This window comes from Lemur catta, unplaced genomic scaffold, assembly GCF_020740605.2.
Source record: "Lemur catta isolate mLemCat1 unplaced genomic scaffold, mLemCat1.pri scaffold_66_ctg1, whole genome shotgun sequence".
In the NCBI taxonomy this organism is placed as follows: domain Eukaryota; kingdom Metazoa; phylum Chordata; class Mammalia; order Primates; family Lemuridae; genus Lemur; species Lemur catta.
In genome coordinates this window covers 156,137-291,018 of record NW_025423865.1, presented here as the reverse complement: position 1 = coordinate 291,018, position 134,882 = coordinate 156,137, and the positions used below count along the sequence as shown (strand labels likewise).

The 134,882-nt window shown below is 41.2% G+C and overlaps 1 protein-coding gene, 1 long non-coding RNA gene and 1 other non-coding gene across 3 annotated transcripts; all 3 read left to right on the top strand.

Annotated features, from left to right (window-relative positions):
* Positions 1-43,461: 43,461 nt before the first annotated feature.
* On the top strand, positions 43,462-104,710 carry LOC123629975 (ankyrin repeat domain-containing protein 62-like). The gene is made up of 22 exons (XM_045539315.1): positions 43,462-43,712; positions 47,199-47,313; positions 47,476-47,649; positions 51,558-51,664; positions 53,003-53,137; positions 55,724-55,794; positions 59,418-59,515; positions 62,857-62,892; positions 65,334-65,427; positions 67,621-67,661; positions 78,654-78,683; positions 78,959-79,031; positions 81,541-81,754; positions 83,098-83,281; positions 83,945-84,082; positions 85,490-86,449; positions 88,053-88,270; positions 91,293-91,515; positions 93,883-93,925; positions 95,641-95,845; positions 95,988-96,014; positions 104,475-104,710. Exons 1-20 carry the CDS (start codon positions 43,462-43,464, stop codon positions 95,742-95,744), a joined length of 3,309 nt encoding a protein of 1,102 aa, XP_045395271.1. The 3' UTR covers positions 95,745-95,845; positions 95,988-96,014; positions 104,475-104,710.
* LOC123630001 lies at positions 54,464-54,570 on the top strand. Its single transcript, XR_006732516.1, has one exon. It is a non-coding gene; the product is annotated as a U6 spliceosomal RNA (small nuclear RNA).
* A 1,703-nt stretch (positions 104,711-106,413) lies between the features above and the next one.
* Positions 106,414-114,514, top strand: LOC123629995. Its single transcript, XR_006732512.1, has 5 exons — positions 106,414-106,499; positions 111,212-111,287; positions 112,223-112,418; positions 113,353-113,581; positions 114,430-114,514. It is a non-coding gene; the product is annotated as an uncharacterized LOC123629995 (long non-coding RNA).
* The last annotated feature ends 20,368 nt before the right edge of the window (positions 114,515-134,882 follow it).

The following is a 134,882-nucleotide window of genomic DNA, read 5'->3' as shown; positions in this document are numbered from 1 at the left end:
TGATGTCTTGATTACTGGAGCTTTATAGTAAGTTTTGAAAACAGGTACGTAAGTCCTTCAACTTCATTCTTTTATATAAAAAATTGTCCTCATTATTTTAAGTCCTTTGCATTTCCATATAAATTTTCAAATCAACTTGTCTATTCCAATAAAAATGTCTACTGGGATATTTCTTGGGATTGCTTTGAATTTAGATTTTAATTTGGGGAGAATTGTGATCTTGACAATACTGAATCTCTAATCAATGAATACAAAATGTCTTTTCACTTATTCATATCTTCTAAATTTCTCTCCATGATGTTTTATAATTTTCAGTGCACAGGTTCACAAATGTTTTGCTAAATTGATTCCTATTTTATTCTTTTTCATACTATTTTAAAAGAAATTTTTATTTCGTTTTGTTTATTGCTAGTATATAGAAACACATTTGATTTTTGTAGTTTGATCTTGCATCCTACAGAGTTGTTAAGCTCATTTATAACTTAAAAAATCATGTGACCATAAATTTAAGCAGAAACAGAAAAATAAATGCCGTATGTTCTTATAAGTGTAAACTACGGCTACACAAGGGCACACAGAATGGTATAATGGGGACTCAAAAGGAGGGAGGCAGGAGGGGGTGAGGGATGAAAATTACTTATGTGGTACAATTTACACTATTCAGATGATGGGTACAAAAGCCCAGACTTCACTATATCATATATACATGTAACAGAATTCAACTTGTACCCTATTCTATCAAAATAAAATAAAAATAAATAAAATTTTACCATTAAATAAACATATAAATAAATAAATGGGCTACATGGCAGGGGAATCTTCTAGCAAGTGAGATCATGCTTGGCATTTGCAGGAAAAACTTGATGTCAGAGGCATCAATGTCAAAAACATCACTCCTCCCTCCAGAAGAATTCAGGCTGCTTGGAGATACAGATGTGGCCAAAAGAGGGCTCAGCTCAGAGGTCAATAAGTTACTGAGCACTTTTGAGGCCTCACCAGGACGAGATGTAGGCCTTACCTCAGATGTAAGCCCAACCCCTCCATTTCCAGAAGAGGAAGACCTCACAAGTCGGGACATCATTGAGAGATAGCAGAAAACTTCCCAATTTCATTGTGAGGAACAAGGAGCCCCCCCTCCCCGACCCCACCCTGGTTTTTGATGGTCTCTTTGTGAAAGCATTTGGTGAATGTTTCTGGAGTTGGCCATCCAAGCTGAGCTCTCGGATGGTTTATTTCTAAGGACCCCTCTCAGGTGGCCACTTTCATTCCCACCACCCGAATTCTCTTTCTGCGGCCCAGGCTACAGTGGGAACTGCATGGGGTTTCTCACTAAGAAAACCGACCTTGCTATGAAGCTCTGTGTCCTCGCTGATAGGACGCATCTCTCACAGGCACAGCGATCCGGAACACTCACGTGGCCGTCTCCATTGCAGTCATCTGGACATCCAGGCAAACAGGACACACAAGGGAGGAGGAGCCGGTAAGCAGAAGACTCTGTAAAGCAGGTCTGGCTCCAGAAAAAATTTCTGGAAATCGAAGTGACAAAGTGGAGGACTGCGGCAGCCAGGAACTGAGAAGTCCTGGAGGATTCAGAAGCAGAGGGCAGGAAGCTGTAGAATAGCTGAGACCCACTGGAAGATACCGGCGAGAGGGTGACCTTGAGAGATGACCACAGGAAGGTGGTCACAGCCAAAGGGCGCTGGAGCCGGAGTTCAGCCCTTCAAGTCCAGGCCGGCTCTGCTGCACTCAAGCTCGGCAAGCAGCTTTCATCACCCCCCTTTGCCTGCCTGGCCAATCCCCAACTCTGCTCCAGGTGTGTCACAATGTGACCCCTGTGACCTCACGCTCCCCCACCCCCGACCCCACCCACCTGTTATTTCATGGAGGCACGTCCTCCTCTCGCTGTCCCTGTGCCAGAGGCCCCCACCCGGCTTCACCGCTTATGTCCTTGGAGCCTTCCCTCTCACCCAACCGCCTCCACTTGTCCAGCGGAGCCAGATGTCCCAGGTTTTCAGGCGGCTCATGATTGAGGCTCATTCCCAGGACGCTGGGTGACTGGGCCCCGGGAGCCAAGCGGAAAGGCTTCAGAAAACACTGGGTGGGGGAGGGTCAGAGACTTGTGACCTTTCCGTTGTCCTGATTCTGCCACCAGTATTTGCTGCCACCCTTTTGAAGTACTTTCCCGGCCACGCCCATGAGTTCTGAGGGTGACAGTAAATAAGCCTGGACCATAGATGTGAGGAGTAGTAACCAGGAGAAACTGAGCCCCCAGGTGCATGCCGGGCTTTGGGGAGGCACAGCCTGGGGGCTTGGGTGTGAGGAGGAGAGGCTCTGAGGGCTGGGCTCCAAATGTGAGGATCAGGGCAACAGTTCTTCCCTCAGAGGAACTTCCAGTTGAAAAAAAAATAAGATTCAGGAAAAACAGTTTTGTTTTGTTTTTATTTCTCTCTCTCTTTTTTTTTTTAAGTAGAAAGTTCTTATAGGAAAGGGGGGAGGGGATGGGTGTGCCTACATGATGCGTGCAGCGTGCACTGTCTGGGGAATGGACACACTTGAAGCTCAGACTCGGGGGTATTGGGGACATGTGCAATATATATAACCTGAAGTTTTGTACCCCCATAATAAGCTGAAATAAAAAAACGTTTATCAGTCTAAGTCAAGGTTTCTGTGTCTGCTTACTTTTCCCCATCTTAAGAAAATAAATATCTGAGTCACTGTAGGGAATACATACAATGCAGATGCGAGGCAGAAAGAGAATTACTTAAGGATTCCCAGTGTAGTCATCATTGATCTTAGGAAATAGAGCACGGGTTACCTTAGCAGCCTTCTGTGTGCCAATGCCCCAAACAACCAGCCTCTCAGCAGCCACTATCCTTAAGTTTTTGCATATTCGTCAGTTGCCTTTATTTGTAGTTTGACTTCAACTCTTTTGTACTCTTAAACAATATATTGAATAGTTTTGTGTGTCCATAAACTTTAAATATAGTTTTACATGATGGTATTCTCTGGATCTTACTTCTGTGGGGCTGTAACTTGCTCCTGCTAGCCCACCTCCTGAATCTCGCTCAAGTCCACCCCTGTCTCTCCCTTTCTATCCCTTCTACTCTAGTCTAAGCCACTGTCATCACTTCCTTGATCTGTCTAAGTCGCTGCCTTACAGTCCTTGGAAATGGTGCATTAGTGGAGACATACATAAGGACCCTTTAACTGCACTCAGGGAATCTGTTCACCTCAAAGGACAAAACACTGGCTCACTCCTGTTGCAATAAATGATACGTATGTCACAATTCATCTGTACTCTCCTTGGATACTACTTAGATGGGCATCAAAAAACACCCACTTCCCACACACCAACAAACCTTGTATATTTGGTGTAAAAGTTAGGGATGTATGTATAGAGATTTAAAATCTAAAATTGTCCCTTCTTCAATAAGTCATGTTTCCATTAAAAGAATATCTGAAAACCTTCCAGAAGAAGCAAGCATAAGCTACTTGGCAGAACTCCCAAGAGGGAGAACTGACCCCCTCTTTGTACACTGGCAGGTGTAAGTAGCCTTCTGCAAGTGTTACCCTTTATCAGAATTAGCTAATGGTTAAGCCTTGGAGTCAGACAGCTTGTCAGAGCTTGGTGATCTCTATCTCATGGCCTTGTCTAGAGTTTCAAATGAGATAAAGGTACAGGGCATTTTTCAAGAGTCACGCAAGTAGTAAGGTTTTCCGCCCTCCATATGCCTTTGTCTTTACATTTACCATAACACTTAATCGTATGTATTGTTTATTCAAGTTATTTAATATTTAGGTTGATACCTTCTCAAGATAATTGTAGTAAGGACCAGCTTGTTATTTCCAGTCCTTTGCAGATAAATACTTTTGTAAAAAAAAAAAAAAAAGGAATTACTAGAGAAGTAAAAATACACAAAAGTATACACTAGAAATCAAAATTTTTTATTGATAAATTCAGCAAACATAAAATTAAATTTAGACACATAGGAGATATATAACATGGAAAAAGAACAGAATTTCAGAAACTATACATGTTTGTTACAGTGTCCCTATGGGTGACAAGTGTAGGAAAAAAACAACTCAAACTGTGTTCTTCCTCTGTGTTTCACTCAACAACAATTTCCAACAATGGGAAATGATGTGTTAGTGGAGACATACATAAGGACTCTTTAATTCCACTCAGGGAATCTGTTCACCCCAAAAGACAGAACCCTGGGCCCTGCCGCCCCTCCCCCGCCTCTCCCCAGCTCAGGCCTGGGTGCCAGCAACACTGAAAAGAAAATGAAGGGGCGCCCGGCCCATGGCGCCCCCTGCCGGCCAGATGGCGAGCAGGCCCTGGCGACCACGGGCTCCGAGCAGTCCTGCCGCCCCGGCTCCGGGGCTGGGCGAGCCGCCACCGCCGCCCAGACGGGAGCGGGCACCGGGCCCAGCGGCTGAAGCGGGAGCGGGTGGCCGCGGCAACTGCGGGGGGCCCACGGGTAGCTGCGGCGGGCGAGTCCGGGAGCGCCCCGGAGGGGGCGCTGGGGCTGGGAACACCGTGGCCCCTGACCGGCTGAGCAAGGACAAAGCCCCCCTGGCTGCCAGCGCAGAGCCTAGGCTGCACAAAGGGAGAGTTGGGATATGCATTCGTCCCCCTCCCAGTCGGGGTGGCCCCCGGCTATGGGTGGCTGCGGGGAGATCAGGACACATGAATATTAGGCATGAATCTTCTTTTGCTAGAAAACATCAAAATATTCTGTAAACTTCTAAGTTTTTTGGTGATAAACTTTTGCAAATGTGCAGTATCTTGATCACCAATTACTTTGTTAATAATTGTTGCTAAGTCGTGGAACTTAGCTGCAGACATAGCATGCTTCCAAGCTTCTAACTTGGGCTTTTGCCCTTTGACTTTATCTGCCCCAAAAAGACATGTTTAATTTTTTCCTTGCAAAGCAGTATTAAAATCACTGAAATGCCCAAAGTTTTACACAAATGAGCGAGACTGATTGTCCAATTCCATTTTAAAATCAGTATCAAATTGGCTGCTTACCTTGGAAATGCTGAGTTTATTCCATAGTTCAAACATTCTCCACTGAACTTTTCCTCTCAGTAAACACATGGTTCCACATACATTAACAGTTGCTTTTGATCAGCTTCCACATTATTACCTACCAAAAAATTTTGGATGAAACTTACTACCCTTTCTAGAATGGATATGTTTTACTGTTTCTCTAAGCACAATGTTTACCTCTAGATTTTTCCTTTTTTTAAGAAGACTTTTTTTAGTGAAGAAAACATTATATGATTTACAGTCTGTCACAAACTCCTTAATCTGAGGAATTGTTCCAGAGCATGGCCCTACAGTGCTCAGCAATTACATAGTGCCTGCCATTTGTGACTCATCATGTAAATTTGGCAACATCTGACCTGGTCTATATCCCCATTGCATAAAGCAAGTTCTCTTAAATACTGTGGCACAGTCAAATTGCAGTGAAAGTTTCTAAACCATTGCTCTCAACTGCTGTATGAATCCTATTCCAGGCCAGTAGTAAAATATGCACCAGCCAGCAGTGGTCTACAGACCACACCTTTAATTTCACTGATTTAGGCATTATTTTCTCCTGACCAATGGGGATCTCCTAGAAATGATATTTATTTTCACCATTTGCAAAATCATGCTACGACACACTACACTGTACTCACATTGCATTCAACAAATATTTGTTAGAGTTAGAAATATTTAATAGGATCAAATGGTGAGCTGATGTCATATATATATGTTAACTCATGATCTTCTACATCCAAGAAGTTTTGTACACAGTCGTCTTTCTTTGGTTTCAATTCAAGATGAAAGTTTGTGGGTTTTTGTACTATTCTGAGCATGTCTTTTGTTGGTGGGGAAATTCAGCAGCAGAGGGTTGAGTTCATCAAAGCACAGTATCCTCATGGATCCCTCAAAATCTACTCTCTTGTGTTATTTATTTATTCCAATTGCCCACTCCCTTCTTTTCCTAAACTCCCCCAAAGGAAATCATGTGTTTAATGTATGTCTTTTATTTTGTATGAGTTTTTACAAAATGCATAGTGTTATAATGTGTGTCTACATTTTAATTTTAGTAAATATTACTGTTATGTCTCATCTTGTTTCTTGCTTTTTTATTCTTATCTCTTCCTCTAGACTACTCTAAGAGCATAGAACTTGCTGTCACAGTAGTGTTCTTTTTCATTAAAAATAAAACAGGTTCCATACCTTACTTGATGCTAACCTGATTTCCAAAGTTACTATACTGTTACAGCCCAACCAACAGTAGATGAAAGTTGTAGGTCCTGCATATTCTGATCATTTTCATGCATCTTAAACCTTATCAAAAATATGGTGTACAAGGGTGCCTTATTTTGGTTTCAACTTTAATTTCTATTACTACAAATGAATTTTACCATCATGTCATATACTTTGAGACAGTCTATTTTCTCTTCTGTGAAAAGCTTTGCTTATGCCACCTGATCATTTCTGCATAAGATTGTTGTTGTCGTTGTTGTTTTTTAAATCTATTAAAGAGTCTATCGATTTGCCCTGACTACCTGAGTAGTAAACACTGGAAAAGAAAAATAGGTGGAAAATTAAAAAAGGTTAACCAACTCATACACTTAAAACTTTGTTAAGAGGGTGAATTTCATGTTTTAGGGATTTTGCCACAATAAAAAAATAATAATAATTGAGTTTGTGTCCGTAGGTACTGATTTCTCCAGAGCATCAAAGATGCTCCATCCCCCCCTTGGCTGACTGCAAGAGGTTCTTAGGTGATCTTTTGGCAAGAGGAACATATGACTCTTAGCACCTTTACCTGTGACAGACCTCAAGAGTCAGACATCTGATTTCCATGTATCTAAGAAGTATTTCCTCTGTTCTCTTTATGGCTCCAATGCTGTTCTTCCTGGAGAACCAAGAACTCTTATCTCATCTGTCATTGTGATACAGGTGTTGCTAAGGAGGAGACTGATGGGAGCTCAGCCCCTTCCACGGAGCAAGTAGGGCCAGTGTGAACAGGGTTAACAACCAGGGAATGCCAGTAGCCACTTCTGGGAGCTGGTTCAAGTTTCTGTCCTGCCGCATTGGAAGTAAACAGAGGAAGGGGTGGCAGCATTTCACTACCTGAAAGTGAGGCTCAGGCATTTGTAAATGTCTGAAATCAAGAGAAGGTTCTTACATTTAGGAAGAAAAAATTAAGGATGCTATACAATTCTACTTTAAAAAAAAATCAAACAAAAATATTCTTCATGTGTACCAAAAAATGAGCATTCTATAAAAATAAATATTCTTCATTTGTTTACATTTATTTCAGAAGTGTTTAGATTCTTCATAAAACTACAAAAGTGGAATCATGTGTAGACTCGTATATGCATGCCATTTGGTATTAGATTATAAAGCCTCATTAGGATTAATTCAATTGATGTCAGAGAATTTTTTGTTCAGTATTCAAGCATAATTGCTTTGGGAAAATCTTTGACTTTTTAGAAGTTATAACTTTTTCATTAAATTTCTTTTCAAAAATTACACAGCACCTACTCAAACTCACTGATGCAAAGATACATTAAGAAAAAGTTAATATTTATTGCCCTTGTTTCCTAGGTAACCAGAGAATCATTCCACATATTTCTCCACAACTCTGCAAATATGTGTGATTTTTGTAATATTTTTACAGAACGAATTTGTATTATTCACATTACCCTTTAACCTTTTCTTCTCACTTAGCAATCATTCATGAATATTCCTCCAAGTCTTGGAGCTCTGCAGTCATTTATCATACCTGCAAAATGTTTCATTCTCTGGTTGTACCACAGTTTGTCTGCATAGCTGATAGAGAGACATTCAGGCTGTGTATAGGTATTTTTTGTTTGCTTGCTTTTTTGTGGTTGTTTATGTTTTCTACTACAAACAATGCTATGACAACTTGGTGAAGTTGATACAAATACCTTCGAGTCCTGGTGCTGTTACTAACATGGGATAGATTTCCCAAAGCAAGCTTGTTGGGTCAAAGGACATGTGCATTTTTATTTTATCAGTTATTGTTTGTTTGTTTTCTAAATATTATAGCAATTTATACACTGACCATCAATGAAGGAAAGTACCTTTTTCCTTGAGTCGTTGCCAATATTGGATGTTGCTGTACTTAACATTTTTGTCATTCTAATAGTTGGTTGACTTATAGATTTAAAAAAAAGGCTTTGCAATCCTCATTGCTCTGTAATCTAAAAGTCCCAACTACAGTATTATAGAATATTCTTTATTTTATTATTTTTATGTTTACAGATACATAATAGATGTCCATATTTCCAGGGTACCTGTGATATTTTGATATATTTGTATAATGTGTAAAGATCAAATCAGGGTAATTGGGATATTTGTCACCTTAAATACTAACATTTTCTTTATGCTAGGAACACTCACATTATTCGCTTCTGGCCGTTTTGAAATGCACAATAGATTATTGTTAAAGATTCTTTGTTTTAAGTATAAATGTTTGCATATCCTTATTTTCCCCATCATATTTTTATTGCATTAACACTTTTATAACAGAACAGATATAGAAAGCAACCAACATCCCTTCATAAATATTTTTCAGATCTTGCTCCTATGCATTTGTGTTTTATAGATGTGGTTTTGGCACATTGCAATTTTGTGCTTTTAATTTTTACAAAACATTATAAGCACTTTCCCTCTAAATGGCTGCTTAATGTTTTATGGTTTGTATCTATACACTACATAGTAATTCACCTGCTTTTCAATAGGTTACTTTCTGGTTTAGTAATTAAAGATAACTGTGAAGTGAAAATATTCATAAATGCAAAATGATTCTTTGTTGAGCTGATTTTTCTTTGGATAAATTTCCAAGAACAGAATAACATTAAGTGTATTAACAGATGTTGAGACGTATCACCAAATTATTTTCCAAAGGTGTTTGTACCTACTTATCCAGGCACAAGCAAAGAATTAGACTTCTGAACGTCATTTAAAGATCTTTAAATAAAAACTCAGAAATCATTATTCTTAATGAGTGTTTCAACATTCTAAAATTATTCCATGCTACTAGAAACCAGTGGTTGTCCTTGTGGGTGGTAGTAATGAGAAGAGGAAGCAACAGAGTTCTGGGACCCTGGTCATTTTCTGCTTCTTAGGAACTGATTGCTGAGTGTGTTTAGTTTGTGAAGCTAAAAGAGCAGGACACTGAAGACTGGAGCACTCTCTCTATGTATGTTATATGTCAACAAATGTTCAAGAAATGCATTGTAGGAATTTCACAGGAACATCAGTCTCCCTGCAGGAAGACACACGAACAACCTGGAACATTTTGCCAAACATCACTTGGTTGGAATTAGATGTCTACTTATGCTCACATATTTTTTTCATGTACGTCATCACAGCTGTTCCAAAGCACCAAGTATGTGGATATTAGAAAATTAACCCAAGTCCAGGGTGAACAACGTTCTTTGTTTTCTAAACTTTAGCAGCAATGGCACCATTAGGAAAGCGAGATCTATCAATTTGGAGTTTACTATTTCTCAGAATAAACTTATCTGGTGACAAGGCCCAGGGGGTGTCAAATGACTGGTCTAAGACACACTGCCAGCTGGTGACAAGCTAGAACTAAACCCGGGTCCAGGAATTACCATCACCAGGCTTTTTGCAACATAGCAGATTGCCTTGTTCCTGGTCTGAAATAAGCGTCCAAAAAATAGATATTCATTAAAGTCTTTCAGTGATTTCCTATCAGGCCAAGTTTAAGTTCTCTGATTCTGTTTTTCATTCTCTTCCCCAACGTGTTCCCAGCCCTATGTTTTTATTACTTCCCAACACACTTTCTCATTCTGGGAGAACTGCATACTTTTATGCTTTGCACCTGTTGCCTCTTTCACCTAAAACATCGTCCCATGTTCAGTCTTTGTACATATTAACTCATTAAAAATAATACACACACTTAAAATAATACGCAGTCCTGCAAAGTCAGTTTTACAGATGAGGACTTGTTCAAGAGCATAGAGCTACTAAATTTTCATCCAGTTCAGTTGAATTTCAAAACCCATATTCTGAACCACTCCTCCTTGCCCTGCCTCTGTTCTTGTATCCATTGCAGGTGTGAACCTTGACAGTCACATGCACACTTGTCGGCAGTGAATCTCACATTTTCCCTTTCTTACAACTCCTTGAGCTGGATTTTTACCATTCCCGTTTACAGAAAGGTGAAATGACTAGCCTAAGGTCACACCTTGCTTACAGTCTATGCTGTGTAATTTAATACCCAATTCTCTGTTACCTATTGAGGACTTACTGAAGAACATTAAACTGGATGCTCTGGGCCTTAGAAATATCTTTCATGAATTGCTTCCTCTGCATGCATAAATTGCTTCTGGTGGGTGTCTTCCATCTAGCTTGTAAGATCCACAACAAAAGAGTTTGTCCTGTATTGCTTGTCAGCCTCTCATAGTGCTTAGTCCAGCCTTGGACCCAGAATTAGTAAATACACATTATTAGACTGATTACCTCAGGATCGTCTTGGTTTGGCTGCCAAGATAACCAGATGTCAATCAGCCACCAAACATTCTTATCCTGTGGTTTATTCCAAGGCCATTCATCTCCTGGGTACCCTTGATTCCCTTCTTGGAAAAAAAAATTACTTTTAAAAAGGGTTTCTATTCAAACCAGCCCTAGGCAACAAGTATGAATTCCAACCTCCAAAAATGTATAAAAAATCATCTACTGGTTTGCCACCAGAAATCCTTTTCTAAAATGATAGTAAACACAAGTTCCAGGAAAAAAATACAACAATTTTTTAAGCATTAACAATTCAAAAATGCTTGCTATGTTATTTAAGAATAAAGTTCAATGACACCAAAAGTACAAATAAGAAAAACAGATATATTAGACTTCATCATAATTAAAAACTTTTATGCTTCAAAGGATACCACTGAGAAAGTGAAAGTACAACCTACAAAATGAGGAAAAAATTGCAAATTATATATCTCATAAGGGACAGGTATGTAGAATTTTGAATGTATTCTAATATCTACAATATGTAAAGAACTTCTACAATGTAATAATACAAAGATAAATAACCCAATTAAAAACTGGCCAAAATATCTGCATGAACATTTCCCCAAAGAAGATATACCAATGGCTAATAAGCAGATGAGAAGATGGTCAACATTATTAGCCACCAGGGAATGCAAACCAAAATCATACTGAGATAACACCTCATACCCACAAGGATGGCTTTAAATAAAAGTCAGATAATAACAAGTGTGATTGAAGTTGGGGAGAAATTGGAATTCTCATGCATTGCCAAGTGGGAACATAAAATAGTGTGGCCACTTTGGACAATTGTTTCTAAATGTTAGGAACTGGAAGTTCCTAAAAATGTTAAGCATAGAGTTACCGTATGATCCAAAGATTCTATTCCTAGGTGTATACTCAAGACAATAAAAACTTATTTTCACATAAAACATTGTCATTATTCATATTAACCATAATGTGGAAACAATCCACACATCCATCAATTGACAAATGGTAACAAGTGGTATATCTATACAATGGAGTATTACTCAGCCATACAAAGGAATTAAGTACTAGCACATACTACAAAGTGGGAAAACCTCAAACACATTAGGTTAAGTGAAAGAAGCCATTTACAAAAATACACATATTGTATGATTCTATTTACATGAAATGTCCCGAATAGACAAAACTATAGGAGAGGGCAGTGGGTGGTAGCGGGGAAGAGAGATTGAGAAAAATGGGCAGTGGCTGCTAAAGGGTATGGGATTTCCTTTCGGGGTGAAAAAATGTTGTAAAATTGATAGGGGTCATGGTTGAACAATTCTGTGAATACATGAAATACTATTGCGTTATATACTTTGAGTGCATTGTATGGAATGGGAATTAATTATATGTCAATAATGCACTTTTATAAAAAAAATAAAAATAATGAAATACAGTCTTAAAAACCTCAAAAATATTACAAGCAAATGTTTGATAACACATCTTTGCACTCAAAACAAGCTAAGGTATAATGAATGCACATCTTGCTTGTGGTTTATTTCTGTGAGTTTTTTCATATGTTATGTATGTGTGATATCTTCATTATCATCAGCAGACTAACATGACAAGAACTATAAACCAACCACTTGGAAATGGAATTAGAGAAAGTTGCCAGGTTCCCAGAATTGGAAAAACAGGTTGAATACACATTTGATATGTCACCAACCAAAGTTATGTATATTATTTCACTCATTGAAAGAAAAAAAATATTCATTTGGAAAAGAATATGATATGACTAAGTGTGTCAGCAATATCTTCTGGAAATTTAACTCATCACAGTTACTGGATAACTGACACCCCAGTTAAAGGTCAAAACCCAGTTAATATACAACCCTATCTTTCCCGTCTGTATTGAGAGCGGACTCAATTCATCACAATATGTGTGTCTCTGTGTGTGTGTGTGTGTGTGTGTGTGTGTGTGTGTGTGAGTGAATGATTTAAGAAAAAGGAAACTTACTATGATACTAGTAGTAATAATTTTAAGATTTTAGGAAATGAATGATATTTAACAATAAGAATAAACAAATTAAAATTACACACAGTATGGAAATGTCTCACAATCATAATATTGAACAAAAGAAGCCAGACATCCGGCAAGATTCCATTAATACAAAGTTGAAAAGAGGCCAGGCTAACCTCTGCTGTTGGAAGTCAGGATAGTAGCTCTCCTTTGGAAAACTGGGACTGCAGGGGACAGGCTCGAAGTTCTGGGGTGCTAATGATGTTCTCTTTCTTGTTGGAACATAGTGTCCTCATTTTCATTTGTACTGTGTCTGCAAATTACAAAGTTAGTCCTGCCCTTAGCTCTACTCATTGAACACACTTACTGGGTTTGGAAATCCAAGAAAAAAATATTTATAGCAGCTCTTCAAAGTGTCATGAAACAACAGTTAAAGATAGGGAGAAAAAAAAAATCAATGGAAGTCAAACCAGTCTGAAGAGAGCAAGAATGCTTACGTACATAATAAGTACAGCAGTGCTGGAGCCATTTGAGTTTGAATCATGGCTGCCTTATGGTTCGGAAAGGTGAGAAAAAGCAAAATAAGATGAACTTGACCAACTTTGAACCTGAATACTAGTCTGTTATAAAACATTATCTTCTATGGTTTTCCTTTCCACCAAGCAGAAGAATAATTCATTTGATCACCAATTACTAATTAATCATGATGATTTATCTATTAGTTTTTAAAATAATGCTGTTCAAATATTTTGATATAATGGGTGCTTTTAATTTTACAAGTCCATGCCTTGTCTCCATCTCTTCCACTAGATTGGTGATCATTAGCCTCTTAAATACCAAATATTCTTTTCTGCAACTGACATCCATATTCAACATCCTATAGCCTATCCTCTATATGATAAGGATGCAAACGTTGCTTTGAATTTTTGTTGTTGTTGGTTTGGTTTCTTTTTTAATTATTATTATTATTTTTATTTCAGCTCTTCATGGGGATACAAAAGCTCAGGTTATATACATTGTCCATGTCTCGCCCATCCCCCTGAGTCAGAGCCTCAAGCGTGTCCATTCTCCAGACAGTGTGCCTGGCACTCACCATGTAATCATACCACCTTCCCCTCCCCCCACCCCCACCTCCCCAAGTCAGCACTTTCAAGCATGACCATTCCCCAGACGGTGCGTAACGCACTCATCATGTAGGCATACACCCATCCCCTCCCTCCACCCCGTCTCAGTCTGATATCCAATTGGTATCCTTCCCTGATGTGCATTTAGGTGAGGATCAGGGAAACAAATTTTCTGATGAGTACATGTGATACTTGTTTTTCCATTCTTTAGATACTTCACTTAATATAATGGGTTCCAACTCTCTCCAGGAGAACCAAAGAGATGTTGTATCACCGTTATTTCTTATAGCTGAGTAATACTCCATGGTATACATATACCACAGTTTACTAATCCATTCGTGGATTGATGGGCATTTGGGTTGTTTCCACATTTTGCCATTGTGAATTGTGCTGCTACATACATTCGGGTACAGGTGTCTTTGTTATAGAATGACTTTTGTTCTTCTGGGTATATGCCCAATAATGGGATTGCTGGATCGAATGGTAGGTCTACTTGAATCTGTTTAAGGTATCTCCATAATGCTTTCCACAGGGGTTGCACTAGTTGGGAGTTTTTTTGTTTTGATTGTTTTATTTTGCTTTAAATTTAAACTTCCAAAGTTAACAGTTTGCCTTTCCTTAAAAAGGCTTAAAATGAGGAGCGTAAGATCTTCCAATACTTTAATTTTTATAGGAAGACTATATAGTCTTCAGCAATTTAGACTTTCAAAATGATCCACAGTAATACAGTGGAGGCACAAGGGGTTGGAAGGAAGCTCGAAATTTATTGAAATCCAAGCTCTATTACTGAGTGCTTTTTAACTACCTTGAACTACAGCTAAAACATTCTTGAAACCTCAGCTTTAATGCATAAAGCCGAAATTTAATTACCTATTATGGTGAAGACAATTATGAAGACTAAGTGAAATGTGGAAAAACCCCGAAAAACTATCTGGAATATGGGTCAAAAAGTGAATGAGAGTGGCCACTTAGACACCAAAGAATAGCTTATCCTATAAATGACTAATGCATAATATTCAAAAAATAAAAAAATTGACCTTCATATAAATATAAAATGAACAGATCAAACATTTCATTCAACTTATTAACTAATAAACAGTAATATGTAAAGACTAAGTCAAAGCAGAATCTGAGGAATAAATATAGATAGATGTAGATATATGTATATAGAGAGACAGGAATGAAGAAATGGATTTTGTAATATTAATAGATGTGAAGGTAGATACTGTACTCTTGGAAAATACAATATAATGGAATTAGGGTTATCCTGTCAAATTGACAGAAATCAATTGTACCTTTACCAGTAAAAATTCATTTGCATTGCTATCCACAAGAATAGTTTTCTACACATTATCTTTTATTCCTACAGAATTGTAAAATAGTCAACAGAAAAATCAATAAAATGTTGCATACTCCTATAGTATTTGATGATCCTCCAAGAGTTCAGTAGACTATGTTTTGTCCTCCACTGAAAGGACTCTTGTAATTTCATTCCCATTTCCAAGTTGTGGACAAATTTTTCCTACAAATTTATCTACTATGTATTTCAGCCTATGTGTCCATGTAGCTGAATAGAAACAATCTGAAATGTGAAGGCTCACACGCATCCACTTTAAATGCCATAGCAGGGCAATACGTTTGCTTGCTTTCTCTGTGTGTATGTGTTTGTGTGTTGTAAGGATGGATAGGTAGGTAGGTGAATTATTGTTGTAGAATATTATCGTAATATATCAAGTGGCGGGGATTATCACTTTCTCCTTCACCGCTTTTCCTTGCTGTTAAACTTTATTCTCATTCTACTGGGAGGTTGAAGTTACAGAGTAGAATATGGAGAAATAAAAAAATAGTACTAACCTCCTTGGACCTTTGTCTTCCAAAAGTGAAGCCTTTGAAGGAACATGGAGGCACCCATGAGTGACAGCAGCAGGCTTTAGGAGAAAGGGATTTTCCTGGGGAACTAGAAGAAAAGCTTCCAGGTTGTGAGGAGGGCAATCAGAAGAGAAGTCATGAGCAGAGGCACAGGTGGGCCGCAGTGCAGGGTCTTGCCCTGCTTCCCAGGCAGTGCCACTAAGAGGAGGGAGGCCCCCAGGCAAGGGGAAACAGCTGCAGAGGGAGTTTAGGTGGATGGGCTGTAGCCGGACAAATAGGGATCTCTTATTCCTAGCCTGAGAAGGAGGGGGCAGAATGATCCCTTGCCTTCCCATGTGGCACAGGAAAAGCAGAGAGAAAGCTCCTACAGCTGAAAGGGGAAAGAGAGAACAATGAGAAGAAACAAATCTCAGTAACCACAGACATTGTCATTCTTCAAGCCTGCTGTTCCCAGAGCAGCCTGATTTCATGACGACTCCTGGTAACTAGATCAATGAACTGACATTATCTCAAGCACCTGGGGGAATGTCGGGGGGGGGGTGTGTGTCTTGAAAATTAAATTTGAAGACAAAATTATATTTTTTGCATATGAATTGTGGGCTGATTTATGTGTGTTACATTTAAGATTGCTGTGGCCAGAGAGATTCAGTCCCCCAGCAGACCCAATGCTTGTCACCTCTTATGGGCCACACTGCTGAACCTCTGTTATTGTCAATATCAGAAGGGCTTAGCCACAAGCCCTGGGAATCTTAGAAAATGTATTCTTCCCAGGACCCCAGAACAACCTCAAGATTTAACTCTGGGGTCAGGCCACCCTAGCATGGGTGGCATGAGGACTACAGCCCCTTGTGCCGAGCCCTCCGGGGCTCCCACCATCTGGAACCCATGCTGCTCAGCATCACTTGGGCTCCTGGTCTGCTTTACAGCTGTGTGGCCCCAAGCAAATCACTTACCCTCTCTGGGTCTGACTCTTCTGAAACACGGGACTGAAGCTGCCCCCGACCCGGGTGTGGGAACTGGGTGTGGGCGTGACTGTACCGGCCCATGGGAGCAGAGCCCCAGCCCCTAGAGTCCAGCCCTGCACTGACAGTTCTCTTGAAGACCCCCGGGGCAGGGCGAGTCAGGATCTAGCGGAAATCTGGTCTTGCAGATCGCACAGAGGCACGGACGTAACAAGCTGCACGGGGCCCTGAGCGCGGGCGGGGCCCAGGCCCACAACGTGCTCTGTGAACATTTGTGTGGCAAATGCAGTCCCCACATACAGCCCAGTTCACATCCCCAATTCTCCACGGTGGCAGCCAGGACAAGGACCTTGGCCTCCACTTTAAGGTGGGGAAACTGAGGTTCAGTAAGACGAATCCTCTGGCCCAAGGCACAGCCAGCTGAGAAGCAGGACCTGCATGCGGCTGCGGGGCTCCTTCCTTAGCTGTTCCCACCTCCACCCTGTGGCTCCCGCAAGGTGGCCACGACTAGCCCTTAAGCCCAAACTGGGACCCACCAGAGCTAACTCAAGTGCTATTGGGGGTAAGGAGGGGCCACCTCTCCTCAGCTCCTGGGACGTCTGCCTCTCACCGGCCAGCGGGCACCTCGCACACAGGCCCCAGCCCGCTGTGGTCAGCCTGAGTCACAGGCTGCCTGTCCAGGGTGGCCAGGGCCTGGCTGGGGGACGCTGCCAGTGTGAGGCTCCTGGGTGTGGCAGCCGCATGCCCAGGAACCCCCTCCCAGGGTCTCAGGTTCAGAGGTCACATTAACAGCCCCCTGGGGCAGGGTCCACCCCATGTCCAGGGCTCTCCGTGCATGCGTTTATTTTCGCACAGATTGCTGGCCCTCCCAAAACTCACAGATGGGGGCTGCGTCAGGGAGGGGAAACTGCCTGCACAGCCCCAACGGCTGAGCCCCGGCCCGTCCACTCTGCTCACAGCCCCTGGGAACTCAGGATCATCTTCTAGCCCCGCCACTCAAGCAGAGCATAGGGAAGCCAGCCACAGAACCTGCTGTCCCCTCGAGCTTTGGCTTTCCCACCAGAGGTTCCCAGACTGACAATCTGCATGACCCAGGGGACCCCAGAGGAACCCCCAGGCCCACGCCCTCCCCCCTCCAGCAGGGGAGGACCCAGTGGGGTCAGCCGCTCCTCTGTGTTGCACAGAGCTCCCCATGCTGTGCAGGGGGAGAGGTGACTGGACACCAGCAGCCCCAGGTCAGGCCAGTGTCACCTCTCCCTGCTGTGGGACCTCTATCAGGCCACCTGTCCTCAAGCCTCTACTTGTCACCCACCTCCCTCTCTGTGCCTATTCCTGCGTCTCCCTTCCAAGATGCTCAGCTGGTCTCTGGCCTGGCCCAAGTGCACGTCCCCTAGGGAGCCCCCCAGCAGCCTTCTCCCACTCGGACCAAGCTGTCCGTGCCCGGGGTCCAACACCACGCTGGCCCGCAGCGCTCACTCCACGTGGAGTTTATTCAGGCCACGTGTGCAGGTGTCTTCCGTGTGCCCACCAGGCCAGCGCTGGGGACAAGCGGTCCAGCTGGGGCTGGGGGCAGGCAAGTGACCAGGGTGGCACAGAGAGGAAGCCCAGGGCTGAGGGAGGGGGTCTGGAGGTGCCTCACTCCAGGGCTGGAAGAGTCCACCAGGCAGGGGACAGCACCCGGGACTCACGGCTGGGCCCCAGTCGGCGGTGACGGGCAACTGCAGAGCCGCTGATTTGGCGGATTGGGGACAGGGACCAGCGGGAACGCAGCAAAGGGGAGGAGAGCGTGTCCCCGCCCCACAGCAGGGATTAGAACCGGCTGCAGCAGGTGCCTTCAGCCCGGGCCTCAGAGAGTCCAGCGCCAGGGCCGGGTGCGCTCCGGGCACGTCCCACCCAGCCCAGGGGGCGACCTGGCCCGGGTCCCCCCACGGGGGGCGGCAGCGCTGACCCGGCCCCCCCGGGCACGGGCTCTGCCTCGCAGCCTCCCGGGGACAATCTTCTTCCTAGCGCGGTCTCTCCAGAGGTCACTTAACATAGGTGACACTCGATTTTATGTGTGATGATTTAAAAAAAAAAAAAACCCGTGAAGTGTTCAGAAGTCAAAGCCCGACAGGAAAACCCATCGAAACTGCTGCGCGGCGCTCCCTGGGGACAGCGGGAAAGCGACAGGGGACTTTATCTCTCTTTTCATGGACTTGTCAAATTTTCTAGCACAGGTAAATCATATAGGGTACATCTGAGAAAAAAGAGAGAGAAACCGGGGAAGCAAAGCCAGCCTGGGGAGGGGCCGCCCGGCAGAGGCAGCGCGGCCCGAGACTCCTCGGGCGGGAGGGGAGGAGCAAGTTCAAGGACGCTCTGCCGACTCCACCCGGCCCGGCACACAGTAGGTCTGCAGACACCCCCGGAAAGAAAGAGCATCCTTCATCCTTCAACCAAGTCCCCAAGCGGCCCCACGAGAGCGAGTGGCCCATTTTATGGCCCAGGAAACTGAGGCTCGGAGACGAAGATCACTCACGGCGGAGGCAGGCTGTCACCACCCCAGGTCAGCTGGACTTCGGGCTTGGAGTGACCCCAGGCCCTGGGACACCCCCGCAGGCCCTGTCCCTTTAAATCAGCCCGTGGGGGGGGCCGTGCCGGTGTCCCCTGTGCTCCTCCCCGCTCAGATGAGTCACCCATGAGTCAACGGAGGGCAGACAGGCTTCTCTTTCCACATGAAAACCCTGGGCCCCCGTGGCTGGCAAGCAGACTCTGTTTGTTTGGGGCTTTTTGACAACCCCCACGCCCACCCATCCTCCAGCCAAAGCTCTGAAGTCAACAGTCTCAACCAGATTCAGCTGTGAACTTTTTTTTCCACCTTTTAAAATAAACTGTACTCTAAAGGCCCTGGGAGTCCTAGTCAGGGGGAACTTGACACAGCAGCGAAGGCCAGGTGTCTGGTGGCACCTTCTGGGAGAGGAAGGGGCAGAGCCAGCATAGAGGAAGACTGGAAGAAAAGCTAGCAGGAAGAGAAGCCGGGTTTTGGGGCTCCACCTCCCACATTCCTGCCCAACAGGGCTTCCAGAAGTGCTGAAGGACAGTGGCAGGTCCTGAAGGAGGACTACACAGGGCTACCTTGTACCACTGCACAGGTTGTTCACTGCATGACTCTAGGACCATTATTGACAAAGATCACAAGGTGGTCAGCTGCCCCTGGCATTGTGCAGTGTACAACCTGCCCAACTGTATGCATTAGTCCCTCCAGCAGATAATGGGCAGAGCCAGGCCTAAGACCCAGTTCTGTTCCTCTAACACTAAAATCACTGCCCCTTTTTTTAATTGGCCCTGCTATCAGCAGACCCCTCGGTCGCCCAGTCGTCAGCTGTGAGCTAGGGATGGAGGAGCCATCAGTGGGTGCCCACAAGGTCCCAGGCTTTGCCAATCTGTTTGTAATGCTGGCCACAGTCTGCAGACCAGATGGCAGCCTCTTAGCAGGGTATTCAAGGCCCAGGCTGTCCTGGTCCCATTGACATCTGCAGCCGCGTGTACTCTCCCCTCTGCACCCCCGCTCTGGTTCCCTAAGCACACATGTGCCCAAATGTCACTGAGCCTTTGCACATGCAGTTCCTCTTCCAGGAATGCACTTCCCATCATCCCTCAAGGCCCAGGCCGACAGCACCTCCTCTGGGGAGCCCACCCTGACTTTGCAGGCTTGGTGACCTATCTCTCCCTCCCAATGCTTGTCCCTCTGGACCATCCCCACGGCCCAGCACCCTTGAGCCGGGGCTGGCCTGGCCCACGGCAGGGGAGCGAGAGGGTGAATGACGAAGGAGGGAATGAATGTTCTCCAGAGACAGATGTGCAGCCCCAGCGGCCACCTCGACAGCTCCAGCCCCACCCTCCAAAGAGCCGGACTCTGAAACCCAGGAGCTGCCCCCAGGTCTCGTAAGTCCCCAGGGCAGCTCCCTGTGTTTTCCTTCCTCTTGAAAACCTGCCTGTCCCGGAGTTAACCATGACCCCCCGGCCAAGAACATCAGCTTCAGATCCAGCTGTGGCTCCCTGCGGGTGGATGCTGCTGTCTGCCACCCTCCAGCCCAGAGTCCTGTCCCAGGAACACAGGAGGGGGCAGGCCAGCAGCCCAGGCCTAGAGCAGCTCGCTGCCTCCCCCCACGGCCACACCCAGCTGGCGGGCCAGGCTGGGCTCTGCGAGTCTGTGATCTCATTGAATTCTTGCAGCAATTCTGCAAGGCAGGAACCATTAGTCCATTTTACAGGCAAGGAAACCAGGTTCAGACAGACCAGGCGTCCTGCCCAGGGCATACAGCCAGGCCCCTTGACCCTGACCGTGGGCACCCCACAACCCCGTTGCTGCTCCTTGGCCAATAGGACTGGCTGTCCATCCCCAGGAGAGCCCAGCCTTGCCCCATCCTTGGTTTCTGGCTGTGAAATTCCATGCCCCGCTGGGCTGCAGCCAATCCCACTGAGGAGGCCGCTCTGCCAGTATCTGGCTTATGCTTTATGAAGAGGGTGCTGGTCCTCTTGCAGGGTCCCGAGGGCCAGGCAGGGCTCTGCACTGCCCACTGGGCCATCCAAGCCCCTGGCCCTCCTCTTAGAGGAAGCCTTCCCTGACTTGACCAGGTCCAGTCAGTTGAGTGCTCAGGGCTCAGGCTCCTCAGTGCTGACATGGGGACTGAGCAGGGCCAGTGACACCAGGGCTGGCACCAGGCAGCTCCTCTCCGAATGCCACCTTCCAGCTCCTTCCGTGCCTTGACCGCCTCTCCCTCACTCTCACGGCTCCATCTGTGTAAGTGCCCACATACCAATATTTACATCCATTTGCACTAATGTCTCTTAGCCCTTACACCATGCAAAGCACTTTTAATTCATTATCCCATTGCCTGTCCAGTGATCCAGTGAGGAGGGTACTGCTGTCATCACCATTCTGCACAGGTGAGGCAACTCAGAGCCCAGGAGACTTGTGGGGTCTTTCCATAGGAAGTGGCAGTGCTGGGACTCAGCCCTGGGCAGCCAGTCATGAGGAACAGAGCAGGGTCTCAGTCCTGGCTCTGCCAGTTTTTTGCTAGAGGAGGGGTAATGCACACAGTTGGGAAGGTTGTACACTCCACAACTCAAGGGAGTTGCCTGCTACCCCTGCACTAGACCCGTGTTCAGGTTGGAGAACATACACACATGTCCTGGCCATGTTTTTGCTGCATCAAGAACAAGGGGTCTGTCATTTTATTCTATCTCAGCCACTATTCAACACCTTCAACAAAACCGAGCAGGGAGGTCACTGCCTCGGAGTGCTCTGGATGGAAAGCCAGGGGTGCCCGGGCTCAGGGCAGGGCCGTCCCTCTCTACCTGAGTGACCTGTGGCACCGCCCTGCACCTTTTCTTATAAAAAGCCATGACAAAAATACCCAGACCACATGTTTAAGGCTTTGTAAGCCTGGAGCATAAGCCTAACGTGTCACCCTTGATCCTCATAAAACCTGGTGGCTTTTCTCTGTCACAGCAGCCCTGGGCAGGAGGTGCAGCCCACCTGGCAGGACCCTCTGGCCTGCTGGCCGGCACCGGCCACTCCCTCCCCTGCACAGAACTCAGGCCTCCAGGAAGGCCCCGCAGAGCTCTGCTCGCCTCACCCGCCCCGAGCTCCCGGCAGCCTGGCGGCCTCCGTTCAGCCCCCAGTGGCCAGGTGGTCTCCTCTGGGTCCCCTTGGACGTGGACTTGAAGGAAGGGTGGCCTGAAACTGGGCCGGGCAGGGCGAGGCTCCACGGGCCTCGCACGGGAGGTTTCTGTCATCTGTCCCTCCCAGCGCGGGAGCGGGATTTCCCAGGGGATCCGCTGGCCATGGTGACCGCGGGCGAGAAGCAGAGGCCTGACCGCACTGAGCCTGCCAGCCACACCGGGAGTCTGTGCCTGGTCCTGAGGGCAGGGGACCTCTGCATCTCCTAAAGTCCCTGTGGGCCACTGGGTGGGGCTTCTGGGCAAGAAATCCCCGGGAAGACCTGTAGGAAGCTCCGCAGCACCTCCAGGTGTGGGCTCGGGGCGGTGAGGGTGCATTTCCTAGGCAAGCCCTGGTGAGGACAGGGCGGCTGCACAGCATCCCGGGTCCTGAGCCCCTCTCTGGCCGGACGCCTGGCTCTCAGCGGCCTTGGCCAAGGCTCTGGGCTGCCAACGCAGCCGGCACTGAGGCGGCACAGTCCTCAAGCCTCCAGATGCTGCAGCTCAGCCCTGCTGTCACAGGCGGGGCGCGCAGGGGTAGTGGAGGCGTCATCTTGCCTGGTTAGTCCTGAGTGCTGAATTCCAAGACATGTGCAGCCGCAGGAGGCTGCTAAGAGGATTAAAAATCAAAAGCCAACAAAACTCTTAAATAAATAGAACTGGATGATGCTGTCAGAACCTGCTTGGGATTGCACAATAAAAGCTGATTATTAAAATGCCACATTGTAAACTGCCCAGGGCTCTGAATTCTGAGGTAATGGCACACTTGTGGGCCTGTCTGTCTGCAGCTTAGCTGAGAGGCTGCAAGGTCACAGGGTGCTAGTTATATGCAAAGGGAAACCTCTTCCAAGTCAGACCCTCTGACACATATTTGTCTCCCTCTTCACTGTCCCACTGACGGCAATTTATCCACTCTGTGTGACAGCTCTGCCTCAGTGAGGAGAGGGGACTACGCAAGAGCTCCCTGGAGAAGGGGTGAGCCTTCGCCGCCGGAGGTGTGCAAGAAGAGCTGGGAGGGCTACAGGATGTTCACACTCCACAGGGGCGACCCACGCATTTCACACCACCTACGGAGGCCAGGCCCCCGGCCAGGCCGCGCCCTGCGAGGCTCAGTCTGGGGAGCATGGCAATAACACAGACAAGTCAGCAAACAACACAGGGGCAGGGTGGGGCCAGAGGACACCCCGGGGTGCGCTTGGGAGGCTGCCAAAAGGCTTGCAGGCATGGTGGCCAGGGAGGGCAGCTCAGGGGTGTCAGGCACCCAGCCCGGGGCAGGATGAGGAAGCGACCATGTGAATGTGAGGGAAGGGAACCTCAGGCAGCGGGCACTGCATGTGCAAAGACCCTGAGGCAGAAGAAGGCAGGCGTGGCTTGGCACAGAGATGAGAAGATGGCATGAGACGGCATCAGAGGGGCGGGCAGAGGCCTTGAGGGCCAAGGTAAGTGTCGGGGCACCACTGGAAGGTGTCCTGCTGTCACGGGCAGGATGGATTGATCAAGGTCATCCTGGCTGCTGTGTGGAGAAGGGATGGAGTTGGTGAGGCCAGCGCTGCTGGGGCAAGGAAGAACCTGGGGACACTTCGAGGCTGAGCCAAGAGGACGCATGGTGACAGGAGGCAGCTGTGCGGGGTAGCAGAGGCTCACAGGGGACAAAGGCTTTCACCCAAGCACCCCGGGTGGTCCTCTGGGTTGGGCTGGGAGGGGTGGAGTTAGGGACCAAGGCAAGTCACCAGGCAGCTGACACGTGTCTCCAGCACAGGAGACACGGGGCTGGAGACGGCCCTGAGTCATCTGCACCTTGGCGGTGTTTGAAGGCAGAGGAGGGGGTCCCTTCCCACCCAGGAGCCCCTCCCACCTGTGGAAGTCAGGAGGGCAAGGGGGAGAGGGGCAAAAGGTACGGACCCCCATCGCACGGAGAGGGAGACACAGATGGCCCCGAGAGGCCACGGTCCTCTGGAAGGACTTCCTTCCAGAAATGCCCAGAGTGGGCAGCACCTTACACACCACCACGTGTAGACGTCACTAGCGACTTCTGGCCGGGCCCTGGGCAGGGCGAGCGGTGGGCACTGCCTGGGCCTCCGTGCGGGCTGAGGCTGGCGGAGCTGGAGCAGACCCCAGGCCTCGGGGGCCCTGTCCCGCCCCTGCAGAGGAAAGCCAGGGGCCCAAGAGGGCACGGCTTTCAAAGCCCCCAGACCGGGCCAGGCCTGGCCGTGTGACCTCAGACCCGTCACTTCACCCTTCCTGGCCTCAGTCTGCACGTCTGGGTGCCTGAGAAGGGACCCGACTTGCAGAGGGAGTTGAGATGGGCTGGCAAGAGGCCGGGCACCAGCAAGTCCCCCATACAGAGTGGATGCTGCACAAGCCCAGACCCGGGAGTCTGGGCTCCCTGTGCACCTGGCACCAGGGCCAGGGCTACACGGCACCCGCAACGTGTGCGTCACCCCTGGAGTTGGGCAGCAGCCCCAAGGAGCCCGTGTAAAGACAGGCAGCTGGCTGGCGTCAGATTCAAGGTCTCGGTATCTGGGACCCCATCCAGCCCTCCTTCCAGCGCCTGTGGCCCCCCTCCCTCTCAGGCGCAGCTCCCCACTCTCTCCCTGGCCCTTCAGGCTCCGGAGGCAGCCGGGGCTCTCAGGATCCTGTGCACCCACGTCTGCTCTGCCCATGCCCTCCCCGCCCTCCCGGCTCTGCCCAGGGAGCTCCCACTCATGTTCCACAGCCCAGCACCGAGCACCTCCTCCGGGAGCCCGCCCTGACCTTGCACAAGGAGGCAGGGTTGGCAGCAGTCCCAGCTGCGGTACCAGCTTATGAAATGAGGCAGAGCTGCTCCTGGTCGCTCCCCAGGAGCCGGGCATGTGTCCGTGTGCCTTGAACAGCCTCCCCCTGGGTACTGCTGTCCCCTGATTCCGTAGATGAGGAAACTGAGGGTCACTAAGTAGCCCAGCTGATGTCCCCCCGATTGGTAAGAGGTGCGCTGGGGCTGCAGGTCTGGGAGCACGGAGCCCCCAGCCAAGACCTCCATGCTCACAGCCACGTCCTGCCTTTCGGAGCTACCGCTCCACCTGGCTGTGGCCGTCACCTGTTTTGCTCTTCTCAGCCTCCCTGTGTCTCTCCGATGCTCTGTCAGTCCTGAGGGCACAGGCAGGGGCTGCTTCATTGCCGTGCCCCTGTCGCCAGCCCAGGGCCAGCCAGGCACACAGAGAAGGTGACTGTGGACTTCCTCCGTCTACGAGTGTGGCACCTCCAACCTTCCTGTCTGCCCCTGGGCCCTGGGGCTGGGGAGGCTCCTCCCGCCCCCGGCACAGCCAGACTGCAGGGGACAGCAAGGCCGAGACGGGCACACCAGGACCAAGCCCCCAACTGGGCAGGCTACCACAAGGTACAGCGGGCAGTCATTAAGTTATGACGCCCAGTGCTGAGGCCTCGAGCCGCGCCACGCTCTCCAGCCCTCGGCCTCCGACCTCGTCCCCCTCACTCCTGCTGTGGTCTGAACGCGGCCCCTCCAAATGCAGGTGTCGGCCCGGCGCGGTGGCTCACGCCTGTAATCCCAGCACTCTGGGAGGCCGAGGCGGGTGGATCACTTGAGGCCAGGAGTTCAAGACCAGTCTGAGCAAGAGCGAGACCCCGTCTCTACTAAAAATAGAAAGAAATGATCTGGACAGCTAAAAATATACAGAAAAAATTAGCCAGGCATGGTGGCATGCTCCTGGGTCCCAGCTACTCGGGACGCTGAGGCAGGAGGATCGCTTGAGCCCGGGAGTTTGAGGTTGCTGTGAGCAAGGCTGACTCCACAGCACTCTAGCCTGGGCAACAGAGTGAGACTCTGTCTCAAAAAAACAGAAACAAACAAAATGCAGGTGTCACCGATGTGACGGTGTTGAAAGATGGGCACTGTGAAGTGATTGGGCCATTCGGGCTCCTCCCCCTCGCAGATGGGATTAAGGCCCCAACAGGACGGGCTTCACACAGCATTTGGCCTTCTTTGGCGCTTGTCCTTCTGCCACGAGAGGCCTGCGGGCGCCTTGATCTTGGACTTCCCAAACTCCAGACCCGTGAGAAATAAACTTCTGTCCTTTCTAAGTTACCGAGTCTCAGGTAATCTGTCGTAGCAGCACAAACGGCTGAGACCCTCCCATGACCCCCTGGCTGGCTCCCCCACATAATCATGCAGCATCGCATAGGATGCCCCCGGAGCCGCAGGGAGCCGGGGCAGGCCTTGTGTGCTGCCAGAAAAGAGGAGCTCTGCTGAAAATCTCAGGAAAGCCTGGGTTTTATCAGTGGAGAAAACTGCAGGTTTTCTCTGCTCCTCTGACGGACCAACCTGTGAATCCCCACTACGGGGACAGTGTTCCGTTTCGCGCCCCTTTGGGCCCCAGGACCCCAACTGTGGGAAGCCTTGACCTGCAATGTCCAGTCTGAGCCCACTGGCATGACACTTATGGCCACTTATCGTCCGGTCCCTGCTGACCTGCCCAGCCTCGGGTGTCACTCCTGCCCCCACCCCCACCTAATCCCACACCAGCTGCTCAGAGCGACCCGCTCTTCTCAACACAGCAAAGCCCATATGCGTTTGCCCATGCTGTTCCCTCTTCCCAGAATGCCTTTCCCGATTGCTGCTGGAAAACTTGTCCTCTCCATCAAGATGAGGCCTGGACGTCCCTCTGGAGGCATCCCAGGCACCCTGGACACTTGATGCTCCCTGTGGTGCTCCCAGGGCTCCGCGGAGCCTGTCTTGGTGGCTACTGCGTGTCCACCCCACTATCTGTGCACAGGACATGAGGGGCCTGACTCATATCCAGGAACCCGGGGCCCCGCACTGGGCATAAGGCAGCATCTGTCCGATCGACAGCAGAGCCTGCCTTCCTGAGAGGGCCCCCAAACAAGGAAAGGAACAGCAGGGTTTTCTAGCATTTTCCTCCATGCACAGAGTCAGCCTGCATGGCAAGATGCAACCCAGGACCAACTGCAGGTCGGGGAGGCTGTTCTCGGGTCTCAAGAGACTGAGGCATTTTCTACCCCCAACAAACTGTCCCTGTGGCACCCTAAGTAGCCCAGGGACCCACACAGTCGCTCTTCCCCAACAGTCCCCTGCAGACGTGCATTTTAGCCACAGAAAGAAAACACTGGTGTGGTCCAAGGGAGCATACCCGCTGGAGATTGAGGCCAGGAAAGTTCACTTTGCACCCAGTACCCTGCCGGGGCAGGGACATGAAGCCCAGGGGACACGGTTGCAGCAGACACAGACGCTGGAGAAATACAGATGAGGCCCTTCAGGGTGGTCAGGAGACCCCTGGACTTCACTTCCGACTCTAATTCTGTGACCTTGTGGACGGCGGTTCACTTTTTCTGGGCCTCAGTTTCTCCACCTGGAAGACCAAGAGCTGCTCAGAGATATCTAAGGGGCTGTCCAGTTGTGCCCAGGGAGTGGGGACCTCAGCGTGGCCCTAACTCTGAGCCTCAGTTTCCCCAGGAGAAGGCTTCTGTCCTCCCCGCTGAGCGCTTACCCGACGGGCAGGCGCCCTTCTGCGGCTGGCGCGGGGTGGCCGCCTGCAGGCTCGCACCCTGGCACGGCTGTGCCCGTCTGTGCCCGGCGACAGCGGCCGGGGCCGCGCGCACCGAGGCTGTCCCCGCAGGGCTCGCCCTCGCCGGCGGCGCACACCAGACAGCAGCTGCAGAGGTCTGGCACGGAGCCCGGGGCACCGGGGCTGGGACACGCGACACGTCGCAGCGCGCGGGCTCGGCGCCGCCGGGGGCTCCCGGGCCAGCGCCAGGGCGGCCGGCGCCCGGGTGGGGGTCGGGCCGGCGCGAGCGGCGGCCAGGGGACCGGCCGGGGCCAGCGGGGACACCGATGCCGAGGGGCGCGGGGGCGTCGGGCCCGCAGGGGCGCGCCTGGGGGACGGGGACCGGGCACGGGAGGCAGAGGTCCCGCTCCCTCCTCTGGACACACGGTCCGCCGGCGCCGGCCCAGCGCGTTTGAAGGCGACGGGCGACCCGCCCTGCAGGACGACAGCGGAGTCCCCCCCTCCTGCCCCGGCCCACCGGCCTCGGGCTTGTCCTGCCCGGTCCAGGAAGCGGCGGCACAGACGGTGGTCCCCGCCCAGACCCCGGGGCGCACGCCTAGGCCCCCCAGTCCCCCTAGGACCCATCAAGGCCAGACTGTACTCCCAGCTCCCACCTCCGCCCCAGGGGAGGTGACAGCGCTTTCTGGCTTCCTAGCGCTGCTGGAACGACCGCCCGAGTCGGTGGCTGAGGGACGGTTCTGAGCCTTCCGGGCTTGGGCACAGCCGCCTGCGGGAGCAGGAGGCATTTCCACTCTCGCTGGTCCTCACGGTCTCTGAAGGACCCCCACAGACCCCGGGCCTGCCACCAGGGCTTGGAGTCTGGTGACAGTGACATCAAGTGACCAGTCAGAGGGGAGAGCAGACCCTCCAGAACAGCAGGGGGTCGCACGGGGATGAGTCTCCTAAAGCACAGCCTGGAAACGTGTGAAGCGGTGGATCCTCCCGTGCTAGTCCGCACCTGCTTTGTTAGGTGGTGACTCACGAGACCCCGGGGTTCCGGCACCTGCAGTGAGTGCAGAGAGCCCTGGGCAGCCCTTGTGTCCCCGGGGCCGGAGCCACGGGCCCCGCTGCGGCTGCGCTGCCCGCACCGCCGAAGGAGTAAGTGCTGGACTCCGGCTGCAGTCGGTGTGGAAAACAAAGATTTTTTTCATTCACGTTCACAGACACCGAGGCTAGGAACTGAGGTCCCCCTCTGGCCCAGAGGAGGGGGCAGCTGGGGTAAAGGGTCTGGAGGGTGGGGAGGGGAAGCAGGTCTGATCCGCAGGGCCCTGGTGTCCAGAGGGCCTGGGCACGGCCGAAGGGTCAAGCCGGGGAGTGGCCCTGTCAGACAGGTGTGTCTGGGGAGGTCAGAGGAGGCAGGAGGTGGGGACCTCAGGTGTGAGCACCCATGGGGCCCAGAGAGCACGTGGAGTTGAAGGGCCATGGGGGGTGGGAGATGGGGAGTGAACGGGGCTGGGGCCTCCCCTGCTAAAAGGCCCTTTGACAAAGGGCTACAGGACCTGCATTTTGCCTCTAAACTTTTTAAAGTGCATTTTGCTTTGAAGACGTGGAGAATTTCAGGCCATTTCTGGAAACCACCCACAATGCCAGGGGTTGGGGACGGCGGGGACGATGGTCTGGACTGGGCCAACCTCAGCCCTGACCAGCGCTCCTGGTTCACATCTCTGCAGGGTGGGCTCAGGCCTGAGGGGCAGGGGAGCTGTTCACATGTCCAAGACACCTGCCCCTGGAGTGTGCCTGGGTAGGGCAGGCTCCCTGGGGGCCCCGTGTCATCCTACAGACACCCAGCCCTGAAAGCCAACACATTTCCGTCTCTGGATTCTCCAGGGCACAGAAAATCAGAGACCCAGGAAGGGCCAGAGCTATCATTTCTAGCCCTTCATGTACAGTAGGGAAACTGAGTCTCAGAGAGGGTCGAGGACCGGTAGCTGCTGCAGACCAGTTTGCACAGCCCACTACAGTCTCCGTGACAGTAACTGCGGGTTCCGGGCCTGTGAGGCAGTTCAGGTGCACTGCACACAGGACTCGACTCAATGTTCACTACGGCCTTGAGAGAGGGGTGTTGTGACCCATAGAGTAAGCTGGGGGGGTAGAAGGTCAGAGTGCACGGCAGGTTCGCCTCAGATCCAGGTCCACCTGCAGCTCACATCTGTGCTCCTCTCTCAAGACCACGCTACCCCCAACAGCCACCTGATTTGATTTGTACGACCCCTGTGCAAGGGGGTTCAGTCTCCTTACACACGAGGGAAAGTGAGGCCCAGAGTGAAAGGATCCGTATGCAGTTTCCCTTCTCTGCTCCGCAGCCGGGATGCAGCCCCCTGGGGTGGCCTGGATCTTTCCCTGGAAGGGGCAGGCCGGGCTCACTGCGGCACAGTGACCGTGGCTGGTGCAGGCCCAGCACCCATCTCAGGAGAGAAGCTTTGCAGATGCCAGGGCCAGCGGCGCCCTCTGCCGTCCCCACCCCATACAGCCTCATGCCTAGCAGAGGGGACACCTCAGGGGCCCCCTTCCTACCTGGAGGAGCTGCTGCCCCACCCTCCCAAATCCAGCTCCCCCACCCTCCCAAGTCTCTCCTGGAGCCTCTGCCCCTGCAGGCCAGCGGCGCTCGAAGGCCTGGGGGCCCCGGGCAGTGCTCTAGGGAGGTGGGAGCCCTCCGACTCTCGGGACATGAGAGTCCCGAGAGTCGGGACACAACCCCCTGCGGTCGGTCCAGGGTGCAGGCACTGGGCCAGCCCGCTCTCGTGCTATCTCAGCCCACTCTCCAACAACGCTGGGGGCGCCCTTAATTCACATAGAGCCATCTTTCGTTTATTTACATTACCCCAGCCCCAATACTGAAAGTTCTCCACAAACAAGAATAAGACAGACTGTCACCTATGCTGAATGGAATGGAACCAACTCCCTCCAGCTGGGCCTCCTGCCAGGTCCCCTTGTGCCCTGGACCCCAAGGCCCCATCCACCCCTCTGCCTCTGCCCAGGGCCAGACAGGGTGCCAGGCCTGGGCCTACAGGAGAGCTCTCCGGCTGCAGCCAGGCCTTGCCCTTCGCCCTGGCCCCGGCCTGAGCCGGGCTTCTCCTCAGATGAGGTCGGAGCTCACGTCACTCAGGGGCCTTGCAGACCCTCGAGGGCCGGACCTCAGCCTGCATTAGGACTCATCAGCGCCTGAGAGTGGCTGACTCGGAGGGTGGGCCCTGCTCAGACTAGGGTGGGGGGCTGTGACGTGGGACAGACTTTCTGCAGCCCCCTCCCCTGACACTCCCAACACTGGGCCCAGCTCTGCTCCTCCTCAGGGTGTTTCCGTCAGCTCTGGGAACAGCCCCACTAGGGGGATGGTATTAGACCCATTGCATGGACATGGGAAACTGAGCCAGGGGAGCTTACATGACTTGCCAAGGCCCCTAAGTCATTAGGTGATGGCCCGAGGATTAGAAAACCGTTGGGTCTGACCCCAAATTGTATGTTCTTTCCCCAGTACCACACTGCTGTTCCAACCCATTTTATGGAAGGAAAAACTGAGGCCCAAGGAAGGGAAGCAGGTTGCTGAGACAACCTGGCTAATTGCCACATTGAGGGAGCCTCTACTGTGCATTATGCACCTGTCCGGTACAGCCACCTCTGGAGAAGGTATTCATCATTTAACAGAGGAAGAAAGCAAGGCACAGAGAGGTTCAATCACGTGTCCAAGGCCACACAGCGAGTGAGCTGCAGAATCGGATTGGAACTCAGGCAGCAGGATTCATGCAAAACCTGGTTTGGAACCAGCTGAGGTTCCCACGAGGAGAGCTGAGAGCAGACAGAGGGCCCGGGATCAGCCCTGGCTGATGAAATGAGGGACCAAGCTGCCGGCCGAGCAGGGGTCCATCTTTTCCCTTCTTATAAGACAATGCTCCTCGGCTTTCACTATCTTCAGCCCAAACCCCTCTTGGGAACCACCCTGACCCCACCCAGCCCCCATGGGAGGAGTCGCACTGAACCTCCTCCTGGTCCAGAGCGAGCTCTCCCCTGCTGGGAGGGGACTTCCTGTCAAGCGAGGCGGCCACCTAGGCTGGCCAGTCCCTCCTACTTGGAGGACGGTGCCACTGTCCCGCATGCCACGCGGCCTCCATCCACACTCTGAGGAGCCGCTAGCCCGGCAGCATCTGAGGCCCTTCATGCTCCTGGCAGGAGCTGGGGGTGGGTTGGGGGCCTGCACAGCTGCTCTGGCCACCCCGGCTGTCAGGAATAGGGAAGCTTGTCAGGGAGGTGGGCTGGGGTCTGGAGCCTTTCCCCCCACCCCAGGCCACACTGCTCTTCAGTGGGGGCAGGGCCCCCTGAGCCGTGTTCGCAGGGTCTCAGGGGCCTGGGGGACTGCAGACGGGCCGGGAAGGTGGTGCTTCAACACTCATGGGCGAGGAGGCCGCCTGTGACCCTCTGGGGCTCCCCTCAAAGTTTTAATGCTGCTCGTGGGGAACACGCCGCCCCTCCACAGTGCAAATGCCAAGCCTTCAAGCCACGTCCAGTGCAGCTTAATCCCGTGGGCACTCCCACGTCGCAGGGAAGGATGCTGAGGTTCAGAGAGGTGAAGCAACTGCCCCAGGCCCCACAGGCAGAGGCAGCAGACCTGGGCCCAGCCTCCAGACCCCTGGGTTTGCGGGGCAAGCAAAGCGAGGCGCCCAGTTGGAGGCTGGGGTCACATGCTCGGGGCTGGAGGGGACTACAGAGGGCATTTCACTCCATGCCCCATGAGAGGCTGGAGGCCCCATGAACATCCTCCCAATGGGCTTGCACACCTGCAGTGATGGGGAGCTCCCTCCCATGTTTCTCCTGCCACACTGGGCCACCTCTGTCGCTCAGCCTGGGCCCGGGGCAGGTCCTCCTGGTGCCTCCCCATGGCCACATCAAGTTCCGGAGGAAGCTCCTGGGGCCTTCCTAGAACAACTTTCCACTTTCCCAGCCCATAGGAGCCTGGTTCAGGAAATCCTTGGGACTGGACCCAGCTCTATGCAAGGGTGGACTCTGCTGATCTGTCAGCATACCCTGCCCTCCTTCCACAGGGATGGCTCCTTTAAGGAATGGGAGCCAATTCCACCTAAGGAGACATTTGTTGGTGCTGTCTAGAGAGATGTTTCCTTCTCCTGCCCAGACAGACTCTTTCCCTCAGGATGAGAACCAGGAACAGCTGAGACCGGAAGTCATCTGATGACCTTGAGGGGAGAGTTTGCCTGGGTGTGGAGCCACCTGAAGAGCGGAAGTGAAAAGAGAAAGCAGCCGGGTCTTGAGCCTGGATCATGCTGTGCCTGAAGCTGTTATTCCTTGATTGACCCCGTAAATCCCCTATAATGTCGAAGTCAGCTTGAGTTGGATTTCCTGTGGCTACCTGAAATTTAGACTGCGTACAGGGGGACTGTGCCCGGCCAAACCCTGACAATAAACACAGATTCATGAGGAAGACTCGGCCGGGAGTTTTGAGGGGCACCTGCTGCTTGTAGAGTGCCTGCTACGCCCTGGGAACTGTCACTGTACACCTATTTGAGTGTCCCCATTTTACAGGTGAGCTCACTGAGACTAAGAAGAGTGAAGTGACTCGCCGAAGGCCACACACCTGCTGCACGTGCCCTGCAGCCCAGACCCTGCCACCCAGGACAGCCAGAACTGGGGAGGCCACAGGGCACTCTGGGGCCTGGGACGGCGTCGAGGGGGAGCTCCCCCAGCTCCCACCTTACTGGGGAGCCCACTCTGCACTGCCAGCCTGGCCAGCCCCCTGGCGTTTTCTGGGCAGCATGTGTCGGGAGGCCTCTGGGGGGCACTGGGTGTCCCTGCAGAGGCCCCGCCCTGGCTGAGGCCTGCTTTGGGGGGAACACGTGGTCTGACGGGCTCTGCTGCACACCAGGCCCTGAGCTGGGAGTCCCAGTTCTGCCAGCTTCACGGTGCAGCCGGCTCCAAACCCCGAGGGGTCAGCCTCAGCCACGTCCAGCTGTGTGATGTTGTCGGTGCCCATTCACCACCGGGACCCTCAGTTTCCTCCTCCTCAAAATTGGCCCGTGCAGCCCCTGCCCTGCCGTGCACCGCGTCTCTCTCAGCTGCTGCCAGGCAACGGCTGACTGGGACGTGAAGAGCCGGGGCCCCCCCAACGCCTCTCAGCCCCAAATGCCACACACCAGCACCCTCAGGGTGAAATGCCCTCAGCTCACATCCCCATGGACTGTGGCCTCCTTCTTAAACACACAGCCCTGCACGCTTCTGTCACCCACTCCCCTGCCCCAGCCCTCCCCGCCCACCCAAGCCCTGGGAGTCAGCCCCACCCTCACCTTACTGACCCCCAGAAGAGGCTGTTCCGGGTCCCCCCTGCAGGGACTTCCTCCTCCCTGGGCTCCCAGGCCCAGCTCCAGCTTGCCAGGAGCTGCCCCAACCCCCGATCCCCGTTTCCAACACAATCCCCCTCCCGAGTTTTAAAAATACAACAGTTCTTTTGAGACAAAATTCGTATACCATATAATTCATCCTTTTATGTGTATCGTTCAGTAGTTTTTAGTACATCCACAGATAAATGTAACTTTAAAACGTTTAGCTTTAAAACATTTCCATCACTCCAGAAAGAAATTCCACAGCCATTATCAGCTCCATGTCTACTCCCTGTTCCCCTCCTCCAGCCCCAGGGGCCACTAATCTACTTTCTTCTGTCTCTGTGGATTTGCCTGTAGCAAACTTTGCATATAAATGGAATCTTACATCATGTGGTCATTGTGTGTCCGGCTTCTTTCACTTAGAGTAATGTCTTGGAGTTTCATTCATGCGGTAGCAGGTGTCAGCCCTTCATTCCTTTTTGTGGCTAAATAACATTGCATTGGTCCAAAACGGATAGAGTATGTTTTATTCATCCACTCATCCATTAATGAACTTTGGGGCTGTTTCCACTTTTTGGCTATTATGAATAACGTTGCTATTCATAATATAAGTTTCCATGTGAACATTATGTTTTCAACTCTCTTGAGTACACACCTAGGAGTGGAACTGCTGGGTCATGTGGTCACTCAGTGTTTAACCATTTGAGGAGCTGACAGGCTATTTTCCAAAATGGTCAAACCATTTTGCAACACATGAGGGTCTATTTGTCTACATTCGGGCTATCTCTTGGTGTTTTCCATTAAAATAAACTATTATTCTAGCCATCCTTGTGGATATGAGGAGGTGTCTCTTGGTTTGGATTTGCATTTCCCTAATGGCTCGTGAAGTTGAGCGTCCTTCCCCTGTTGAGTGGCCACTTGCACGTCTGTCTGGGAGAGATGTCTGTTCGGATCCTTTGCCTGTTTAAATTGGGTTACTTGTCTTTTTATTATTGCGCTGTAAGAGTTCTTTATATATTCTGGATCAAAGCCCCTAAACAAATTGATACGGTTTGGATGTCTGTCCCCACCAAATCTCATGTTGAAATTTGATCCCCAGTGTTGAAGGTGGGGCCTGGTGGGAGGTGTTTGGGTCACAGGGGTGGAGCCCCAGAAGTGGCTTGGTGCCCTCCCCTCCATGAGTGAAGTGAGTTCTTGCTCTACTGGTTCACACAAGAGCTGGTTGTTTGAAGGAGCCCAGCACCCCCTCCTCCCTATCTCGCTCCCTCTCACGCCCCCTCCACCTCTGCCTGGACTGGGAGCTCCCTGTCACCCTCACCAGCAGCAGATGCTGGTGCGATGCTTCGTGTGCAGCCTGCAGAACTGCGGGCCAAATAAACCGCTTCTCTTTGTAAATTATCCAGTTTCAGGCATGTTCCTTATAGCAACACAAATGGACTAAGACACAAACATATGAATTGCAACATTTTCTCCCATTCTGCTGGTAGCCTTTGAAGCACAAAAGCTTGATTTTGATGGAGTACAGTTTATCTAGTTTTTCTTTTGTTGCTTGCACTTTTGATGTCACATGTAAGAAGGCTTTGCCCAACCTAAAGTCACAAAGATTTAATCCTACGATTTCTTCTGAGAGATTTATAAATTTAGCTCATACATTTAGGGCTAAGAGCCATTCTGAGTTAATATCTGTGCATGGTGTAAGGCTGGGCAACTTCCCGGAGTCTCAGGTAACTGGAACTTCATTTATTTGCATGTGGAACTCCTGTGGTCCCAGCACTGCTTGGTGAAAAGACAGCTCTTTCCACTTTGAATGGTCTCGACGCCCCCCATTACTGTGTTTTGTCCCTCCACTGTCCTGCTCCGTGTCCCTCTGCAACGATTCTGGTCCTTTCACTTCCTGGAGATGCCAGGCCTGGGCCTCCACTTTGTCCAGCCGTCCGTCCTCAGCGGGCTTCTCTCCCTCCCCGGGCGGCTCATCCTCCCTTCTTCAAGCAGTTCTTGCAAATCTGTCCTCTCTTCCTCCTCCTCCTCCAGCTCTCCCTTCTCTCTCCCTCTGCCCATCCTGATCATCTGCAAACACCTGGGGAACCTGCACAGCAACTTCGTCTTCTCTCACCCCAGGGCCTGGACCTTGCAAGAGTCTCGCCAGCATCGCTTGACCTTGACGGCCACCGGCCTCGCGGGCAGCCCTGCGCATCCCTGGTGTGGCCCCTCCTGCTCCGCAGTGGCCTCCTAGAATCTTCTCCCGACTGCTTGCTCGCTGGGCTGGGGACCCGGCCTCATGCTTTACTTATTTCTGGAGCCTTTGGCGCCTCTCGGCCAGCCCTGTGCGTCTCCCCGCTCCCTCCCGGTGCCTGGTGCCTCCCCAGGGGCTCCTGCCAAAGGGACCCTGTTACTGCTCCAGCCTGCTCTGCAGGCCCCTCGGGCCCAACCCCGCTGGGCGCTGTGGGCGGGCCCTGCCGGCTGCGTGGTCGCCCTGGCACAGAGGTGGCCCCGGTCTCCCCTCCCCTGCACGGGTGAGGCTCCCGGCCCCTCTCACCGCGTCTCCCTCCGAGGTGCCCCTCCTGCCGCCTGTCCTGAGCTGTTTATTGTGAGGCCCAATAATTACAGTACAGAAAAGTTGTGAAAGTGCCAAAGAATGCCACCTTCCGCACAGTGCCCAAATGTGCACCTTCTATCACATCTGCTGTGTCCTTCTCTGTCTCCCTCCATCTCCGTCTCTCTCCCCTCCTTGTCCCTGCGTCTCCCTGCGTCTCTTGTCTCTCTGCCCGCTTGCCTCTCTGTCTCTGTCTCTCTCTCTGTCTCTTTGTGTCCCTGTCTCTCTCTCTCTCTCTGTCTCTCTCTCTCTGTCTCTCTGTCTCTTTGTGTCCCTGTCTCTCTCTCTCTCTCTGTCTCTCTCTCTCTGTCTCTCTGTCTCTTTGTGTCCCTGTCTCTCTCTCTCTCTCTGTCTCTCTCTCTCTGTCTCTTTGTGTCCCTGTCTCTCTCTCTCTCTCTGTCTCTGTCTCTCTCTCTGTCTCTTTGTGTCCCTGTCTCTCTCTCTCTCTCTGTCTCTCTCTCTCTGTCTCTTTGTGTCCCTGTCTCTCTCTCTCTCTCTCAGGCACACACACACGCAGAGACACGTATACTTTTTCCCGAGCTGTTTCAGGGTGAGTTGCAGACATCATGCCTTCCATTCTTGAACCCTGTCGTGTGTGTCCCCCTCCTGGGAACGGGGTGACAGGGCCACGCTAAGAGGGAGAGGGGCTCGAATCACTTGCCGGTAACTCTTCGTGTCCCGGTGGGCCCAGGAGCGGGCAGTGAGGGGGGCTGGAGAGGGCACCCAGGCCGAGGATGTGGGCCCTGCCAAGGGTTTGGATTTGATGCGACATGTGGCATGGCCCCGAGTGCTGGGGCATCAGCCACCTTGTGGGTGGGTGGGTGAGGGTGGAGGAGGGTGGGGGTAGCAGCGGGGGCTGAGAGATGGCGGTGGAATCCACCAGGGCTACGTCCCCAGCCGGCATTTCTGTGGCACCCGGAGGTGCAGAGGATGCCCCTTTCCCCTTAAATACCCAGTGGGGTGTATCACATTCCCCACCGTGGATGTGTCCCACGACAATCCCGTCAAGCCGTGGCACCCAGAGGCTGCGGAGGAAGCGCTGGTCACCCAGGTGGCAGGGCTGTGCCCCCCCCACCCGTGGTAAGGGCCCCCGTAATCTTCCCGTAAGGCGGGCAGGAAGCCCAGTCACCGAGGCTTCTCTGCCTGTGGCTTCCAGGCCTGAGGGTCCCCTGCCGCTGGAGTCTGGGTCACCAGAGGTCACGGCGTCCTTGCGGACTGAGCACTTCTGGTCCCCAGCGTCACCCCCAGGCATCCCCCTCCCTAGCACCCTTCCCACAGTCAGGGGTTGAGGTCTGCGGCCAGCCTGGCCCGGCCCGTGTTCCTTGGGCGGGAGCTGAGGCCCCTCGTTTGTCTCCTGTGGCTCCCCAGCCCCCAGTTCGCTCCTTCCCCCCCTCGCCGGGATGCCCTTTTCACTTGTGTTTGCCTGGAAAGTTCTTCCCCACCTTTCCATGGGCATCGGCCCCCCCGGGCTGAGTCAGGCATCCCCTCTGCACTCACTCTGCCCCTGGGCCTCCCCTGAGCACCCCACGTGGCCTGTGGCACCTGCATTTTCCCTGCCACTGCAGCCCGGACTAAAGCACAGCCCCAGTGTCCCTGACCCCAACTCCGTGTTTGCCCTGAGCTCCGCCACTGGGAGTGTCGGGCCCAAGGCAGGTGTGCTCGCAACAGGGACACGGAAATGGTCCCATGGGATGGGAAGAGGAGCTGCAGCCTGGCCACCTGGGCTCGACATCCCACTGGACACGTGGGCAGATGGGGACTTTCTCTTCGCTGGGGCAAAGGCTCCTGATTCCCAGGGAGGAGCCGGGTCGCTGCTGCACCACAGGGCAGTGAGGGCTTCGTCCGGGAGCTGGGGACTTCCTGGGGTGCCTCTTGGCACTCACATGTCCTGTAATGAAAGTTACTGCAAACATACGACGGAAAAGGTAGGACCACGGCAGACTGAGAGCCTTTGGGACCGGGGCGGGGCTGCGACCCCTGAGCAGCACCTCCCGCCACGGCACCTGGAGCAATGTCCCACAGAATGCCCTGGAAGGACGCCATCCATCCGCCCTCTTCGGCTCTTCCCGAGCCCCTCACCCCACAGTCGGGGTCGGGAGTCCCTCGTCATGCACCTGCCTCGCGTCCGGGCCAGAAGCAGCCGGGGTGGGTCGCAGGCACCGCCAGCGGGAGGCCGCGTGGACAGCGCGGGTGTGCCCGGGCGCGACCCCCCAGCACCCCTGGCCCCCACCCCGGGCTGGGCGCCGTCGGGGCGGCCGGGGAGAGCCGGCAGGGAGGCGGGAGAGACCCTCCGGCAACTGAGGGCGACGCTGCTCCCGACCAGGAATTCATCCCCGAGACTGCTCGAGGCTGGGCACAAACGCTCAGCCGCAGGCCGGGCCGCCGCGCTGTTCGTGGCACCAAGGGACCGAAACAGCTTACGTGCCTCGTGGGGGGTGTCTGAGGAAGCCGTGTCCTGAGTGTCCCATGGTGCTGCACGGGTGGCATGAAAGCTCAGCCCCAGTCACCACGTGAGACTGTGCCACAGTGCACGTGTCGAGTCACGGTATGTCATCGAGTGAAGAAAGTAAGTGACAAACCCACAGGGGTCACACAATGCCAGTTTTATAAAAATTAAAAAGGACACATGCTATATGTCCTTCAAACTAAATCTGGAAAAATATTCTCCAAAATGTGCACCGTGGTGGTGGGATTCTGGGTGGGTTCTTTTATTGATTGCTTTTTCTACATGAACACGTACTGAGGGTGTAAGTTCTAATAGTTATTTTATGTTGTTATTATTATATATTTATTATTTTATATTAACTATTTATTAATATATATTATTATTTATTATATGTTATTTTTTTCAGAGACAGGGTCTCACTCTATTGCCCAGGCTGGAGTTTAGTGGCATCATCATAGCTCACTGCAGCCTCCAACTCCTGGGCTCAAGTGATTCTCCTGCCTCAGCCTCCCAAGTAGCTGGGATTACAGGCACACACGACCATGCTTGGCTAATTTTTAAAAAAATTTTTGAATGGGTGGGGTCTCAATATGTTCCCCACACTGGTCTCAAACTCCTGGCCTCAAGTGACCCTCCCACCTCAGCCTCCCAAAGTGCTGACATTACAGGCAGGAGCCACTGCACCCAGCCTATATATTTTACATATAAAATAATTATGATATTAAGTTATTACAGTAATTTTTGTGAAACCATGGATAAGTAAAAAATTCGTGTTATTTTTGACTGTGAATTCCATATTCAAAACCAATGTAGCACAGACAGCTCGAAATATCAACAAAGTGTTTGGGAAGGATGTGGCTAATGAATGCACAGGTGGTCAATAGTTTGAGAAGTTTCATTCTGGTGATTTTTCATCTTGAAAATGAGCCACTTGGGAGACCTGAGACCAAGGTGGGTAATGATGAGCTGAAAGCTGTAGTGGAAGCGAATCTATCTCCACCTACGCGTGAATTAGCAGCAAGGTTTGATGTTACTATTCCAACAATGTGAGGCATTTGAAACAAATCTGCAAGGTAAATAAGCTGGATAGATGGGTACTGCACGAATTAAATGAACATCAGAAGAGAAGTTGTCTCCAAGCTCACCTTTCTTTGCTGTCACGACATAAAGGTGAATCATTTCTACACCGTATTGCTACGTGTGATGAAAATGGATTCTTGTTGACAATTGCAAGAGTTCGGCACAATGTTTGGATAAAGATGAAGTGCTGAAACACAGTCCAAAACTGAATATTCATCAAAAAATACTAATGGTGTCTATTTGGTGGACCAGCACTGGTATTGTCCACTACAGCTTTGTGAAACCTGGTCAATTGATGACAGCAGATGTCTACTGCAACCAATTGGATGAAATGATGAGGATGAGATTAAGCAGCCGAGATTGGTCAATAGAGACAGGCCAATCCTCTCGCAGGACAATGCTTGACCACATGTTGCACAAACACTGCTCAAACTACAGAGGCTGGACTTGGAAACTCTCTGTCATCCACTGTATTCACCAGACCTTGCACCCACTGACTACCACTTCTTCCAGGCTTTGGACTACTTCTTGCAAGGAAAAATATTCCATTCTCAACAAACTGTGGAAAACGCCTTTTGGGATTTCATCACCACTCGCTCTCTGGGCTCCTTCACTGCCGGCATAAACCAGCTACTGTTAAGATGGCAAAACTGTGTGGATAGTTCAGGTGCATCCTTTGGTTAATTTTACTGCTTCTTGTTTGAGATACAATAAACTACGCTTTTGATTCAAAATCGGACATTTCATATTTAGTGACTTAATAGTTATGTTAAAGTCATGAGTGTGTATGTCATGTGTGTATGTGTGTATGTGCAACATGTGAATGTGTGTGGCATGCATGTTTATGTGGTATGCAAGTGTATATTGCTTTGTCTCAGTGTTGGCAAGCATGTGTATTATGTGTGCATATGCAAGCATATGGGTGCCTGCATGTGCAGTGTGTGCATGCGTGGTGTGTGTGTCCGCATGTGTAGGCATATCATGTGGGGGGTATGTATGTGCATGCCAGTGTGGTGTATGTGCACATGCACACATGGTGTGGCTATGCATGCATGTGTGTGTTCATTGTGTGGGTACATGTGTGTGTATTACACACATCTCTGTGTTGTGTGTGTGTCCATGTGGTACATGTGTATTGTTTTGGGTGTGTGCATGCCTGCACATGTGTATGCATGTGTGAGTATGTGTGTGCATGCCTGTGTGGTGTGTGCATGCATGCACGTGTGTGTGTGTGTGTGTGTGTGTGTGCTGCTCTGTCTGGGAGGGTACTAGCATCTCCACGTCCATCACTGTCTCACCTGGGCAAACAGTCCTGGTCCCCGAGGCCCATTTCCAGGGCCTGGGTGAGAGTTTGTCCCAGACTTGCTGGCCTGGTTTGTTCTAGAGGGAAAGGGGACGGGGAGGTGGGTTACCTTTAGCTGGGCCCGGGGGTGGGGGGTGGCCTGGGATGATGGGAGCTGGGAGCTAATTTATAGTTCTGAGAAGGCTGGGCTGCCGATGAGCCAGGGGCAAGAAAACTTGCTTTTCTGTTTATCACCCCAGCTCGCAGGAGCAGAGCATGGAAGGGCCTCAGAGAGCATCCACCTCTACTGTGCAGATGGCGAAGCGGGGGCCCAGAGAGGGCATGAAACTTGGCCCATCATAGAGAGAGCAAGTGACACTGTGGGACATCTAAATATATATATTGTGTGTATATATATATATATATATACACATAAAAAAGGTTTTAAAGTTTTCATTTTAGAATTTTAGTCATGAGGTAGTAAAACATATAAACTCACCAGTTTATAAAAACCAGTTGGATCTAAATCATTTTTTCTGACAAAATGGCATAAGGTTAAGATTTTTTTAAGTAGGCTATCTTATAAAATCTGTGAACCCAATTTTGAGTAAAGCAGCTTGATTCAGTTATCAATATACTGGATTGTACAAACAACAGTTAACTGTGAAAATGTGACTGAAATATGTGAGAAGACTGAAAACTTATGAGTTTAGAACTCTTATGAGTTCTTCTAACAAGGTCTGACAGTAGTTTCTTGGACTCATTCTTTGTCCTTGAAGATAATAATGTCACCGTTTCCCTTAGTATAGGGAGGGTGTCTTTATAGGAATTTTATACTTTACTTTTTAAAAAAGTATGAATGGAAAAAATATTTCTTAAAAAAAAATCTGCTGGTTTTCAAGAGGGTTTATGTTTTTGATAAGCAGTCTGACAGAATAGCTAAGGATTTTGTAAAAAGAAGAGGTTAGCTAAGGGAACGATTAAGAGGAGGAATTGTAAAAGGGGAAGAAGAAAGTTCCAGAAATAAGAGCCCAAGCTTGCTTTGAGATATTTTGTGGCCAGGCAATCTTTGGGTCTTGACTGTTTTTTTTTTTTCAGCTTCAAGGTATCAATGAGATGTGCGTATCTTATTTAGAGTCTACAATTTTATAGCCATGGTCAGCAGAGAGAGACCAAAAGGCCACAGGAGTCTACCCCTGTCAGTTCCCTGTGACCCTTCCTATATGACAAACACCAGGTCAGGGACTTTAACCAGACCCAGGCCCAAATGCCATCACCCAACAATGGGAAAGCTGTCTATTGTTCCAAATCTTGGAGGATCATATTTTATTCTATCTCTCCACTGACAGCCTCTTTTCCCACCACTCATAATGAAAGGTAATTGTCTGCACCAGCTTTAGGTATTCAAAACAAAAACACATTTTCTGATAGAAAGATTTGGAAAAATAGACAGCTTTATTTAGAGTCTATAATTTTATAGCCATGGTCAGCAGAGAGTTCAGCTGGCTGGGAACCCACAGGCCCAGGGGTGCCACCCTCAGAGAGCCTGAGGCAGCCCCGGGGTGAGCTCCGCCAGCCCACGTAGGGGCCCGAGTTGCAGCCACACATGCAGGCCACGCAGCAGCAGGGACAGAACAGCCCCGAGTGGCGCGCTCTGGAATGTGTCACCAAGGGGGGGAGGGGGAGGGGGGGCGGTTTCCCGCTGGCGGTTGGGCGCATGCACAGTAACGGCTCATTCTCGTGCGCACATGCGCAGTTGCTTTAACGGTTCTGGCGGTGCCTGTGGTCGCTTGGCTGTGCTTGGTGCTGCCTGGCCATTTACAGCTGTCAGAAGTTGGAGACCGGGATTTCCCTTGTTGGAGGTCGTGGTCATATCGGGTTGTCCTCACTGCACTGGACTCCTGAGGCGGGGAATAGGCAGGGGTGGGCTGGGGTGGGGTGGGGGGTGAGAGTGGGCTGAGGTTCCCCCGAAGCCGGCAGCCGCCACCATGAGGAAGATCTTCTGCTTTGGGGCAGACCAGGGTGGGCCGCCCTCCGGCCCCTCCAGCCACCATGGCCAGACCAGAGAGGGCCTGGAAGGCGAGGCTGGTGACAGCGCCTTCCTGCAGCCACGGTACCACATCCGGAAGAAAGATCTCGGCCAAATCCACCAAGCTGCCAGCGCCGGTGACATCGCGAAAGTGGAGCAGATCCTTTCGCTGAAGAAAAAGGTCTTGGATGCCAGAGATAGAAAGAAGAGGTAATGGGAGTGGCCATCCCGGGTTGGGGGCCAGGCAGGTGCGGGGGAGATGCCCTTCCCAGACTGGCCATAGCCCGGGGTCCTGCTGGCGAGGGCCCCCGGCTGTCCTGCCTGTGGGCTCCACAGCACCTGGGACGTGGCACCTGGGAGGGGTCCAGCACCAAGGCCAGCTTCATGGGCAGCAGCACAAAAACAGGACTTCAGCTGCTTCCCCGTCCACTCATGAATCCCCTTCTAGGACAGCTTCTTGCCAATTTTAGCTACTTAACTAGCACAAGTATACAGGGTGTTTTATTGTTAATGTACACATTTTAAATCATTATGTTATATACCTTATAGAAAGGTACATAGTGAGAGGAATAATAAGTATACTATAAATAATTCTGTGCTAAAACATCTTAGCAAGAAGTTCAATATCCATTTCATGCCACTGTACACCTATGAAAATGTGTTCTTTACTCAGGGAACTTAGAAGGAAAATTTGAAGTGGCTGTATGGTACCATAGTCTTCAATAGGAAGACTCATTTTTCTGAAAATATGAGCTCTTTCTATTTTATCAGTTTTACATGAGCTAAATAAAAGTTATAAGGTTTCCAAATTTTTTAGTTAACACACGCTGTCTCACTTTTACTATTGTGATGACATGAAGAAAAATTTTGTAATGGAGTAAGACTTGCTCTTCTAGGCATCCAAATGTGCTATGAATTTCCACAAATTAATCATTTATTAGCAGTTGAAGAGATAGATAAATGAATGGAACAGAATAGAAAATCTAGAAACACCCAAATGTATGAAAGAATTTAAAACTTGATGTTGGTGACAAATCAAACAAGATAAAAACTGACGCCTAATGTAAAATTGGGCAAAGTACTTTTTTTTACAGATCTACAAGTGACCTACAAACATAAGAAAAAATATTAAGTGTCCCTGCTAAGAGAAGGATTTTAAGTTAAAAGAGAAATGAGATACTGTTAATCTATCCTCAAAGTTTGTAAGAATGAAGACATTAAATACTAATATTAAACATGGAAAATACTTATACTGGTGCTTACAGTTTATGTTGCTGATTTCTTTTCAAATAGACAACTTGGTGGTAACTACATACAAAGGAGACTGACGCGCTGCCTACTACACTAAGGAGGCAACTGGAACTACACATTTAAAAATTGTATATGCCCTTTACCCATCAATTGCATTACAGCAAAATATCCTCAAGAAATAGAGATCATACAATTTGTTTTTCTCAGCACTTAAAATAATACGGTTTTAAGAGGAATGCATATGATGGCTTTATAAATCAATTAGCTTGTGTCCATAGATGGAATAATATGTCACCATAGAAGGTGGCATAGGTACATATGTGTGCTGACATGTAAAGAGTATTTAGGTATATCAAGTAAGAATAAAAGTCAATTTGATTATTATACATATACACAAACACACTGTGGTCTCATGTTAGCTTAAAATATGTACACAATGTGGTAAAATTTGTTATTTCTGGGCAATTAGCATGTACGATTTAAAAGTTCTAGTAAAAGTTTGTCATTAAGGATATAATCCCTGGGAAGAGCAGTTATATGAATCTTGCACAGATAGAAGTAATTTCTTAATTTCTATGAATTTATTTTAAAATTATTTTGTGGATTGGAATATTCCACCAACTTTTATCCCTTCAGAAGTAAAGGGAATCTTTTCATCTGTGCTTGAAGATTTTATTACATACACAGTTTTTTAATGTGCATCTGTTTTGTTATATAATTTATTACTTACATGCAAAAATTTTAGATGAATCATTATAATTTAGGTGTATCATTATGAAAATGAAAAATAGGAAATATAAATGTTACTATTACAAAGGTATTACTTTATAGGGGTTTTCTTTCAAAATATTTAACTCTTGTACTCTGTTTTCTCAATGCATTTATTCATCAAACATACTATGAAGACCTGTTATGTAGCAGACGTATTCTACTAACTTTCAGGACACATCCATCCTTAAAACTTATTTACCTGACCAGGATGAACAATTTGAGAAATTTGAAATTGGAGGATTAGGACTTAATTTCAGTTAAAGTCATTGTTCACTCCTTTCAGACAAAACCATTTGTGAAGGTAGAAAATTGTAAAAGATGACTTTAACTGCCCTTTTAAAATTTGTAACAGTATTAATTATTAACATTAAACGTTCAAAATATCTGATTCTCACACAGTGTATAAATCTATCTATTGAACAAATGAGGCATACCTATTCATTCGAGTCCTGAGTTTCTTTTGCTCTGAAGTTATTTGAAAATCAAAGTAAAAATTATTTGGTTTTAAAAATTTTGTTATTTCAACCTTCTATTTCCATAGTACTTTTAAGAACTGAAACTTACATAAATGCCAGTGATATAACTAGAACTTCCATAGACCTATTGTATATGCCCTATTTCCCTTAATGTAAGGCAGCATTGATTTTGTGATGTCCCGTTATTTTGCTTATCAATGAGATAATTTTTCTATGCTGCCCATTGTAGTTGAAATAAATCATGAATAAAAGGTGCTGTTCCAGTATCAGTGATGTTAAAATGTGAGAAAATGAGCACCCTAGCATCACTGAAATACAATGTTATCTCTAGTCTTTAAATAAACCACAAAGTAGGTATAATTGCATTATTTTGCTTAATTAAAATGTTATCTTTGTTAAGCAGTAGTAATAATTACATTATGTAACAGTCACTGAGCTGTTATTTGCATTAGGAACTGTTCCACATACTTCGTACAGATTCTCATTTGAGCATCACAGTGGTGTCCTATGAGATAGCTACTTTTTTTTTTTTTTTTGCCTATTTTATTGAAGAGGAAATGGAGGCACAAAAGGGCTAAGTGATACATAATAAGTTTTTTTTTTTTTTTTTTTGAGGCAGAGTCTCACTCTGTTGCCCAGGCTAGAGTGCCGTGGCATCAGCCTAGCTCACAGCAACCTCAAACTCCTGGGCTCAAGCAATCCTTCTGCCTCAGCCTCCTGAGTAGCTGGTATTACAGGCATGTGCCACCATGCCCGGCTAATTTTTTCTATATATTTTTAGTTGTCCAGCTAATTTCTTTCCATTTTTAGTAGAGACAGGGTCTCGCTCTTGCTCAAGCTGGTCTCGAACTCCTGAGTTCAAATGATCCACCTGCCTTGGCCTCCCAGAGTGCTAGGATTACAGGCATGAGCCACCGTGCCTGGTCAATAGCTCATAATTGATAGAGCTTAAAGTAGTATGCAAATCCAAGTTGAACTGATACCAAAAGCCAATCTCTTTCTATTAAAATAGGCTGCTCTTTTATTAATCTAGTGAGAAATAGCAGCTAATAAATATTGTACTTTCTTCACAAGAAAATTAAATATTTGCTTTAAAGGTAGAAGAAAACATGCTGTTTAATATTTATAATTACATGAATCATTGTATATTTTAAGGTAGTGCACTACAATTTCCTAAAAATCTCTCTCACTTTCATAGGACTGCTCTCCATTTGGCCTGTGCCAGTGGCCATCCAGAAGTAGTTACTGACCTGGTGGACAGAAAATGCAAGCTCAATGTCCCCGACAGTGAAAAAAGGACAGCTCTGATTAAGGTATATAGCAGCCACCTATTGCAGCATGAGACGGATTTCATTTCAATATACACAATAAAAACAAATTTGTTTCATTTAAATGTAACTAGTCGGTGGAATCTTTGGAATGTTTCTTTTGAACTCTTAGAATTTATGATCTATTTCTTGATCTGATACTGATAGGCGGTACAATGCCTGGAAGAGGAGTGTGCCACCATCCTGTTAGAACACGGTGCCGATCCGAATCACAGTGACGTGTATGGCAACACAGCTCTTCACTATGCTGTCTATGGCGACACCCCATCGATCGCAGCAAAGCTCCTTTCACATGGTGCAAATAAAGAAGCCATAAACAAGGTAGAGATCAATGAACTGTATTTGAAAAATATCAAACGTTGACATATGTAGCTGTCAATTTTCCATATTTGGAAGCTCAAACATTCCGTGAATGAAAATATTTTGAAATACCTTAATTGTCTTAAAATTTTACTTAAAATGTTTATACATTTAAAGAAGCATTAGAAGATGCAGTTTTCTTTTATACATTCATGGTTAATATTTGTGAAAACCCTGCATTTGTTAAAGGAAAACTTGTTAACTTTTTTTCAAACAAGTGTTGTTTTTTTTTGTTTGTTTGTTTGTTTTTTCTATTTAGTATAAAACAACCCAGGGGAGCCAAATTTGCCCTGGAAATACACTTTATCTTAAAATTGATAACTAAAGCATTATATAGTAAATGGAATTCTTGCTGCTGCTGCAAGTTCCTTAGAAATGCAATTTATATCAAAGTGACTTATCTCTAATTGGCAAGTCGTAAGAGAGAGAAATGGAAAGGGAAAAAGAGAACAGTCAGAAATATGCTGGCCATTTGGAAATTAGGTAATTTGGGGAAAATACAATGAAGAGTTTTTTGTGTATTTACTTCTCTGTTTGTTCTCAGTTTATATGTTTAGACAAAGTGCTCTTCAGTTTTACGGAAAGTAATTCTTAGTTTGGGAAAGAGTGTTAGGGAGTTGTAAACTTGCCCAGAAATCAGTGTTAGGAGGACTCTGAGGAAAGCAGATTGGCAGTGAATAGGTGGTGAGGATGTGGGAAAGACTTGAGAAGAGGGAAGAATATCCTGCTCTTGCCCAAACAGCCACTTATCCTCCTCTTGCAGAAACAGCCACTTCGACAAGACTCTACTAGAATTTCTTGTTGGGAAGGTGGAAGGTACAAAACTTATAAATAGCAAAATCAAGTTGCATTTTGAGTTTCTTAGTCCCTGTTCTAACCCTGTGCAGCAAGACTAAATGGAGTTTTCAGCAAATGACTCCATCTCTCACTATTTCCTGTTTTGGGCCAGATCTCCAAGTGATAAAGGGCCTTGGCCATGTGAGAGAGACCGGACACTGAAGTGACTGCCTGCTCTGCTAGTGCTCAGCTAGAGCCGTGTATCACAGTGACCGGGGAAAATTTTTTAACAATCTAGAAGTCTAGGCTCAGCCCTGCAGATTTTAATTTAGTAAATCTAAGAAGGCTTGGATATGTATATTGAAACATTTCCTCAAAGCTGGATGCAGAAGTGTGCGCTTGTTGTCCCAGCTACTCTGGAGGGTTGAGGCAGGAGGATCACTTCAGCCCAGGAGTCTGAGTCCACCTGTGCAACATAATCAGACCCTCTCTGTAGCCAATAAAAATACTTTTCTTGAAATTCTGATGCATTCCTACTTAACAACCACTGAATAAATAAATATAATATAGAAATTCCCGTGTTTCAAAAACATAAGAAATCTCCAGAAGAATTGGAGTTTGATAGATGCTACTTCCTTCAAATCTCTCCTTTCTAATAATATTAGCCTGACTTTATCTGCCTCTCTCTAGCTCTGTGGTTGAGCAGTTCCAAAGAATATTATTGGCAACATCTATCAGCTTATGGAATAACACCCGTTTCCTGCTGTTTAGCAATCATTCACTGCCAGTCAGAGGGTCTTTAGAAATCTGCTTATGGACAGTCTTTCAATAAGTAGTAACGGGCCCTTTCAGGATTTCACATTTCTTTGTTATCATTCAGGGGATTAGTTCAACAAATGTTTACTACAAGCAAGGCGTTCTCAATTAGCACAGTAGCAAATCTTGAATCTTTTATTCAGGTACAGCTGTATTATGGACTATCTCAGTATGTCTGTTAAGTTCATACAGCTTTGACATAATGAGGATGGCAGTTTTCAACACTTAAAAGCATGAAGTTTCCAAGAACATAGAGAGGAATTCTTTTAATAATTTAGTTTTAGCAGTCTGTGAACTAGTTAACCATTTGGGTAACAATCTGGGAAAAATAAACACAAGTAGATAGTAAACGAATAGATGTTTGAAAAATTCTTGTTGTGGGTATTATAAATCTTAATAGCAATTTTTATTCCATATTGGGGCTTGATATTTTGGTAAAACCTATGACACTAAAGAAAACAAAGATTTCACATGCAAGTACTTGCTTTATACATGACTATTTGGAAACATCATTAGTGAATTTTAGAACATGAGACTATAGTCAAAATGCAGCTCATAAGTAGGTTTACTTTGCCTCTATAAATTGAGTCCACATGTAACATTTGGGAGACATGCAGGAACCTGGGTTTCAGGCTTCCCTAAAGAGTCAAGCCTATTGTCCCTTGAGCTCATATGTTTGCTGTGCTGTGCAGAATCTTCCCCCTTTATACAAGGTGTATGTTCTCCAGTTTGCTACTGTGCCTATCTAGGTATTTCACAGGCTCAGGACATCTACTTGCCTACCTAAGTATTTGAGAGGACAAAGCTTGTTTTTTAGTATTTTTTGAAATAATTTCAAGGTTTTCAAGACAGTTTATACTTGTTTAGAATGAATGTCATCTATATTATAATATACATTTATCCATTAGTAATATGGTTGAATTTTAGAATATAGAAATTTTTTTTAAAAATCAATTGTTTATTATATATACCATAAAAAATCATCATCCTATTGGAATACCTATAAGCTTTTTAGGTTACCCATGGTGAGAATGCCGAATCCTAACCACTAGACCACCAGGGAACTTTACCCATGGTTATAGTTGGCTAGGCTGTGTGTAATGAAGACAGCATTATATCTTTCTCCTCAGCATAAACTCTATAAAATGCAAATGATTTAGTGGCTTCCATTGTGCTAGCAATAATCCATATAGATCAGTATTAGAACTCTAATTGATAAGCCATTATATTTTTATTTCTGATTTATATTTTGCATGAAGTAAAAACCAACTCGAGTACCAATTAAAATAGAAATCAGAATACAAGTGTATTAAAATAAATCAGATAGGCATTAGCATCCCAGGATCATCAGGATAATTGAGGAAAAAAATCATAGTGAGCCTTCTAATAACTAAGATAAAAATCTGTCACCTTGTCACAGGAGAAACAACATGGACCATGAAATAATGAGTTGAAATTCATTTGAAACCTCTCTCTTTTATTCAGAGCCCATTTCCTTAGTGACCCCTTGGAGAAGAAGTACCTGACATTGGTACCCTGGTGTCCTACACTACTGTTAGAAGAGAATCACATGAGTTTGTATCACCTGGAGGAAACCTCCACATTCACTGGAAAGTTCTTAAAACTGTATCTCTAAAGATTTAATTCTTCACATGTTTACCAAAAAACCTAAATAATAATAATACTTGTCAAATAGAGATCAGGCAAAGCTTGAGAGATTTCTTTAATACTGGACCTATGATGCACAGTTTTGCACTACTTCTCTAGCCTGGATGGTCATGGAATCTTTCTTTTGGGGTACAGTGTTTAACTTATGGTATCTAAATACTCTTTGGAATATCATTTAAAAAACATTGCTGTAGGTACAATAATTGATATTAATTCAATAAAAATGCTTGAAGCATTTGCTACTACATCTTAAGGTTTGGGAATATGGAGATAAAAAATACAGCCCCTGCCCCCAAGAAGCTCTTGGTTTAGATGGAAAACAATAAAATAAGTACAGCATATCATGGTAAATGTTGTGATAGAAACAAAGATTCTTAGAACCCGGAAACGTATGAAATGAGTTTTGGAGATGGCAGGAGTTAGCCTGGAGAGGCAGAGCAGGGGAGTTTCTAAGGGAAGGAGCAGAACAGACGGGCGAGTGGATGAAACTACCTTTCATTTACTTTCTGTATGATACATTTAAGTCCATAGGCTCTTACATCAAATGTTCAGTTCAGTTGAGAAATATGAAATTTTTTTAATGATAAATTGATTTTTCTGTATTACAGGATCACCTCACTCCACTTTTACTTGCTGTAAGTGGAACTAAAGAGGAAATGGTAGAATTTTTGATACAGAAGAATGCAGATATAAATGCAGTAGATAAAATGAACAGGTATAGTATTTAGTGCTTTTTTTTTAAATGTGAATGTTATTTTAGGGTAGTAAGAGTCACTCAAGTCAGAATTATTAAATGAATGAGAAGATTAACATAATTGTTGAGAGGATAGAGTGACAAATATCAACACAAATCATCACTTAGGTAGAAAAGCAATTATTTGGACTCTGGAAGCTAAAGAACAATATGCAGTAGGATTCATCATCTCTCATGATACTGACTGATATTTGTTATTTGTAATCTGATGTTTTTGATCATGTGATTTTATATCACCTAAAGAGGTTCCATATTAGTTTTATTGAAGTGTGGATTTTAACTTTTAGATCACTTTATGACTCAATGTTGACCTTCTTAATACTTTTATAGTATTTTTTTAACTTCTTCTTATAGAGTTTTCCTTCAAAAATGCTATATGAAACATAAATAGAAGTTGAAAATCATTTTTTCTTTGGGACCACTCTTTTGCCTTAAGTGCTTTCTTTGAAAAATATTGATGTTAGGTGATCTGTAAAGGATTATTAATTGCTATAACTAGATACTGTGGGTTCATCAGTTGTTTTCCTTTTTCATTTCTAATGTATTTTGATTTTTTCTTTTTAATTGTCATGAGAAAAGGGAGAAAGACAACTTTAAGTGGATAAAATTTTTCTTTAATGAAGATAAGTCATAAGTGGATGATAAAGGGAAGAGACAGCTTTTCATTCATATAAAACCGGGTTTAAATTGTAGCTTTCCCACTTGCTAGGTGTGCGGCCTTGGGAACACCACTTCCCACCAAATGTGTATTCTAATATGAGAAGGAGAATAACACTATGCCCTTCCAGGGTGGTTGTGTACAAGTAAGATTATATATAGAACATTGAATTCAGTCCCCAGCACATGCTCATCAACATCATTAACCGAAACTACTATGGCTACTATTTTCACCATTACTACTAATGTTATTGTTTAAGCCTGCAGATAGCTCTTACTTAACTGACCCCTAGTTGACTCTGAATTACAGTCCATTATGTCAAAATAGGGAAGACATGGAGCATACTTCATGCAATGCTTTGCTTACTTTAGATAAGTGATCTCAGCAGAGAATGACCAACTTCTACTATGTCATACCTTAATGGGACAAGAAGCTACGTTTTTGTCCCTTCCTTTTAACCTAGGTGGTAATTTACAAAGAGGCACGCTTGAGCACCCAAGATGCTTGTGTCTGTTAGTACATATAAAAGGTTAATTCTATACTGATAGGCAAAATATTCAGCTGGCAATGTATATCAAATTAGCATTTTAAATAACTTTATTAAAGTTCCCAAGGGTGAGGTTATCTCTTTGTTATTTTAGAACGGCCCTCATGCTTGCTGAACATCATAACTCACCAAGTATACTACACCTTCTTGAGGAAGGTATGGATGTTTTTTCTGAAGATATCTCTGGAAGGACTGTTAAGGATTATGCCACTACTAGTGGTTTTAATACGTAAGTATTTACATTAAAAGACCAGTGAACACTAAATCAAGGTTTAAAATACTTTCAAATTTTGTATCTTATACATCAGGTGAGATTTCATAGTGTGTTTCAGGTAGTGTTGGAATGGCAGTGAATTAGTCGAATTCATCAGCCAGAAATCAAACGAAAGGCTAAACGAGTTAGAAGTAGTAATGGGTACAGAATTCATCATCTCAAGACTTTCAAGAAACCTTTATCATTAGGGATGGTATCAGCATCATCCATTTCATTTGAAGAATAACTCTTGTGCATGGGATAATATGCCACATGTTTGATCCTTCTATTTAGTTATTTGGGTCTTGAAATGTCTACTTGACAGATAATGTTGTAGTGTCTTCTAGGGGCTATTTCCTATAGCCTACTCCTTGAATTTTTCAGGAAATGAAATGGTTCTCTAAATGCAAAGAAGACAGTTCTTTTTACAAGTCTGAGAGAGGGGAATGAAAGGACACTTCAATCATTCTATTGTTTCATTTATTCTGTTATTCCATTTGACACTGGTCTTGCTGTCTGGAAATGATTGACCTTTGCAACCAGGATGCCCTTACAGATTCAGATCCCTCAGTCTTCATATGGTGATCCATATTTAGACTTCAAGGCTACATACACATTTTTTGAGTTCGTGCACGTATGCTCAACCATTGTTCCTAAACCACCAGTACCCTGCTCTGGCAGCTGGGCCTCCTAGCTAGAGCCACACACATAGTGAGCAAAATGGCCCTCCCTCCACACTCCAAACCTTATGTGGAGCCCTCATCTCAGCCTAGACTTAGCGTAGGTCTTTATGGTAAGTTATCCTTTGATGCCCCTGATTGTCTTCCCTCTAGCAAATAGTTGAGATTGTTCTAAACTGTCAGAGAGTTTCAAATATCATTGTAGGAAGACATTAGAACTTCCTTTTTTCTTTGCTACCAATTTGTATGCCAAGGCTCCTTTTGCCTGTGTTTAGTGCCTTTTTTTTAAGTATTGGAAAGTCACATTTCATCCTTCTGCAGAGTAATGGTCACTAACTTGTATCTGGTCTCTCAAGTGATGTGTTTTCCATAATAATGAAAATCTCCCAAGCTACTTGGACCTGTACCTGAGGTTTCTTAAATTCTTTCAAATTCTACCTCTTAGGGAAACCATTCATCAGAATTCTCTGAGCTAAAGGTAGGTTAATTGTTTGGCTCTTCTGTTAATACAATACATACATACATACATACATACATACATACATACATACATACAGGAGGTTGATTGGATTTAACAGGGCCAAACCTCATCCCTGACTCATCAGTGTCCATATAGGGCTTTGTGCTTGCTTCATCAACACATATACGAAAATTGAAAGAATATAAAGAAGATTACCACGGTCCGTGCCCAAGGATGACATGAAAATTTATGAAGCATTCCATATTCTGTGCAGTCCTGTGAACATCATTTGACTATTTGCTGACTAGCTCTGAGGAAACAGTGTATGTCAAAGCAAAACAGGTGTGACCTAATATTAAGATTGTGAGTTTCACTAACAAGAAATTTGTGTAAAGTGATGTATGAAATGACAGTGGAGTTGAGTGTTGAGCAACATGTATAATGTCATATGCAAATATGTTGTTGGTACTGGTCTCAGACATGAGAAAATATGAACCAGAATCTCCTTCATTGAATCTAGTAAAAATAAAAGTAAGGTTTTGCCTTCCCCATCACTTGGAGAGAACATGGAGATTAAGCATCTTGCTAACGAAGATCTGCTGGTTCAGAGTTTGAGTAGGGAGAGAAGGAATAGTAGCAGTCCAAGTCAGGTCTTGACATTTGTTGATTATTCTGCCTTTGGTGTGATTGATTAGCTCAGTAATGGGGGTAGAGTTATGTTATCTAATTTAATGAGATAATATATTTATTAATAAATTTTGCCACAAATTATGAAATAGCTGAGATACCCTGAATTACAAGCCACAAAGAATAGGACAACTAATAATCAAAATTAGGACTTAATAACATTTTCTTGAAACTTCAACATTTCATTTAATATTGCAGTCTAGGGAAAAATGCAGAATGGGTTGTATTTGGGATTCTAAAATAATTTCAGCAATTAAATTAAAGAACAAAGTAATCCATTACTTGACTATTTCTTCAAGCATTGTGAAAATGTTATAGTATTAATATTAAATATTTATAAAAATGTCTATTAAGAGTGACACAAGGAAGAAAAATCGTCATGTTTTGAAGACATTGAGCCTAAGACAAGCAACTTTTCCATGAACAAATAGCTGTTGGTCATAGCACCTAAGACTTCTTTTAAGTTCAGGACACTTTTTGTTATGTCAAGCGTACTCTAGTTTGTTGACTGAACTATGCTGCTCACACTTCATGAGGACTTCACCTTAGTTTTTTATTCTTTAAATCAAAGCATAATAAGTTTGCAGTGCTTACAGATTTGAAGTGTGTGGGCTAATTAAAGTTCTGATATTAGCCCTGATTTTGTTGAAATACTCTGAGAATTTCACATATTTGGTAAACGTTTTCATATCAGCATTAAAATAGTAATATTACTTATTACATTTTTATACATAGCATTCACCACCAAATTTCAGAATATAAAGAAGAAAAGATAACTGACGATCTTTCTGAAAACAGCAATCCAGGTAAGACTTCTGATAGTGAATTACTCTTGGTCGTTCTACCATGGATAAAAAAATAAAGAGTAAGGAAGTTTTGAGCACAAAAAGGGCAGTTAAAAAGTCAATGTGTAAATTGTGTGCATATTTTAAAAATTTGTTTCCTAGTAATCTAGAATTCGGAATTATGTAAGAAGTTAATTGTAGGGAGTTTATAATCACAAACAGTATTGTCTAAAAAAAGTCTTCATTTAATTATGGTCCCTAAAATGCTCTATGATATTTTTGTATAAATAATAAAATAGGTTTTAAAGTTAGTATGTTATATGTTTCCTCTGTGGTGACATTATAATCAATTGGATTTCTTATTAAAATGAGTTATTTATATTTTATAATAAATGTTTCTGTCTAGGAAATGAATATTAATTAGAGTTGCCCTGAACATTGAAGGGGTTAGGGGCACCAATTTCCTGTGTGGTGAAAAATTTGCGTGTAACTACTGGCTCCCCCAAAACTTTACTAACAGCCTACTGCTGAGCAGAAGCCCTACTGTTAACTTAAGCAGTCAGTTAAAACGTTGTGTATATGTATCATACATTATATTCTTACAATAAAGAAAACTAAAGAAAATAAACCATTATTAAGAAAATCATAAGGAAGAAAAACTATTTACTATTCATAAAGTGGAGGTGGATCATCAGAAAGGTGTTCATTCTCATCGTATTCACACAAGGTAGGCTGAGGAGGAGAAATAGAAGTTGGTGTTGTTGCTTCTGTGTGGCAGAGGCAGAAGAAAATGTGCATATGAGTTGCTCCCTATATTTCAAATCCTTGTTGTTCAGTGATCAAGGGTATTACATAGTGTTTCCTGTCACTAAGGAAGAAATTATCTTTAATACTGGCAATTCAAAAATAGCTTTCTGGTGTGAACAAATAGCAATAAGAACTGTAAAAAGTAGCCAGTGTGCAGTAGTGTCAGAAGAAAATTCTTTTTTAAAGATACTGAGTACAAAAGTCAGATATTCCTTGTTGAGAAGCACAAGTTATCTTACATATTTTTATACTAACGTGGTCTCACTATTATCGACCTCATCCCAAATAAATTGAAACTGTATGAGATATATTTACTTTGTTAAAACAAGATATATATTCTTCTATCTGCCAGATAACTATCATGATAACAGTAATTTTATTAGAATAGGATACCCTGTTACCATTAGGCAAAAGATTATCATAGTCAGTATTCCAACAGACTTACTTTGGGCTCAACAAATTGTAATAAAAGTACATAAACATTTCACAATAGCAAAAATGGTACTATTCTCCCTAGGTGTGACAACTTAAGCACCTGCTAATCTGAAGTGTACGAGACACCTTTAATTTAGTACGTCTTTAAGAAAGAGCCTTTATAAGTTAGGTTTTGCAAGTTGCAGTAGACAATGATAGATGTAGTTTCAGTCCTTAGGGTTCTCATAATAAAATAGAGCTGTCCTAGGAAGTAATGTCTGTGTTTTTTCAACAGAATTGTCAAAAATCATTTTCAATCATTTACTTTCTTGACCAATTGACAAATAACGCTCAAGAGTCTTTTAGGCAATAAGCATTTTTGTTATGTTACCAAATACAAATGTCTAAGAAATACACTCAAAAGCTTTATATTTTTATTGTCATTTTTATTATTTATTACTTTATTCAGTGCTTGCTATGTGTCTGATGCCCTCTGTGAGCTCATAACTACCATTTCTAATGTACTTACCATGTTACATATGTGCAAGGCAGTTCAAGTCCACAGCAAGGAATTCATGCTTTAAAAAATTGGGTAACATGTCAGGTAAGCATGCCAGGTAGAGTGGCAGAAGAATGATGCTTGGCAGAAGGAACAGCTGACAAGATTGCATGTTTGGCAGAAGGATCAGCAAGTGCAAAATCTGAGATCCATGTGTGAACTTTGCAGGGTGTGTGAGCAGTTCAGTTTTGCTTGTGCAAAAAGCATAAAATTGTAATGGTTGGGAATGAGATGAACACTTAGCTAAGATAAGATTGTGGAAGGCTTTTTAATGCTTCCACACTAAAAAGTAGAAATGGAGAGATCTTATTTTTTAGGCCATGGGAAATTTCTCAGGTTGAATGCATTTGGCTGCAAATAATAGATGACCTAAGGAACAGAGGCTGAAACAATAGAAACCAAGTTGTTTTGGTGGTTCCGTAATGCCACCAGGATCCACTTTGTTGTCCCTCTTTCAGGGGTGCTCTTGGCACTGTTGTGCTTATGGCTCCTTTCCTGGTTGGCTCATTAGCACCAGTTCCAAACACAATGTTCTTACAAGACACTATCTAAAGGTGGGAAGGGCTGCTTTTCTTCATATGTTTTTTGTAACTCAGGAGAAAAGTGGGAAGGATGCAGTGGTCTCCCTGTAACATTTTATCAGGTGGGTCACACCATATGCTCATTTTTAAATCAGTCACTGGGAAACAGATGTAATTACTGTGATTAGCTTAGAATAATTATTTCTGTTTTTGGAGCCAGGGAGGGGTATTAAAATGATAAATATCGAAATAGAATTGTGTTTCTCCAGCAAGAGACAAGAAGGAATGGCTACTGGGTAGGGAGCCATTAAAGTTTGTTGTAGTGATTCATTGAAGAATATTGAGCAGGGGAGTCTTAAGTTGGGATTTCAGTTTTAGGGCATTTTGTATATGGTCTAAATCAGGCATGGGCAAGCTTTGTCTGTAAAGGATCTAGTATTAAATATTTAAGGCTGTGTTATCTCTTTCACATCTACTCAACCCTGCCATTGTAGTGTGAAAGCAGTCAGAAAATATGTAAGCAGATGGGCATGACTGTGCTCCAGTAACATTTTGTTTTACAAACGATATGGCAGGCTTGATTTGACCTGTGGGCTATAGTTTGCTGACCCTTCATACAGAGGATCCATAGAAGTTAATCTGGGAGACAAGGCAGCTTTTGCAGTAGTCCAAACCATAGTTTCCTGGTTACCAGTCCTTACACTAGTATGAACCTATTATGAGGCTTTCACCTGTCCTTGGTGAAGTAGTTAGCAAGGTGGGTTTATTCATTTTAAAATGTTGTATTTTTACTGGTATTAGACCTTTTTCATTTGTTTTGCTTAAAATATTTTTTTCATGTAAGAAATAGTAATAATTGTTTCTGGTTTTGGTTCTTCTTTTCCCTGTGAAAGCCATCAGTTAAGAACCCATGCTTAACCTGGAACTATAAACATAAAATGAAGTTAATTAAAACTTAAGAAGTATGATTTAACTTATATTTGTCATGGCAGTGAAAATATAAAGCAGACACAGAAGGGAGGTACAGTTAATATGATTTAGTGATTACTGAATGTAAAAGTTAGGGGGTGGAGAGAAATCTCAGATGAGGCATAGGTTTCCGGGTTGGGCATTAACATTTAAACTGGATAGGAGGAAGGAGTAAGAATTGTCAGGTGCATAGAGAAGAGCAGCAGATCAACAAGGAAGATCAACACTTTTCTATAAATGTTGAGTTTCATGGATATTCATATAGAGTCTTTTTAGTGTTTTCCAGACTCCCAGAAGTAAAGCTGCTCTTCAGAATAAGTCACGTTGTTTATATGAAGAGTTTTTAGGCACAGTGTGCCGCTCTTTTCACTTAGGGAATGGTGGGAACCCTCTCAAGGCCAATGTCCCGGATCCCAGCCATGGGCCAGCCCTGCAAGCAGGCCTTTCTAAGGATGGCAGTCTCATCCTTGCTGTATAAAATCTGTTCTGCACAGCAGTTACACCCCAACTTAATTTTTGGTGGTTTTAAAATTTTATTTAATAGCAGATAATATAATGATATAGCATAACATGGTAGTTGTTTTAGTTGCATGATCCATATTAAGTTGCAATGCTGTTTACTTTTTTTTTTTTTACTGTTAATGAATGTTTAACAGATATTTGCACATAAGTTACTATGGCAATTCAGGCACTTATTTTCTGTCCTTTTCATCTGATTAACATTTCAGTAAAATTTTAGGTAACATAAGTATAATGATTTCAGATTTAACATTAGAATAAAAATTCTCTTTTATGTTAACTATAGGAATGGTCCAGGTTCAATGCATCTTATATGAATTCATTGTTTATAATTATTTTATTATTTATTGTCTTGCCTAAGTTACAATTAAAGTTATTTGATTTATGTATTTTTGCATATTTCAACTTGGGAGGTGATACACATATTCTGTAACTTTGATGATTAAATATCCCTAATTTTCAAGGTGACTACATTTTGCTACAATATTAATATATGGTAATAGCTGGTTCACTGAATCTTTTTTTTTGTTTTTCAAATAAATGAGTTTATGTTAAGAACACCTCTAGGTTCACAGCAAAACTGAGAGGAAGGTACAGACATTACCCATATACTACAGCCTCCTCCATTACCAATATCCCTCCCAGAGTTGCACATTTGTTACAATTGATGAATCTACATTGACACGTCATTGTCATCCAAAGTCTATAGATTATATTAGGATTTACTCTTGGTGCTGTGCATTGTGTAGTGTTAGACAGATGTATAATGTCATGTATCTCCGTTGTTGTGTCATATACAGAATAGTTTCATGGCCCTAAAAATCCCGTATGTTGCGCCTTTTTCTCCCTCCCCCTTTCTTCCTTATGAACCCCTGGCAACCACTGATCTTTTTGCTGTCTCCATAGTTTTGCTCTTCCCAAAATAGTCACATATTTTTGAATAATACCTTAGATATCTTTTTGAATTTTTCAAAAAGTAAAATTCCATGGTAATTAAAGGTATTCACTTAAGATAATTCTTTGTTTCTGATTCCTACCATTTTTTTTTGTCGTTGTTCATCAGTATGGGTTCTGGTGACATATGCTTTATGTACTGAAAAAGCATGATTTTTATAGGCATTTGTCACATAATGGGGAGGGTTGAGAAGAATGACATCATGCAGTACTAATAGCACTAACGGGACCATCTTGCTGTATGAAGTGGGTTCAGATAGACTCTAGCAATGGAAGATGGCAATCTCACAAGGTTGTATTTTAGAAAACTGGGAAGACAAAGTACTTCGTACTTACCATGGAATTGGAAATGAGACCCAACAGTGAATACTACAGGTGAATAAATATGTTCCTCCCTGATTCTCTTCCTTTGAGGGATGAGTTTGACAACAGTCTACATAATTATAACATGGCTCACAAACTAGATTATCAGTTATGAGGAATGCCAAGAGCGTCACACTGTTTAGCTTTACTTGTAGTGAAAAAGCACTTCTTTTCCTCCCACTATGGAGTTGGACAACGGTTGGCCCATTTTTGGAGTTTCAGCAAGTTAGCAATTTTAGCTACATATATATTTTTTCACATCAGAGAGTACTCCTTGACAACTTACCATCACCTCCCCAGTATTTTGTCTTAAGCTTTCCTCTGAGTATGAGATACAGCTCAGAGTGGATAAGCTCTTGCTTGAGGGAGTGATCAATCCAGTGGTTCTTTCGATGAGAGATAAAATGGCAGTTGAATTTGAGCCTTGCTTGCAACATACATAGGGCAGATAGATAGCTAGAACTAAGTATAAACTTACCAGCATCTGCCTCAGAGTAAGATTAGTGAGAGTAAGTACATTGATTTCTCTTGAGACTTTTTCCACTAGCAGCTGAAAAGTCTTTCAAGGGTCCTTGTCCCAGGCTTGTTTCCTGTTTTGCCTTGCAGAGGAGGTACCATGTTCCTATCCCTAGCTTTCCCTCAGTGGGGTGTTTTATCCTAAACTGAACAGTTTGAACTGAATCTGGAGAGCCTGTGTTGTGTGATAACAAAATACGTACTGTAGTCCACCCTTATCTGTGGATATGTTCTAAGACTCCCAGTGAATGCTTGAAACTTTGAATTGTACCAAACCCGATATATACAATGATTTTCCTATATATATACACATACGTGATATATCCACACACATATATCATAAAGTTTAATTTCTAAATTAGGCACAGTAAGAGATTAACAATGATAACAATAAAATAGAACAATTACATGATAGTCTGTGCTGTTATAAAGCCATGGAAATGTGGTCTCTCAAATTATCTCCTTGTACATACCCTTCTTCTTCTAGTGATATGTGAGATGATACAATGATACAATGCCTACATGTTGAGATGAATTAAGTTGAGTAACATAGCAGTTTTAGGCTACAATTGACGTTCTGACATCAGAAAGATGAGCATCTCCTTTGGATGATCCTGAATCGGGAAGCTGCAATCATATTGATATTTGGATCTTAGGAGCAGAGCATTTTGATGACTATTAGGTGGATAGAACATCGAGTTTGGATACACTGGTCAAGTGAATGATTCAGGTCCTAGACAGGATGGAGTGGGATGGCTGAAGTTTTCAAGATGCTACTTAGAATGGCATGATGAATGGCATCTGCATTCCACATTTCAAAAATTTTCCACCTAACGTTTTGGAACCATGATTGGCCATGGGTAACTGATACCACAGAAATGAAAACTATTCTGCCAGAATAGTGCCTGTGATTTGATAGACAGAGTAACGTTCATTGTCTTATAGACTAATTGAGTGAGTGAGTGAGGGAATAAATGCAATGTTTTCTGAAGTTGGGATTTTTTTTTTTTTAAATAGGAAGGAGCAACAAAGCCAGCATCTGGACAAAAGGAAAATGGTATTGGTATTATTGAACATGCTCCGCGAGAGCAAAAAGTAATGTCAATTTTATTTATGTGCACAAAAATAACAGAAGTGGTAAGTTAGTGAATATCTATGATACTCTTTAATCCTTAAATGCCATCACACACACAAAAAAAACATTTAAAGTATGCAGACCCAAATATATTATCCATTTCTTTTAAATATATTTCTTTTGCTGTCTTTCTTGATACTGTCTACTTTTTTCTTCCTAAAACTGGTTCAACCTTGAAATTATTTTTGCTATTAGTTTTATTTTATTGAGATAAAAATGAATGGTGATAGACTTGTATATGTATTTAAAATGTACGATAAAAATGTTCTCATGAGTGTATCTGTGAATACCATTTTATAGACAAGATGTCTGCATTAAAGCCTGGAAAAAATGAAGATGCAGAATCACCTCAGGATTTGGAGGTACTGTCTATTGTTGTTGTTATTTTAAAATATAAGTATCAAATGATGTTAGAACCTAAAAGGAAATGTTTAGACTTTATGTTCTCACTTCTGTTTATGCCTGTAAAGAGTTAGTTTCTTGTATTTTCAGCTCACAATTAACAAATTGGTTATTGCATAGTACAATACTTCTCACCTGTGGGATTCATTTAAGAAGCTACTATAGTATAGTGCAACAAAATAAAGCTTAGAAAAGGAATCAGTTTGGGTTCTCAACTTAGGTTTTTCTACAACAAAAGAATTATTCCAGGTCAACTTATGATCAAATGAATCATTCTATGTTATATGTGGGTGTGTAAAAGTCCTAATGATACTCAGAGAGAAACTGTTTGAACGATTGTCTTTTCCAACGTGGAACTTAAAAAGATAATATCTGCAACTTGAAGGTGTTCGTATAATTGGGTTGTTAAGTATAGATCTGCAAACAACATTTCCAGACAAGGAAAAGTATGGGAACAGTAAATATGTAGGACTATAGTAACAACAGTTCAGTTTAGTGGTGTTTTAATAAGTAGAATTCATTTTTAAAAATAGAAGCCATTGGATATTTTTGTGGCATCCATGTTTGTACTAGTGTCAGCATAATATAATGACAGTGTACATTGAAGTGACAACTGTGGAAAGATATGGGAAGGGTCTGATGATAGAACAGCTGCTGCACAGTGGTACCAGCACTGAGTGGAAGCCAGAAGACATGTTAGTGTCCTGGTGCTGTCGCTTAGTAGCCATGCAATCTTGAAAAAAATGAATGATTTATCCTATTCAGATATCAGTGACCTTCTTCATAAATATGGTACTAACATCTATTCCTTAAGTACACGCAATGAACAAATGTGGTAAGAAACATAAAAACATTTTGTAAACTGGAGAGAGTGTTTATACAAATGAGGGACCAAATGATTACACTGATATTCACTAACTTAATGAATGCTGAAGGTACTTTTTGCAAACCAGAAGGCAGTAGTCCTAAGAAAAGAATGGAAGTTATAGCAAGCATATGGATTCCTAATTTTGGTTATGTTCAGTTTCCCAGCAGACTATTACCAGAGATGTCCTGTGGGAATATAGTGATTTGATGCTTGAGACCTTCCTGATGGGATTTTATATGTTTTGACGTTGATTAAATGTCTGTTATTGAGTACCAACTACATGCTGGGAAGTAAGACACTGAATATACAAGATGAGGGAATATTCTATAGGGGTAGGAAGAGAAAAATAAGTAAACAACAAAGAGCTATAGGTCATTATAAGTTCTGCATATAAGGAAAACAGAGACTGGTTAGAAAATATTGAGGTAGTTTGTAGTTAGGATGGGGATGGAAATGTGAATAGAATTCTGTAGTCAGAGAATATCTTTCTGAGGGTGACATTTACATCACCGACTTTCACATGACTAGGAATGAGCAAGCCACGTGAAAGTCTAGGAGGAGGACATTCTGGACGGAGAGATGAGTGGATCACATCTCTTCATTTTACCCTTAACATCCTGGAATGACCAGGAAGCAGGAAATGGGACAACCACCATCCTACTCAATTATTATTAAGTATAGAAAAAATGTACAAATAAGTGTCCAGCACCATTTAGATGCTTTATGAATAAATATTCTTATAATTCTCTCTTCATTAAGGTTTGCTATTCTTTTTTGCAGTTTTCTTTTCAATTGGGAAAGAGTTACATATACTTTACTTTGTGTATCTCTAATATTTGTTTGCTTTACCTTGTACATGTGTAACATTTCCTTGGTTTTATTGAAATATGACATAAAGATATGTTTTTTTACTACTCCATCATTTTATTGATCCGTTTATACTATCAGTAAAAACTTTATTAAAAAATATTTAGATATTTGCAAGCCCTTGTTTCCAAAATGATGCAGCTTGTTAAATGTGCTGTTCTTCCTGAACTTGACATACTCTGATGTTTGTTATCATGCTAAGTATCTTATTTTAACACTAAACATTTCGAAGGTTAAAATTATTCTAAATATTTAATTATGTAATTATTATAGTAGGTGTATTGTATGTATGTATAAATATTAAATACTCTTCTTATTTTTGGTGGGGATTGTAAAGTACAATCAGGTATTTTGAAGTTACTTCCTTGTTGAAATGTGCATACCCATTAATATTTTGTCTGTGACTATATTGCCTTTTTCCTCCATTCTTGGTTTTCAGAGTCAATAGCCAGAAATAGATAAAAGGTAACCTTGAGCTGGATAACATATGTGAAGTTCCCTGTACAAATGTTTTGGTTTTTCAATACATACTTCTCTTATTTTTAAGTCTAATTGCCTTTACAATAGGAAATTCAGGTAGTTTTAAGAATATGATTGGAAAATTTTGATGGAATTCATTATTTTTATTTTTTAATTGAAACTTATTATTGATATTAATTTTAACAGAATGTCTCCACGAATCTCCCACAGAAGTATGGTGGTGATTTACGGTGGGCTGCAGTTCACAAACAAGAATACACCATAAATGGACAAGTAGAAGGTAAGAACCATATTTTATTAAAAGAAAATCATTTAACAGACTGTTTATTTAAAAACATGTACACTGATACATTCTAAAATCCAAAGAATATCATCAAGCATCAAGAAGCAGGCATATATAATGGAGGGTGGTCAAATAAAATAATTCTTCAGAAAAAGGAAGAGCAGAGTGTTTGAAATGTGGGAAGCATATAAAGTGAGCTTCCAATACCAGAGTGTGTCAGAGAAGTATAGCAAACATTTCTCACTCTTCTTATCTCCCTCACTGTTGGGAAGGCACTAAGGATTGAGGCACCTAAGCCTGCAGCACTATCTTTTCTATACCATAGAGGAATAGAAGCATATGTGGTCAGCTGTACACATGCATAATTTAATGTGGTTTGAAATGTTCTTACTTCATAGGGTAGAATTAGTACTGCTCAAGATAAAAACTTTGGAGAGAAGAAGAGAATAGGGTCAGTTATTGAGAGATGAGGGAAGATAGAGGCTGATAAGCAGCCCATTAGAAACATTATGACTTGTAATACAATTTCATTTGTGGGGACATGATAGGGAGGAACATGAGGCTAGATTCCAAAAGGGTCAGTTCAGGTAGAGGAATGTGGAAGTACACTCAGTGTAGACCAGAGCGTCTCAAACTTTCATCAATCAGCTGTGTTAAAAATGCACATTCTGAGTCAGCAGCTCTGGGCTTCTGCATTTCTAGTAACTTCTCAGCTGATGCTCCTGCTGGTGGGCCTTGGGTATAGACTTCTTTTTAGAGAAATCTGGAAGAAGAGCCATTGGATAACAGTTTAAGACGTTACAGGATCAGGGGAAAACATTATTTTGTTATCATTTCTGAGCATGTTTGTAGCCAGAGGGGAAGGAGCCAAGTGATGAGGAAGGAGAAATTAGAGATGTAAGGTACTACCGCTAAATGAAGAGGAAAGATGTGGTGGGAATAATAAATCAAAGATGTTGAAGGAGGAGAATAAGGGGCACAGATCTCTACATGACTGCTGTAAAGGAAGAAAGATTGTGAGGGGTGAAGGAGGGAGGAATGAAAGTAGTTAGGAAGGTGATTTTGGAGTTGATGAGGAAACTTGGGAGCACTTCAGATGACTTCATTATATTTACACTCAAACAGAAGCTTAGATTCTTGCTACTTTAAAGGTTAGTAGAAGCAGGAGGGAGTGCTAGAATTGGGGTGAACAATAGTAGTTTATTTTTCCTCCCCATAGCTGTCAGACAGCAAATATACATGTTGCATTAATATTAGTTAATCAAATGAGATTAATTTGAATATAGAAGCATCAGCCGCTTTTTTAAGATAGCTAAATTTTTGGTAAGGTAATTGTTTCATAAAAGTCTTTTAAAGACTACTTGGTAACCAAACTAATTTTAAAAAGAAAAAAAATTACAGAGTTCATCCTTGAATACTAAAATTGTTATTTCAATATAGAAAATTTATTATACATTGTTTCTTAGATGTGGTGTTAAGGCTTTTTGTATGTGTGTGTATCAAGAAAGTTTAAGATGACTAACCCAGCAGATACAAGAAATGTAGGCATACCAATAGCCCATATAACTAATGAAAAAGGTGAATATATTCATTAACTAGCATTCTACAAATGAATCCAAGCTGATCAGTTCAGAATAGTTTTTCCGATGAAAGATGAATTATGCTCTCAACTGCATTGCAGCTGAGTACTTCTAAATCGTGGGACAAATTGAAGAACATGATAACTAATTATAGTATAATGGTACAAATAATTCTGCTGGGTTGTGTTACAGATATGCTGTAGCATTCTCCCATCAGTTTTGATGGTTACCCCCTCAGGGTCATGACTTTCTCCGCTGATTAATGATCCCTTTTCCCCTCATCAATCAGCATGTTCACACAGATCTATGGCCACTTTCCTCTTCAGTTAACAGACATAGCTAATAGTTAATAGAATTTGTGAGTGAATCTTTGAGATGTTGTATGCCTTGGACCAGGTGTCTCCCCAAGTGGTTTCTTGAAGCTTGGGTTTTTTTCTTTTTTTAATTAGAAGTATTTCTTAAAGAAGTAAGTATTTCATCATAGATTTAGCTTCATTTAAACTCTAAATTTATACAATGAAAATTTTATTTTCTATCTATTTCTATAAAGACTGTCTTTTACCTCACTCTTCTAACTAATCCAATTTAATTCAATGTATGGATTTTTTAGCAGAAGAAGACCTAGAAGTGACATCAGAGAATGAGCAAGAGAGTCATGAAGGAAGTGAAAATAACCAGCCACCGGTATGTAAAGATTTAAATTTAAATTTCTGGTTTAACATAATTTTCTTCATTTTAACAACATCATTTTGCACTAACCTGTTAGAGTAAATAATCATTTACTATTTTATAATTTTATTTATTTATATTTTTATTTTTCCAATTTATTTATTTATTTTCATTTTTCAAAAAAATTTCAGAATATTATAGGTCTACAAACATTTTGGTTATGTGTAATGCCTTTGCATTGCCCAAGCCAGAGCTACAAGTGTGCCCATCCCCCATACAGTGTGCTATGCGCTCATTAGTTATGAGTTTACCTACCCCCATTTAAAGTAGTTATGCAACTGAAAATATTCTTACAATCTCTAGTAACTTATAGCTGATGTTTACCTTGGAGTTGAGGCATATGTTTTTCCAAATTTTGTTTACTCTTCCATTTTTACAACTTCCTTACATGATAAAGAGGGTGACATCAAATATTGAATTATAAGCAATAGAAATTATGAGTAATTTAAGAGTGATGACCACTGAGTTGTATTCATGTCAAAGGAGTAATCATTGCCAGTGGTTCAGAATTTTCAGTTTTATGTTATCAATCATTAATGGCATGGTTAAAGATTTCTTCTGCCTTGTGGTCTCTAATTGACTTCATCATCTATGTCCAGGGTGAGAATAGGGTCATAAAGTCATCTGTACTGTCTGTTAAGGGACTCATATCTTTAAGAAGGGGTCCTTTGGTGTTAGGGTACAAACAACTTTCTAACTTGTTTTAATGTGGGAAATCATGAAATGTTATTATATTTTTAAATTCACTGTCATTAGGAGACTTTAGACTGTTAGTGGCCTCTGAATGGAGGTTTTTTCCAAGTTCTTGGTGTTAATCAGGAAAAGAATTTTAGGATGGACCATGAAAGTCAAGCAGGAAGCTTTATATTGAATGATTGAAAGCAACAGTGCACTCTCTCAAGAGTAAGAGAGTGGGCAGGCTTGAAAAGAGCATCTGCATCAGGAGGAAGAGGTTTTTGGTGTTTTGAAGTCTTATTAATCGAGGGGAGGAGTATTTATGAGTAAGGGGCTGACTTTTGCTATGAATTTGGGTAGTAATTCCTAAAATTGGGTTTGCTCTCATTTTAATACTGTATATGGCTGTCTTTGAGCCATCATGGTGATTTCAAGGGTGGAGCAATTGTAAAACTCCAGTAATAATTGGCCTAAGTTCATGTAAAATGACAGAAATCATAATGACAAGCCAGCTGAAGCTGGTTCTTGCCTATGGTTAACAGCCCCTGTAGTCAGCTCCTGTCTAAGGGTTTTTTACTTTAACATCTGCTCCCACTTTGCAAGTCCGCACATGTGATCTCAGCCCTGTCTCTGAAACTTCTCTTCTAACAAGACTATATTAGAACCAGTCTTAAGGAGATTGTCCATCTAGATTCGTGACATTATCATCTTATGGTATATCATTTGAATTAACATTTAAGAAATTCCTTTTCTTTCTAATTGGTGTGTTGATTTTGGATCCTAATAATTAAAAGTGTGACACTCCCCAGTTAGCAATCTTTAGAAAAAGTACTTAAGTGCTACCCTTTCTACTTTCTCTTCATCAATTGCCTGATCCATTCTGATTTTCTACTTATAAAAGTTCATGGGTAAGATGGAGTTATCTAAAGATATAATTGTATATAGAAATAGATTTTATCTGTTATGTAAATGATAGGAGTTCAGAATAGTTTTTTCATAATCATTATTCCTTAATCAACCTGTTTCTCCATCACCAGTCTTCCAAGTGGCCTAAGGACTGGGAAGCTAATTCATTCACATGCCATATCATCTGAACAAGAATAAATGTAAAATAAGTTAATAAAAGTATGTAGTAAGGTCTAGGATTTTTTCACCCCCTAGTGACTTAAAGATGAATTGCATTGATTTGAACAATAAAATGAAAATACAGTGGGAAGGAAGCAGTGACTGAGAAGAGATAAATATGTGTCTAACCTTGAGATTTGCAACAAATATGCCCAGCCAAGTGAATCTGTTTAATGTGCTTTTATGTGTGCAAGATTCATCTATTTGATTCAAACTGTTGGAACTTAAAATTCCATCATAACCACTTTAAATATTATTGACCAGAAACATATATAGTTCCACATAGCTTTTAAAATCGCCACTCTCAAATGTTTGTGAAATCAGAATTTACATTATGTTGGAAATATGGTATAAGATTTGACAAGTATGATTTGATCATATGAGTAGAAAAATCCCCAGCCAAAAATACAGTATTTGACTCCAAAATGGAAAGGTGAGTTCTGTACGTTGAGTTTTAAAGCTACACAAAAATCTAGAGATACTCTTTTTTAAATGTCAATGTAGATGAGGCCTGCCCCCCAATTAAGGCATTTAGTTATTTTGCCAAAGTCAGACAGTTAATTTATCTGACTAGTTTTTGACTAGTTTAATCTCGTAATTTACCTGATTCAGCATGATGCAATTCCACTATCTCCTTTTCTTTTTTTGTCAGAAATTGCTAGGTAATGCCACTTTAGGAGCTTTGAATGAATCATTTAATCTTTCTCGGTTTTACTCCAGTTATCAGTAGGTGAAGGAGCTAAAATAGATAATTACTTTATACTGTACATCCTCCAACTGTAAAATTGTATGGCTACTGAATGTGAAATTTGGGAAGCATCTCATTTTTCAGGACTCCACACCAGCAACTGAGCACTTGCACTCTGCTCCTTGTGTGGTGACAAACTTGGTTCATATACATTTGTGTGTATCTTCATCTTTTGATATTTCTCTATCCAAATGAAAAAAGAATGATAAACGGCAGCAGCAAAAGATTAACTTGGTGCAGAAAAGGGAAAGCTTTCTCTCTGTTCCTGAAGTCTTACAATATGGCATCCTCTAAATCTGGCCATTTAACGTAAAATCCAGGTGATAAGACAGAAGAAGACGTGATTTATGTCTTTGTCTTTTTCTTTCTGTCTCTGCCAGTCAAATGGGGGTGGAAATTCCTATTATCCAGAGAAGAGTGGATGTGAATAACAGTAAAAAATTAAGAAGGGCCCTTTTAGAAATTTGGGAAAATTCTGTTTCATTCACTCAAACAGAAATGAAGTAGACTTTATAAAAATTTCAATAATACCATAATAATTATAATTATATGATAATTATGTACAATAATATTCAAGTAAGCACAAAATATTTAATGATTAAAAATATGACAGTTAAGGTGAGTCAAGGGATAAAATCAATGAAAAGAGAAAAAGTTATTTTTATTGATAAGGTAATAACAATTATTCGTACTATCAAGCTTTCATTAAAGGTTGAAGAAAAGGAGAAGCACAAAAGCAATAAAATGGCAGCATCAGAAAACCTATGTGATGGTGCTGGTGATGACAGTGACGATGACGCATTACTTCAAGAAAGAAAGAGTAGAAAAACTGACAGTTGGCAATTTCCTAGGATGGAGAATGAAGTGTGTGATAGGTAAGCCTGTAGCAATATTTAACAGTAGATAATTTTATTGTGCTATACAATTAATTCTAATTGGACTAATATTCATGATTAACAAATTTTATGCTTTCCGTAGGTATATTCAGCCTTGCTCGGTGATCAGAAAAATGCACATTAATGATGTAACATATTTTCCAATGATACTGGCATTTTATTAAAAGATTAGCAGTGTTGGCAAATGTGAGGAAAATGCATTTTGATACACTGTTGGTAAATAAAATTGACAAATCCTTTTTGAAGTGTAATTTAGTAGCATGTATCAACACTTCAAATATGTCACTCCTTTGGCCTACCAGGAACTTAGGATCTGGAACTAGATGCTGCAGGAAAACATGACTTGTAGAAACACATGTAAACACATACGAGTTAAGGACATTTATTCTATATTGTATATAACATACAAGAAGCCCATATATTCATAAAATAGATAGCCTATGTATGTCAAAGATCTATAATATATGTGTGTTCAGCATATTCATACAAGTGTGTTACGTGCATACATGTATATGCATGTTAAAGATAGTTACTGTAACATCATCATCTCAAAAACTTCGAGGTAGTCTACATACCAATCAAGAAGGAAATAGTTACATTGTCATGTCCATATAATAATGTCATATGCAACCATTTAAACAACAAAGTTAGATCTGTAGTGTACTGATTACTTCACAATTGACGGATATTTAAAGCATATAGTTTGATGACACATCTTAAGCAAATTATGTTAGAATTCTTGTAATATCTGCTGAGGTTCAAAAGGATGCCGCATGCTACACTGCAGCTCTACCTTGTTCCCAACAGAATTGCTAATTATTGATTTGTTGGGGTTTTGTTCTCAATGCATGAGTGCTCACCTGCTGGATCCTCACATTAATCCAGATATTGCCAAGGGATTGCATATCCATATCCCATATAAACATTTTCATATTTTGGGTAAAACTTACTAAAATACATCAAAGGATCTTTAATCTACTAACCAGGTATTGGCCACCTCATTCTGTAGAAAGCCAGATAGTAAATGATTTAGGCTTTGTGAACCACAGGGCCTCTGTTCATTGTAGTCCACAAACTGTGATAGACAGTAAATAAATAGACATGGTGGTGTCCCAATTAAACTTTACTTATGAGAACAGGCAGCGTGCTTGACTTGGCCCCAAGACACTAATTTGCTGACCCCAGTGCCAACACCACGGTGCTGCTAATGTGGTGAATCTTCTTTGTAAAGATAGCCTGAATTCATGGCATTAACCTTCCTTTTAAATATATGTCAGTATGCATCATACCGTATTTTCTACAGTGACTTTATATGTTACAAACCTTCAGTTTAAAAATGAGATTATTTTGTGCATTTACCCCTTTTATTCCTGTCCTTGAATCAGTATTTTAGTATGAGTGATTGCTTTCTATATTTGATGAGTATAAAATATCCTGCAATTGGATGATGTTTCTAAAGGCAAAAATACTACTTTTGAATGTTTTGGTGTTTCTGTGGTCTTTTTTATAAGTATGGGCAAAAGTATAAGCAAAAATCAGCTTATATGATCTAGAAATGTTCATAGGATCTTGTAATTCTATAATTTTTGTGAATTTATTCTTTAATACCTTGGTCTGGCATTTTTTAAAATGCCATATGTATACAATTTGGAAACATTTAAAGTGTGAAAATATGCTATATAATTATTTTATAGTGATTGAAATATATAGCTAAACAAGAAGAACATTAGAGTGCCCATGATCATGCCACTTAGGTATGATGGCCTTGAAAAAACTGCCTAGTGTCTGCACATGGACTTGAATTTCTTTGCCATTCACTCTTGAACTCATCCCAGCAATTTTCACTCCCACCTCTAGTGCAAAATTGGTTTTCTCAAAGTTCCCACTGATTTTCACTTTAATAAATCTAGATATAATTTCTGAGACCTCATTTTACTCACTCTGTCAGCAATCTTTTCTCCAGTGAAAAACTCTCTCCTCCATAATCCCTTTTACCCTTGACTTTCAGGATATCACTCACTCACCTGGTTTTTCCTCCTTCTTTTCTAGTTCATCCATCTTAGTCTGTTTTGTGTGTTCATCCTCACACCCCACCTTTCGCACATTGAAGTGTCCCAGGGCTCAGTCCTCAGGCTTCTTTCTCATGACTTTTACTACCTTGTGTGTGCTAATGATTTTCTTAATTCCAGACCTATAGACAAAACTGCCTACTTGACCTCCCTCTTTGGTTAGCTATTAGGTATCACAGCTTACGAGGTCCAAAATTGATCTATTGATGTTCTTTCTTATACCTCACCCTCATCATGGAGTCTTTCCTACCGGAGTTAATGGGAACCCTTTCAGTTACTCTGGCAAAAACCTTGGTGTAATCCTTGACATCTCTCTCTCTCTCATTCTCTCTTTTTTTCTCCCTCTCTGTCTCTGACATCTCATACCAAATCTGTCAGCAAATCTTGTCAGGTCTTCCTTCAAAATAGATGCAGAAACCATTCACAGATTGGTGAAGCCACCACCAATGTCTAAGCCACCACCATCTGCTATCTAGATGAGTGTAACGCACTCCTAAATGGTCTTTTTTTTCTAGTCCTCTTTCCATCAGTGCTTAACCCAGTGCTCATATTAAAACAAGTCAGAGGATGTCATTCCTCTGCTCAGAACATCCCAATTGCCTCCCATTTCAGTCAGAGTATATGTCACCATTCTTCTTAATACCTAAAAGGAAGCACATGATCTGATCTTTAGTCCCTCTGCCTTAATTTTCCATTTTTTTAAATCCCTTTAGCTCTTCTACTGCCTCATTGAACTTCTCACTATTCCTTAAACTCTACAGGCACACCTCTGTACTTGGCAGTTCTGTCTATTTTAAATGGTTTTCCTCAGAAATCTTTCTGGCCTCCTTTTGTCTATTTCTTCAGTTCTTTCCTTAACAACTGTTTTCTCAGCAAGGCTTTTTCTAGACATGCTAACATTTCCACCATGCCTCTTCTCCAACACATAAACATTTCATTATCCTGCTTTACCTTTTCTCCTCTAACATATGATGCAGTTTGCCCAGCTGTTCTGTTTACTGTCATTGTGTGTTTCCTTCACTCTCATGATAGGACTTTTGCGTGTTCACTGCCATACCCCTGTGTCTGGAAAACAGCCTAGCATGTAATGTCATAAGGACCTACTCCATACACTTGTATTAACTGAGTGTATGGAGTTTACCCTGTGGGTATTGTTTTAATCATTAGACTAAATCTCATTTAAAAGTGTGACATGGGTTCATTGTGACAACTTTACCTAGCGATTATGCATTTTTGAATTCTTATGTACACTTTAATAAGCTATATTCTGTATATTTATTTGTTTTCATTTAGGGAGAAAAGCCCAATAATGTGTTTACTCAGTATTTACTCTTTTACTGTAATGATGATTGTTTTACATATGGTAAGACAGATCAAAGGAATTGCAAACTTCATTTGTGTTTATTAAGAAAAGTAAAATATAAGTGAGGTAATTTTAATGGACTTAACAATTCTTTCCAAAGAATGGTGAGCCTTCAATATCTGAAATAAGAAGATGAAGTTGGAATTTATTGCTTTCTCTAGTAAGAGAGCTATGCTGGTGAGGCAGTTTCTTCTGACAGAGCAGTTGCTGATCTTACACAGGGTTTTGGGAAGAGTGGCATTTAAGGACTGGCAGCCTTTCAGAGGAATACATGGGTTGACATCATCTGTACTAGCACGGTTATTTGAGTGACACAGTGGTTGAGTGCTGGGCACTCCCAGGCATGTTTCTTGGAATGAGTTTGTGTCTGACTGGCTGTCTCTCAGAAGCAAGTGGCTGATACTGATTGGTGAATGAGGCCAGTGGTCACTGATGGATTGACTAGACTTAAAACTACTTGGGGGTGGCTATTTGTTACCATGGCTACAGATCAGTCATTTTCTAAGTGTGAGGACCAGACATTTTGTGTTGTAATCAGCCTTCTATCAACTATATTCAAAATGAAAACTATTTGTTATTCTAGAATCGTAAACTTATTTTGCAGTTTGAGTCAAGAGCAGTTGTTTGATAATTGCTCTCAGGAAGATTTCTCCCCAATCCCCTTTTCTTTCTGGCCTGCTTAGTCTTAAACAGAACAGTTATCTACATGATTCATTTTATAGCTGTTACTTTTGTTTTTGTTTTTGATATATTTAAAGGCTCATGCTCAACTCCTAACATAATCTCCTGTGGGAAATTTTGGTTTCTTTGTAAATTCATGTACGTATATGATAGTGATTTTCTTACACATGTGTTTATTCCACAAAAAAGTAAATACACTTTTCTGTTGGTATATCTTACTATTTACATTAGAATTAGCTAGGCTAAAAGTAGATAAAAGTCAAAAAATTATTTTATTTTCAAAGAAAATTATAATTCATCACAATATTGCCATTTATAAATCCTATATAGAATGATATATAGGTATTCTAAAAGTAAGGATTTCTCCTAAGATATTTGCTGATTTCTTACATTCATGTTATGTGTGCTTCATGCTATTTTATAACTTTTGAAGTGAAACATTGTCATATTTAAACAGAAAACCAAAAATATAGCACAAATCTAATTATTGCTCCTATGCCTAAGAATCATTTCTTGTAGGCAGTGAGCTCCCGGCTTTCAGTGTAGAATTCAAGGTCAGCGTAGCGTTCACCTCTCAGCATTTGCTTCTATGTATTTTACACTTTTCCTTTCAAGTTCCTAAGAAACACCTAGACACCCTGTGCCTCATCTTGGTACGCACATTCTTTCCTTAAGTTGGTTGGCTTTCTCCTACTTTTTGCCTGGTGAGCTTCTTTTATGTATTTTGTCTGTTCTGTGAAGCCTTCCCTGGGCTCATGTAGAACTTTTCAAAAAGATTCAGTCTTTTGTATCACATTGTATCATAATTGCATTTGACCTTTTTTTTTGAAGCAAGGAATATGTATTTCTTTGCATATTGTTGGTGCTTCATAATATTTTTTTAAATTAATAAGTGAATTGAAATGGAGAAGATGTAGAAGTTTATAAAAAATTCCCTTTTATATATTGTCAATAGAATTATTAGAAAACATTATCTCTTTTATGTGTTTGTTTTAAAGTACTAGTCCTGCATTGCATATAAGGGAAGTAAAGAAAAATGAAAATGAAAAACAGACCTCAAACGAATCTGTGATGAGCAGTGTATGAGAAGGCCAGTTTAGTACCTGGAGGTGTGAATGATGACAGCGCCTGAAGTGAAATAGAATGAAGGAACATAAAATCTATAAGTCCTTTATGTCCTTGTGAAAGAATGTCAGCAGTGATTACTTTTACTGGAAATATAATAGTGTTGTCTGCCAAAACTAGAGAATGCTCAACTGTATCCATGCTGTGAAATGATTGATTAAGATGAGGACAAGTGAACTTGGACAAGGAGTAGAGCAGTAGTTTCTTTTTTTTTTTTTTTTTGTATTTTAAGCTAAGTATTATTATTTTTCATTTCAAAATATTAAGAGAGTACAAATGTTTTTGTTACATGGGTGGGTTTTGTAAAACTTGAGTCAGGGCTGTGAGTGTGCCCGTATCCTCTGAGCAGTGTTCAGTATACCCTTCAGGGCGGTCTGTGCCCCTTTCCCTATTTCCCCCTGCTTGATTTCCAATGACTTTCAGTTCCCTGTGTGTCTGTGTGTGCCCCTTAGCTAGTTGTAATTTATTATAGAGTCGATGGAACTAGAGACCATTGTCCTAAGTGAAGTAGCTCAAGAAAGGAGCAGTTTCAATAAATGGTTACCATGGAACCCTGACTGTAGTGGACAGCATGGACAGCTCTTGAGTGACATTTTCCTGGGAAAGGCAATGGAGAAATGGGTAATAACTGAAGAAGAATGTGGGATTCAAGGGAGTTTTATTTCTTTATTTTAAATTAGAAGCTTTTAGAGAATATATTTGTATGCTGTTGGGAATGACCAAGTAGAGAAGGAAATTTAATTTTGTTTACATGTCTGAGCACTAGAAACCTTCATACATTACGTTTTAAGCATTTGTAGTAAACTAATTGTCCTTAGAAGTTCTATTCATGTATGATTTTATAGTAGGATGTTATTTCTTCAGAACTGGTTCAGAAATGAAATTGTCTAATTGAATTAAAGATGCCAATGATGACTTAAAAATTAAACTGTAATAGATAGGATTTTTAAAAAGTGTAGTAAAAACACACAGACACTTAAGGCATATTTATTACAGTTTAAACATTCCTTTTTGACCATGTATATATTACAGTACCTTTGCCAGTAGCATAATAAATACCTATGATTTGGTAAGGTGCTCTAAAGTATCAGGTATATGTGTCAACTTTATAATTATTTAGATTGTGGGAAGGGCTTTCTTCATGTACAACAAAAAAGCAAACTATTATGATCTACCACAGATTATTACTTCTGGATTATAAAGTTCTAAAGTATAAAATAAAGTTTCATTGTACCAACAATGTCATTCACATGTATTACATGCTGAATAAGTATTTGTTGAATGCATGAATGAACAGTTGAATAGATAAATGAATGCTTGCTGATGACGTTCTGTAGAAAAAATAAATGTTTAGTTTATTAAAATAGGTTTCCAAAATTGGTTGAGTATAAAACCTTTTAAGAAAACATTTGTAAGGTTTAGAAATTATTATGTATGATTTTGGAAAGAAATGGAATGATAATATTGTTTCCTCTGCTATCATCTCACTTAAAACACTTAAAAATAAATGTTACTTTCACATCACATGGGGAAACCCATGCTTTGGAGTCAGAAACCTGGGTTTGAATGCTGGGTCTGCTACGGACAAGCTTTATGGGCTTGAGCAAGTTCTGTGGCCTTTCTGTGCTTAGCTTCTTCCTTTATAAAATACCTAATGTGTCACCTACCTCACAGGATTATGGTGAGGACGAAAATGAGTTGACCACATGCACAGTGCTTAAAATAATGCATAGTATCTGCATAATAAGTTTGGAATGAGCTAGCTAATACCATCATGAGAAAAACGTTTCCCTCATATAAGGACATAAGTATGATTTCCCAAATAGGTTTCAGTGCCAGTAAAAGCTTGTTTTCAGTGAAAAGGAGAATAATCACAATAAAAATACCCTGATAGATTTCTTTCTATCAAATAATGTAGCTAAGATGTGTTTCCTTTTGTTTTGAATGTCAGAAAGCTTGATCTAAATTTAATTCTTTGTTATATTATTAATATATTTTCTGTATCTCTTCATATTACTTTCTATCATTTAAACTTCCTTGTAAAAATTATTATATTTTATATTGCCTGTAAATATAATTACCTGTAACATTTTGAAGAGGAGAAATAAATTTACATATGAATTTTATCATATAAAAATTAGACATTTTATATATACAAAAGTTTTAGCTATTCTTTGTATTTCATATATTTATTGTTTGTCTGAAAGAAATTGTTTGTGTTTTTCCAGTCCTGCAAAGAAAACACCTAATGAAAAGAACAAGGTATTTAAAAATAAATTATCAAAAATATTGTTAGAATATGTATTATACAACATAAAATAAGAAAATAGTGGACATTTTGTTGTAAAGTCATTTGCTTTGAAAAAGTGGTAAGAAGCAGTAGGCATCGATAAAGGTATCCTTCGAACAAAAATCCATTTCTTTTAGAAGAACCTATGATTTTATTCATATAAAAGTTGGATAACTAGCACTTCTGTACATTTTTTTATGCTATGAGTATTTGGAGACATATTGAAGCAGTGTTATTTATTTTGTAGGTGAAAGAACAAATACAGTCTATGAGTGACCATGATGACTTAACTTGGTCATCTGCAACAGCCCCAGAGGATTGTGAGTTGCCTTCCTCTTACTATCAGCATTTTATCTTGCTTGTTGAACAGCTTGGAATGTATTGTAAAGGTAGAACCATTGTATAAATGTAAGGCCTTCTTACGTATCCTAAGTAACATATATGTACCCATTGCTTAGCACTGCACCATACAGCACTGATGTGCTATAGTCACGAGTTCATCCCAGAAATATACTTTATGTTAATGTACAATTAGAACTAATGTATATTGTGCACTCTCAGCTGAAGAGTTATGATAATTCCACTGTGTTTTTCTCTGTGTGAATGGCATGCCCAGTCTTTTTGTTGACTCTGCTTCTCCTCCTACCTATAGCCAAGGGCAAGTTGCCATTAACTCCCACCTAGAATATTGGAATACACTTAAAACTGTTTTCCCTTCTACCCTAGCTGCCCAAACTGTGGTCTACTCTTCAACCATAATTATATATTTTGAAAACTCCAGATCTCATCATGGTCCTCCCTTGCTTAAAACGCAGCTATCACCTTTCATTGCTATAAGGTTAAAGATCTCAATTCTCCAGCATTATACTACATAATTTTCTACCCTTCTTTCTCTCTGTGTTCCAGCCACCATCTTAGATGCTTGTCGCTCTAATCAATGGCTTTCATGAAGCATAATTAATATATGATAAAAACATAGATAAAATATACATTTTGATAATTTTGGACACATCTGGAGACATTAAACCATCACCACTGTCAAGATAGTTAACATCCATCACTCACAAAAGTCTCCTCATGCCCCTTTGTATTCCTTTATTAAGAAACTACTCAATTGTTTTCCAAAGTATTTGTACAGTTTTTCATTGCCATCAGCAGTATCTGACAGTTCCGGTTGCGCTGTATTGCCACAAACACCATGTTGTGCCATTTTTTAGAATTTTTAAATTTTAGGCATTCTGGTGGGTGTGTATTGTGCATATCATAATGGTTTCAATATACATTATCCTAATAACTAATAACCTTGAGCATCTTCCCATATGCTTACTTGCCATCTGTATGACTTCTTTGTGAACTATCTTTTTGGAGGTTTTTTAAAATATATTTTGGATACTTTTACTTTATTAACAATGTTTTTGTTTTTTTTTTTCTGCAAGGACTTTGTCCCAGTTTGTGGTTTAACTTTTCTTTCTGTTGGTAGTATCTTATAAAGAGAAAAAGTTTATAGTTTTAATGAAGTCCAATTTATCTATTTGTTCAATTATGGATTTTGATTTTCATAGCATGTCTAAAATGTCTTTGCCCAGCATAAGATCACAAAGACTTTCTCCTGTGCTTTCTTCTGGAAGTTTTCTAGTTTTAGGGCTTATATTAATATTTGGATCTATGGTTCCATTTTGAGTTCATTTTTGGTTATTGATATTCAATTGTTCTGGCACCAGACGGTATCTTTCCAATTATATAATGGAATTTAATTATTTCAGTGATATTGTATAGTTTTCAGTGTATAGGTTTTCTTGATTTTACCAGTTTTATCTGTATTTCATTGTTTGATGAAGTTGATTTTTAAAATTTTAATTTGCTTGTTTTTTGCTAGTATGATTTTTTTCCCAGCCTGGCTCATGGGAATGGCCACTCTTCCTGGCTCTGTGTGAACACCAGGCATGGTTTCCTCTATTTCTTTTAGCTTTTCCCCACCCCCCACCCTTGGTTTAGGTAGTTTCCTAGCACACATGCACTGTTCGTTACTCTACTAAATACCCGACAGGGGATCTCTGCAGGTCTCCAGGTTTCTTTCCCTGTGCTATTCTCTCCTATCCAGTGTTCTGTCCTGTGATCTCTCTCTGCCTTGGTTTTACCAGACTCTCAGCTTCATCACCTCAACTCGGGGAGTCTGGGAGACTCTACCTGAGGTTTTTCCTCCCTCAGTCATGGCCTGGAACGTCTGTCAAGGCAGAGAGCTGAGGCATTCATAAGGCTTACCTCACTTGTTTCCTTTCTTTTGGGGATCATGGTCTCCATTGCTTGAAGTCCACTGTCCTGAAAATCGTTGTTTAATGTGCCTTGTCTATTTTGTTTTGGTTGTTTCAGGTAAGAAGGTCAATCAGCACCTGTTCCTCCAACTTGGCTGGAAGCAGATTGCAGTGGAGCTTCAGCCCAGGCTGTAGAGTGGCTGGAATGTTTTCCTTCTCCCTTTGCTCAACTGCTTCCTTTCATCTTCTGTTTTTCAGTGTTGCCATCCCTTCCTCAGAGACAGTTCGCTGGGCTCAGTGTAGATCAGTTTTTCTTAAGTGCTCATAGAACTCTCTTTACTTATAGCATCTATCTGAATTTATAATTGTCTTTGTTCCTGACCACACTTAAAGTATTTAAATAAGAACAGAGGTCTTATCTGTTTTATCTTCAGAGCTGGGTGTAAGGTCCTCCACATTGCAGGCCCTTGCTATATATTTGTTCATTGTATGAATGAGTGACTGTTAAATGTGCAGTCCTTTATATCCCAAAAGTACTCATGTATTTTATATCTTTATTGTTTTCTCCCTAATACAGATTTTGTTATCCTATTGAAAATGCAAGATGCCATTCTTTCCCAGCAAAGATTAGTAGAACTTAAAAGCAATGAGTGTGAAAGACTCACAATAAAAATTGGAAAAATGGAAAACAAGGTTAGCATTCTGCAAGATGAGCTCTATGAAGCCAAAAAAATAATGTCACAGTTAAATTATGAAAAAACCGTATGGGAATGTGAACTCTCTACTTTGAGGTATGACATCCTAGTTTTAAAGAAATGTTTGCATGTACTGTTTACTTCACACTAAAGATCTACAGGAAAATTTGAATAATTGCTACTTCCATTCTGGGGTTTAACAGGGGTAAAATCTGTGATGTTGTAGAGTGTGAAATTCTTCAAAGTAAGACAGTAAGTTATAAACTGTGAATATGTCTACTAATAAACAAATGCATATTCTTTTACTACTTAATGCTAATGGCTACATAGAAGTCTAAAATTTGGCAATCTCATTATTCCAGAAATTATATTTTGAATTTTAAAATTTTCTGTATTATAATCAATGCTACAAGGAACAGCTTTGATATAAATATTTTCCTACATTTCTAACTATTTACTTTGAATAAATTCTTCAATGTAGAATTTTTGGTGAAAGTATAGGAACTTTTAAAGAAAGATCTTTGATCAATGTTGATATTTTTTTCTCAAGAAACTTCATATTAATTTACAATTGAACAGAATGTGAAATGGCCATTTTTCTCAACCCAGAATGAATTTTAAAAATTTTATATGCTTTTATTCTGAATATGCATGGAACAAAAAGTAACATGGAACATAATTACGGATTTGTTTCTTCAACATCACTCTCTCATACAGAGATAAAGTTAATTCAAAGTTCTATGTTAAAATACATATTATCCTATGTTATTTAATTAAATATTAGATCTTCTCTTGTTCCAAAGCAGATTTTAAAATTTTTTATGAAATATAAAATAATGAGCAAGATACACTGAACATGTTACCAAACAAAGAAATGCAAAAGGTGTGGGGTAATAGATACTGGACTCCTTAGGCTGTTCCTGGATCATGGTAATCTGTAGATACATGTTCTGTGAAAGACATGGGAAGGTGCTCTCCTACACGGTAAATTATTGTTAGGGATACCTGCAATATGTCATGAAGTTGACAATTTATTTCTACTGAATGTCTAAGCTTGTTTATAAACAGTGACTTTTTAAAACTTAGTTAACTTGAAATGATCTGCCCTAATTGAGGGGTAATTATGACTGTGTGAAAACAAGGAAACTTTCAACTTGTATCTTTAGTGGATCATTGCCAGTATTCTTTTCCATAATATTTACCAGAGGTACTAGTAACACAAACTTATCAGTTAGCAGATAGTTCTTTCATCAGTACTCTTTATATCCTTTGGAAGAGACTGAAATGAGAAATTAAAAACCTGAGAAGTAGGAAAAATATTCAAGAGCATGGAAATTTTATTAGGATAATAGACCAACATATGAAGAGGCAGATCATAAAGTGGACTTTGTATTTTCTACAAAAAACTAATTTTAAAAGATAAGTGTATTTAATTGCAGATGTACCTTAAAAGAAGAAGGAGAGAAGAGAAGAAATGCTGATCTGTTATATGAAAACACTCGAGAAGAGATAAGAAAAAAGGAAGAGGAATGCAGGAAAGAAGTTGAAATGAAACAACAAGCTGAAGAGTCTGTCAAAACACTGAATGCAGAAATGAATATATTAAGAAACTATTTGTCTGAGGTAAATTGATCTTCGGTAAAACTTTCTATTTTTTTTATATTTCAGCTTATTATGTGAGTATAAAAGTCCAGGTTATATATATTGCCATGTCCCGCCCATCACCCCCCCCCCGCCCCCGAGTCAGAACTTCAACCATGTCCTTTCCCCAGATTAACTTTATGTCAACAATATTGCTTACATCAATTTGGTAAAATATATGTTATGTAGGATTAAAACACAAGAAAAATGTTATCTTAAAAATGAATTATGGCATTTTTAGCTAAAATTCCTTATTATAAATGTTGGCATCTGATAAGTGTTCAGTATATGCATTCTTCATGGAGCAATGAAGGGAAAGTTGAGTTTAATCACTAATAAAAATGTTAATTTAGGCATTTTTATATTACAGTAAGGTCTATAGCTTTGAAACTCTAATGAAACTAGTTTAATGTTCTGTAAATTTTTTTTCACAGTACTATATATGTGTGTATTTAAAATTGTTGTTCTTTGATGAATTTAGCTGTCATTTATTCAATTAAAATTGGAGTAATTCTTGAGACATAAAAGTCCTTGTCTTCCATAAGCTCTTGCTTTTCACAGCTTTGTTAAAGGTTATACTCTTAATTAACTTTTTGGACTTTTTTCCCTGATGCTATTAGACCAAAACCTTTACTATATCTCTAGCTTGCAGAAAAGTACAACAAGAGTCAGAGGCAGTTATATGGAGAGCGGAATGCCAGACAGTTACAAGGTTGGATTCTGGCCAATCAACTTTACACACAAACTGAAACAGAAATGACTCTGAGGGAAATGGAATCTCAGGTATTTTCTTTAGTCATTTTCACATACGTGTTTGTGTGTGCTTGTATGTGTATATATTAATATGTAAAACACAAACTATATGCATCTTGGAAAGTATAAAGTATTTTAAGCTGCGTGTCTGTGTATTTATACATCTATGGCAGTGATGGTGGTGGCATTTTTGGCCCATTGGATAAAATATTGTTCTCAATTTAGTTACATTTCTCTGCCATAGTCCAGTAGTTATAGTCACAATGGCCTCATCCAAATCAGAGGCTTTTAATGTTTTCTGTAGGAATTGATGGTATTTTCATAATCTCAAATCCCTTGCTACTAAGAATAGATGTTCTAGTTTTGGGAAGTGATTCCATTCCCTTGATATATTAATGGAGAGGTTAGTTTATTACTTGCACTGATGGTTAAGGAGGAAAAGGACAGCCAGTTCAGAGACCATATTTGGGATGCCATGCTCCTCACTGTGGAGAGGAGTTACAATTTGCTCCAAGTAGTGTCTTATTTCAGTACAAAGAGGTTTTGCAAACAATAGTATGCCATAACATAGACTTAGTGAGAATTTTTTGATAACTGTTTTGTTCCTAGTAAAATGATTGAGTGCATTTTCCCCTGTTCACACTGATTACGGTTTCAAACATTGTAACCAGGAGAAAATAAGAGCCATTGTGATGGCAATTCATGATTTTCTTAAGAAGAGCTCAATCAATGTTATCTTAGTTATGGTTGGTGTTTTGAAATGAAAGGCTTCCTTTGTGTTTATATGCTTACACAAGAGAAGTAACTGTGATTTGGTAGAGGTAGAATCAGAAGACCTGGGGGAAATTCCACAGCTTGCCTACATTGTTAACCTCTCCTTTTCAGAACTGTGATAACTAAATGAGTTTGTTGATGTATGTAGAAATGGTGTAGGACAAAGCCTAGATACATCATTTGTCCACCAATGTACCATACACACTGACTACAAATAGCTAGGAAGGTAGAATATCTATAAGGAAATTTTATCTGTCCAAATATATGCAAAGCTAAGTCTCTTCCTATGGGTAACGCAGAGGTTAGCTGTTACAGTGTAAACCCAATTTTTTAATGTAGTCAAATCTATAAATCTTTCTTCTTATGCCTTTGATTTTGTTGTAATTCAGGGAAAGGCTTTTCCAATTTTGAGATTCTTAAAAATTCTCTAATGGTTTCCTTTTTCCTTTCATGGATTCATTTTCCAGAAATGAATGTTTGATGTTTTGAGAATTTATGCTCTATTATACAGTGTGAGGTTTTGATCCATCTTCTATTTCCAGTTGGATATTCTCTTATTGCATCATTTTCAATGTATAAATGGATACGTTCTCCTTTATTTTAAGAAGAAATCATATGTCATTTCATTGAGTGCTAACTAAAAGTTCCCGTTGTTGTACTTAGATTTGTCAGAGTTATGAAAAAGAACGATTTCTCATGTGTACAAATGACATGTTGCATGAAGAAATAGCCATGCTACAAATGGAAATAGCCACAATAAAATATCAGAATGAGGAAAAAGAAAATAAGTATATCAACCACATTAAAATTGTGGAAGAAGTGAATGAGAACCTTCAAATGACCATGAAAAAGAATGTGGAAAAGTTAACAGACACAGTATCTCAGTATAGTGACCAGCTTAATGCTCTGGCATGTGAGAATGCCTTGCTAAATGCTCAACTACAAAATGAAAAAGAGAGCAAGGAACAACTGCAAGCAGAACTTGCATCCTGCAGTTCTAGACTGACTGCTGCAATACATGATCAATACGTTGATCAAATTCTGATGTCAGGAAGAGACGTCAAAATGTCTTTCCAGAGAGCAGGACATGAGTGGTTTTGCTTACGGAATGAAATAAATGTACCTGTGTCTGATCTCAAAGAAAACCATGAGACTTTTGGTCAAAACTGTTCTAAGGCTCAAAGTCAAATCGGTAGCCTGGAAGATGAGTTCCATAGCACAAGAAATGTTCTGAGAGATAAGACTCTGTCTTTGGAATGTGTCCAAAGACACCTCTACCAAACAGAATGTCAAATGGAAAAGATCAATCAAATGTATGAAAATGAACAATATCAAGTGAAGAAATACATTGGACAACAGGAATATCTAGAGGAGAGAATATCTGAACTAGAAAGAGGAAATATGTTGCTTCGAGAGCAACTGGTGTACGCTCACAGCAGAGCAGAGCATAAAGAGGAGACACTGATGAATATGCGAGAGCAATTTCAAGATACTGTGAAAAACCTTCTAGCTGAGAACGGAAAGCAAACCCGTCTGCTAGAAGATAGAATTAAGCAGTTAATCGGTGAATGCAATCAGTTGAAAGAAAGGCTGTATCAAAATGAAAAAGGGAAACCAGAAGAAGTAAGTATCAAGAAACATAAATCTTTTTCAAAGTTCCTGAAAGAAAATTTAAAGTAATCTTTGTTTGTGACCATATGTTGAATCTAGTTGAATATAAACATATCTAGATGATAAATGTATTTGCAATATCAGGCTAGAAACATACCTTGTTTCCAGCTAATAAAAGTTATACATAAAAAATACTTTTTTTAAATTTATATTTTATTTCAGGATATTATGAGGGTACACACGTTTTGGTTACATTTTATGTCTTTGCCTCACCCAGGCAGGGTTTAGAGGCACGCTCTTCCCCTCTACCATGCTCACCATGTCCATTAGTTGTGAGTTTATGCCCTCCCCAAACCCCTAATTCCTGGAAAATATTACTACCGTGTGAGCGCCATAGTGTTGATCAGTCAGTGCCAATTTGATGGTGAGTACATGTGGAGGCTATTCCTCTGATCCTGTGATACCTTATTGTGGATAATGGGCTCAAGCTCAATCCAGGAAAAGTATAAGTGGTGCTAGACCACTGTCATTTCTTATTGTCATACACAATTGTGTAATATTCTTTGTATGCATATACCACATTTTAGTAATCCAGTCATGAATTGACGGGCACTTAGGTTGGAACAGAACATGGTAGACCGTGGTCAGGTTCAACAGTAGGAGCAGGAAATTCAAGAAAAAGCCACACAGTTTATTGCAGAAAAATTAAGAGAAGTCAACCTATTTTTACAGGTTAGTTAAGTGTGAACTGCACTTGCATTCATTTCCCTGCAGATTATATTGTCATATGTACATTGTGTGTGTTTTTTCTACTACACTTTTAGCAATTGGTTTTGTAGATTTCTAGAATGAGGGTGGCGTTTGTTTCTCCCTTTAACATTTTCAGTTTATCTTTGAGAGTAGTGATGCACCTTAGAGAATCATTTGTATATTTAGGCCAGTTAGCATGCAGTTAGCATAAAACAATAGTACTAGGAAAAGAAAAAAAAAATGGGATTTAGAAATTCTACCATACTCTTGAATTGTACTTGTGTTACAATGTTCAGTTTTTAAAATTGTAAATTATTTCTATTCTTTAGATTATTAGATTCCTTGAGTACTAATTTATGAATGATTAAATTTTTTAAAACCCAAATTGAATGATCGATTTAGTTGATAATTGCTGGTAAGTATTTTAAACCTCATCTTCTTTTGTCATGTATTTAAAATTGCTCTCTGAGGATGGGTGTGGTGGCTTATGCCTGCCAGCACTTTGGGTGGTGGAGATGGGAGTATCACTTGAGAACAGGAGTTCGACACCAACCTTGGCATCATAATGAGACCCCGTCTCTCCAAAAATAATAAAATGTGCCAGGCATGGTGGTGCACACCTGCAGTCCCAGCTAGTTGGGATGTAGAGGCAGGAGGATCGCTTGGGCCCAAGAATTGGAGGCTGCCGTGAACTGCGACTGGGCCACTGCACTCCAGCCTGTGTGACAGGGAGATACTTTCTCTAAAAACTAAGATAAAGCAAAATCAAATAAAATCACCGTCTGATTCAAAAGTGAAGGAAACAAATATGCAAGAATTGTTTAGGTTGTCACTGCTAAAAATGTATCCTTTTAATTTGTTTCAGGCACAAGCAGCATCGGAAGAATACAGACGACAGTTGAGAGAGAATCATCTGGCTGCAATAAGCAGTCAGAGGGAATTCAGAATGAATAATCTTGAATCCCAAGTCTCCAATATGACAACTGCTCCAGAAGATTTTCATTGTATTGAACTGGAAAAATATAAACACTTCTATCAATTAGAGTTAGAAGACAGAAAATACTTGCCAAAGAAACTAAAAATGTAAGTCAAAATATGGAATGGAAAATAAGTTAAGATCATTAATTTGCCTTGAAAGCACGCCTTTTACTAAGACAGGTTCATGAGATTAGTGGGAAGTGAAAGCTAGCTAGATAATATAATTTTGGAAAATTATATTAATAAATAAACTTGCCTTTAAAATGGGAGTGCAGGACAGTTTACATCTCTCCCTCTTTTCTTGTTTTATCTGGCTTTGTTTCTCCTTAATAGTCTCACGTAGTTAACCTGACCTGATAGTCCTTGAGCTAAGTATTTTGGAAGCTTTATGATTTAGAGAGGGATACTGTCATAAAACTGCTTGTCACCATCCCCCTAAATGAAAATATTAATGAGTTTGACTCCTTTTTGGAAGACTACAGCCCGAACCAAATAGCCAAGTACTGCAACTACTTTTGGTGCATTCTGGCACTCAGTAAATTATCTTGTTTATATTGGTTTACCAAAAATAATAATTTCTACATTTTCTTTTTTTTTATTTATTCAGGATGTTATGGGGGTACAAACATTTTGGTTACTGAAAGGGTGAATGAATGACCTAAAGGACACATTTCACACACAGGTTATGTGAGAGCAATGTGGCTGGTTTATTCACCCGGGTGTGGGTGGGCTGAGTCAGAAGTGTCAACACAGAAGGGAGTTCAATCAGGTTTTTTATAAACCGGGATAGCCGACCCCCTCCCACCAGCTGTGTTCAGTTCTTTGTTTCTGGGCCACACTGGCAGGTGGAGAATTGCTTCCTGCTATGGGCAGCAGAGGACAGTGGGCACAACAGTTGTTTGTAGTACATTTTTCTTAAAATGACCAAGTCCTATGGCCCCTTTCCCCAGTCGCATCCATCCTTCTGTTCTGGCATAGTCCTTATCAGGAGACCTAGGGAGGGATAGCTTTGGTCTACATCAGGGAGGGAGCGGGAAGGAATGCTGGCTGCAACTGTCTGATCTACAAAGTCCGGGGTCTCCCCAGACTGCTGTGGCTATTGTTTTATGAGCCTAAGCTTTGCATTAACCACATTCTGTCCTATACATCCTTTTTGGGTTTCTACCTGTAATAAACCTAACAGTTGCATACAATACTGTTTGCCCTGCCCAAGCTTGGGCTACAAGCATGTCCCTTCCCCATACAGTGTACTCTGCTTCCATTAGTTGTGGGTTTACCCTCTACCCTTCCCCCCGACCAGCACCCACTCAGTATTACTACCATGTGAACACCATAGTGTTGGTCAGTTAGTACCAATTTGATGGCGAGTACATGTGGTGCATGTTTTCAACCCTTGTGATACCTCACATCAAAGGACGGGCTCGATCTCTGTCCAGGATAATATAAGAGGTGCAAGGCTCTTTCAGACATCAGCCTAGGCAAAAAATTTATGAAGAAGAACCCCAAAGCAATCACAGCATCAACAAAAATAAACAAATGGGACCTGATCAAATTAAAAAACTTTTGCACAGCCAAGGAAACTATCATTAGCGTGAATAGACAACCTGCAGAATGGGAGAAAATATTTGCTTTCTACACATCTGATAAAGGGCTGATAATAAGAATCTATATAGAACTTAAGAAAACAACAAGAAACAATCAACCCCATCAATACATGGGCAAAGGACAGGAACAGAAACTTTTCAAAAGAAGACAGAATAATGGCCAGCAAATATAAAAAAGTGCTCAATATTTCTACTCATTAGGCAAATGCAACTCAAAACTACAACGAGATATTACCTAACTCCAGTGAGAATGGCCCTTATCAAAAAGTTCCAAAACAACAAATGCTGGCCTGGATACGGAGAGATAGGAACACTTTTTACACTGCTGGTGGGACTGCCAATTAGCACAACCCCTGTGGAAAGTAATTTGGAGATACCTCAAAGAGCTAAAAGTAGAAATACCATTTGAGCCAGTAATCCCACTACTGGGCATCTAAACAAAGGAAAAAAAGATGTTCTAGGGCCAGGCATGGTGGCTTCCACCTGTAATGCTAGGACTCTGGGAGACCGGGGCAGGTGGATCATTTGAGCTCAGAAGTTTGAGACTGAGCAATAGCCTGAGCGAGAGCAAGACCCTGTCTCTACTAAAAACACAAAGAAATTATCTGGACAACTAAACATAGACAGAAAAAATTAGCCAGACATGGTGGCACATGCCTGTTGTCCCAGCTATTCAGGAGGCTGAGGCAGAAGGATTGCTTCAGCCCAAGAGTTTGAGGTTGCTGCGAGCTAGGCTGATGCCATGGCACTCTAGCCTGGGCAACAGAGTGAGACTTTGTCTCAGAAAACAAACAAACAAACAAAAAGACATTCTTTCATAAAGACATCTGCACTCCAATGTTTATAGCAGCACAATTCACAATTGCAAAGATGTGGAAATAACCCAAATGCACATCAATACATGAGTGGATTAGTAAAATTTCAGATATGTAACTATGGAATACTACTAATCTACCTTTTCATAGGGATAATCATTTTGTTGTGTGTATTTAAGGAGTATAAAATGATGTTTTGATATGTTTGTACATAGTGAAATAGCCATTATATTGCACCAAACTGATAAATTCACATTGTTCATTTTCACTTACTATTCCTTTCAATACAAGTGTTTCTTATGGCATCCACAAGAATCTTATAAATAGAGCCATTGCAGAAGGCAGCAATTATTACTTGTTAAGCCATACATTGCTGCATCATTGATAGACATTTCTCTACCCTCCTTACTTTATTTAAATTACTTCTTTTTTAGCAATTCCCCTAGGAATATGAATATATATATATATACACACACACATACACACACACACACACACACACACACACACACACACTCACTTCTTTGGAACAATTGTGAAAGCGTAACTGCACAGAGTAGGCATGCTTTGACACATCTTCAAAGTTAAAACACTATTTACTGGGAAGTTCCATTTACTCTTATGGTCACTTTTTGAAAATGTAATCATTTAGGAATCATTTAAGAAAAAATGAAATACTAAACATTTGTCTTTTTGCAATCTTCACAGAGCTACTGAGAGGCCAGCAGCGTTCAGTAGCAGTCTTGTTGCAGAGACACAGGAGACCAGAAGTTTCTCTGGCCCTTGTACAATGAGCACAGAGTCAGCTTCTGCTGGAACTGTTGTTGATGGGTTAGGTCTTCACAGAGAATTTCCTGGAAGAGAATACTCACTGTTTTCTTCTTCCTGCCCATGGACTTTAGATACCAGCTTGAAGAATAACTTGAGTGAGGTTAGTTATATGATCTTCTTTCCTTTGGGTTTCAGATTTCTGATATAATTACTGTTTTTAGTTTGGTGAAATACTGAGTTGTTTAAATGACCTATGCATGATTAGTAACGGTTATAATTATCTGCGTTAATAAAGAGAGGAAAGAGAAAGTTTTCTATTTTCTTAAATTCCCTGCAGCTCTCATTTTCAAGAGATACCCAGATAGTAATGTTATTCAATACATGTAAGTAAAATGACACATTTTAGATTTGTTTAAAGGCTGCATTTAAGTTAGATGTTAGAGATTGAATTTTCTGTAATAACAGGAAGTATATTGAGAGGTCCTTTGGCTTCCTTCCAATTGATTTTAGTTTGGCTGTGGTTGTGGTTCATAACACTTTTGAAGTTTTCCTCTACCATCTCAAAGTTTCCACCCTTAGTCACAAGGGAATGATTGGCATCCAAACACTTAACCACATCTGGATATTTATTATTTATAGCAGTCCAAGAGAGGTAAGTTTTATGAATTAAATAAACCTGTAGTACTACAAAGATTAACTTCTCTTTTTAAATTAAAAGATTTGTCATTTCCTTACATAAAAGTACATGTTTAATTGCTAAAGTAATTACAGCCTTTTAATCTCAAGTTTTGTAAAATTTGCCTATTGGTGGGCAATTGCACAGCACTTTTTAGTTAAATGAGGCATGTACTTGAACTTTTAAAATGGCATTCACTTTTGTCTCTCTATCTTGCCATCACTTGAATGATTGATGACTAAGATGGAAAATCTATCAAGACATTTTGCTGTCTTTTTTCCTTCTATAATCTGTGCCAGGCACTGTATTGCCCTTCAGGCGACAACAATTCTGAATTTCTAGTAAGGGAAATATGAGGAAAATGTGTGATTTAAGGGGAAAGTAAGAATAAAATGAAAGAGTCTTTTAAAACATCATTTAATATTTGACAGTATCACTTGTCAATATAGATAAAATCACTCAAGCCTCCCACCAGCCAGGACAAAACTAGAAGCATCAATACTCCAGACCCTTTTCCTAAGCCTCTGGGTGCCCCTCCCAGAGCAGCTCCCTTCCTGGGATCTGGGTCCATCCCTTTCCCTTCTGAGCTTTCATATGTAACCTGGGAAAAGATTATTACATTAATAGGCCCTTAGTTCAAGTCACGTTACGATGTACATTTTACATAGTGTTTATTAATGGTAACGTAAGATTCTGTTGATAAAGCCTTCTCCCTTTATCTGGTATTGAGTTGTACTTTTACAACAGCTGGCTGGTAATACTGTTATCAGATTATTCATTTGTTCATGCCTTTCTATGGTGGTGTTCTCACAAAAGTGTTCTGGAAAACAGTCTCTCAAAATACTGGGGAAAGTGTTAGTCAGACATTTGTGAAGGCATCAGATGTCATATTATGATTATCACCACAATATATTTATTAGCTTGAATATACTCTTTCAGGCCCCGTTTTGGGCATTTAGAGGGAGAATACCTTTTATACAAAGGAGTTAAACAAGAATCCTCTATATGAGAACATTTACAATACATTAATAGTTAGAAATGTTTTCACACATTTTTAGAAATAACTAAAAATTGCAACTATAAGCAGCCAGATGTTTCCAAAACCTGGTACTAATTTCTGAAAAGAAATAAAAATTACAATTCATGAGCTATATATTTTTGACCTCTTTTCTAATTCTAGAACATCGTGAATCAAAGAAACTAAGTTTGAAAACTGGCTCTAACCTATATTTATCCTTATTTCAAGCAAATTTTGGGAGATCTTAGTGTTCATATGACAAAATATCAGTCATAAGACAGGCAGCACAATATTTTTACCTAATCTTAGCCAGTAGAATATTCACATGACATTATGACAGTGCCATTTTCTTCATGTGTGTATTCATGATTCTGTGCTAAAATGTTAGTAGCATAGAACATACTTTAATATTTTAGTTTTATTAGAAGTGGAAAATAAAAATTTTATTTTAAGGAAAAATCAATTACAGTGAAAAAACCTCATCATGTTTTATAAAGGGTAGAGTTTTTCTAAGAATTTCAAAGTAACACATTCATGTGAAAGTGTGATTTGAATTGTCCAACCTTTGTACTGATAAGAGAAAATGTCACCCTTTTTGGAGTCATGTATATTCAGTAGACCAATATTAATTGTACTTTTTTATTAGATGATTGTAGACAGCATCACACATACACACTCTGTTATCTAAATGTGAAATAAATAGGAATTTTATTTTATTATGTGATTATTTCTCTATTTAAGCAATCCTCAAGTTAAGTCTAGTCTCTCTAGCAATGCCATGAAAATGTCTCTGGTTTACCTGAAGATTATAAATAATATTTGACTTATTTCAGATGCAGCAGGAGTTGGAAGAAATAACTGTAGGACTAGAAGTAGGTATGCTGTCAAATTTTATGAATTAAATTGAGAGTAATGATTTGATTTCTGAAATCAACTGTAAGAAGTGGCATCCCTCTCTATTATTTGGTTAATAGATACTACATTAAATATTTCCTCTTACGTGAATCTAGTGAAAGATGTGAAAACACTAACATTCATACTGAACAGTATACTTATGCTTCATGATTTCATTATCATATTCCATAGCTTCAGAGAAATCTCATGAAATTTATGTTTTGTTTTGTTATTTTCTGGATCTGCACTTTATTCACTCTACCATCCCTATGAACCTATTCATGCGTCAGGCAGCACACTGGAACTATTCTCAGAAAACGAAGGCATCATCAGCTTTCTACGTTTATGATAATGATTTAAGGCCAAAACCCCCAGACTCATCTAGTGACACTAAGCCAAGCAATTATAGTTCATAAGCAGTCACTTGACCTGTGACCTTTTAAATCCATCATCTACTTTTTCACTGGCATACTTTTGCCCTCAGAAAAGGTTCCATATTTCTTAGCATGGAAACATCACCCACATCAATGTGGTTCTTGTCAATTTTTTCAACTTCATATCTTGCCACATACCCTACACTGCCCCTCTGTTCTAGCATCTCAAAAACTAGACTACTTAGAATTCCACAATGTACCTCCTCACGGCCACCTGTTTTCCTTTACTTCTTCCCTCTATCTGATAATTGTCCCTCAGCTATCAAGTTATGTATCACTCCTACCAAAAAGTGTACTCTACTGATAGAAAACTTGGACAGATGGCCCTTGTCTGTGTTAAAAGAGTGCCCATTTTATACTTGTTATGGTCTCTCTGACTCTGCAGGGTGTTCCCTGCTTCTCCTCTTTGCATATTACAGTATACGATTGTTGAGGTCGGTCATGTGGACTGTGTCATCTTCACCTTGTCATTCCAGTGCTTGTCATAGTTCCTTCGCATGTGGTTGTTGAATGAGTGAAGGGAGCTGAGAAAACCACATGCTGAACCACAATGATAATTAATTTAATGTGCAACTATGGGCAATAATATTTAATATAATAATAATAATATGATAATATAATATTAATATTACAATACGAGTTTTGTATTGCCTGTTTACATATATATTTATCATTCTTATTAACACCAATAATGTTCTTGCCTCTTTCTTACTAGCTTACACTTATTTCCTACAAAATCTTTTAGGTAAAGAATATAATTCTTTACTTTTATTTCCAGGTGCTGCTGGATACGGTCCTCTAGAAGAGTTTCTCCTCTAGGATACATTAATGAGTCAAGTCTAAATGAATATATTCTTTGGAAGGCATCTCAACAATATATGCCAATTTTTTTTTAAATTATATGATGTGAAAGACTTTTAATTGGATCTTGCCAATGAAAGCCAATTTTATATCCTCAAACTGTCAAAGTGTGAGCTCTTTCAATAACCAAACACGCAAGTTTTCATGAATACTTTAGTGAAGTTACTTGATTTCTCATTCGTCTTTTACCATTTTCATCACTATACATAATGATAAATTTACATTTAGACAGACATCATTTTGGTTCAGGTACTGTGGTCATTGTCAATGTTTGGAGGTGTTACAATTGTTACAGTGCCATCAGACTTATGTAATTTTAATTTTCAGCACAGATTTATATGGCTCTTTCTTCCTAGAGACAAAAAGTTTGCCTAACTCTTTTGATTTTTTCTGTTCATTCAGATTTAGATCATGTGTGTTTTGACAAGTGTATCACAGAAGTGATCCTGTGGATCTTCTCTTTGCATCCTAACATGGGATCTACATCTGATTTGTCTTATTCCTGATGATGTTAGCATTGACCGCTAATGGTGGTATCTGCTGTGTTTGAGATTTGACTTGCTGAATGAGCCAAGCATAGTACCTGAAATAAATCTAACTCAGTCAGGTGTGTAATTCTTTTTACACTAACCTTACTTGCTTCAATTTCCTCATATTTTGGTGCAGATTTTATTTCTAAATTAGTGACATCCTTTGGTCTGTTGTTCTCTTTTTTTCTTTTGCTGTCTTTGTCTGGTTTTGATGTGAAGGTGATACTGGCTTTATAAAACTATTTGGTAAGTAATTGTCTTCTTCAATTTTTTAGGAGAGTTTGTATAACCCTGGTGTTAATTCCTTGAATGTTGGTTAAAATTCTCCAGTGAAACCCTCTAGGCCTGGAGACTTTGGGGAGAGGGAGCTGTTTTATTCCGAATGCCATTTGTTTCTTAAATAGTTACGGAGCTATTCAGGTTATCTATTTAATATTGGCTCAGTTTGGATAATTTGTGGTTCTTGAGAAATTGCTCCATTTGTTATACATAGTTAAGTTGATGAGCATGACATTTTTTGTAGCATTCATTAGTTATCATTTTAATGGCTGTAACATCTGCCTTTTTTGCTGCTCATGTCTGATATTAGTGATCTGTATCTTCTCTGTTTTTATCTTTCTCGGTCTTGTCAGATTTTTGTTGATTTTATTTATTTTTTTAAAGAACTAGCTACTTCTTTTCTTGATTTCTTATTATTTTTCTGGTTTTTCATATAATTATTTTTCTTCTTATATTCACTATTTCCTCGTCATTCTTATTTTCAGTTTCTCTTGCTCTTTTTTAGTTTCTTAAACTAGGACTATTGATTTGAACTTTTCCTTTTATAATAATGTAGGTACTTAGTGCAATAAATGTCATCTTCAGCACTGTTTAAGTGGCGTTCACATAATTTCATTAGTTATATTTTTATTTTCATCCAGTTTCATGTATTCTATATTCCTTTCAGCTTTCTTCTTAGACCCATGGCTTTCTTTGATGGGTACTATTTAATTCTCAACTGTTTGGAGAATTTCTGTTACCTTTCTCATTAATTTCCAGGTGTATTCAATTATTTTAAGTGAACGTACTTGTATGATTTCAATGGTTTTAAATTTCTTGAAGTTTATTTTGTGACTTAGAATATGGATTATTTTTGTGAATTCATCATGGATTATTGGAAAAAAAGTTTCATCTGCTATTATTGGGTGGACTGTTCTATGACTACCCACTTGTGGGGGCTGAGAGTGTTATTCACTTGTTCTACGCCTGTGCTGATCTTCTGTCTGTAGATTACTAGAGTGGGGTGGTGAAGTCCTCAGGTAAAATTGTGCATTTATCTGTTTCTCTTTTTAGTTCTGTCAGTTTGTACTCCATGTGTACAGAGGCCATATTGTGTACACATTTAAACAGCTCTTATGTCTTTCTTGTTTGTTGGCCTTTCCATTATTGTGTGATGTACCTCTTTATGTCTAGTAATTGTTTTTGCTCTGAAGTCTACTTTATCTCATATTAACATAGCCATATTAGTTTTTAAAGAGAACTGAGGTTGTGTAGTTTATCACTTCCATCCTTTTACATTCGCTGTAACTATGCTGTTAAATTTGAAGTGCGTTCATTAACAGGCAGCATAAATTTTGTTGAATCATGCTCTTTCCCCCTCCACTTTGGTATTGTCTTTTAATTGACACATGCCCACTATTTGCATTCAAGGGAATTGTTATATGCTTAAGGGTCAGGTGTGTTCTACTTTTTGATTTGTTTTCTGTTTGTTAATTATCTTGCTCTTTCCTCTGCATCTCTTTCCTTACCCTCCTGTTGGATACTTCAGGAGTTTTAGGATTAGATATTGATTTTTTTTACAGTGTTTTTGATAATATATCTTTTATAATTTTCTTAGTGGTGACTTTAATTATTATTATACATGCACAACTTATCAGAGTCCACTGGTGTGGATGTTTTACCATTTGAAGTGAAATGTAGAAACCTTATTTCCATTTAGCTTCCTTCAGCTTTTTACTTTTTAAAATGGAATGGTGCTAAGTGACGCCCCTGTTGCACTGGATGCCACATCAAATATCATTCAAAAACGTATGGGAAGAAGCATATTTTATCCTCCCCTATTTTCCCATTCTGATGTTCTTCTTTTTGAGGTTCCAAGCATTCTTCTGATACCAGCTCCTTTCTGTTTAGAGAACTCACTCTATACATTGGTAAGAGGACGTTTGCTAAGCACAACTTGTCTTAGTTTCCTCCATCTGAGGATGCCTTCATTTGCCCTTCCTTTCTGAGTGTGAATTTTGCTGGATGCAGATTTAGTGGCTGATAGTTCTTTTCTTTCAGCAATTTAAAAATGTTAGGCCTCTTCCTCCCATCCTCCATGGTTTTGAATGAGAAATCTGTCATTTGAATCCATATCTCTCCCTCAGTCTACATCATTTCTCTTGGGCATGCTTTGAAGAGTTTTTAATCTGTCTTCATTTTTCAGTTTTCAGAAGGTTTTAAAGGACATGTCTTGATCTGGACTTCTTTGGGTTTATCGTATGTAGAATTCACTTAGATACTTGAATCTGTAGGGTTTTGTCTGCCAAATTTGTGATATTTTCAGATATTACTTCATTGAATATTTTTTCAGTCCTACTGTCTCTTTCGACTTTCTTTTTTTCCTGGGTCTCTGATGATACAGATGCTGTCTGATGGGTCCCCGCGGCTGTCTTGTTTGTTCTGTTTTATATCTGTTTTTTCCTTTATTGTTCAAAATAGGGAAATTCTATTGATTTGCTTTGAAGTTCATTTATTCTATCTTCTCCCTTTTACTATTGAGTTTATCCCCCAAATTTTAACTTAGTTATTATAGTTTTAAAATCTACAATTTCCATTTGGTTCCTTGTTTTTATTTTGTATGTCGGAGTATTATAGGGTTACAAAGGCTTTGATTACATAATTGCCTTTGCACTGTCCCAAAACAGTGCCCATTCACTAGGGAGTATGCACCATAGCCGCTATTTGTGAATTTACCTAATCCCTCTTCCCCATTCCTACCTGCTCAACACCCTATCAATGTTTCTTCCCATATGTGCACATTAGTGTTGATCATTTGGTACGAATTTAATGGTGAGTGCCTGTGGTGTTTTTCCATTCTTATGATATTTCACTTAAAAAAATGGACTCTAGCTCCATCCAATATAATAGAATAGGTAGTTAATCATTTTTAATTTTTTTATACGGCTGACTAGTACTCCACGGTACACATCTGCCACATTTTTTAAATCTGCTCATGTATTGATGGGCACTTGTATTGTTTTCATATTTTTGCAGTTGTGAACCATGCTGCTATAAACATTCGAGTGCAGATGTCTTTTTCATAGAATATCTTTTCCTTTGGGTAGATGCCCAATAGTGGGACTGCTGGATCAAATGATAGTTCTACTTTTAGTTCTCTGAGTTATCACTATGGTACTTTCCATAGAGGGTAGTGTCAGTTTCCAGTCCCAGCAGCAGTATATGAGTGTTCCTATCTCTTGGTATCCACACCAACATTCGTTGTTTTGGGACTTTTTGATAAAAGCCGTTCTCACTGGAGTTAAGTGATATCTCATAGTGGTTTTTATTTGCATGTCCCTGAGGATAAGAGATGTTCACCACTTTTTAAAGATGCGTGTTGGCCATTAGTCTGCCATTAGTCTTTTCTTTTGAAAAGTTTCTGTTCATGTCATTGACCACTTTGTATGGATTTGTTTGATGAGTTCCATATAGATTCTGGTTATCAGCCCTTTATTGGATGTGTAGCATGTGAATATTTTCTCCCATTCTCTAGATTGTCTGTTTGCTCTCATGGGAGTTTCCTTGGCTGTGCAGAACCTTGTTAATTTGATAAGGTCCCATTTGTTTGTTTTCACTGATGCCATGATTGCTTTTGGGGTCTTCTTTATTAATTCTTTGCCTAGGCTGATGTCTGTGAGAGTTTTTCCAACATTTTCTTCTAGAATTCTTAAGGTTTCATGCCTTGGGTGTAAGTCTGTAATCCATTGTGAATTGATTTTTGTGAGAGACAAAAAGGGCAGTTCCTGTTTGAGTCTTCTGCATGTGGCTATCCAAATTTCCTAGTACCACTTATTGAATAGGTATTCTTTTCCCCACTGTGTGTATGTTTCTTGTTTATCAAAGAGCAGATAGCTCTATCTGGATGGTTTTGTATCTGGGTTTTTAGTCCTGTTCCACTGGTCTATGTCTCTGTTCTTGTGCAAGTACCATGCTGTTTTGGATACTCTAGCCTTGTAGGATAGCTTGAAGACTGCTAAATTGGTGCCTTCCATTTTTTTCTTTATGCTTAAGGTTGCTTTTTCTATACGGGGGTCTTCTCTTGTTTGATATAAAGTGTTCATTTATTTTTTTGAGATATGAAAACAACGTTGTTGGTATTGTAATAGAGATTGCATTGAATCTGTAGATCAGTTTGAGCAGTATGACCATGAGCATGGTGTGGCTTTCCATCTGTTTATGTCCTCTGCTATTTCCTCGCTCAGTGTTTTGTAGTTCTCCCTGTAGAGGTCTTTCACCAGCTTAGGTGAATATATTCCTGGGTATTTTATTTACCTTGTTGCCATTGTGAAAAGTATGGAGTCTTTGATTTGGATCTCTGTTTGACTGTTGTTTGCGTATATGAATGCTACCAATTTATGTACATTAATCTTGTAACCTGAGACTTTGCTGAACTTATCAATTGCAATAATCTCTTGGCTGAATCTTTGGGGTCTAGATAAAATATCATATTGTCAGCAAAGCACAGTAGTTTGACATCTTCTGCCCCCATTTGTATTGGCTTGCTTTCTTTCTCTTATCTAATTGCCCTGGCTAGGAACCCAAGCACTATGTTGAACAGAACTGGTGATAGAAGGCAATATTGTTTGGTTCCAGTTCTGAGCAGGAAATCTTTCAAATTTTCCTCATGCTGTATAATGTTGGCAGAGAGTTTGTCCTATACGGCTTTTATCATTTTGAGGTAAGTCCCATCTATGCTTATTTTGTTAAGCGTTCTTATCATAAAAGTGTTCCAAATTTTATCAAATGCTTTCTGTGCATCTACTGCGAGGATCATATGGTCTTAGCTTACACTTCTGTTTATGTGGTGAATTACATTTATAGATTTGTGTATGTTGAAACATCCCTGCATTTTTGGGATGAAGCCCTCTTAATCATGATAGATTATTTATTTGATGAGTAGCTGAATTAGATTTGCTAGGATTTTCTTGACATGTTTTGAATGTATATTCATAATGGATATTGGTCTGTAATTTTCTATTTTTGGCGAGTCCTTTCATGGCTTTGGGATCAGAGTGGTGTTGGCTTTGTAAACTGTGTTGGGGAGGAATCCTACCTTCTCAATATTGTGGAATAATTTCTGCTGTATAGGCACCAGTTCTTCTTCGTAGGTCTGATAAAATTAAGCTGTGAGGCCGTCTGGTCTGGGACTTTTATTTTTAGGAAAGTTTTTATTGCTGCTTCAATTTCAGTACTTGATATTGGTCTGTTCAGGAATTCTATTTCTTCCTGATTGAGCCTAGGGAAGCATTGTCATTCTAAGAATTTGTCCATTTCCTCCACACTTACAAGTTTACCTGCATAGACATTTTCATAGTATTCATACATGATATTATGTATTTCCATGGTATGAGTTGTAATTTCTCCTTTTTCATTCCTGACTGAGCTTATTAGCACCCTGACTTTTGTGCTTCTGGTTCTAGTGAGGATCTTGCCAATCTAGTCAGGATCATGCCAATTTTCTTTTCTTTTCAAAGAATGAACTTTCTGTTTCATAAATCTTTTGTATAGGTCTTTTATTATTGATTTCATTTAGTTCTGCTGTGATCCTTCTTATTTCTTTTCATCTGTTGGGTTTGGAATTGGTTTGCTCATCCTTTTCCAGTTCTTTGAGATGATTCATTAGATTGTTGGTTTGTGATCTTTCTGTATTTTAGAAAAAAGAATGTATGACTATAATTTTCCTCTCAGGATTGCAGTAGCTGTGTCCCACAGATTTTTGATAACTTGTGTCCCTGTTATCATTTAGGTCAAAGAATCTTTTGATTTCCATCTTAATTTCCTCCTTGACCTGAGTATCATTCAGAAGTATGTTGTTTTGTTTCCATGAATTTGTGTAGAGATGATTGTTTCTGTTGGAGCTGATTTCTAATTTTATTCCATTGTGGTCTGAGTGGATACATAGTATAATTTGCATTTTTTTTAAAAAATTGTTGAGACATGTTTTATTGCTTAGGATATAGTGAAGCTTAGAGAATGTCCCAGTAGCTGATGAGAAGAATGTATACTCAGCAGTTTTTGGGTAAAATGTTCTGTAAATGTCTGTTAGGATCATTTCTCATAGAGTTCACTTTAAGTCCATTGTTTCTTTGTTTATATTTTATTTGGAGGATTTGTTCTGTTCTGTGAAAGGGGTTTTGAAGACCCCAGTTATTATGGTGCTGCCATTTATCATTTTGCTTAGATGAAGTAGTATTTGCTTCATGAATATGAGTGCAGCTCTGTTGACCATGTAAATATTTAGAATTGTTATGTCTTCTTGTTGAATTGTTCCTTTTACCATTACATTATGACCATCTTTGTCTTTCATTACTTTTGTTGATTTGAAGACTAAGTTATTCGATATGAGAGCTGCTACACCAGCTTTCTTTTGGTTTTCCTTTCCATGGAATATTGTTTTCCATGTCTTCAGTTTGAGTCTGAATGAGTCTTTGTGAGTTAGATGTATTTCCTGAGGACAGATGTTATTTGGCATATGTATATGTATTCATTCACCTAATTTATGTCTCTTCAGTGGGCAGTTCAAGTCATTCATATTTATTGAAATATTTGATAAGTGGGTCAGATCTGTTCATCCTGTTGATTAGATTTCTGTTGCTTTGTTTTATCTCTGTGCCATTGTGGTATCTGGCCTTTAACCTTTAGCTTTTGGGTAATTTTACACTGATGAGTTCTATTGTGCTGATCCATGACTAATGCAGTTCTGAGTACTTCCTGCATGGCAGGTCTTGTCTTGAACAACTCCCTCAGAGATTGCTTATCTGAGAACAATTTTATTTCTCCGTCATATATGAAACTTAGTTCTCCAGGATACAAAATTCTAGTTGGGCCTTATTTCCTTTGAGAAGAGTGAGAATAGAGCCCCAGTTGTAAGGTGTCACTTGAGCAGTCTGCAGTTAGTGTGATGTGTTTCCCTGGGTAAGCTACTTACTGCTTTCCCCTTACAGCTCATAAGAGCACCTCTGTCATGTTTAATTTCTCCACTCTGATGACTATGTGTTGTGTTTTCCTCTTCATCATGGCTCCGCCAGGGGTCCTAGGAGGTTCTTGTACCTGGATATCTAGAATTCTAGCAAGGTCAAGGAAATTTTCCTCAATCATTCACTCAATTAAATTATCTAACCGTTGTGTATTTTCTTCTGCCGCCTCAGGAATGCCTATGATTCCTATGTTAGGCCTCTTATCATAGTTCCATATTTTTGTATGCTTTGTTTATTTCCCTTATTTCTCTGTTCTCTCTCTGTGACTGACTGATTTAATTGAAAGGTGGTATCATCAAGCTCTGGGATTCTTTCTTCTGCCTGACCTAACCTGTTCTTAAGGCTTCTTACTGTGTTTTGTAATTCCTTGAATGAATTTTTCATCTCCAGAAGTTCTGTTTGATTTTTCTTTAATACTTGAACTGCTTTAGTGAATTTTTCATTCATTTCCTGCACTTTGGTTTCTTTTGTGTGTTGTATTTCCATATTTTATTGAATTGCATTGAGGTTTCTTACAATCCATGCTCAAAACTATTCACCAGTCATTTCAGTGTTATGATTTTGGTTGGTATCCATTGCTAGAGTGCTGGTGAAGCCTTTCCTGGGTGTTCTTTAGCTTTTATTTTCCATACTTCTAGAGTTCTTTTGCTGATTCTTTCTCATATGGAGCAATTTTTACCTCTTTGGAGGTAAAACCTTTCGATTTTCTTTTGTTTCCATAATGACATATACCAAGTTTAATATCTGAGCCCTGAGGTCATGCTTCTGTGTGAGAACTGACCACACCCTGTATGGTGAGTCAGTAAATGTAGTAAAAGGGCATGTAAACTGACCTCCCTATCCGTAGGTGTTGCTTGCTGGGAAGAACAAGCTTCAGTGTTGTTTTTGGTTCCTGTGACCTCGTCTAGTTACTCAGAAGAACTCTAGTGTCCCAGGTGGTGGGTGGGGCTCTGGAACTGGCAGGTGTGTCCTTATTTTACACTTCAGCAGGTCCAGGTAGGGGAGTGAGGCTGGGTGTGGCTTGGTTTCGTGAACCTGCACTAAAATTCCACAGAAGTTTTAGCAGGGGTCAAATTTCTGCTACCTGCCTTTGGGCAAAGCTGCCAGGGATGGGCTGAAGTAGGGCCTACTGAGCCAGAAAGTCTGTGTGTGGAGGCAGGGCTGTCTGAGACCCTGAATCAGGTAGTCTGGAACAAACTTCACTTCTTTCCACCCTCCCCTATTCTGTGGTTTCTTCCAAGCCTCTGCTGGCAGGCAGGACCTCAAGCCAGCCTTTTTGTACTATGACTGTGATGGGGACTGAGAGTTTCCCTGTCCAGGATCCCAGCCAGAGCTGGGAATGGGGCCCTTCTGGGGGAGGAGGGGTGCCCCCACATGTACACCATAGGTGTGAACCCAAACTGCACTCTCTCCCAATCTGCCCCTGCAGGCATCCACAGCTCATGAGAATTATTCACAAATATCCCCTCTTGCCCCTGGGTTTTGTGATTGGGACCTGAGTGTACTGGATCTGACATGTGGGCCCATCCTCTGGGCCCTGGAGATCAATCCCTGAACATAGCAGGGAGAAGCATACTGTTCCCAAGTCCCTCCTGGGATGCTCAAGCTGGATCAATGTCCCTCCACTTCGGGCTGTGTCCCACTCTGCTGAAGTCACCAGCAACAGTACCAGGGATGGCCAGCAGGCAGTGCACTCACAGTCCAAGCACCTCTTTTTTCTGCTACAGGACCTCCAGAGAAAAGGTATGAGCTCCATTCCCTGTGGGAGCCTCTGTGTGGTGGCTCAATTTTTTCTCTCAGTAGCCATGGGAGGGGGAGGGGAAGGGAAGAAAAAGAGTCTAGGTGGAGGAAAGTCCACTCTCTCGTCTTCTTCAAACCTCTCTCTGGGAGGCAGTCCACCCAGAATGACGGGTGTGTGGAATCACTCTCATCATCCAGGACCCACTGCACTCATGTGGCTCCTGCAGTCTGGGCCAGAGTTGAGAAATGTCTGTGTTGGGATGAGGAAGATGGAACCAGAATGTTTGGGGCACCCTGGTGAAGACAAAGGCAGCAGGTGTGTCAAAAAGCAATGTGGAATCTCCCATCTTGCTTGGGTCTGTGCGGCATGAGATGCACTAAGCGGTGCTGGGAGTCTGGTGGCCTTTTTGAAAGCAGCTCTCCACTCACTGGGAGCAGCGTTGTCTGGGCTTGCATCAACAGAATGTCTCTCCAGCACCTCAAGAGCCCAGGAAGAGTCTGAGATACAAGGGAGGGGTATGGTACTGGATCCAGGTACCCTTCCGCCTGGACTCCTAGCCTCTCTGGGCTTAATTCCCTGCCGGTGCCTTTCTCCTTCCAGTCTTGCTCTTCCTCTTCCCCTGGAGTCTCCTGTGGGTTCAGGAACCCTTCCTTAATCCCCCTTTCTGATCTACATTTGTCTGTCTGTTTTTTCTCTTTCATCTAAAACTTCTCCTTCTATAGAGATGCTCTGGCTGGTGGTGCCTTCGGTCCACCATCTTACCCCCCATAACCATTTGGTTGTTTCTCATAACTTCTTTTCCTTTCCTGAATTTTTTAAGGTTTTCATTTGTTTCCAGACAATTCCTAATTGCTTATTGGCATGACCTCACTCAGTCTCATTGTAGCTGGGGCAGCGTAGAGGTTCAGGTGCCTGCTGGGCCCTGCTGACAAAAGAAGTATGGGAAATGGAAGTGCAGATTAGCCTGGACTCTACTATCTTGTCAGTGTGTTGATTCTGGCTTGCAGTGGTGGCTCAGCTTCCTACTTGTCTCCAGTGACTCCAGGGTAGGGAAGGTGACACTAGCCTTGCCTCTCAGTGTGTGGGACTTTTTATTATTGAGTTGAGGTGGAGGCTCAGCTTCCTGCTGAACTCCAGTGCCATCAGGGCTGCAAAGATGACACTAGCTCTGCCTCACACTGTCTTGGTAAGTCTTTTTCATCCTGGGTGGGTGTGGGGGCTCAGGTTGCCTCTGGACCCCATTGATACTACATTGTCAAGGGAACTGTAAAATTGTTTCTTTTTGTCAGGCAGGGGATGGAGAACAGCTTCCTACTTTGTCTGTTGCTACCACTCCAAAGTGAAAATCATAATGCCTACTTTTGCCAGATGGGAAATAGAAGATGAGCTCCTTCGTTGGTGCCAGTAATACCAGCAGGCAAGAACATCAAAGCACGGCTGCTTCTGTTCAGTGGATACGAAGTCGATAATCTGCTCCCCAATGGACTCCACTGAAACCCTCCTTGTATTTCATTGGAGTTGGGTGGGTATTGCCAGCAAGGTTTTCTGCTGTTAGGCCATTCTTTTCCAATCCTTTGGTTGGGAGAGCAGGCTTCTTGTTTTGTTTTGTCTGTGCCTATTAGTGGTCCTGATTGGAGGCTTCCGCAGCACTCTCTCCAGAGCATATGTGAAGAAAATGAAGACCCAAGGAACTCATCATTGTGTTATTCCCCAGTAAGTGCATCTTCTTTTCACCTTTCAGATTCTTCCTATGCTTGCTTGTTGTGTTATATCCAGGGTCCAGGGTTTTAGTTGGAACAGGGCAGACATGGTAATGCTGAGGCTTCTCCAACTTGGCTAGAACCAGATTTTAATTGTCTTAAAGTTAGAATTTGTGTGTGTGTGTGTGTGTGTGTGTGTGTGTGTATTTTATTCCTTTTTAAATCCTTGAATCTTCTGGTGATTAGGTTGGAGAGAATTAGCATGCCACCTGGGGGAAAAAACTGTCATTTCCACAAGTAAAACAATAGTCCTCCCATGTGACAACTTCATTTGATTATCCTAACAAATAATGAACTGGAGGCACAGATATAATGAGTGTTAATAGGGTCTCATTTGTGATTATCAACATAGTAAAACTGTTTCACAGCCTATTAAAGTCCTACTATTCTTCTATAAGTAAATGGGAGTCTGTGGATAGAATTATGCTATATAATATAATGGCTTTAAAACTGAATCATGGTCAAAGGTTAACCCAACAAGTTTGGGGGAAAGATCTCAGGAACTAACTCCATCACTGTGGAGATGAGCACAATTTTCCAAATACGTTGATGCCTTTGAGAGAACCTGATGTCCCATGGCCCCAGTTCACTGAGTTCCCGGAGTGCCACCGACCAGACACGAATGGCCTAGTTCTAAAACTCATGAGGTCCTGCGCTAAAGATGTATAAAGACTAGTGTACTAGTTTTCTGTTGTTGCATAACAAACTACCACAAATTTAGGGGCTTAAAACAACACTCATTTATTAACAAAGAGCTCCCAGTTTGGGTGGATTCTCTGCTCAGGGTATCAGAAGACTGAAATCAAAGTGTTATCCAGGTGGGTTTTTTGTCTGCAGGCTCTATGGAGAAGTCTGCATCCAAGCTCATTCAGGTTGCTAGAATTCAGTTCCTCACAGTTTTAGGGATGGGGTCTATTTCTTTGCTGGGTGTTAGCCAAGGTCCAATCATGGCATCTTATAACTATCTGCACTCCATCTCATGGGTTTTCTTCTGTCTTCAAGCAAGCAGTGATGTGTCAGGTCTTCTTGTGCTTCAAATCTTTTTGACTTTCTCTTCCGTAACAGCCAGAGCAAGGTTTGTGTTTAGAATTCCTCCTCCCACAGCAAATCGTCATGAATCTTTTATCGACAGAGTCTACATTCAGGTCCTTCTGGGAACTCTCAGAGGGACCTTCGTGGTGAGACGTTCTAGTCAGTCACCACATGGTGTTCACATCTTGATCTTTTTCCTCTTCTTGGGTCCAGCAGTGTCCTCCTGCTTGTGCACACTCACAGGTCCCATAATCCTCCTCAGGTCACCACCACTTTCACCTGGTAAGGCTGAAAATTCCACCAGTGCCAAAGCAGGAGATTCTTTGAGGTGCTCCATGATGAGGGATGGGATGGGGAGAGATGGTCATCTTCTCATCTTTTGTTTACGTGCTTTAAAGTAATGTTAATATTTCAAAGCTTTTAGTGGTGCAGTGTTTTCTTTTGCTTTTTTACATATGATTCTTTGTCCCTTCCTCCATGGGTCTCAGGCCTCAACCAACAGCCCTGGGCTAGGTGAAGAATCTAATGATCAACCACCAGCATCTCATCCAGACAAGATTTCTGCTAGGGTATCTAAGCTTTGGTGTCACTTTGACACATGACCAGTAACTTCATGAAGGCATTCAGTGTTGCCCCCAAATTCTAACATGTTCTCTAGTCTGGTGATGCTCCCATGGTATTTTTTAAAAATATTTCACAGCTTTTCTTCCTGCAAACCTCCAAAACCTCCAGTGCTCTCTCTTTGGTCGAGGTCCTTCTTCCTACTGAGACTGAGAAAACAGAAACAATCAGAAGGGATCTTCCATATTTCCTCCACACCTGTCCACCTGCATGCTGTGTGTGTCTATGCCCTTGCCTTCTCTCCTGATGCCATAGGCATGCTCACTGCCCATGCTCCTTTCACACCAAACCCTCCCCCTTGCACTAGAATCTATCTACCATCTTCTACACATGGATATACCTCTAGACATTGACCAATGCCCCCTCACGCACTGAGAATTTCTCCTCACTATTATTTTGTAATTTTTGCTTATTGAATATAAATATATAATACCTATTTTTTTACCATATATTCTCCTCAAGCCACTCTATTTCTCTTTTCCAATTTATATCAATATTTACAGTTTTCAATTCTTCTCCTCCAATTCTATATAGAACTCATAGAAGCCATCTTCCCCTTCTACCAACTTTGCCATGGTCAGTCATCATTGGCCTCTTCCTAGATCCAAAGTTTAATTCTTAGCCTTCATCTTAATTTAATATTGGAGTAATCATTGGCCTTGTTCATCCCCACTCTTGTCTAGTTCTAAATCTGTCTTCATTTGGCTTCTAGAACACCACATTCTCTCATTTACCCTCCTACCTCAGGAACCATTCCTTTGCAGACTCCTTTGATAGTTTGTTTTTATTCTGCTTTGTTTTTCTTTTCTAAACTTATTTCAGAGGGAAGTTTATATAGTCTGATGACTTTAAATAACATCACTGTGCTGATGGCTCATGAGTTTATATATCCAGCCTGGACCCACACTCCTGATCTACAGTCTGGGATGTCCAGTTGCCTGTGGGGTCACTTAGCCTTTGTACCTGGGAGTCATTTGGAATCACTATTCTCCCATTCTTCTGCTTTGCAATCTTCTCCCTCTCCAATCTTTCTGTTTTTCAGTTAATGGCAACCACATCATACCAGTAGCTTAGGAAAGTGTTCTTGCTGTCATCCCTGTTGTCTCTCTTTCACTTAAACCCATATGTCATATATCCACCAGTGCTGGGGCCCTAAATTATCCTTTTATCTGGTATCTGTGAGGCCTCACTGCCTGTCCACCACTGCTCTCACCCCAATAGCATCATCTTTTGCTGTAGTTTTTATTGTCCTTTTCTATCTCAGATGGCCTCTGCTGCCTTAGTCCTTGCCCATCCACATTTTATTCTCAGAAACCAGAAGAGGGTCTTGCCTTCAAGACAGTGCAAGCCACCCCTCAGTTCAAACACCTAAGATGGTTTCAGGTGACACAGCAAAGCCCAGATTCTTCCCCAGGGCTAACAGATCCCTCCTACCACTCCCAGTGCACCTCTCTGACCTCATCCCTGTCTTACCTGCCTTGTTGGTTTTGCTGTTATGCTTTTCCCTGAACATGCCAGCGTCTTGCCTCAGTTCCCCTCTATCTGCTGTTCACTCTGTCGTCAGGGTTTTGTAGACATGGCCCAGGCTTGGCTTCCTCTTTGCTGGAGATACAATATGACAATGGTGTCAGAACTTCTCTGACCTCCCTATGAAAACAAAAATCCTACTGCTCTCCTCCATACTTTGCAGAGTTTATTCTCCTCCATGCTTTATTTAAAAATATATTTTGAAATAATTTTAGATTTAAGGAAGAATTCCAGAGACTGCACAGAATTTCCACATGTCCTTTTCTTAACTTCCCCTAAGGTTTACATATTATTTAACTATAATACATTTAACAAAACTAAAAAAAAAATAAATAACATTGCTATGATACTATTAAATATATTGTATAATTCATTAGAATTTTACCATTTTCCCATTCCTATTTTTGTCTGTTCCAGGATCCAGTACTAGATACAGTGTTGTGTTTAGTCATTATGATTCTGTAGTCTTCCCAAATCTTGACAGTTTCTCACTTTTTCCTTGTTTTTCATGACCTTGACACTTTTTATGAATGAAGATTATATATTTATAGAATTCCCCTAGTTTATGCTTCTCTGTATAGTTTGGGGGTATGGATTTGTGGGGAGAATAACACAAAGGTGAAGCAACCTTTTCCTCACATCATACGGGGGCAAGATATCACTGCTGACATTAACCATGATCACCTGGTTAAGGTGGAGTCTGCCACGTTTCTCCAGTGTGAACTTACTATCTTTCCCTTTCCACACTGTGTATGTTATAATTGCATCAGACTAACCACAGCAGGTAGTAAATATGTGGTTAAATATATACTGAGGTTTTACAAATCTCTTGTTTTCAGGTTTCACCCAATAATATCGATCCGACTTTGGATCTTGCCTGCAGTGACTACTGCTGTGGTGTTCTAATAGTGATTTTCTATTTCCCCATGTTTTCTACATAAATTATTGGAAACTCTTCCATAGGAAAGATGATTCCTCTCTCCCATTTATTTATTCATCATATTATTTTTATTAGTATGACTCATGTATATTTATATTTCACTCTGAATTATAACCCCCCAATATAACACTATTTCTTGTTGTTGCTCAGATAGTGCTAGCTTTGGCAATTGGTAGCTTGTTCAGGTAAGCTCCATGCCTCTTTGACGTGCCCTCTTGTTTTGTTCTTGGACACATTTTTAAATTTGTTTTTGGCACCACAGGATGCTTCAGGATCATCTGGTATTTTCATTGGCCTGGTCCTAGAATCAATCATTTCTCCAAAGACCTGATTCCTTATAGTTGAAAATGTTATTTAGAATCCAAGAAATAAAAACAACTAATAAAATGAAAGATAAAAAAATAGAAACGAAGATTTATTTTCATTGCTTCTTGGCAGTCAGAACTAGAAAATCTGTGTGTGTATGAACCCATGGTTATACTTATATCTCTATGTAATCTGTATATTCATCTCTTTATATACTGATATCTCCTAACTTCATCCAGCACCACAGGATTTTTGCACTTTCAATGTGGTGAAGTTGAACACTATAAGTGAGAGATTGAAGAAAGCACAAGAAAGGTATTGTAGAAAAATTCAAACAAGTCAATATATTTTTACAGGTTAGTTAATTGTGAAATGCACTTACTTTATTTCACTGCACATTATATTTTTGATGTGTACATTGTGTGTGTTTCCTCTGTTTCCATTACAGCAATTGGATTTGTAGATTTCTAGAAGGAAGGTTGCCTCTGTTGCTCCCTTTAGCTTTTTTAGTTTCTGTCATCATTATAACTAAATGGATCTTTGAGAAGGCTGATACTCCTTAAAGAATCATTTGATTATTTAGGCCAGTTAGCATAAAAGAAGACTATTAGGAAAAGAAAAAGATTGTGATTTAGAAATTGTACCATATTCTTGAAGTGTATTTCTGTTAAATTGTTCAAATTTTAAAATTTTAAATTACATCTATTTTTCTTTGGACTATCAGATCACATAAGTAGTAATTGAGGAATGATTCAATTCTTTATAAGCCAGATGAAATTATCAATTTAGTTGACAATTGATGTTAAATGTTTTAAACCTCAGCTTCTTTTGTCACATATTTAAAATTGCTCTCTGAGGTTGGGTGTAGTGGCTCATGCCTCCCAGGGTGGTTGAGGTGGGAGGATCACTTGAGGCCAAGAGTTTGATACCAGCCTGGGCATCATAATGAGACCTGATCTCTACAAAAAGTAATAAAATGTGCCAGGCATGGTGGTGCACACCTGCAGTCCCAGCTACTCAGGAGGTAGAGGCAGGAGGATAGGTTGAGCTCAGGAATTTGAGGCTGCAGCGAACTATGATTGGGCCACTTCACTCCAATCTGGGTGACAGGAGACATTGTCTCGAAAATTTAAGATAAAATAAAATAAAATAAAATAAAATGGCTGTCTGATTGAAAAGTGAAGGAAACAAATATGCAAGAATTGTTCAGGTTGTCACTGCTAAAAATGTATCCTTTTAATTTGATTCAGGCACAAGCAGCATCTGAAGAATACAGAGAACTTCACTTAGAAGTCACATGGAACTCAGAATGAAAGATCTTGAATCTGAAGTCTCCAACAGGAAAACTTCTTGAGAAGACTTTCATTATATTGAATTGGGAAAATACAAGCACCTCTATCAATTAGAATTGGAAGCTAGAAAATACTTGTCAAACAAAATTAAAAAGTAAGTCAAAGTATGGAATAGAAAATAAATTTAGTTCATTAATTTGCCTTGAAAACATGCTTTTTAGTAAGACAGGTTTATGACATTAGTGGGACGTGAAAGCTAAGTACATACTATAATTTTAATGGTAGTCCAGAACAGTTTACATCTCTCCATATTTTTTGTTTTATTATGACTTTCTTTCCCCTTAATATTCTCATGTCATTAACCTGACCTAATAGGCTTTCAGCTAAATATTTTTGAAGTCTTATAATTTAGACCATGATGCTGTTATAAAATTGCTTGTTACCAGTCCCTAAATGGAAATATTAATGAGTTTAACTACTTTTTGAAAGATTACAAAGTAAACCAAAAGAGTCAATTACTGCAACTACTCTTGGTTGTTTCTGGCACTCAGTACATTAACTTCTTTATACTGCCTTACTAAATACAATAATATCTACCTTTTCTTAGTGATAAGCATTTTACTGTATGTATCTAAGAAATACAATGTTGTGTTTTGATCTACTTACACATAGTGAATGGCAATTATAGTCAAGCAAATAACATATTTCCAATAGGTTAGTAATGTTTCACTTACTAACCCTTTAAATACAAGTATTTCTAATGACACCCTCAAGAATCTTATAAATAGACCCATTCCAGAAGGCAGCAAGTGTTACCTGTTAAGCCTCACATTATTGTCAGAGATTTCTCTCTACTCCTTACTTTATTTGAATTACTATTTTTAGACATTACTCTAGGAATGCTTATACTTCTTTAGAACAATTGCAAAACTATAACTGCACAGAGTAGGCATGCTGTGACACATTTTCCGAGTTAAAACACTATTTAGTGGGAAATTCCATTTACTCTCAAGGTCACTTTTTAAAAAATATAATCATTGAGGAATCATTTCGGAAAAAAATGAACTACTAAGCTTTGTCTTTTGCAGTCTACACAGAACTACTGAGAGACTAGCAGCATTCAGTAGCAATCTTTTTGTGGAGACAGGAGACCAGAACTTTCTTTACCACTCCTGGACAGTCCTATAGTCACGTCCTGGTGGCAATCTTAATAATGGTTTAGGTCTTCACAGAGAATTTACTTCAAAAGAATACTCAACGTTCTCTCTTTCCTGCCCATGGACTTCACATACCAGCATGAAGAACAACTTGAGTGAGGTTAGTTATATTATCTTCTTTCCTTTGGGTTTCCAATTTCTGATATAATACTTGTTTTTATTTGGTGAAATACTGAGTTGTTTAAAGGACCTATGCATGCTAAGCAAAGGTTATAATTCTCTGTGTTAATAAAGAGAGGAAAGGGAAATTTTTCCATTTTCTTAAAGTCCCTGCAGCTCCCATATTCAAGAGTTACCTATGTAGTAATATTAATGCTATTCAATATATGTAATGAAAATGACACTTTTTAAATTTCTTTAAAAGCTGCATTTAAGTTAAATTTTAGAGATTGAATCTTATTGCGTAATAACAGAAAGTATATTGAAAGGTGCTTTGGCTTCCTTCTAATTGATTTTAGTTTGACTGTGGTTGTGATTCATAACACTTTTAAGGTTTTCCTCTACCACATCAAATTTTCCGCCCTTAATCATAAGGGAATGATTGGCATCCAAACACTTAACCACATCTGGATGTTTATTATTTATAACAATCCAAGATAAATAAGTTTTATGAATTAAATAAACCTGTGGAACTACAAAGATTAACTTCTTTTTTTAAATTAAAAGATTTTTCTTTTTCTTACACATAAGTAGTAATACATCTTTAATTCCCATGGAAATTACAGTATTTTTATCTCAATTCTGTAAAATGTGCCTGTTGATGGGCAATTGCACAGCACTTTTTAAATAGTGAAATCAAGCAAACATCTGAATTTTTAAAATGGCATTCACTTCTGTCTCTCTGTGTTGGTATCATTTGAATGATTGTGACTATGATTGCAAAGACCATCAAGAGTCTTTAAACACCAATGATGACCAAACAGAATCAATTATATTCTTCCTACCCAGAACTCCATGGAATGCCAAACATGGTGCCCATGTCCCCTGAAGATGTAAGAAGAGCATCCCAATCCAAAATTTGATTTCACGAAAGAATCTGTTTCTGGAAAATCTCAAAATGAATCCAACAATGAAAAGCTATGGTAATTGTAGAGCTGTTTAGGAAAAAAAAAAATAGTTCAAGTATACTTGACCCAGTTTAAGATATTTGTCCAATGTTTCACCATTTTTGACTAGGGGGAGAATTTTAAAGGCTCAGCACGGTAGTGCATATGGCAGTGCCAGCTACTTGGGAGGCTTAGGCAGGAGGATAGAGGGACAATATCTTTTATATAAAAGATTTAAATAAGAAACTTCTAGATGAGAACATTTACAATATAGTTTGAAATGTTTTCACACATTTCATAAACAAGTAGATAATTGCATCTACAAGTAGTCAGATGTTTCAAAAACTTGGTACTAATTTCTGAAAATAAATCAAAGTAACAATTAAAGAACTACATATTTTTTGCCTTATTCTAATTCTAGAAAATCATGAATCAAAGAAACTAGGTTTGAAAACTGCCTGTAATGCATATTTATCCTTTTTTCAAGCAAATTGTATAAACTCTTTGTGTTCATATGAAAAAACGTTAGTCATAATACAGACAGCAAAATATTTTTACTTAATCTCTGTCACAATATTCACATGACATTATGATAGTGCCACTTTCCTCATGTGTGTATTTAAGATTTTGAGCTAAAAAGTTAGCAGCATAAAGCGTATTTTAAAATTTTAATTTTCTAGAAGTGGACTATAGCAACTTAATTTTAAGGAAAAATCCATCAAAGTGAGAAGAACTCATCATACTTTTATATAAAAGGCAGGATTTTTCTGAGAATTACAAAGTAACACATTCATGTGAAAATGTTACTTGAATTCTCCACCCTTTGTACTAATAAGAGAAAATGTCACCCTTTTGAAATGATGTATATTCAATAGACCAATATTAATTGTGCTTTTTATTAGATTAATGTAAGTAGCATCACACATATATATTCTCTATTGTCTGCATGTAAATAAATAGGAATTTTATTTTATTTCTATGAGTATTTTTCTATTTAAGCACTTCTCAAGTGAAGTTTAGTCTTGACAATAGTCTCATGAAAATATATCTGATTTACCTAAATATTATAAATAGTATTTGACTTATTTGAGATGCGGCAGGAATATTATGAAGAAATAACTATAGAATTGGAAGAAGGTATCTTGTCAAATTTTATGAATTAAATTGAGATTAACAAAATGATTTCTGAGATCAACTGTAAAAAACAAGTGGCTTTCCTCTCCATTGTTTGGTTAATAGATACTACATTAAATATTTCCTGATCCACACATGTAATTAAAGATGTGAAAACACTAGCATTCATACTGAAGAGTATACTTGTGCCTCGTGATTGCATCACCATGTTTCATAGCTTTTTACAAATCTCATGAAGTGTATGTAACTTTTTTTTTCTGGCTCTACACTTTATTTACTCCTGCCATCCCCATGAATCTGTCAGTGTGTCAGCCAGCACACTGGAACTATTCTCAGAAAACCAATGCATCATCAACTTTCTACCTTTAGGTTAGCAACTTCAGGCCAAAAGACCCCAGATTCACTAGCAACATTTAGCCAAGCACTTGCAGTTCACATGCAGTCACCTGACGGGTGACATTGTAAATGAGTCATTCACTATATCATTGGTGTACTTTTGCCCTCAGAAAAAGTTCCATATTTCTTAGCATGGGAGAAAGCACCCATATTAATGTGGTTCTTGTTAGTTTATTCAGCCTTATCTCTTACCACGTACCTACTCTGCCCCTTTGCCGTAGCATCTCACTAAACTCCACTACTTAGAATTCTACAGCATTCCTCCTCACGTCCAGCACTTTGCATTTGCTGCTGCCCTCTATCTGGCACACATTTTCCTCATCTCTCAGCTATCAGCTTCCATATCACTGCATCACAAAGTTTATAGTGTTGGAGAGAAGACTTAGTCATATGGCCCTTCTGTGTGTTCCAATTGTGCCTTCTTTTAAACTTGTTATAGTCTCTATGACTCTGCATGGAAATTGCCTATTTGTCTGTTTTCTTTTTCATAGTATACTATATGATTATTGAGGTCAATGATGTGGCTGTATCATCCTTACCTTGTATACCAGTGCTTGTCATAGTACCTTAGCACATGGTTGTTGAGTAAGTGAATGAAGACTCAGAAAAGCAGAAGCTCTGATACCTAACCACAATGACAATTAATTCAATGTGCAACTACAGGCAAATTATATTTAATAATAATTTTATATTACATTTGTGCATACATATTTTTTGCTATTAACACGCTGATAAACTTCTTGACTGTTTTTTACTCACCTTCACTTAGTTCCAATGAAATCTGTTAGGTAAAGAATACTCTGTCTTTCCTTTCCAGGTGCTGCTGGATACTCTTCTGTGGAAGAGCTTCCTCTCTAGATTCACTGATGAGTCAAATCTAAATGAAGACATTCTTTAGAAAGCATCATGGAAATATGTGCCAATTTTTTAAAAAAATGTATACAATGTGAAAGACTTTTAAGTAGATCTTGCAAATGAAAGCCAGTTTTACATCCTTGGACTGCCAAAATGTCAGCTGTTTATAATTTTAATTTTAAGCACTGATTTATATGACTCTTTCTTCTTGGAGAAATAAAATTTGCCTAAGGCTTTTCACTTTTTCTGATCATTCATTCCTTCATTTGTTTATTTCTGATTAACTTTTGGAAACAGTCTTAAAGTTAGAGAGAAGTTTCAAGTTCCAAATGCTTACACAGAACATATCTAGGCTCAATCAGAAAGAAATAGGATTCCTGACCAGACCGATATCAAGCACAGAAATTGAAGCAGCAATTAAAAGTCTTCCACCAACAACAAAACAAAATGTCCCAGACCAGATGGATTCAACCTGAATTTTACCAAAGTTACAAAGAAGAACTCATGCCTATACTGCAGAAATTATTCAACAACATTGAGAAGGATGATATCCTCCCCACCTCATTCTGTGAAGCCAATATCACCTTGATGCCGAAGCCAGGAAAAGATGTAGCAAAAAAAAAGAAAACTACAGATGAAAATCTCTTGTGAATATAGATGCAAAAATCCTCCACAAAATTTTAGCAAACCAAATCCAAGAGCATTTAAAAAGTAATTCACCATGACCAGGGGGTGGGGTCCCTTTATCCCAGGGATGCAGGGATGGTTCAACATATGCAAATCTATAAATGTAATTTACCACATGAATAAAGCAAGAATAAAGACTATCTGATTCTCTCAATAGATGCAGAAAAAACATTTGATAAAATACAGTGCACTTTTATGATAAAACCCTTAACAAAATAGGCATAGATGGAACATTCTTTAAAATTATTAAGGCCATATATGATAAACCCACAGCCAATATCATACTGAATGGGGAAAAATTGAAAGCATTCCCACTTAGCACTGGAACCAGACAAGTTTGCCCACTATCTCCACTTCTATTCAACATAGTGCTGGAAGTGCTTGCCATAGCAATCAGACAAGAGAAGGCAATTAAGCATGTCTGAATAGGGGCAGAAGAAGTCGAACTCTCACTCTTTGCTGGTGATATGCTATTATACCTAGAAAATCTCAAAGATTCAAACAAGAGACCCCTGGAATTGATATATAAATTCAGTGAAGTCTCAGGATACAAACTAAATGCCTACAAATCAATGGTGTTCATATATGCCAATAGCAGTCAAGCCAAAAATCAAATAAAAAATGTAACACCTTTCACAATAGCATCAAAGAAAATTAAATATTTAGAAATATATATAACAAGGGATGTGAGAGATATGTATAGGGTGAACCTATGAAACACTGAGAAAGTGTAGAGGATGTGCACAGATGGAAATCCCTACCGTGTTAATGGATTGGTGGAATCAATATTGTTAAAATGTCCATTCTACCTAAAGTGATCTATAGAATTAATGTAATCCATATCAAAATTCCACCATCATTCTTTACAGATTTAGGAAAAATAATTCTACACTGCTTCTGGAACCAGAGAAGACCTTGTAGAGCCAAAGCAATCTTAAGCAAAAAGAACAAATTGGGAGGCATCAGTCTGCCAGACTTCAATCTTTACTACAAGGCTATAGTAGCCAAAACAGTATAGTACTGGCACAAGAACAGAGATACAGACTTTTGGAATAGGACCGAGATTCCAGTTATAATACCATCCTCATATTGTCATCTAATCTTCGACAAAGCATACAAAAGCATACATTACGGAAAATAATCTCTATTCAATAAGTGGTGCTGGGAAAACTGGATATCCACACGTAGAAGATTAAAATTAGATCCCCACTCCTCACAAAAACCAACTCACGTTGGATAAAAGACTTAAACCTAAGGTATGAAATCTTAAGAATTCTGGAAGAAGTGTTGGGAAGTCTCTTAGACATTGACCTAGGTAAAGGATTTATGAAGAAGACCCCCAAAGCAATCACAGCAGCAATCAAAATAAACACATTGGATCTGATCAAATAAAAAAGCTTTTGCACAGCCAAGGAAACTGTCATTAGAGTGAATAGACAGCCTACAAAATGGGAGAAAATATTTGCTTTCTATACATGCAATAAAGGGCTGATAACAAGAATCTATATAGAACTTAAGAAAATCAACAAGGGAAAATCAAACAACCACATCAATAAATGTGCAAAGGACATGAACAGAAACTTTTCAAAAGAAGACAGAATAATGACCAGCAAACATATAAAAAAGTGCTCAACTTCTCTAATCATCAGGGAAATGCAAATCAAAACCACAATGAGATATCACTTAACTCCAGGGAGAATGGCGTTTATCAAAAAGTCCCAAAACAATAAATGTTGGTGTGGATGCAGAGAGACAGGAACACTCATACACTGCTGGTGGGACTGCAAATTAGTGCAATCTCTGTGGAATGTAATATGGAGATATCTCAAAGAGATCCAAATAGAACTACCATTTGATCCAGCAATCCCATTACTGGGCATCTACCCAAAAGAACAAAAGACATTCTATAAAAAAAGACATCTACACTCGAATGTTTATAGCAGCACAATTCACAATTGCAAAGAGGTGGTAACAACCCAAGTGCACGTCAATACATGAGTGGGTTAATAAAATGTGGTATATGTATACCATGGAGTAGTACTCAGGTATAAGAAACAATGACGATAATAGCACCTCTTGTATTTTCCTGGATAGAGCTGGAACCCATTCTACTAAGTGAAGTATCCCAAGAATGGAAAAATAGGCACCACATGTACTCACCATCAAATTGATTTCACTGATCATCACCTAAGAGCACATTTGGGAATAACATTAATCGGGTGTCGGCCAGATGTGTGAGGGGAGGGTATGGGTGTATACATACATAATGAGTGCGATCCACACTGTCTAGGGGATGGACACGGTTGAAGCTTGGACTCTGGGGGGGGCGGGGCGGCGGGCAAGGGCAATATACCTAACCTAAAGTTTTGTACCTCCATAATATGCTGAGATAAAAAAAAAAAAGGGGAAAAAATAAAGGTAGTATTTAAGAAGCAACATAAATCTCTTTAAATAGTCCAAGGTATTTAATAATCTAACTGTGGGTGCAACATGAAAAAACATGCTTCATTTGGAATAAGAAGGGGACCCTGAAAATTCCTTTCTCTAGGTGCACTTGAAACTAGAAAAAGTTTTGTGTTTGATTTAATGGTTGTTTCTGATAGCATTAGGTAAAGTATCATGTCCTGGGTCTAAGACAGCGTGAAAGAGAGAGACCAACTTATTCAGCATCTGCTGTGTGTCAATCAAGCTGATCATTGTGCTATGTATTTTACATACCTCAGTTATTTTGTCTCTCACCACCCAGCAAAGTGATCATCATCATACTTACAGATGAAAAAATTGACGCGCAAGTTCAGAAACTTATTCATGGTATCATGCTGGATCAGTAGTTCTTGTCTTAGCTGTGCAATTCACATAGTATCTCCGTGTCTCATTTTTCTCCTTTTTAAAATGAGTAAGTTGGACTAAGGCTTTTGTGTGTTCTGGAAGGAAGGTTCTGGATTCTAATATTCAAGCATTTTCTGTAGTTTGTGAGATCTTTTCCAAGATGGATAAATTAGACCAGCTGAAGTGGTCCACAGAGCCTGCAAACCCACCTGGCAGAGCAGGTTCCGATGGTCCCCAGCATCCTGGAAAACCAATAGCGTTATCTGGAAGTTCTGTTAAAAACTGGGGGAATAGTGGCAAAGACTTGTCCTGCTCTGGTTGGAGAATCTGAGGGCTCAGATTACCATTGTTTCAAAAGTATTGAGTTAAGGAATTGCAAGTTACTTCGTGCAGAAAACATAAAAATGTGAGATTTGTGGTCAGCAACGGAAGTAACTTCTCTGTCACCTCTCTGATGCACCCACCTCCCTTTCCTACTTGCACAGAGTACCGCATCCTACTTTATTCAAGACTTTTTAAAAATAGCTTAACCTCACCTCTGCTTTTTCTTATTTCTTTCTAGCCTTCTCCCTAAAAATTCCTCTTACCTCTGGACTCACTTATTTTGCATAAGCCTCTTCTATAAATCCCAAGATTACTTTTCCCGTCTCTTAAGACTGTAAACTGGGTAATATGCTCTGAATGAAAGGCCATGGTGGGTTACTCTGTGTGAGACATAAAAGCAACATCATCTGGCATAACCCACTCCTGGAACTCCAGATCCTTGGGTTGTGAGTGAACATTGCAATTTGAAGCCCTGGAGTAAATTATTTTAAAGTACATTTTCTGCAAACACTATGGCTTTTGTTTCTGGCATGCTCCTCTTACAATCTTCAGTTCAGAAGAAATACTGAACTCAGCTTTGAGCTTTTCTCTTACCCGATCCCTAATATGTTATCAAATAGCCCTGTCGCTTGTGTAATTAATCCTTTTTATTTTTCTTTAGCTCATGTGAGGATTTTCTCTTAAATTGGAAAAGTAATATATTTATAGATTAAGTCATTTGTGATTTTACTAATTTCTGGGTCAGGTTCTTCTATCTTTTATAATACACTGGTGATGCTGAGAACTTTCCAGCAATGTTTCAAAGGAAAAAAACCTATGATCTTAATTGCAAAGTACACATTGAAGACTTCTAACTAGATACTGTGTTGGGTGCCACACAGAACGCAGACAAGCATTGTTTATACCCTCAAGGAATTTATATTCTTGCAGGCAAATCCGCAAATTGCTGCTGTGAAAGGCATACTGACATCGTGTTGCTGGAGTTCAGAGTTAAGGGGACTGCAGGTGTTGGAGTCCTGCGGAGGTGAGATCATTAGCTGCTTCCTCTCTCAGAGAGCTGCTGCCTGCAGGGACATTATGCTCTGTGGAGACTTGGGAATCTCTAAGTGTATCCATATTTTTCTTGCTCTTGCTATCGTAGAGGAAGAGTTCACGCTCTTATCAAAGTCTCCTGCCTTCAAAAGTTCAGCATCCAATCTCTTCATGCATTCAGTAGGAATAAAGGAATTAGCAGCTTTATGGAGGTGAAATCGACTTTATGTTCACCTGTTATTTGGTTTCTCTGTAACACTGATGTGGTTAGCATTCTCTGCTCCTGGGTGAGTCTCCGGTCATCTTGCCTGCATGCATTACCCCTCGTGTGTGCCCCTTCCCCTTGGGCTGTCTTTCCTCTGTCCGCATTGAAGTTTCCTTTTCTTTCATCCAACCCCAATTTTGGGATTTCCAAAGACCAGGAACTAGGCCGGCCTCTTTTCTCTCCCATTTTTTTCCTTTCCCTAGGTAATTTAATCAATTTTAATAATTTTACATGCCACCTCATCATGATAGCTCCCAAACTTATCTCTCTAAGCTAGATCTTTCCTTTGGGCTTTCATCTTACTTATCCAATTGCCTGGTTACTATTTCCGTTTGTATATCTCACAGACACCTGAGACATAATCATCCAAAATGGAATGTTTGTTTTCCACCTCCCCCACCCCACTGTTGCTGATCTCAGTATTGGCTCTAACAACCAACCGCCCAGTTGCTCAAGTCAGAGGTTGAGGTCTTAACTGTGATTCGTCCCCTCCCCACATATGATCATCAGTGATCCTGGTGGATCTGCCCAATGAATGTCTTCAACCGGACCATTTCTCACCGTCTCTACTTACCATGCCCTTGGCTGTGGCGCCATCATGATCATCATCTAGATCAATGCAACTGCCCTCCCTTCTCATACCTCAATCCACGCTCCACACAGCAGTGGTGATCCTAGCAGGCGAATCTCACAGTTCTGTTTCACCCTACAAAAATCCTTTCCATGCCATTCTTTCTCCTGTATCCACCCCTCTGTATTAGCAAAAAGGAAAAACAAACTGTTTTTTGTCCCCTCTTTTCCCCATGTGCAGACACTTAACCATTCCTCTTTCTTGTTTGGGATTCTGCTGTTTCGATTTTCTTCCTATCTCATGAAGTTACTAAGGGGATTTCCAAAACAAAGACAACTTTCTCTTTGAGGGAGATTTTGAATATTTTTTGAATAATGAATTGTTCATCTCATCAAAAATGGGAAGGAATTGTAAGGGTCCTTTAAAAGGTGGTGAGATTTTTGGCAGACAGAGATGCTCAGGAATCATGTCACATGGAGAGAGATTAACCAGGACTGACATTTGCAAGTGTAATGTTGGTTTGAGGAAGAATGAGAGGCTTTGCTTAGCTGGGATAATAGCGTGTCTGTGGGGTACATGGAAGATCCCTGGAAGGGTAAATTGTGCCTTACTGTGGCATCCTCCCTGACTGAGAAATTTGAATCAGGTACAACAGGAAAAGTTGGAAGCCACTAAAGAGATTTTGAGCTTAGATATGATGCAGTGAATGTTGCACTTTAGAAATGCCAGGCTGGCATTATTGGCAGGGGTGCATTGGGACAGATTGGGATGGGGAAGTCAGATGGTAGGGAATTCAATAAAGAGACTAGTCCACCTATACAGGTGAGAAATACTGAAAGCCTAAGCTAGAATGGCAGCCGGGGTCACTTTATTTGCTTTAAATATTATTATGCTGAGCTAAGTATCTGTTTTCATTGATCCGCTTCTTCCGTCTGGTTTAATACAGATGCTACCAGCCCTTCAGATACTTGCTTTAGATTAAAAATTCCCAGATACTACAGCCTTTCTTCACATGCCCTCCCGTTTCCATCTGTCCCTCTGAAGGCCACCTGTTTGTCAATGTCCTGCCTAAATTGTAGGGCTCAGAATTAAGCCAATTCTTTACATGTGGTCTGCCTAGAATAGGCTCTCACAATTACTCTCTCCACATAAATCGTATTATGTCTCTGATCACCTCATCTGCTGTGTGATATGGATATGTCTATATGGAAGCGATATTCTTGATAGACAACAGCTGCCCAGCAAGGAGGTAAGAATTATCTGCTTCTCAATCATTTGTCATGACAACTTAGCTAGTGTTTTCTCTGACTTTGCTTGTCTTTTCTACTTGCTGCAAACCATCCTGTCTTCTGTCTCTATTTTACATGTTTCAGTTTGGGGAGCATTAGCAGTGTTTGCCTTATGAAAAATCTAGTGTTTATAATAAATTCATTCAACAAGTTGTTATCAATTGCCTACCACATCCAGGTACTGTTCTTGCGGCCTGAGATACATCAAGAAACATGATATTAAATGTTCCTGCCTTCCATTTACCACTGTTTCATGGGTCACTCTCTGGTTAACAAGTACCATCAGGGGAGCATTTATTCACTACAGTAATGATGTCAAAGCTACTGGTTCCGATGGAAGGTGCTTCAAGGGCAGCAGATTCTGTAATATGAGTGAAAACTTCTTGACTTTGGTTCAATTCTCCCTAATATTGTCCCTTTCCTTCATTTAAATTTCACCATTCTTGGGGGGGGGAGGAAGAAGAGGTGTTAGCCTGGCTCTCATATGGAAATTAATTGATGTTCTTCCTCACAGTGTGCTAGATAATTTAAAAATTAATATACTGTGCAGAGAGCAGTACCTAAAGCTTGCAGAGGCTGACTGGTGAGCTGCAGGCATTTGAGTCTGCCAAGCAGAATGAGAAATAGATAAAGCTAATTAGAGACCTAGTAAAAATGAATTAGTGGTGTTGAAAAAGCAAATTAAGATGCAGACAATCAATCTAATTTCAGGGTCTCTGGTGAGTGGTAAAGCTTAATCCTTCTTGTATTTGATGAAGGCATGTATTAATTAAAAATATTTATATAGGCCAGGTGAGGTGGCTCATGCCTATAATCCTAGCACTCTGGAAGGTCGAGGCGGGCGGATCATTTGAGCTCAGGAGTTCGAGACCCACCTGAGCAACAGCGAGACCTCATCCCTATTAAACATAGAAAGAAATTAAGCGGACAGCTAAAAATATATATAGAAAAATTAGCTGGGCATGGTGGCACATGCCAGCAGTCCTAGCTACTTGGGAGGCTGAGGCAGGAGGATTGCCTGAGCCCAGGAGTCTGAGGTGGCTGTGAGCAAGACTGACACCACGGCACTCTAGCCCAGGCAACAGAGTGAGACTCGGTCTCAAAAAAAAAAAAAAAATTTATATAAAAACAAGTCCGTATGAGGTCTTTATGACCAGAGGAATCAACTTCAATTGGTTTGACTCTCAGAAGATGGCCATGATTTTGCGGTGAAAGGCGAGACCTGCCTTCACACAACTAAATTAGAGTCTATTTTCCTAAAATATATTTTGCCAGCGGGAGAGAATGTTTGCTTCCCTTCCTTTCAGTTTTGTTTTCCTTCATTTTCTCTTCTGGCTTCCTGTGACCAATTCCAAACCATCCATCCTGCTTTCTTTCATTCCGTGGTCCTCGGTGCAGAGGTGGTAGCTAAGCACCAAAGCAGAGAACAGAGCTGGGTTTTGGAGAGAAAAGAAGCCAAGTGAGCAGAGAGGTCACGAGCTAGGGGAGGGGAAGAGGCACTTACAGTAGGAGGCAGAGACACCTAGTAAAAGCACAAAGAAGGAATAACGCAAGGATTTGGAGTCCTGTGAGTGTCAGCCACTGTGAAACTTCTAGATCAATGAAAGAATGGGTTATCGTATAATAATTGACTATCTGTTAGCATTGTGCTTCTTTCTACCCAATATATTGGGTAAGAGGATTACTACACAGTAGGTTTCCCCTTTTCATGTCTCTCTCTCTTACCCAACCTCTGACAGGGGCTCAGAGAATAACTCACCAGGGAGGTCACAGGGAGCTGCATCCTGTGCACTGGCCCTTCTGGAGTTAAAGAAAGTCAAATAGTTTTGCAGCACTGGAATAAATGGAGTGCAAGAGGCCAGTTCTGCTGCTGTATCTCACTGCCCTACTTTACAGCAGAAATGGGATTGAGTCAGAGGCTGGAATCAAAGCAAATCTTCCTGGCCGGCTGCAAGTCTCGCTTGAGTCTAGCTGCTGCTAATATTATAATGATGGCAGGAAGAATGGTTGATGGCAACATGTAGAGTTTTATTCTGTCAAACTCATTTTTTTAACTGAAAATGTTATACAACACACAGGAAAAAGTAAAAAAAGAACTTAAAAAAAAGTAGACATATAATGAAAAGCCAGTCTTCCCTTATTCTCTCAATGCAGGTTTCATTTCCACAGATGGAAGATGGTTCACAGAGGAGACAGAAGGGGAAATAAATAAGAAAAGTGACATGTAGCCCTGGGAAAACACTGAGCATCTGCGGTTCAGGGTGATCAGTGTGATAGGATGCAATCAAAGTGGAGGAGGCTTTCATATTCTCCTGGGAACAAAGGACTGTCATTAGAGCAGGACAGAGTCCTGGCCTGGGTGGACCCTGATCTTATGGCAGAGGCCTGGCACGTTTCTGGTCACCACCTGTGGCAATGCTGTTAGGGAAAGGCCACCATTCGTGTCTGTCAGTTGTCTCTGTCTCTGTAGAAGTGTTGGACATACTTTACCAGGTCGCCTCCTCCTTGTTCTGTGCCCCAGGATTACAGGCAATGGAGGTTTCCTACTCTGTGAATTTGACACCTGAGCATTTTCAGTTTAGACTTTATTTTATACTTAGTTTATGTAACAACAACTATGAACAAGCCAGCAATTATTTATTGAAAGCCTGTTGTTTCAAGCTTATGTATATATGTTTTCTAGCCTATTTTATATGTTTACACACACACACACACACACACACACACACACACACACACACACATGTATATATATTCCTCGAAGGCAGAGTTAGGGGTCCCTGTAACATGTCCCAGAGAACTCTGTACTTCCCCTCTTGGCATTTATTATGCTGCATTTTAATTCTCTCTCTCTCCATATATGTGTGTGTGTGTGTGTGTGTGTGTGTGTACAGTCTACATATACTACAACTGTATGTTAATATATAGTATATATTAGCAGTCCCCAGCCTTTTTGGCACCAGGGACTGGTTTCAAGGAAGACAAGTTTTCCATGGACAGGGGGTAGGGGGGATGGTTTCAGGATGATTCAAGCACATTACATTTATTCTGTACTTTATTTCTATACTTACTACATTATAATACATAATGAAATAATCATACAAACCTCTCTGCTAATGATAATCTGTATTTGCAGCCGCTCCCACCGTTAGCATCACAGCCTCAGCCCCACTGCAGATCATCAGGCATTAGATTCTCATAAGTGGCAGCAACCTAGATCCTTTGCATGTGCACTTCGCAGTAGGGTTTGAGCTCCTGTGAGAATCTAATGATGCTGCTGATCTGACAGGAGGCGGAGCTGAGGCGGTGATGTGAGCAGTGGGGAGAAGCTGTAAATACCTGCCACTCACCTCCTGCTGTGTGGCCCAGTTCCTAAGAAGCCACAGACAGGTACTGGTCTGCAGCCCGGAGGTTGGGGACCATAGATATATATCATACACACACACACACACACACACACACACACACACACACACACACACACACATACATTTATATAATTAGCACCTCAAGTGCTTTTCATTTGTCCTCATGGGTCTGGGGAGATTATTTTCTTTGTCTCTCACAGCATTTAATTTACCTGGGAGAAAGGCTTATTCCCTGTGCAGGTCACAGCCGTTGTGTAGAGTCTGAAGATCTCAGGCTGCTTTGTCCACTTTATGTCTGGAAGCTCCCTCTGAGACGGGAGCCAGTGCAGATGGACAGTGTGGGTGGAATAACCCTACAGATGAGCCACACTGCTGATGGACCATGGCATTATTTCTATATTTGTGTTACTTTTATGCCTCTTTATGTATGCATGTATATAAATAATGCTACTGCTCTGGGTCAACTCTGAGATGTAAAGGTATCTGCCAGGAGATTGGCAGATGACTCAAGAACCTAAAACTTTTTTTATTTTGCAATTTCCCTGGGGCCTTCTACAGCTTTAGAGCAGAAGAGAAAGACGGTTTATATCAATGCACAGGAAACATCCATCCTGAATTGCTATTTAAAATTTAGAGATGGCTGCAGCCTGTTTTCAGCATTGCCAAGTGTCTTGCAGTTTGCATTACTGCTGGAGGGGGGTTTATGTTCCCCAGCATTCTGCCCTTACATCCTGCTCTTTGCCGCTGTGACGACCTCATATATTTCTGTAGCTCTGCTGCTCGGGCAACCACGTCCCCTTTAGTCAGCTAAGTCTGATGATTCCGACAGAGAATTAACCAGCCTGAGGCAGCCAGTGAGTTTCCTTTGTTCCTCCAGATCCATTATTTCCCCTGCCTTTACCCTAGGAAGCTGACCTTGACAGATTACACACCCTCTGGACGCTGTTGCTCATTGGTTTCCTGTTGGGTCCACTAGAGATGTGAGATCATTGGGTGGGAAGAGAGAGGCTGGGGTCACCACAGCCACAACAGGGCGGCCTCTCTCCTATGGTTCTCCCTAGCACCTGACAATGTTCCCTCTTGCCCCAGCCTCTCCAGCGGCTTCCCACTGCTGCTAAGCCTGGGGTGCTCCATTGACCCTGACTGGCTTCCTTCAACCAGGCCCCACATCTGTGAATAGTCCCTTGATTAAACATCCTTTGTTGCTACAGCGAGTATCCATCTGTGTCCTGCCAAGGCCCTGAGTGATAATTACTCCTTAGGAAAATGACTATGTTGTAGCTTCCACGCAGCAGCCAACTCCAGAACAGAATGAATAAAATCCATAAAACAGTAGGAGGTCTTTTCCTCCTGAAGAGTCCTGAACTAGCACCTCTGATGCCCTCACATCTGGATTTATGATTGAGATTGTACACACACACACACACACACACACACACACACACACACACACACAGAGTTTTCTAAGTACAGTCAGTTCTGATTGACCTCTTCCTCTGCTCATTCTCTGTTGCATGTAATTATGTTTTTTTATTGTAAGCCAAGCTCGGAAGCCCTGATATCATTTTGCTGTAAGATAATATCCAGGGGCTAGAGGGGTGGGGGAAAGCGAAGTTATTTTTTAATGGGTACAGAGTTTCAATTGGGGCAGATGAAAAAGTTACTGTGATGGATCATTTCACAACAATGTGAGTGTACTTAATGCTGCTGCATTGGATATTTAAAAATGATTCCATGATTTAAAAATGATAAAATAACAAACAGCATTTAAAACCCAACTCACATTATAACGTTTGATACAAAGAGGGCTACTAACCCATCAAGAATTCCAGTAAAACCGTGGATTTTGTTTCTCATTGGGACTCCATTATCTTTATCAAGTGACTTTGGGGGAGCCATTTACCCTCTTTATGCCTCAGTTTTTCCACCTATAAAGTGAGACGAATCATTTTGGTGGACTGATGTTTCCTGGGGTGGTAGGAAAGTCATGCTGTGGTGTGGGTTTGTTACTGAGGCGTGTGCTGTTATGCAGATGGCCACTGCAGGGTCCCAGTCCTCACCCACCATGGCTGGTTTACTCATTGACTCTTATTCCTCAATGAACCGATCATCAGAGGTCTGTTTCATCTTATGACCATCAAATGGCACTGTGGGGACATGCTGTATTGGAGAATGTCAATCATTTGCAGTCTGTTGAGTCTTCCCAAGCCCATCCACCTGGTTTTCCTGAAGCAAGACTTCTTTAACATCAGGCACACAGAAAAGAAACCCATTTATTGGAGTAATAGACAAAAACAAACAAACACACAAAAGCAAAAAGGCAGAAATGATCTCTATTTCCAGAGCCTCATTTCCTGGTTCCCAGCTCCCTTGGGCAGGGTTTGGTTGCACTCCAGAATGATGTGGCTTTCAGAGGAGGACAAGATAATGCTGCTCATAACCATGATTTGCATACATTGAGGGTCTCCATATTTTCCATCCCAGGGAGTGCTGGAGGAATAAGACAAGGTCCTTGGGCTAAGTGAAGAGATGGAGTTAATACCAAGTGCACCCAGCCGAATCTGTGTCTCAAGCTCAAAATTTTTACCACATTTCTTTTAACTGTTGTCAGTTGTCATCAAAGCAGCGCTATTTAATAGCTTTTCACTGGTCTTTCTCTTTCATGGCTATTACATTGGCAGTTGGGACGTAAACCTGTGTATGTGTATTTCCTTCTAAGACTTACAGAGTGGAAAGTGGAAAAGGCAGGAGAGAGCACTGATGACTATTGGCCCGAATGCCTCATGTTGCTTAGAAAGACAAGTTGAAGACACCATGTTATTTTGATTAAGCCCTATTGCCCCATACAAAGCTGTTTTGGGATTAAGGATTTTGAGAGAAAACTAAGTAAATTCTGAACATTAGATATTTCCTCTATTTCTCCTTTTCTTTTCTTCTTCCTTCTTCCATTTCCTCTTTTCACATTTTTCTTTTTCTCTTTCCTCTCACCATTATTCCTTGGCCTCTTTTTCTTCTTGTGTATTTTCCTTTTAAAAGGGCCCAAAAACTGTGTGTAGACAAAACATCTCAAAACACAGTTGAACTCTGCTTCACTTCTTTTTCTCCCTAATTGCAATTGCCGAGGGTAGATAATCACAGGTAGACTTTCAGGAAATATCTGCTGCATGTTCTCACTCTCGAAGCTTTTCTGCTTTATTTGCCATATTGAGATATGTGCATTGCTGTCATGTGCTCAAAATCATCCTAATGCACCAACCATTCAGCACAGGCACTGCTGGTGTTCATAGGCAGCAGTGGCTCATTGCTTCACATCATCTCCAGTAGAAATAAATGTGGAGTTCAGTTTGAGTGAGTGCTAGCTTTGCCTTTAAAGACTGGATCAGTACTAAAACACAGACTAAATATCGAGCAAGATTTGGTGTCTCTGAATAACTAAATAGATTTCAGGTTAACTGGCAAACTCAACAAATATTTGAATAACTATTACTATGTGTTAGTTTAGTTTCTAAGGCTTTGGCTATAGCAATGAAGAAAATATAGTCTCCACCCACATAGAACTAAGAGCAGAACCTGTGTATCTTCTACTCAAGATATCTCATTATCGAAGATAAAAATACATCTGTCTGTTAATACATTAAAGGAAAAGATAAAATTAGTTAGCAATGGCCCTGTGGTGTTCTCTGAAGTGGTGTTTTTGCCCAGATGCCAGGTCTAATTCTCAGCTCCTCTTTGATAGAGCAAACACAAAGGAGGTAGCAGGGTAGAAGTCAGCAAGACAGGGATGTTGAGATGCTTGATGTTTTCTGCAAAAGCCATTGGAACACTTGGGGATAGAGAGTTGGCAGGAAAGGGAAGATATAACCAAAACAAATGGTCAAAATTGTATAGTGTATAGAAATTCATTCTCAGTGTCCCAATTTTTACCTATCTAACAGAGGGTGATGCCGATGTCAAAACTAAAGTTACAACAGGTTAAGTGACTTTTCCAAAGCCACAAGAATAATATGTGGCAGAAGTAGGTCAAGAACTCAAGAATCTCTGGGTCTAGCATGAGTCCCCTTTCCCTAACACCATAACACCTCTCCTTCAGCTGTTGACTTGAGAACCATCAAGAAAAGAAATAATAACTGTTATGCTTTGTGAGATTTCATTGAATTGACCAAGTAATCAATACAAATATTTTATTTTGCCTTCCTGATCTATTAAAATTATGCAATCTATTAAATAGGTACAAAAAATCATGACATCTCAATATGTACTGACAGGTCTACATGGAAGTACTTAAATTTCTTGAAGAATTCAGTCTGGAAAAATTCTCCTAGTAGCAACAATTCAGCTCCAAATATTTGTCTCATCAGTAGGTTATAAACAATGACACAAGAAGGCTAGCTACATGTGACCAAATATTAAATATGAATTGACCAAGAAGTCCTTGAAATTGTCTGAGAAAACCCAGAAAGTGACCATGTCAATTGTCTGATATCATGTGGAAATTATCACTCTTAATCAAGATCAAGTTAATTTTAGTTTTAATACCTTTGGGTTTTGTGCATTATTGTGATTGGAAAAGCCATGTATAGTACATATTTGACATCACATGCCTTTACCCTGAAGTAGATCATACGCACGTAGCAGACTAAGTACATCCATACCCTCTTGGCTTAGCTGGGAGGTCCCCGAGTTCCCTGATGTGTTAGCCGCTTTCTGTATCTCTCTATGCTTTAGCAGGTTCTCTGAGCATGAGTTGTCCTCTGTGCAGTGTGAGACAGATACGCTGGGGAGTATACATCCCTGAGAGCATCCCTCAACAGAATCTATAGAATAAACACCACCCATGTCTTTTCTATTTATGGTACAATTCTGAGGTCTAATCTCTCAAGAGTTCCCAATGGAATTGTGGCTCTGTTGCCCTCAGCAGAAACTCTCTTATGAAAAAAACCCATTATTAGCTTTTCCTCTTTCTCATTGAACTTATCCACTCTTCCTAAAAACACTTCACAGTAAACTACTTGCACCCTAATCCTTGTCTTAGAGTCTGTTTGCAGGACCCTAAACTAGGACAACCAAGTCCCAGTTAGTCCATCAGACTGTTAATCAGAGGTCCAATTGGGTCTTTTGAATGATCAGTATTAGATTGCTCTGAAGATTAAGAGATACATCAAATAGAAAAACTCGACACATTCATTGAGTAAAGCCTCAATAAATTCCAGAGAGAGACAGGAAATATGTACTCTTGTGTATTCCATAGGAAAGATTTGTGGGATATATATATATATATAAGAAGAGGGTGTCTACAATCATAGTTGGAGAAAGAAAGTCACTAATTTTAGTTATAATGTCATAAAAGCACCACATATTTTGAATGACGAACAGGCTCTCAAAAGCCTTTTAGCATGTGCTTTATCTGTAGAAAAAATAAAACTGACTTATGAGTTTCCTTAATGCTTTGATAGAATCTTTTTTGTGTTTCTAGCTAGCAAGCGATGATAAATGAAAATTAAATGGTCGGCACTTTTATTCATATCCTATTGCTACTATAACAAATTATCACAAATTTACTTGCTAAAACAACACAAATTTATCATCATAGATTCTGTAGTTCAGGAGTCTGACGTGGGTCTCATTAGGCTAAAGTCAAGGTGTCAGCAGGGCTGTGTTCTTTTCTGAAGTCTCTAGGGAAGAATCTTTCCTCAACTTTTCCGGCTTCTAGAGGCTACCCGGATTCCTTAGGTAGTGACCTCTTCCTCCATCTTCAAAGCTAACAATGCTATGTCTCTGTGATATTTCCTTAGTCATACATCTCTGGCTCACTACATCCAGGAAATGTTCTCTGTTTTTATGAAATTGTATGATAGATTACAACCATCTGGATAATCCAGAATAATCTCAAAATAACCTCAATTACCGTGTAAAGTCTCTTTAAATTTTTAACTAATTAATCAATTTAAAATGCAAATAAAATTTGTATATATTTATGGTGTACAATATGATGGGTTTTGATATATGTCCACATGGTGTAATGTCCAAATCAAGCTAATTAACATATGCATCACCTCACCATAGTTTTGTTTTCTTTTTTTTCCTTTTGGTGTTAAGAAAACTTAAAATCCTCTCTCTTGGTAATTTCCAAGTATATGATACATTGTTATTAATTATAGTCATCATGTTGTACATTAGATCTCTTGAACTTATTCCTCTTAACTGAAATTTTGTATCATTTGACCCATATCTTGCAAAGTCCCTTTTGCCATGTAAGTTAACATTCTCAGGGTCCAGGGATTTGGAGGATCATTATTCTGCCTACCACAGTACCTATTACTAGTAATTTAAAATTTGTAAAGAGTCGCAGAGGATCTCTTTAGTTTGTTGATTGCTCTTATTGTTTTCTTTTAAGGAATGTAGAAAATGTGTATGTTTATTTTTATTTTATTTTATTTTTGAGACAAAGTCTCACTCTGTGCCAAGCTAGAGTGCAGTGGCATCACCATAGTTCACTGTACCTTCAGACTCCGGGGTTTAAGCAATCCTCCTACATCAGCCTCCCAAGTAGCTGGGACTATAGGCATACATCACCATCCCTGGCTCATTTTTTGGTTTTTTGTGTTTTTTTTTTTTATAGAGATGCGGGTCTTACTGTATTGCTCAGGCTGGTCTTGAACTTCTGGCCTCAAGTGACCCTCTTGCCTCAGCCTTCCAAAGTGCTGGGATTATAGGTATGAGCCATGTCACCTAGCTGCAATTGTGTGTGCTTTTTCTTAAAGGCTTTAATAGGTTCATTCTCAAGTTGAGCATCCCAACCCTTTTTTAAGCATTTTTTATTGCACTCTAATTTACACTAAGTATACAGCTCAATGAATTTCCAAAAGGTGAACACAACTGGAAACTGCCACCCAGATGAAGAAATAGGACACGTCTAGCATCTTGAAGCCCTCCTCATTCCCTCCGCTACTCATGAGTCCCTATTCCCCCAAAGAAACCACTATCTTAATTTCTATCAGCATAGGTTACTTCTGCCTCATGATTTGATACAAACAGAATTGTTCAGTATGTATTCTTTAGTGTCTGACTTCTTTCACTCAATTGTCATGTTTGAGAGAGTTTTTCATTTTATAGTGGACAGCAGTAACTTGTTCATTCTCATTGTTATATAGTATTTCATTTTATGAACATACCATAATTTATTCACCCATTCTATTGTGGACATTTGTGTTGTTTCAGTTTTTAGCCATTGAAGCTGTAGCTATCGTGAATTTTCTAATATAACTTTTGACAACTATATATGTACATTTCTGTTGGGTACGGACCTAGAGGTGAAATCACTGGGACATAAGGTGTGCCTCGGTCCAACTTTGAAAAACACTGCTGAACAGTTTTCCAAGTGTTTGCACCAGTTTATACACCATACACCAATCATTAATGGGCATCCCAGTTCCACAGCCTCACTAACACTTGGCATGGTCAGTCTTTTAAAAAAGTTTTAACCAGTCTGGTGACTGTGTACTGCTATATCTCTCTGAGGTTTGTTTGTTTGTTTCTGTTGTTAAGGTAGAATTTATATGCGGTGAAATGCACAAATCCTAAGGTACAATTCAATAAATTTTTTCA

Bases quoted from the DNA above. Each gene is read 5' to 3' on its own strand.
- LOC123629975 (XM_045539315.1), top strand. From the start codon at position 43,462: ATGAGGAAGATCTTCTGCTTTGGGGCAGACCAGGGTGGGCCGCCCTCC. The intron at 47,650-51,557 runs GTAGAGATCAAT...TCTGTATTACAG, and splicing joins ATAAAGAAGCCATAAACAAG to GATCACCTCACTCCACTTTT. The intron at 67,662-78,653 runs AGTCATGAAGGA...TTTTCCAGTCCT, and splicing joins CATCAGAGAATGAGCAAGAG to GCAAAGAAAACACCTAATGA.